The following is a 143,583-nucleotide window of genomic DNA, read 5'->3' on the forward strand; positions in this document are numbered from 1 at the left end:
GTGGTCTCAGGAGGGGGTTGAGTTGCATCTACACCATTGGTTTGTTGATAGCAGTTTATTTACAGTGCGTTAGCTCTATCAGTTCCTAAACAAAGGCAAGTCAAATGTGCTGTAGAAACAAGATCATCAGTGTGACATCAGGACGTGATCTGTCACCACTCCATTTTGGTACAGTAAACACGTTCTGTATTTGCCTCCATCCAACTGCACTCCCTCACAATCACTTTATGGACGCTAATTATTTTTATCTAGAGCTCCAGTCATACCTTTTGCTCTCAAATTTTATAGCTAACAAGCTCTGTTTAAAAACAAACAAACAAACAAACAAACAAAACCAACAACTGAGCCATAGGCTTTTGTCATCTATTTCATAAATGAAGTAGGACCTCTAAGTAATGTGCTTAGTTATAGGATGTATATTTTTTCATGTTACATTTGTATTTTAAAGAACACCGTGACAAAGGACGGCAGCAACAGTTTTTTTCTGAGATACTGTTCTTAGCAAGGATTACAAAATCACTGTTTCCTGTGTGCAGTCACTCTTAATAATTTGATGCTGAACTGCGGACATGTACAAGAGGAATCACTGGCTAAGGGAGTCAAGGCTCTTTCAAAGTGTAGTTAGAATGAAGGGTCTGCTCTATTTCTTCAATCCAGTCCTAATAAAACTGCTTCCTGCCCACACCTAGCTCGCCAAAGCCTGCTAATTGCAACACCCCCTCCTTTCTGTAGTAGAATAGGCATCTTACTTTGCATACATGTTTTTGGCACGCTGATGTCTTCCTCTTTGTTTGTACCTTCTTTATACTGTTGTGTTTAAATATCTGTTTTTTATAACACCTTGCTTTGCTGATCACAGGGGCTAGATTATTTGCAGCCTGATCATCTCCAAAGAATTAGTTCATACTAATTAGTTCATATGAATTCATACTAATTCATATTAGTTCATACTAGTTCATACTAATTAGTTCATACTAATTATTTGTTTTGAAAGTTTGAAATTTTGACACAAATCAAAAAATAGGGAAAGTATTTTGCCATTTTTTCTCCACTTTGCAACTAGCTGAGCTTCCATAGTTAAGTATCTTGACCTTTGTACGGCTGGTTGGGTGTGTGGATGATTTAGCTGAGTCTTGTAACCTTGTTTTCTGTTTCTAGTTTGGGATCTCTCAACTGAAAGGCACTACTGGCCTTATTTAGGCATTTCTTCTACAGTTTATAGTCTATAAAAGAGAAATATAAAGGGTCTCAAGTCTCTACGTGTTTGCTCTAGTAGTACCCCTCAGACTAAGTAACTCCTTCTTACTTGCACCTTCATAACGGCAGAACCACAGCACTTAAGAGGTGATGAGGGTATAATCCCTAGCAATCCTTTAACAGCACAAATGGAAAAGCTTCTAGTAAATGTTTCTGTTTTTTTTCAGAGCTTGCTCTCCTCCAGAGGTTTGGTTTTCTGGCTCCTCTTATGGATGGCAGCCTGATGCTCCTTTTCAGTCTTTGGGAACAGCCCTGAGAAGAGCTACATTCTTGACTTGGAAGGGCTGTTATTTAAATGGAAAAATGTTCCACGTATAGTGCATGTTCCTAGTCTTCTTCCCACAGAATCAGCCAAAGAAGTGTCACTGGAAAAGCAGTATGCTTTTCTCTTAAGTGTTTGCTTCAGAGTCTTGCTCCACAACATCAGTTCAAATCACAGTTTAATTACAGCAGTGCTCCATTTGCAAAAGCTTGGCCACTCTACTGTTTTGAGTAAAGAAATAAAATGGCACTTGCACATGTTGTGGCCTAGATGAGAGAGTGCCTGCTCGTTGACAGCAGAGCCTATGAGCTGCGAACAAATAAAGCCTCAAGCAACAGGGAGTCTGCAGGTTGGACCTGCATGTCCATTCTGCTGACCAGCCATGAACTGCTGGAGAACCGAGGCACGTGGCACAGCAATGAATGTAGAAGGTTTGATCCACATCTGTTTCCAGCCACAAGCTGGCTGGAGCAGCCTGGGTGTCAATGCTGATCTTAGGCACACAGCATGAAGGTGTGGTGGTGCAGCAAAGACAGAGCATCACTGCAGCTCCAAAGGTTCTGACTTGGTTCTCACAAAGAAAATTTACATTTCATGCATCTCAAGCTCCTTACTGACTGCCCTATTTGCTTCAGGATCCAGTTTGAAATCGTATTGCTTGTTTTTCAAACCACACCCTCACTCCTTGGACTTTTTTCCAGTTTGTCTCCTGGAGACCGTGGAGCCCTCCCCTTTCCTTCCGTCTGTCTCTTCTCTCCTTCCAGCAGGCTCCTTGCTGCTGAGTTCAGAGCTGTCTCCTCTCATCTTCTCCTCCCCAGAACGGATTCCCTGTGTGTGTCCTGGAGTCATTCTCCATTTTAGTACAAAATTCCATTCCAGTAATGTCCTTTTCCCTTGAAATTCAATTCTTGCCCCATCTGTTGTTCTGATTGAATGCATTGAGCTTTGGATCATATCAAGCACTTTGTGGCTCTGGATGGGGTTCTTCTGTGGTTTTTGTAAGACATTGTGCAAATTCCTGACAGCAGGCTGGTAAAAATTGTACGTGGAATGTTTTGGAAAAAGCAACTTGAAATGTAAAGATTCTGCAGCAGCATTGTTCAGTAGGTGAGTGCTTAATGTTTAAATCCCCTCTAGTTCATTCTCTGGTGGGGAAATGTCGCTGTACACACTTAGCATTTAAAGGAAATCCCCTTTTATGGTGGATTTAACTCCTGACATGCTCTCAATAAAGGTCACTTATTATGAATTTATAGCTTGGTATGTGAAGCCCCATCCTGTGTTCCCTGCTCATGGAAAGCTCAGCTGGAGATGATAAATTCTGATGGTATTTAATGTCAAAATGAACAGAAGTGTCTAGAGGCAGTAGCAGTGCGGGCTGGAGGTCTCCAGATTCCCCACAGAGCTGATGCCATGATGATACATAATTTACTTGTAACTTGTAAGCAATACACCCGTCTTTCCTCCCAGAAGCTCTTCCATTTAAAGAAGCCGTGTCTGTCTTTGTGTAGTGCGCTGACATTCATGCTCTCTCTGCATTCTTACAGGAGTTTGGTTCTTCTTTGGACACCTGCGTTCTCCAGAGTGTGCAGCCCAGATGCTGAATAACTTGCATGGCAATGGATAAGGCAGCTGAAATTGCAACCCCTTCAACCTAACCTTGTAAAAACAGTTCTAGTGGTCAGTGACGCAGAGCAGAATAAAGGGCATGGGAGTCAACGTCTGTCTTCAAAATCGTGACAGTTGGGTCAGGGCTGCCTGCTACGTCAACATTTTTAGAAGCTGAATTCCTTCAGAGTGTTTTCTCTGGCAACATATCCATTAAATGGATAGGGGGTGAGCATGATTTTTGAAAATATAACTAATGAAAAGAAATGCGGCAGCTAATATAGATCAAGTTTGCATCTATTGCTAATTTCACTAGTTCTGGAATGACAGAAACCTAGCTCTAATTATAAACAGACAAAATCTTAGCCTAAATTGGCTGAGTGGTTAAATACCATTCAGGAGAATAACTAGTAAGTGAGCGTGAATAGGCTATGAACATACGAGGCTGGAAACAACCTGAAAGCGTCTTCTGGTTATTACCTCTGCCCTACAGCGAGACTGAGTAAGTCAATATTTTCTAATCACAGATTAATAGGGTGATTTGGGAAACACTGAATATACTGGCTGTTAGGGCCTTTTAGCTCTTTCCTTTGAAACAGACCCTTGACAAGGAAACCTCAGTGTTCATTTTCTTAACATTATTCTATTTTCCAGGAAACAGAATAAAGCCAAGAAAAGCAGAAACCCCATTACATTTTAGAGGACAGTAGTAAAACATGCAGATGGTAAACAGACTTCTAATTTTCTGTAGGGCCTTTACAATGTATTTTCTCTTCTATTAATCCTGGAAAGAAACACTTGCTAAATTCATCAGCTGCAAATTCCCCCTATCCCTAGAAGGAAACGAGACTTTTACGACTATGCTTTCATTATGTTTTCCTGTTTCTTTTTCCCCACCACAGTAAATTTTAAGACCACTGGCCAAATTCAGCCATGTGATAGAGAGGAACAGGCTCACAGACATTGTATTTCTGTGAGTTTCATGAAAATAGGCAGCAAGAATGTGGATAGAGACTTTTATTTAGACAGAATGGCTGAAGAGAGAGTTCAATCCTTACTGGAAAATCCACGAAACGACGAACCCAAATCTTGGAAAAAATAAAATCTTTGACCAAGGTTTGCATTTTCTTGCATTAGATTAGTTATTCATGAAATACTTCTGCTCACTTTACACCCAAATTCCTGTTTTTGTAGGAATCCGTACCTTTGTCTGCATTAACCTTAAAGATAGATAGGTTCAGAAATGTTCTCCTGAAAACACCATTCTGAACTTTGTTCTGCCCTTCACAAATGGGTTCTCATTGTACTATGTAGTGCTAATCTATGTAACACAGAGGTTTATATATATATATATAATATATAAATATTATTATTTTTTTCTTCTATTGTCTTGTAGGATTTCAGGAAGCTCAAGACAGAAGTCATCCTAATTTTCTTACTCCCAGCTTTCTCAGTCTTGAATTGTTTGTGGAACAGGTTTTAATGGAAGTTCTTTACATTTTATAGTTCCTAGTGACGTATATAACCTGAGTAAAATAGACTGGCTTTTCTGGAACATCAGTCTGAACTGAAATTTTTGAGACACAAACACAACGCAAAGGCATTTCCCAGGGAGGTTCAACGGCTGTACATTTGCTGCCTTTTAGATTTTTTCAGAAAATAACAAACAAGACTGCTAAGTTTGAATAAAATTTAGGTAAGTACAGATTTGTGTGGTCAAAGTCCTCATAACGAAATGTCTGAACAAAAAATTTGCCTTTAAAAATAATCCTACCAGTGCTACCAGAAGCAATATAATAGCAGTTTTGCTACCTGTCACTAGAATAAATTTAGATGAGACAACGATTAAAGCAGCTGTGCCCCTTTATGCCAGTGCTTGCTGTGTAACTGATACTGCTTGTTTCGGGAATGTTAAACAAAGAGAAGAAAATGGTGCAGAGGCAGCCTTTACAAACACAAGAGGGAATTTGCAATCCGGTCTTTTTAGAAATGTGTATCTTTTAGAAAGATCTTCCTGAATTTAAGAAGTATTCAGTCCTTCCTGCTTTTCTAGAGGCCTAAAAGGTGCCTGCAACATAAAAAAAGCAGTATCATTTTTTGGCAAATTATGCTGTTCCAAATATGCAAAGTGTCTTTAGCAAATGCAAAAATAAAAGGGGGAAGCATACAAAGTGCTAGTTAAAATATTTATTTAGCATATTGTGGTCATACTTTGCAGATGTTTGGTCTTAATCATGGAATATTGTGATCTAACAGAGTATTAATTTCAAAAAGAACATATAGAGGTCCAGTTATGCAGTGGCTTTTTGTTGCCTCCCTCTTTCTGCATCATGTAATACTGCATCCAGGAAGCAAAGAGATGATTTCTAGTCCCAGTGTCAGGGTTCTGTCTTCCTTCCTGGCTATCCATAAATCACTTGCTCAAACTCAACTAGAGCCTAGTGTAGGCGTATTTAAAATGCTGGATCAAGTACGGCTATGCTGCCAGAACACATCAGAAGTTGTCTTTGTGTGTTTCTATCCACTTACGTTTTATGAGGACTGAAACATAACTGTAAAGAATAATAAGCAGCTCTTCTTTTGTTTCTTTGGATAGGCTGGAAGAGGAGAGCTAAGTAATTGAAAGAACCACATTTCGCATTAAGAAACACCGCTTTTGTGAGTCCTCCCAAAGATCCTTAAATATCTGCATGTTTCTCTTCTAGCTGAGAATGTGACTGAAGCAGCACATGATGTGTTGCCTGATGCAAGAACTATGCTCAGTTAGTGCGTATTGCCAAGTTCATGTCTGCAGACGGGAGCTTGGTTTGCTGTGTCTGCGCTGTGACTGATCGTACTCATTCACAGAGCAGGAGAACAAATGGATGTATAGACATTTGCTAGAATACAGGAAACTCCATGTTGAGCTGTTTGATCAATGATACCAAACCCGGCCATGGGATTAAAATACAGCTTGAATCCATCCTCATTTGTAATACAAAGTTAAACATTTTTGAATGGTCCGTCCCCTCTCAGTCTAACCACTCTTGTCAAAAATGATGCAGTTGTGTTCGCTGGTGATACCAAGATTCTGCTAAGCTTTTGGCATGGCCCTGCTGTGGTCAGGCAGGGCTTTCTGATTCTGTTTGATCAGTATGTCACCTCTTCAGCTGTTGGGTTACGAAGCAACGAGCTAGCATTTATTACACTGCTTATCTCAGATATCACTTCCTCTCCATTCATTTCCATTCATAGTTACTTATGACATGTAGTATTATTTTCAGCTATATTTGGCTTGCACTTTATCCAACCTTCCAGCTCCTTTCTCTATTATGTAAATACAACAGCAGGGAAAAGAAGCCTTTTGTCCCCTTGTGCCAGGAGGATATGCTGAACATCAACATGGACGTGTTCCTGAAGACCAAGCTGTTTTCTGGAAGTCTGCTCACAGATTTCATAATCCATCTGTTTTCTGTAGAATGCAGTTATTTAAAGCCACAAAGTTCACTTCAGAGACTTTGTACAGTAGCTGTTGTTTATGTTGGTATTTCTGATGAGGCTCAATATCGTCTATTTTCCATTATATCTCAACACTGCCTTTAATTGCCTTTTTCCACCAGATTTACATATTATCCCTCCCGGCTGTTCACACACAGACTTCCTTTTTACTTGGCAACCTTCCAGTCACTCCGTACTACAACAGAGGTACTAAAATGGCAGAGCAGTTGACGAGAGTCAAAACTAAATTATATATTTATACTACATGGCCTATGAATAATTGAACAATTAAATAACAGAACATCTGAGACCATCATCAGAAGTTCTCTTCCTTTTCCTGAAAGACAGTTCAAGTAGTTTTGGGTGGGTATATAACAAGGTGGTAGAGGCTTAAGAAATCTCTCCAGATGTTATCAATTCCATTATTTATCACTATTCTGAGGAAGGATAAACTGGAATTAATGGTTCTCTCAAACACCAAATTAAAATTGTTCTTACAGGACTTGGCTTCGAAATCCTGATGCTTGAGAGAGCAAAGACACTCCCTGCAGATTCACACAGATCATGAACACCATCAGACTGACTCAGCAAGTATGTCTATATATGCCTAACCATAGAGGTGTAAGGAAGTTTAGTGGTTTTAATGTGATTCTCAACATGCTTAAGAAATATGCACAAATTTAAGCACGTACTTTTTAATTCAGCACATAGCTTCTTGCCTTCTAATGCACCCAGGCCCCACTGCTCTGTTATTGCCACTGGCTGCTGGCATCTAATGATACAAGGAAACCAGTAATGTCCTGCTGTACCCCATAGTGAATAGCTGCTTTGGTTGTGCTGTTCATCTTACCTCTCTTGGGCCCTGGTGAAATCCTCAGGCTTCTGGCAGGTTGCTGCTGTAAACCCAGCATAGCACATGTTACATTGAGAGGGGAATAAGGCCTCAATACTGTGTTTCAAACACCCAATAGTAAAGCAAACTATTAAAAAAAAAAAAAAGTCTTTAGCTTGTGGAGATTGTAGGAATGAAAACAGCTCCAGAAATTTGAAGCTGGAAATGTTAGAGCAGTCAGGCGCATCAGATGCCTAAGAACAAGCTTCTTCTCCACCACTTTCAGTTGCAAGGATGACAATCTGACCATGCACTTTCAGGCACTGAGCTGGACAAGGAGTGGAAACAGCTCAACAAAGAGCTATTCAAAAGGGTCAAGAGCAGGGATGTAGTCCATAACAAATAAACACCTGGAGATGGAAAAAAAAAAATCAGGCTCTATTTTCCCTTCCACATGTTTTGGGATCATTGTGCCAGGAAATTATTAAATCATACAAATTTCGGTAATGAATGCATTGCTTGGATGACACATGAAGTTGCTGATGGTTATGGCTATGGAAAAATAACACACTTTTCAGTGTCAGTAGTGATGTAAAACCAGACAGAGGAGTTGGGCTACAACTTACATGAATTTCTGAAAATAGTACTGATACAGGAGGAGACTTCCCTAAGTGATACAAGTAAGCATTAAGAGGAAATACATACATAAAAAGCAAAGTTGCATCTTCTGCGATTCAGCAGAACTGTTCCTCTTGATGTTTTTCCTTGATTGGGAAGACACTGCCACCTAATTAAGAGAGGGAGGAAGCACCACTGCAAATGCACTGTATGTATCTAGAAAGCCATTTTTAAGTATCGAGAACAAGGCTACTTTGGCTGTGCCATAAATGCCAGTTGATTGATTTGTTCTGTGCTTTATTAAGGGTTGATGCACTGGTAACAGGACTCTGGCAGTTTTCCCACCCGTACTTTGCTTACCGTTGCAGTCCAGTTTTGGTGCATTAGTTCTTGCTAAATGCGTACCAACAAAAACTAACACATCACTGAATTATTGCAACTGTGTCCCTTAGAGAACAACATCCTTCTCTCCATCTCGTGCCACAGTATTTTCCAATTAATATCTTCTCTGTATCTCTGTGAGTCACAACTGAACACAGAGCCTGTGGACTGCAGGTGGGAGGCCACAGCCGGCAGCCTGGTAAGAGCAGAGCAGGCTGCGACATCGTTACTGTGCCTCTGCTGCCATTTGGAGCACATTGGGTGAGGCGGGGATAATGCCAAAGGCGAGGATTGAGGATCAGCGCCCACAAATACTGCTAGCTCCTATCTGTACTGTATTACTTCATGCCACTTTAGGAATAAAAATAAAAGCCAGAAATGTCAACAGCCTGTAACACAGCAAATGTACAGTGAAGCAGATGAAATGACTCACAGGTCTCCCCTGCAGTGTTGAGTGAGCAGCTCAAGTATTTTCAGGGCAGAAGACTGCAGAACTTTGAATCTGGGATTGTCTCACAGTCTCCATCAAATTCCCACCTTTAAGAATTCCTGGCTTTCCACAAGAGTCAGATTACAACTGACAAATCCTTGGACGTTCAGTCCAGGTCATTCTGTATACATTGTTCCAGGGTGATGCTGTCCCTCTCTTGCAAAGCTTTTTTTTTTTTTTTTTTTTTTTTTTTTTTTTTTTTTACAAGACTGTTGTGTAGCCTCAGTATTCATATGTGCTGGATTTCCTGGCTGCCTTTCTGCCTAGTCATCACTTGAAGAGGGAAGGAACATCCTGTCATCATCCAAGTGGACCAGTAGGCAGAGACATAAATAGATTGGCCAATCCACGCATAAGGCAACAGTGAAAATAAGTCAGTAAAGACCGACTTCATGAGTGTTAGTATGCAGTAACTTTGTAGTCATTACCGTGGATCCTACTGGAAGCCAAGAACAGACTGACTGCATTACCACCCTTCTCAGTTACCTCTCACAAGGGAATTCCTGCAGGAATTTGTCTTCAAAGGCACTCAAATGTACTGCCTAGTGAACCCCACTGAGCAGATGAATATTTGATGTAAACAAACACTGGTATTACACAGAAATTCTAAGAGAAATATAGGGCTCAAATCCTAGGACAAGAAGGTCAAATTTTAGTACCCCCATAATCAAGCTCGATGTAATATTAGACTGGCAGAATTAGTATACCAGTGAGACTGTACTGAATACAAGCACCTTCGGTTAGCTCTTTAATCCCCATAAGATGGACAGTGGATGAATGTAAAGAATAAAACAAGGAAGAAGTTGGAAAAGACATATGAAGCAATCAGCTAGAAGAAGCAAAATGTTACGTTAATAACTTGATTGAATGCAGGGAGAGGTTAAAAAATGAAGTAAATAGCTTACATTTTATCAATTTTACAAAATATGTAATGTCAGTAAGAAATGTTGTTGAATAAAGCCAGAGGAAGACAAATTCTGATTTTTCCTCACAAGCCTTAACATACCTTTTCTTAGATTATAAATTTAGGGGCAGGGTTTCCCACTTTCTGGGGCAGATGTGCACCTGGTTAATTGATAAACGCATTCCAAACTGTATCATTATCTTTCTGTGTTGAAGGATTAATGAATACAGCATGGCCTCAGTGGCACTCTTCTTACTCTTGCTCCCCTAGCTGCCTTGGAAGGTTGTGAGACACACTGAGGCCAGGCAAAGGTTTCTTCTAAGCAATACAAAATGTAGCAGTTTCTTGGAGTACTGATCTACAAGCAGAGCTTGTCTTTGGCAAATGACTGCTATCTGTTAACAGAAAGAACAGATTTATTAATATAGAGGAAAATGAAGAATCAACTCGAATACAGATGCCAAGGAAGACAGTTATTTTCCCAAAAACATTTACAGAGAGAGCTGGAATGCCATTTTCTAGAAGGTTCTGCCTCACTAACAACAAAGTCACAATCCATCTAGACTTTTTATAGCTGAGGCAGGGCTCCAGGGTCACTTTATTTAGAAAACCCTGCCTGGCCCCCCTCCAGGGGTCTTCCCAATTTGGCCAACTGTTTATTGTGGGGGTACCTCCCTGCTTTCTTTCAAGTAAGCCTTATCAGCCCATCAGTTCTGGATCCACGGATCCCTGGATCTCAAATATACATATTTATTTGGAAGCAATGTACAATATATGATGTACAAAACCAAAATGCAAATCGTAGGACTCTCTCCTTTAAAACCAAACCAAGCTGCTTTTCAGACACGGGAAAAAGAGACAGGCAGAAGCACAGCACCTGCTCTTCCCATTTTTTCATACTTGCATGAGCATCTTTTTTACCACCCCATTTCCCAGAAAGGCAGGGACTGCATTGTAAGAAAGGAAGTCCTTGAGGAAGCACAAAAGGATTGAAATGCCAGACCAGCCATAAACTAATCAGTATGAAATACTCTCTCTTCTGACTGTCTGATTCTCCATGCAAGTAGAGCAAGCTAAGAATATTTCTAGCAGAGACTCAGAATTCACTGCACCACTCCACTGTCTACAATCTTCCACTGTACTCTTGGCATTGTTTTGATTTTTCTATATGCAACAATAAGGTGCAGAGATGGAAGAGCTCTCAGATCCCGTCTGTTGGAGAACTCTCAGCACAAGGGCAGGAAAACAGTTCTTTGAATCTTAAAAACTGGTCGATCTCTCTAGCATTCAGACTTTAACTTTTCAGAGCTTCTGTAGTAGCACTTCTGTGGCTTTATGGTATCAAAGAAAATTACATCTCTGTTATAAAGAAGAAAAAAGAAATTCAGAAGCCAAGTTCCTCTTGTCACATACAGATAAGAACCTAGCTAAAGGTCAAGACATTCTGAGGACTTAATCAGCAAATTTGGGACCATGCAGGAATATTACATACCTGTTGCTTTTAAATTTTAAAGATTGTACAATTGTTTTAGCCTTATTCCTATCTTGCCTGCCTTCTTCATGTATATATATCCAGTTTATGATACTCCAGATGAAAACAAGCACTATGGCAAGATTACTTTTCAAGCAACATCTCGGATTATTTTGTCTGCACAAGTTAAGGTTTTGCATAAATGAATGCTTGTTTGCATTCCACTTTCGGGATCCAAGACAACCTACTCAAGAGCCACCCAGAAAGATAATACCCTTCTTTTATTCCAAGAAAACAAAACCCACCAGCTGCAAACTAATTTCCATTTTGACACAAAATTAACAGAATATGCCCAGCACATTAACAGATCTTATTATGGGACAGAAGTATCAATGAAGTTGTAATGAAAGAATTATGGAAAATAAATGCAAAAACTCTCCCTTAACAATAAGCACCTTTATTGACCATCTTACCATTCAACACTTATTTAATTCAATTTCCTAAACTGATGAAGTACAGTCCAGTTTAGCATTTAAATAAAAGAAAAAGCAAGTGTTATACCTGGGTGGTATAGAACTAAAGTACTGTTAAAATAATAATAAAAAAAAGCTGTAGACACAACTACCTGTAGACACATCTACCTGTGATTCTAGAAATTAATCCCCACAGATTTCAGAGTCAAACTTAACACATCTCCTCCACATGACATTATGCCTCAAAAAATGCCTGTGAAAGTCTGTCTGTTTAGAAGGCAGAGTGGTTAGTAGGTATTTTCTATTTCACCATTTAACAAGTGACATCACAAAAAATACTAGGCAGCCAAATATTTCAGGTAAGTTTTACAAATTAAAAAACAAAACAGAACGACAGCTGTAAAACCTTCTTCAGGGAAAGGCCAGCTGATTTCAGACAGCATTTGTATATAAACCAAATAAAGGCAGTAGTATTCATTAGAAATTTTAGATGGAAGTCTTGCTATGTCCTCATAGGACATAATATAGCGTCCCAGTGATTTCAGTAAGACAAAAGAGTTCAGCACAGCAACAAATATTTGCAGTACAGATGAAAATCCAGACACATATCATTTGTTACAGTATTTAATTCAACACTCAAGCAATTTAAAATCATATGCACTGAGGAAACTAGTAACCAAGTATCTGGTTATTCCCACTTCCTTTCCTTCCTGCTTTTAAAACGTATCTTACTATGTTTCCAGTATTTAACACTTTTTCAAAATATATTAGCAAATTTGTAGAAACAAGAAAATACCCTTTTATAAAGAAGATTGAAAAAAGTTTTTTGATCTCTTATGCTGACCATAGTATTAAACTTCTACTCAAGCCAGTAAGCATAAAATTAATCAGAGCTATGTGGCTGCAAGGACACCCATTTCTACGCCAACATGAATATTTAAGCAAAACAATTTATTTAGCTTATCAGGTTAGCACTGGTGTCTTCTGAAAGTCCTAAACCCTATACAAGGTAAGTATCCAAGAAGAAATAAAACTGTATGTCATATCAGGAAATAGTAAGAAAAGTTGCAGAAAGTCCTTCATAACATATATAAAGTGACATTTCCTGGAAAGGCAAAACTTGTGTCTGTTGTTTTGTTTTGATTTTTTCTCTCCTTTAAATTTCCCTTTCCTGCAGGATAGAAAGTTACTCTAATGAGGAAAAAAAAATCACTATTACAAAATAGAGTTGTCTCTTCACATCAGTTAAACTTCTTTATCAGCAGAAAGCATAAAGCACCTTTGTGTAAGTTGTGAAAGCAAATTAATTTTGTAGCAGATACTCTTTTATATCCTTGCACAATCTTTTTTTTTCCCCCAAAAATGAAAGCTCAATGTGGGAAGTAGACCTTTAAAACAAGGCTATTAAGCAAAACAAAAATACATAGAGCAGGAAAGCCTAACCAGCAAGAAAACAAACAAACATGTTTTCTCAAACAAATAAATAGCACAGAAAAGCCTACATAGCAAGAGAACAAAGACATATGTTACTGAGACTGTGAATGGAATTGTTAGAAGAGATGAAATGTTAGGCCTCTAACTTCCACATGGCTGAGATCTTGGTTTTCTAGTCTGCTCAGATCATGAAGTTCTCAAAGCAGAAATAGGGATTTATTTATTTATTTTATTCCTCTTTTTTTGCCTTTGTTTTCAAAGGCATCAACAGATATCCAGAATGCAGGAGACATTTAGTAAGGCTGATACAAATAAACTGTTGACCAAAAAAATTGAGCCCGTTCCACGAAACAATTCAGAATGAAAAAAGGAAGAGCTTACATCAGAAAGACAACGTACTTTTAAATCAGTCGAAATTTTTGCTTGGATTCAAGCTTCACATTTCTTATTACACGTAACATAACTAGATCTTCCAGATGCATTTTTCCTTCATTAACCATAACTTAGTGGAGAAAACCTCAGCCTACAACCTAGTTACCAAAGTCTAACTTTGGAAAAAATGCGATTGTTAAATAGCTGCATATGGATAAAGGCAGATTTCAAATTAAAATGAATGTTTTTAATTACTGTGCTTTTTTTTTTTTTTTTTTTTTTAATATCCTCTATTCTCGACAGGCTTGATATATCATTTTTAAGATGCAAATGCTACTATTTAATTACTTTTAATAAAAAGGGGAGAGTCAAATACAAAATTAAAACAGGTACACTCAATTCCAATATTCCATCACTGAAGTTCTTAAAGATTTTGAAAACTAATGATTGGCACAATTTCCTAAATAAATCTATTGACCTTCTTGAGACATTAAATCATATAATTCATGAATATTCTAACAGAGTAAAAGAAAATTAATTATGATATACACTCACAAAAGTAGGTAAGTTGTCATTAATAAGGTTTTCCAAGCTTCCACATGAGTATAAGTGACATGTAAAGTGAAAGTTGAAAAGCAAATAAAGATGCTAATAGCTCATAAAGTCTCCACGAGGCACATCTCTTTTAGGGACCAAAACCAATGACAACAGTAAGGTAAGGAGAAACCGAGGCTCACTTTCAATCTAAATCACAATTGTACTGTGCTAGTAAGCGCAGGAATATATGCCTGTTTTTTCATAATACTATACTCAAGAAATGTAGCTTTTTTTAATGATTTATTTTTCTAAAAGGGAACTCTCAGGAGACACTGTAAAACAAAAAAGGCTTCAGTTTTCCTGTGCTTCCTTAAACTTGGTACACTTTATAGCCAGTCAGCTCAAGGTAACAGTTCCTTTTACTAAAGAAAGGAGAAACTCTGAATGTGATATTCATGAAGGATGCAAGCTTGACAGTCCTGAACATCAAGGTTTTAATCTAATTCATATGGTAACACGATACCAGCTCAAAGAAGTTATATCGTCTTAGTCACTCATTGTCATTTGTGATATTTAAGAGTTGCAATGCTGACAGGGGTCTTCTCCAAACTGAAATAGCTTATTTGTTTTCAAGACAGACATCTAGTTCTCCCTGTCATGTCTTCAGGTTGGAGTAGAGCTGTAACTATTTTATTCTACAGTGATATTACTGTAATAAAGAATAAAACAAATTGGAAGGCTGAACATTTATCTGGAAGACTCAAACTTTTTAAACCTTTCTTAATCTGCAGAAGCTTTTTATACCTGCTATGCCTATGTAGAAGTATGCCAATCATAGTTGTGCATCTTAAAACCAGTCACATTACCAAGGAGGACACAGCACCTACTCGCTCCCTGATCACCTTTATTTGAAGTAAATGTTAAATTAAGGAATGATCTATGATCTGTTTGCACAGTATCAGTCCAATTCTTCACTTGGAGAAAATGGAAACTACTAAAATGGAAACTACTTTCAAATAACCATGTACCTGAATAAGCTGAGAAAGGGCAGAAAAATAAAAACTAGACGATGACAATGTTACCCAAACCTTTTGGGTTTCTGTCAATCAAGATTTTGTGTAAACCATAATACATGCCTGTAGATCTTTACTGATAATAACAAAGATTATAGCATTCACTGACAGTCATAACAACCACTGTTCTTCCACCTCTTGGGAAAAGAGGTCTTTGGAAAGTAAAAAAGCAGAGGATTTTATCATTCTTGCATGACACCCTTGATAGTTAACAATTTACAACTTCCATAGAACAGTTTGTTCCTTAAGCTCCAGAAATGCCAGAGGACAGTCAGTTACAATTATTTTTACAGCTGGAAATCGACATTTTTTCAGAATTTTAAATAGCTGTAGGTAAACAGAATTAGCAACATTTGCTCTGAACAAAGAAGTACATTCTGTTCCCCCTGACCCCTCCCCAAAACAGAGGGGAAATGTAGTTACTTTTCTCATCACAACTTTCAGGCCAAGGACACTGAAGCTTTGTAGACTCTGAATTCCTTCACGCACACAACACACAGTAATGCAACTGAGAAAGGTGTCCAGCACAAAAGAATTAACAGAGTGCTGAGAGATTTTACTCAGCGTGCACTTTTCCTACGTACATTATGAAGAAACTTAAGGTATTATGCTGCACTTAAGATTATGCAATTTTAATGGCAACAAAATCAGTAACATACCAGAAAAAAATTAATAGATATTGTCCAAGTTTTTTTTAAAGAGATCTGTTGAGATAAGATATCCAAGAAGAACTAATGCTGGACAAAAATTTCTATAAGCTCTTTAAAGTTGTCGGATTTTTTTATCAGTGCTTTTAATATTGACATCCAGTGTCTCTACTTTTTTGGTTAGCCGATCCAGCATATCATCTTGCTCCTCTATTTCTGTCTGCAGACCAAGAGCTAGGTTTTTCAGACGACTCAACCCAGAAGACATCTCATCTGTCAACAGAGATTGACCGTAAGGATTCAAAGCAGTATAAAGCATCCGTTTAAACAGTGTGCTATCAGAATTCCCTCTTTGCCAAAACCTGGATTTAGGAAACGTTAGTTAAGACTGCTCAAGTCCAAGTGTTCTCTAATAGTGGAAGCAGCAATCTTTTTGACATGGCTACTGAATTACTGTCAGAAAGTAATCACTTCCTTCTTCCTTCCCATTAAAAGTTAAATGCTTAAAACCCAATTGTATCCTTATAAAATGAGGTATCCAGCAATATAGTTTCTACTTCTAAAAATACTTTATAGAAGGCTGGGATACATCTTTTCTCAGGTCGATATACACAATATGCTCACTAACTTTTCTTTTTCCCCGCTTTAAAATGTTCTTCATGCAGAGATATCATCAATACACTGAAAAATTTAAAATGTAAGCAGTTAATTATTTAACAGATGTAAAAAAAAAAAAAAAAAAAAAAAAATCAATTTCCACATTTCCTAATTTGGCTACAAGGAAACTTTTATTGCATGATTGATTGGTACAAATACTTCTGAGGCTAGTAAGTTTTTGCATGGCTTGGGAGTAGAACAAATGTGCTTCCACTAGCTCTTATACTTGATTATTTCTCTTTGATCTGTTCCTTTCTGATTTCCTTCAAATCTCTTCTTTCTAGGTCAGCTAAACAGCAACACATGTAAGCAAAGAGGCACTTTGTATATATACACTACAAAACAAGAGAAAAATCAGCTGAATATTTTTTGAAGTTAAAAAAAAAAAAAACAAACAAACATATGCAGCAAATTCACATGTGAAATATTTAGTGCCTTTTGATTGTTCAATTTTCTGCATTTTTTTTTCCAAAGTTGCACACAGTTGTAGACTCTTTGGGTTTAAACTGATGTACAATTTAATATCTTGGTTTTAACTGTCAGTGAGATAAGTTGAATGCATCTTTCAACACAGATGGCAAGCTTTATATAATGAGTTAATAAGTATCCATACTGGTCTAATCTGGCTGTCAATATGAGGCATTATTTCCTTCTTAATATTACTAGTATCTGTTTAATAATTTATTTTTTTCAGAATGGAAGAATTAGCCTGCCTGTCCCAGTGACGTTCCACTTACAGGATGATTCAAAGAAATATTTTCATATCCTGAGTACAGGTGTTATAGGATACATCAGCACCATTTTCTCATTCAAATAACAGAAACTTGCTAGCATATTCACATTTAGTAAGATTGTTTTTCTTATGGTCAATCTATGATCCAACAGGACTTATGCTTTGGGTGTAGTTTTTTTCTCCCAGTTTCTTTGTTCAGGGGCAGTTCAAAATCTAATAGTTTTAAAGCACAAGCATGTAGAAGAGTTAAAATGATGCCAATAGGGTATTTGTTTCCATAAGAGATTTATACTATTGCAGGCATCCTACCCAGTTTGTTTCTAGCTAGTTTCATGGGAAAGGTATTTCTAACTCAGATTTGTTATTAATATGTGCAGGTAGTTGACCCACAGACATCCCACAGTATAGAACTACTCAAATAACGCATGCCTCAATGAAATGTTGGATTCTGTCACGGTTATAGTTCTGAAAGAGTCTACAAGTAAATGTTGTTATTCTCAAAGCTTGTATGTGAGCTATATAAAAAAAAGTGCTTCTTGAGAACATATTGCTTAGAAATTCTCTCCCTGGCTTGAGAACCAAAAATTAAAAATTGTATTATGTCAAACAGTTTCAATTTTCTCACTTACCTAAGTTGTTATCTATTTTCTGGTGGTAAGCTCGCAGATGTTGATTCTTTGGATAGGCATCCCGTTGCACTGAAGTAACTAAATCTATGTTGCTGAAATCACTGTCTGCCAAGAATATAAAGTACATAGTATTATATAATAAAGAGGAAGAAAAATCAAGTTTTAGAAGGGCTATTAAAAATTAGTCTGACTACAGATGCCATGAAATCATATCACCTATTAGTCAGTGTATCAAAGCAGTCCAACTTCTCTATCTATAGGACATGCTCAAAATTAACAGTTATTAAGCTATAACTACTCTTCTGAATTGCGTTTTGTAGTTTTGCTGGGTAGTCGAGAGATGAAAAAAAAAATACACAACCAAAAAAACAGGCTTACCTGCTTTCTATCTGCATTTAGCCGTCCCTCAGGTAAACCCACCAGAGAGTTAGTTCTGCCCTCTGTTGGTCAGACTTTTAATATTATAGGGAGTGGAATGGAGATTGATGTTACCAAAAAGTATTTCTTGCCTTACAGAGCTACAACTATAAACTGCAGCTTTCTCAATCTCACGAAACTAAATAATTAAAACTTCACTTTAAGAAGTAACAGTTACTTTGTACATAAAAGTAATCCAAAGTTAACTCCTAAGAATGGGAACAAGACCAAACCCTGTATGGTTCCTTGCGCAAAGCAAGGACTTCATTGTGAAGGGTTATAGTTCACATTGCAAATAACAAGGAAAACACATACAAAAACTACTGCAAACCATGGTTAAAAAGAAGAACCTCAAAGTACAAGTCAACGTTTTGGCAATGTAGGACAAGGAAGGCTGTACATTATGTGGATTCTTGGCCAAAATCTCCTCTGTGCAAATATAAGCACTAGATGTCTTTACATCTGTAGATGCACTACAGTCCTTACTACATATAGCTTAAATCCCCTGCAGGAAGGGCTAGATAAAATCCAGGTGCAAGTAAAAATTTTCAAGTCTTCAGGATGGGTATAAGAGGTTTAGGGGCAGACAATTCCCTACAGTTGAAAGTCACAAACACTGGGATACAATCTCCAGAAGTTGGGTAGCAATCCAAGTCAGCAGTTGGGCAGGCTAAAGGGTCTCCGCCTTCACCACTGTGCAAGTTCCCTCCACTTTGATGACAGACATTCAGTATAAAATAAAGTTAACAAACCAGAATTATCTAGCCGCCTTAAGTTCGGATGACTTTCCTGGTATTTTGACTCTTGCTCCTTACTAGACGTCATTGCTTCTTTTAATCTGGTAATAAAGAGAGTAAAATTAAAACACTATTATGGACCACAGGCTTCATTCTAGATCCATTAAACAACAATGAGCATCAAAAGTATCCAAGAAAATATTTTTTAGACTTAATTCAACAAGTCCCTTTACAATAAATTATTGTATTCAGTGAAAGCAGAATTGGTTGCTTTAGTGCTGAAAATAGTGTAAGCTTTGATATCAAGAACAAAACCAAATCTTCAGTGTTGGAGGCAATCTATTTCTCTCTAATGGAAGATGAGGCCAGGAAAGAAAATAGTAACAATTTAAAAAAAAAAAAAAAAGAGAAAAAGAAAAAAAAAAATCAATCCATGCAGCATTACCAGGCTGTACACAAACTTCTCAGTTGAAGAGAGTACTGTAAGAGGTGGTACTTTCACAGCAATTCATTTTTGTTTACAGCTTTTAATAAACACTAGTGAAACATACGTAGTATTTAACTAGAAGCACTATAAATATAAAGGGATGCACAAATATTTTTCTCAGAGTTAAAGAAAAAGGGAATCAGACACCATCTCAGGAGTTTACAGAATCAACAAATTTATAATTTATTTTCTGGTGACATTTCAGAGATGCTGTGAGAAATGTCTCAAAAAAAAAGTTAAAAAGGTAAATGGACAAGGTGAGGAGTTTAGGGGAAAGATACACGAGTGAAACTGGCGACATTGTGAGGAAACCCTCTCTCTCCCCAGCAGACTGGTAATTGAAGGGATCAAGTAACATAAGTGTGCATACACACAGGAGACAGCCAGGACTCTGATAACAGAATAAGCTAATTACAGATTACTGGGGAGAAAAGGGTTCCACTTTAAGAATTACTTCAGAAAAACTGTTCTAGATCCAGAATATCTCAGAACATTTCTGATGACAGGTCTCCTGTTTGAACCCAAGAAAGTACTATCATTCCCAAGTGAAACATTTATTTTCCTTACCTACTATTACCATAATATTCAGGAGTTCCATTCTGCTCTGGCTTGCTCTCTGGAGGTTTGGGTTTGAAGTAGTTAACCAGCCCCCCAAAAACGCTCTTAATGCTATTTATGTGTCTTTGACTGGTCTTCAAATCCTGGTCCATTTTATCTACCATCTGTTCTGTGCGCTTCAGCGACTCTCCTTGACGTACAAGCTCCTAATAGATATTGACAGATAAAAGGAAGCTTGTAAAGCCAAGGTAAACTGAAACATCAAATATTTTTAACAGACATTCTGAAGAAAAATAAGAGCATTCCTTCCATCTATGTAGATGACCTCTAAGGGAGTGCAGCCTTTTCACTCACTCCTGTTTCTCCAGGGCATTTAAATCGAGCTGCTAGTCAGCTGTAGCACTAACCAGCTATAAAACCCTCATCAGTGCGATGCCAGCTTCCTGACAGGTACCACAAAGGGGAGCCAGGAATTTTCTGTATTGGCCGCTTGTCAGGTTGATGTTTGTATCTGTCCTCTGTGGGCAAAGTAGTGGAAATGCAAAGGTTTATGGCAGGGAAATGAGAACTATTTCTAGTTGTGAATGACACTTTAGTTAACAAGGGATGCTATTTTCATGTTACTGGGGTGTTTCAGATAATTTATAAACCGAATAACTGAAGAAAATAAACACAACTAGATTTTTTCATACTGCAGGAATATTTTTTTTGGCTAACACTGCAAGATTTAGAAGTTCTGATATACACAGCTGTGTTATTTTCTATTTCAGTGTCACAAATACTATTCTAAAGTAATCCAAAGCTTAATTTTGAGATTAATTTTGGCAGAAGAGTTGCCCACAGCCAACACTAGTGCACAGCAAAGGGCTTGTCCTCATACTCTCTCCAAAGCTTGGGGAGTTATTGTTAAAGCCCGTTGTTTTCTCCCTCCAGCAGCAAGCCCACACAATTTCTGTTTTACCATTACCCCTGAGTCAAGACTGAGTTCTTAATTCCTCATTTAGGCTGTTTTTAACACACAGATCACGAGGCAGGAAGCTCCCCGAGGCAGCCCTGGCAGGCCCAGCGCCGGGCAGGTGACTCCAGGGGCAGGACCCGCGTTAGCAGGAACCGGGCCCGGCCTGGCCCCCGGAACGGGCCCGTGAGCACGAAGGAAGTGATTAATCGGCGTGACACCGAGCGCCTGGTAAACAAAACAACTCGGCCGGCAGGCGCCTCGATCAGCGAGGGAACAGCTGGAAACCTCCCGGTCAGACAGGCACAAACCCTATCGCTACAAACGCCCGGGACCCACCTCGGAGGCGGCCACGCCGATGCGCTCCGACTCGTAGAGCAGCGACAGGGAGCGGGCGGTGCTGTCGGCGGTGGCGGCGGAGCGCCGCAGGACCTCCCGCTGCAGGTAGCGCTGCCGCTCGGCGCCGCCCGCCTCCTCCTCCACAACCTCCTCATCCTCCTCGGCGAAGGGGTTGTAGCTCCTCGGGGGGCCCGACATGGCGCTGCCGGGCGGCCTCAGGCACCGCCGCTCCTTCCCCACACAAGCACCGGGCGGCCCCGCCCGCTCCGCTCCGCCCCGCCCCTCCCCGTCCCGCCCCGCCCCGGGCGCTGCGCTGAGGTGGGCGGCGGCTGGGACCGCCCACCGCCGAGAATAGGGGGAGCCGGGCGAGCCCATCGCTGAGAGGTCGGGTGCGTGGGGGGGGTGACTGGCAGCGAAGCCGCAGCGGGCGCTGCCATTTTGTTGACGCGCGGGGCGGTCCGGGGGAACGCCGTCCCGCGAGAGGGGCCCCGCCCGCGGGGCTCCCTCCCAACATGGCGGCCGCGGCGGTGGCGGCGGCGGCGGCGGCCGCAGCAACGGCGGCGGCGGCGGCCGCGCCGGGGAGCTCCGCCACAGCGCCGGCGGCTGCCGCGGCTCCCTCGGCCGGCACGGGGCGGGGGAGCAGCGCGGGCACCGCGCGGGGCTTCTACTTCAACACGGTGCTGTCGCTGGCGCGCTCGTTGGCGGTGCAGAACCCGGCGCCGCTGGAGAAGGTGAGCGAGGGGCTCGCCCTGAGGGGCTCGCCCTGAGGGGAGGCTGCTCCCCGGGGCGCCCGCAGCTCCGAGGGGCCCCGTGGGGTGGTCGTGAGGGGGTGTCCGGGCGCCCCGCGGGGCCCTGTCACGCGTGGCTCGGCTGTGTCCCCTGCGGGGGTGCTGAGGGGAGCAGGAGGCTGGGGTCCGGCCCTGAAGCTTGTGAGGTGTAATTAGCGCCAGCCTAACGAGGGCTGGTTGGGTTATCCTGTGTATCTGGTGAAATGGAAGTGAAGGAATCAGCTCAAGGTTAAAAAAAAGCAGAACGGAAAAAAATAGGAATTTGGGTTCAGGTAAGCGTCTAGTGACTGCGTAATGAAATAAGAGAATTTTCGCCTCACGAGGGTTCTCTCTGTGGGTCCTGCTGTCGGTGTGAGCTCCCGTGGCTGCGCTGAGACACCCCGTGTGTCAGTGTCTAGCTGGAAGGGGCTGAGCCTTCACATTGCTTCGGGCCTTCATGAGAAGTGGCTGAATTGGTGAAAAGCACAGCTCTGCCTTGGCAAAAATCATAGCGCATGACTTATTCTTGGCCAGCTGTTGCAGGTGTCTTTGCGTAGTTCTTGTTCTTGAAATCTGTCAGTGCTCTGACAGCCACCTGTAAGCGTTTTCTTTAACATCTTGCTGTTGGTTCACTCTTATCTGGTGTTTATTTTTTTTATTTGAGAGAGTACACGTAGGAGTTAAACGATATCAACAGGTCATATCTAGCTACAGTTACGTTATACCACATACTAATCTGACGTGGAACACAGGAATTAAAAGTTATTTTGAAGTTCATATTTTCCTCTGCCGCATTTTACGCTAGTCAAGGGGATTATCTGTGTTGTATTACAGGTCTTGTAGTTACATTGGGCATCCACTAAGTTGTTTTAATCCTCTAGGAAAGTAGTTTCTTAGTTTACAAATTTCAAGACGGAATGTTTAAAGTTTACTGTGTAAATGGGAAGTAGTTTGACATTGAAACATAGGTCTTGTCCCTTTCTGTTACTACTTATTAGCATCAATCAGATTTTTAGAAAGTCCATCTGCTTGTTGCATTTCTTTTTTTTTTCTTTTTTTTTTTTAATAACAGTTCCATAGGCAAACTAAGCATTTTAGAGATTTGAAATATTCTTTAGTTGTGCGTTTGCTGGGTATGCAGTGAATTGATAGGTAAGTTGTGGGGAAAATAAGGTCTGGAAACTTAACATGTTAAAAGGATCAGAGCAAAAGTCAAACTCAGCTATGCAGCAGCGTTTATTCAGGGCTGTATATGAGGAAGGCACTGGTGCAGTTGTAACACCACTTCAGACACTGGAGGTCTGAATGAATCTTGAAAACCACAGCCTGTCAGCTTGTTTCTCTGTTATGAAAATATTTACAACTGTCTTAGTACTACCCAGGTCTATTGCTTGGCATGCTCTAGGGTGTGGACATGATGACTAAATCTATTCCTTATACAAAAAGCTGGGAGATATTTGCATTGCTTTCCTTACCAAACGTCTATTGGTAGATTTTTGAAAGACAGTTTTAACACTGTTGTTCCTTTGGATTGTTTTGACGCTTTTGCTCTTGTTCTCCCATCCTTTCCCATCGCTGTTTTTCAGGTACAAAAGCTGCTCTGTATGTGTCCAGTGGATTTCCATGGAATTTTCCAGTTAGATGAACGTCGAAGAGATGCTGTAATTGCTTTGGGAATCTTTCTAATTGAATCTGACCTTCAGGTATTTTTCCTCCCTTGGGATATTTAACTTGAAAGATGTTGAAATAGTTGTTCAATGAATCAAAACTTGGTATTTAATATTCATTTGAATTACTGTAATGCGGGGAAAATGAAATATGTGAATGCCTTAGACATATGGTACAATATTCATGTCCTTGCTATAAAGAGCTGACTAGATAAAAGATCAGACATAACAGATGGATGCAGGCAGGGGAGCACAAGGAAACAAGGACAGTACTGATGACAGAAGTCGTGGTACTGCCACAGCCAAACTGCTGTCATGTTTCTTGGTCGTCACAGCTGAAGGAGGGACAGGAAAGCTTAAATCATTTTGTAGAGTTTTTTTGGGGGGTGGTAACCAACACAAAGGCACTTGTTTGTAGATTTTTAAAAGGTAGCTGATGAATTGGCCCTGTGGCATTAAATTTGAGGTAGTAAAGGAGGGAAGTGGTTTTTAAGAGGAAACATGAAGCGTAGAAGTTTTCATTGTTAGAGTATATGTTGGCTGAATGTGGAAGTGCAAGAAGTTTTTATAGGTGTGGGCAAACTGTTCGGTGCAATTTACTCAGTGTGTCATTGCTTGTTCTGCTCTCACCAGCTTCTAAACAACAGGTATGTTTCAGGAGCAAACATGCTCCTGAATGTCAGGTTTGTAACAGCCTTTTTATGCCTGGGCATAGGTTGCATTGTATACAAATATCCCTTTTGTATCTGTCAGCTTGTTTCTGACAAGCTGGTTCTCTTCTCTTCAAACTCTGGGGATGGTATTGTTTCTTGGAGAAGAAAGGAAGGATGTATGGAGTCCTGGTTTCAAAGACATTCACCTCACTTCAAGTCTTTTAATGATGCTGGGGTTTGGATTGATACTGAATTTCCTCCTCTTTGGTGCCTGGTTACTACGATATAGCTTGCATACATAGTATTAACAACTTTGTCCTGTTTGCATTTTGTTAGTATGAAGTTAAAGCAATTGTATTCATTTTTTTAGCATTTTTATGATGGTTTTGAAAACATCAGTTTTAACTAATCCAGCTCTGTGGGGAAAGAAATTATTGTTCTTGGATTTGCAGATTTAACTGAGGTGTTAAGTGGGTGTGCAAAGTGATTTGCTTACGGCTAAGGGATGGATTTCCAATATTGAATTGGGACTGGCATTTCTAAATATCTAGACATCTTAAAATTATCTTGTGACTTTGGTGCAAATTGATGAACGAATTGGAGAGAAAATTAATTAATTCAATTAATCCCAACTTTTATGGAGAACGAGTGGTTGCCCAGAACAAAATGCTTGGGTTTATAGAACTGAGTTAATTTACTTTCCTTTGCCTGTGTTGAAATATATTTTGCAATACTCAAGAAGCCTGTGGAGTAATCATTAGAAAAAGCGTGTTCTATGTTTGTTTAATGTAGTGTTTCCATGCCTCTAAAATATCTTTAGCAGATATTGTTCAGCTTTTTGTTTCCATTTTAAATAGAGTATTTTCCACTTTAGCACAAAGATAATGTGGTTCCGTACCTCCTCCGACTTCTGAAGGGACTTCCCAAAGTCCAGTGGATAGAAGAAAGCAATGCACGGAAAGGCAGAGGTGATGTTTGTTTTTGTGTGTTCTTATCATTCTCATAGAACAGGAGACAAGAAATAGAAGGAACAAAGCCTATTCAGGACATGGTAAAAAGAGAAATGGGAGAGGGCCTGTTAGGTCCTCAGCTCTTGACTTGACAGTGTTTAATACTGGTTGTTCTTTATAAGCAAAGAGAAAGCTGAATACCTCCCAGCTTTCTTCTTGACTGCTTTATGAGAAATTGCGCTTCCAAATAAATCTGTGTTCAATATATTTTGGGACTAAATTGGAGAAGTTTGCATGGCGGTTAGGTCAGGAGAATGGAACCTGAGATTTTTATGATCTGCTTTTAGTTAGATACTTAGTTGCTGTGAAACCACTTAATTTCTTCCTCCCTTAATACCACTTAAATATAATATAAGAATACTTCTGTTTCACAAAGCATATTATATTTTATTTATTTATTTATTTGAAAACCGGGAAGGGATTTTACAAATTTAAAAATAGGTTTTTAATGCTTCACACTGAAATTATGATGGTTAGAAAGTACTTCTACATCATGTGTGTAGGACTCTACCCACAGGCTGTCTCAGAACTGTACGGCATGTGAATCTGTTGTGTTGTCTTTATTATTATTTTTTCTGATATGCCATCTCTAACAGTACTTACCTCTTACTTTGCAGGGTTGCTTCCAGTAGCAGAAAACTTCAGCTTCTGCTTGGTAACTTTGTTATCAGATGTTGCTTACAGGGACGCCTCTCTCAGAGAGCAGGTAGAGTTTAAGTTTGTGCTTACCTCATACCCGATTCTCCAGTGGTGTAATTGACAAATGTCTAGGCAGGAGTACATCACAGCTGCCTTCCTTCTTCCTTGCCAAGGGATTGGTTGCTTTGACATGTATACTGCTGCGTTACTTTGCTTCAATTAATGAAGTCAGGTACACAGAAGAAATTCTTAAATCTGTTTTTGCTTCTGGATGTCAAAGTATGACAATCACTGAGTCCAGAGTTCTAGAATTCAAGCTTGGTACTAAGATCAGGGCTTCTGCAATTTTATTCTGTTGTACACACCAGTTGGCTGAAGGCTTTACAAAGGAAGCTCTGTAAGCTGAATGAGACCAATATACTTTTGTAGTCACACAGCATTAAAAACATCTTGTTTACAGAGATGCTCACATTCGTAAGTAAGTGTCATATGTGTTGTAGTGATCTCATATATGATGATAAAACCTCTTTACCAACATCTGTTTTTGTACGTCTGTCATGATTACTTTAGATTTTGGATGCAATTCTACAAGTAATGCAGTTCCTGTTGGGAATGTGCCAGACCCCACAGATGCATGATAAAGGTACTTTTAAAATAACTCTTTATATTGTTACTGTATCTGAACTTGTCCTCTGAAATTCTTGTATTTTCAAACTATTAGGATTGCTCCTGAGAAATGAGAAGCTTTTCTCATTAGCTTTTCTCTTAGCATGTATTTACTCTGTTGCTGTAAATGAAATACAGAAGCTAGAGATGTATATTAATTTAAGATAACTTTCTAATTTTTCCTCTGCTTTTGAACAAATCTTTGTAAAGCACTTTAGGCTGAAGCAGTTTTGTGAACTGGTAGAACTACCTCTCCTCAGTTTTGCTATGTTACTGTTAATATATTCTTATATCTTTTGTTTTTGTTTCTTTTCCCTCTCCAGAATATTTATGCAAGTATGCAGTGCCCTGCCTCATCGGAATTTCTCGAGCCTTTGGTCGCTACAGCAATTCAGAGGAGGCTCTCCTTTCAAAGCTTTTCCCAAAAATTCCCCCACATTCCCTGAGAGTTCCAGAAGAGCTTGAAGGAATTCGCCGGCGATCCTTTAATGATTTCAGATCCATTCTTCCCAGTTCTCTGCTCACTGTTTGCCAAGAAGGAACACTAAAGAGAAAAGCTAGCAGTGTATCTAGCATCTCACAGGTCTGTATGACTTGCCATGTGGTGGAATTGGTGCTACAATGACATTGTGGTCTTGATGTGATTAAGGCAGCCTTAAGCCTGGGTACATAGACTGTCTCTTAACATGTTATTTGACCATGTTCAGAAATCTTTATTTTGGTTCTATGGCTGACTTTCAGAATGATTTTTGTAGCTTCTAAGCTACAAAATAATTAGTGACAGTTAAACTAATTACTGTAGCAATAAATCTGGATTATAAATGGATGCCCAATTCTATTCCTGATTTTATATTATGTTTCATGTTAAAAAAAAAAATATATATATATATATATGTCTATGTAATGTTTATTAGAAAATTTGGGAAACTGTCAGTTGATGGCTAGAGTTTTCAGAAGTGCTGAGATTATAGAAGCTCCTGCTGGCTTTACTGGCAGCTGTGCATATTCGTTATCATAGGGAGAAAATGGGTTCAGGTGCCTGTTTGGAAACCATGGATTGTTATTAGCATAGTTATGTGCAGTACAGGAGTTGTCATTCTGATCTGTTTCCTTTAATCAAAACTACTGAACTAGCCTTTTTTAACTTCCCATTTTTTGGTTGTAATTGAGCTGTTAGGCCTGTCAATACATTGTTCTGGTAGTTTCACCTGAAGCTGTGTTTCACTATAAAGCGTGTGAACACACTGATGAGTATTTCTCCATAGTTTTTAAAAGTATGGTTTTAAAAAGTGTGTGATGTTTCAGGTTAGTCCTGAACGTGGAATTCCCCCACCCAGCTCTCCTGGAGGATCTGCAATTCATTACTTTGAAGGTAAATTATTTTGCAAATGAATAATGTGTGATTCCTTTATTTTTATTTCTCTTTACAGAAAATTGAGAACCAAAATCCTTTTGACCTCTTTCTCTACATTCTCGGATTCTTACAGTAATTCTAAGGCACATGCCTGCTAGATTTCTGAAAAAGTGCAGTGTGAAGACGGCAGGAAGTAGTCGTCATTAATACTACTGATCTCCGGGGTCAGTTGTTTCTGGCAGGCTTCTGAGAGACATGATTTCCCCGTGCTAGGCAGTGCCTCGTACTGAAGAGCTTAATTCGACTAAGCCAAAAATACTTGGGCAGATTAGACTGAGTAACTTTCAGAATCAAGTGTTAATGCCATTCTTCACAAAACAAGGAAATTGATGGACTAGTGTCTAGAATGTACCACAAAGGTCTCAAAATTCTAGGATTCTAAAACAACAGCTCCATTTGAAGTGAATTTGGTATGGGTCACTGTTTAAGGACCTAGTAATTTGCTGAAGTGAAAAATATTAAAGGAGACACAGAAGTTGTCTCTTAACCACTGGGTTTTGGTACAGCTCCAGCTTTGAGTTTTTGTGCTGTGACATGTAGAAGCAGTGCTTGAAAATAAACCATATTTGCACAAGTTCAGTGGCAAACTGATTCTGCATCTGAGGCGTCTTTGGTTTTGTCTGGACCTCTGAAGTCTTTAATGGTTTGGACATTCTTGTTTTCTGTGTTCATTCTGTCTCTGAAACCCTGGTTTAAGATGATTTCTCCCACACTACATTTTCTGTCTTCTTCATGTTACTGTTTGTAGAGGAATCTGTCTTCCTTCCTCGTATCATGGGATGCAGGGTAATTCATCATAAGTGGATAAGTAAGAAAAATAAGTTATCCTCTGTCTACTCTGTTGAACCAACCTATACACATCTTCAGCTTTAGGTTCTTGAAGTTTTGAGTGTTAAAAAACAACCAAACAAAAAAAACCCATCAGGTTAAAGAGACAATAGCAAAATGCAAAGCATAATTAAAGCCTGGAGGCAAGCCTTTATATTTTTCTTTGTAGTATAGTCTGTGATAATCATCATATTTAGAAAATAAGGCTAATGGTCTTGTTTGTTTTTCTGGCTAAGTGTTTTGGGGAAATAAAAAAGACTTTTTTATTGTTGTTAGTAAACAGTGCTGCTTGAAAGTCTATTAGTTGCAAGAACATTACTTCAGCACAGGCAGCTAAGTACTTTAAAAAGGCAAAGTTGTAAGTTCTAAACTGCAAGCAGTATCCAAAGCAGTACGATTTGCAAGCTATTTGTGTAATATTTGAATCTGAAAAAAATATTTTGTCTTTATCTTCAAACTGCAATAATGAACTGGCTCTTCTAAAATTAAAGCTATGCTCCATGTTCATTCACTCTAAGATAAGGAAAAATCTCACGAGAGAGCCTGTTTTTTGTATCTCTGCTCAATACTAAAATGGCATTTACAGAAATAATTTCAGGTAAAGGGACATCAGTAGTATGGTAAGAGTTGTTGTCAGCAGTGCCTGTGACATGAACACAGGCTAAAATCAATTCCTCACACAGGATTGTTGCTATTTGATGAACAAATATGTTTTTCATTGTAGTTTTGTCTTGATTTGCCAGTAGATTAGCTGAATTGAGCCTCTTGATAACTTGTCAGTTAAAGACTGCGCCCATGTTAGAAATAACTCTTTACTGATGATTAAACATTGCCATTAAACAAAATCTATGTATCCTTTCTCTCCCCAAATTTTTTTTCTCATACTTCTTTATTTTTTTGATCAGGTTCATATCTTCCTGATGGGAGTGCACTGGATCCTGATTATTACTTCACTACGATCAGCTCCAGCTTTTCAGTTTCTCCTCTCTTTAATGGCATTAACAATAAAGAGTTTAACATCCCACTGGAAATGCTTCGCCAGCTTTTGAACATGGTAAGTGATAGATTACTATGAAGGTTGCAGCAATTTCCATACTAGAGAAAGATGCAGTTTATTTAAGCTTTTAGAAGTGCAAACAAAAAGATTGTGCTTATCGTTCGAGCTTTTTGTAATGTTATTTTTATGGCATTTAACATCGCGTTTCAATAGTATTCCTGAAATGCAAAGTTGAGATGTGAAGTTGGAATATCAAATAACTTTGTCAGATTCTTTCTTTTGGTGTGTCTCAGACCATGTGGTACTTGTGTACTGACAGTTGCTGAAGTAGATTGTTTTTTGCTGTGCGAATAAGACCCTCTTCCAGAAGAGTGTTGTTGCTGTGAATTCATGCTGAGTGGTAGAGGCTACTGGCCCTGGCTGCTTCATGCACCAGCTATTTTGGAATATTGCACAGAGGCTGAAAAATATTAAATCTTGTTGCAACTAAAAATTCTTGTAGCATTAATTTCATTGGATGCTTTGCAGAAGTGATGGGCATTGTCTTTGCACATGCAAAATGGTATCATCTTTCTATCTAGAGTCATGAATATAAAATGTCCTTTTTTCTTTTTTCCCCTCTGTAGGTAAAACAGATTGTTGGGGATTCTCTGCTAAAGACTTTAGATGCAGTTGTAGCTGAAGTTGCAGAGGTACGTTCTTAAAATCTCTTTCTCTTGACTTGAATGTTTTGTCTTAATACTTTTAAATTAGCTAATTGGCTTTCTTTCAGTTTTTTGAAGCTAGCCTTGGGCTGTGTTAAAATGAGGAGAGAATATTTTTCACTAACAAAAAAGGAAATCATTATTTTCTTTTAATTATTCAGCTAACTGAGCTCTGTTGCCCTACTAAATTACAGCATTGGTTGCCCAAACTGGTTTGCTGTAGGCTCAGAATGTAGAATTGTTGCTTATTTCATTATGCTATTGTCTTTTTTCATGTAGTTAAAATGTGGTGTGTGTTTGTTTTGTCTTTTCTCTCCTTTTTCTGGCTTGGAAATCACTGCTGCTCTTGTAGGTATCATTTCAAGAAATGTCATAGCATTACAATTCTTGGACCTTCAGTTTTAGAGGTGACATACGTGTTCCTGTACCACATATTATGGAGTTAGTTCCATTTTGTTGGAGGTGTAAAGCTGTCATAAAAGGAGTTCAGTTGTGTGGGAGTACAAGTGCTGTTCTCTCCAGCCATCTTTCAAGTTCTGCCATATTTGAAATGCAGGCTTAAGTGGAGACAGCTTCAGTTACTCCTTTGCTGTCTCAGTAAAATGATCAATTTTTTTTTAATGTATTATTATTAGAATACTGAGAACATGTATGAGCTTTTCAAATCAAAAGACTGACTGAATTGTATTTAATGGTGGTTGTAAAGTTGTTAAAGTGCTTGTACTTGTCTTTCTGTTTACATTGTGGGGTAAAACAATTGTGACTTGAATGAGAAGATTTATTTATCCATGTTATGGAAAATATTGCACTTTAATCTGGATGGTTGTTTGTTTTCTCTTGCAGACAGGTGCTAATACAGATCTCTATTATAAAACATTCAGTGATCCTCTTTATCTTGCGCAGTTTAAAATGCTGAGAGACACATTATACTATATGAAAGGTATAGTATTTATTTATTTTGCCATGTAATTTCTGATGTATTTTGAGATGTTTCCATGTAAAGGTGCAATGGAAATAGAGAAAAAAATTCTTATGACACCACTGGAATGATTTACAGACGGCGTTTTAATTGTCTGATAGCGGGTGAACTTTGCTACAATATTTATCTTTTTAGGTAGGGCATAAATTTCATGAAATTATTCATGACATGGCAATTAATTTCACATGTGCTTTCGTTCTGATACACTATCTCCCTTTCTTCTATTACAATGCTATTTCTTGTTATTTCTTTAGATCTTCCCACTTCATTTGTGAAGGAAATCCATGATTTTGTGCTTGAACAATTCAATACCAGTCAATCAGAACTTCAGAAAATCCTTCATGATGTTGACCGACTGCACAATGAGCTGAGTCCTCTAAAACTGCGTTGTCAGGCTAATGCTGCCTGTGTGGATCTCATGGTGTGGGCTGTGAAAGATGAGCAAGGTGAAAAATGCTTTTCTGTCTCTGGAATGTCTGATTTATATTTAACTCGTAGGAATACTTACAAGCTGTTTGAAACCTCAGAGAAATATAAATAAATTTTAGTTGAATACTTTTAGTTATTAGAATACACAACTTAAACTTCATCCAAGAAGTTAATGAAAATAAGTTGGCCAGGTAGACATCTCTTTATAGAAATGAAATCAGAAACTTCCTATTGGCTCGTTTAGAAGGGACAGTACAATTGCTGAGTTTTGCTCTTTATTTTCTAGTTTGTTTTATGTTTTCAATTACTGCTTTTCATGTCTTAAAAGTTTCTTAGTGATTCATTAAAGGAAATGTTTTTCTTCATTGCTATCAGTATCGGTAAACTCTTTCCTCACTTTTTCTCCATTTTCTTTCTGTGTTACTCTTAAACATCTTCTGAGTACATGTAGCATTTTTTTCCTTTGACCCTTGCAAAAATTCCTCTCTGTCAGATGTGAAGTACCCTCAAAATCAACTTTAAGTACTGCCATTCTTTCCATCATAGTGTTTGACAGGGCATAGTGCAGATGCTAAGATTTTATGTTAACACTAACATAACCTTTTTCTTTTTTAGAAAAAGTACTAAATCTCTTTGAGGAATTGTAGTACAAAGGGAGTGAAGCTGATAATTTTTCTTAATGCTTTAGGCATTCCAATGACATTGAGCTGTGTGTGGCGTAATAAATCTGACAAGCTTACTTTTTTGTTGTTGTTGTGTTTTCGGTATTAAGGTGCAGAAAATCTGTGCATCAAGTTATCAGAGAAGCTGCAGTCAAAAACTTCCAGCAAAGTCATCATTGCTCATTTGCCATTGCTAATTTGCTGTTTGCAGGTCTGTCTTTACTATATTTGACATGACTATATCGGGGAGGGAGTTGCAGGTTGCTGGAAGAGCATTTTATATCTCCTGTTTGTATTACTTTCCATCAATGTGTTCTTCATTTGGATTTTAGAGATTTGGTCTTGAAAGTAGATCTGCATAAGAGTAATGCTATCAAAATGTACTTAGCTCAGCTTGTTCTTGAATTATATTGATGAATGTTTTTAACCTGTATTTAATTTCTGAAATATTTAGTTTTATAGCCTATTACATAAACAGCTAAGCTGGGACTGGCAGATCACTGGCATTGAAGACTAAAACTTAGTTCTTCTAATTTTCATCGTCTTGTTGGACGCAGTCTTACAGATGTGGTACTTTGTGAAATTAGGATAGTAAGTTATCAAGATTCTGTACACATTGGAACTTGTCCAGTAACTTTATTTTTAGACTGAAATTCATTTCATATATTTCCTGTGAAATTAACTGTGAAGAAAACAGCAAGGCTTGAGTAGCATGCCAAATGCTAGGATAATCTAAAAGAATTAGAGGCTTAAATGTCTTCAGTCTTATACTAAATATTGAATCCCTCAGGACTATCTTTGTTTTTGGTGCAAAGCTTACAGTTGAATATAGCAGCACAGTTTTTATTTCAAATGATATATGCTACATAATGATTTTTTTTCCTGTTTTGCTTTTAGGGTCTAGGTCGTTTATGTGAGAGGTTCCCTGTTGTGGTTCATTCTGTCAATCCATCTTTGAGAGACTTCCTTGTGATACCTTCCCCAGTGCTTGTGAAGCTTTACAAGTATCATAGCCAGTATCACACAGGTAACTGGGGGGTGGTGTCGTGTTCCAAAGGATATGATAGTGATCATTTCACAACTTTTGTGGCTTTTTGATGCTTTTAGATGTTCTGTGATGATGGATCTGTAGGGGAAGAATGGAGATGAATTTGATTTTTAGAGTGGAGAGGAGGAATAATGCAAATCAAGGTAGAAGTATATCTGTGTGCTAGCAGTGTACGTAGAGCTATGTTTCATTCTAGGAGCAATATTGCTGTGCTTGTATGCTGAAACTGCGATAGGAGAAAAGTGCTTGAGATAAGACTAAGTGAGATCACCAGCAATTGTGGTGTGATGCTGCATTATCAAAGGTTGTATTATGTGTGTCTTACGACAAACTTACTGGCAATGTCAGCTTATTTAGCTTTAAGTAGAACTAACATATGCTTTTCTAGTTCCAGAAAAGCATGTGCTTTTTCCAGCAGGGAGTTGAAATAGTGTCCCATTGTGTAGACGGTGCAGCATGTGTTGATAAGCAGAGAATGGTTACTTTCAGTTTGCAGGTTGAATATTAGACCTGTATTAGCATGATACCAGCATAGAGTGGATGAAAAAGTTTGCTTTTTTGGTTTCTTTGCTTTATAAGGCAAATCTGAAGTGGGTGAGGAAACGGGTGGCTGCACTTTGGTACCTTTTGGCCACTCTTAGTGGGTCAGCATCTGTGTGTAGAAGGGTGTGCTTACATGCACAATGGGGTGAGCAAGTGTTATGGATCAACTTCGTAATCTTTAAAAATGCAAGCCTTTTAAGGCTTGCTTTCTGTCCAAAGTTAATCTTGGAAAAAGTGGCTATCAATATACTGTTCCGTTTTTATTTTGTGACTGCAGTTTGCCATGGAAAATGTTGGTTTTCCTGACTTGACAGCCTTGTAGAATCTTCTTGCTCAGGACAGCAAAGACAGAAGGGTGGCATTAAAATTCTGCAAGAAAATTTTGTTAATGATGACCAACATAGAGTAGAATTCTCTGTGCAATATGAATGAAAGAAAATGAGTAGATAGGATATGCAGATTCAGTGTGTTTAGGAGAGGCTTCATAATTTTAAACTATTCAATCTCTATTATAGTTATGGCTCAAATTTTAAAACAGAGTTCTTCAGCCCTCTGACTGTTTTGGTGGCACCCAGTGATTCTTTTGTTATTGTTTTTGAATTTTATTATTGAGCTGTGATTTCCCAAAAGAAAGTGTTCCATGTAAATCACTTCCTAATGCAAAAACAATATCATAATGCTAAGGCAGAATAGATAAAAATGAAAACTGGAGGTGACTAAATTTAGGAATTATTGTATTAAGTGTTACCTCACAAAAGTACTGACAACATAAGCAATTTCAAAGTTCTTCAGCTCAACTGTAAAGTATCCTCTTTTGCATTTGCCAGATATAGCTCTGCCTGTGTACTCTCAACTTGTGGGGGGGGGGGAACCTTTTGAAGGTGCTCATTTCTGTACTCTGTATTCTTAGTAGGTGGTAATGACATCAAGATTAGTGTAACCAATGAGCATTCAGAGTCCACTCTAAACGTAATGCCTGGCAAGAAAAGTCAACCATCCATGTATGAACAGCTCCGGGACATTGCCATAGACAATATCTGCAGGTAAGAGGTGTGTGGTAACAGAGGAGGCTTGCACCATTTTGGAATATATGTTCTGTTTCTCTAGCAGAAAAGTGTTGTAACCATTTAGAAGGTGCTGCTCTGTGTTATAAAGGCTTTTTGCCCTTTTCATTTCGTGACCTTGTTTTTCTTCAGATGATCCCTTGGTTTTATGTCCTAGTCTTAAAATACTCATTTAGTTAAATTGTTTTGTTTAATTGTTTTGCTTCCCACAAAGGCAATTCATGCTAGTCACATTTTGGTACACAGCAGGTTTTGTTTTTTTTTTTGTAATGATTATTCTTCCCTTCTAGACAGCTGCACAGAGCTATAGGGAAGACAAATAGTTGGTGACTAGAGGCAAGGAGTTAAGGCTGCTAAAGGAATGGATTCTAAACTTGACTTACTGCGTATTTACTATTTACTACATATTTTACTATTTACTACTTACTGCATCTTTACTGTTGCTGGAAGAAGCAGCAGTAGAAACTTCAGTGATCTTTTTAAATACATCCGTGATGTTCTAGGCAATTGGTTCTTAGACTTCAGTGTAAATTCTTTTTCCTTATACTTGGTGTGCATTTACAGTTGTACAATGTGAAGTGTTTAATTGATGTGATTTTATTGTGTTGTTTTTTTCCTTTGGCTGTTTTAGCATGTTCTCTGTTCATTGTTATTCCAGGTGCTTGAAAGCTGGCTTGACGATAGATTCAGTGATTGTTGAGGCCTTTCTTGCCAGTTTGTCTAACCGTCTGTACATCTCACAGGAGAGTGATAAGTAAGTTGTTGATTGTGAAAACTCGTTTTCCTTCACTCTGGACATGAAGCTTATTCTAAAACTTAATTACTGACAGCATTATTTCAGAATTAAATATCACTGAGATCAGTGAGGGGAAGTCCTACAGTAGCTGGCCAGACTGTTGTGTCTTAATATTTTGCAGATCACATATATTTCTTTCCACTGTTGTTTACAGAGCAGTTTGCATGCAGGTTAGTGTGAGTTTCTTAGGCAGTGCGCTTGTGGGTTCTGGTTTCTATTTTGTTTTGCTTTTTTCTTTTTGCCTATGCATGTACCTCTCTAATGCTAAGTAGATGGGTGCGTAGAGGGGTAATAGTAAAGTTCAGTGATGCTTAAATTTAGTTCATGAATTGTTTCTTACATGAAATGTACTGTACTTTGAGGTCTTGTTAACTGCTGTACAGTTAAATGTGTTGCCTTGGGTTTTTTGTTTGTTTTTAACAGGGAAGCTCATTTGATTCCTGACCATACAATTCGTGCTCTAGGGCACATTGCAGTGGCACTGAGGGACACCCCTAAAATGATGGAACCCATCCTACAGATCTTACAGCAGAAGTTCTGCCAGCCACCTTCTAATCTTGATGTACTCATCATTGACCAGCTGGGCTGCTTGGTCATCACTGGAAATGTAAGGAAACAACTGTCCAAGAGTTTTCCAATTCATGACTTTTTTCCCTTTAGTTAAAAAGGAAGTCTGTATTTGCATATCTTTCTTGTTCACACTCATACAATCTTGTCTCAGTGACATCAGAAAATAAAAGCTAATTAATAATGTGTAGAATGCTGTCCCCCGTAAAGAAGATTAGTCCCCACAGAAAATAATAAAAGTTTAGGAAACCAACTCCATGTTTTCAAAAGTTAAATAGTTCCTAAACCTGGTCTGTATGCCCAAAAGATGCACATAATCCTTTTTTTTTGTTTGTTTGTTTTTTTTGTTTTTTTTTTTTGTATCAGTATTCAGCTTAGAAGTCTTCTAGGTCCATATATTTAAAAGTAGAAGTTGACTTGAATAATGCAAACGTTGACTCTTCCTTTTCCAAATGTAACTTGTTTTTCTGAGCAAGCAATTAAGAATTGCCAGAACTCAGAAACCTGGAGAAAAAAATGGGTGGAAAAAAAAAAGATAGTTAAAGAAATGAATAAACCTTGTAAAATCCAGGCAGCTGAAAGCACTAATGAAAGCGCTTCCACTGCATGGTCTTTGGAAGTTGAAAATCTAGCTCAGGGTATGAGTAGATAGTTAAAGAACTTCGTAACAATTTATTTGACAGGGTCATTCTTCAGTGAAATAGTATTCAATAAACTCTACTTAGCATGTATTTTTTTTTTTCACAGCAATATATTTACCAGGAGGTGTGGAATCTATTTCAGCAAATCAGCGTTAAAGCAAGCTCAGTTGTGTACTCTGCCACAAAGGATTATAAGGATCATGGATACAGGTAAGATTTATCCAAACACTTAAGGGGCACAGCTATTATACTGAATATTCTTTATTCTACATGATGGATTTTTCAGTCTCTTCCTTCAGTGCAGGTTTCAAATGATGTTGTAAATAATGCTGTTCTTTACTTAGTAAGTGAAGTATAATTTTAACACGGACTGAAGTATAAAGATAATCACTGACTTCATTGGTAGTTGGGCTAAACTGGGTATATTTTAATACAGTATTTGAGTAATTATTAGGACTATTCCTGTCACTGTTTTTGCATACTCTGACCCAGTGTGATCCCAGCTTTAATAACTACTGATACTAGTTCTGAATCTTCTGCTCAAGACCTTTCCCATTCCAGAAACACAGCCATTTGCTGTTCTTCTGTCTGTATCCATATCTGATACAGGAAAGTAATTTCCTCTTGGCAATGACAACATCATTCACAGGCAAAGTTGACAACTAATTTTTTACTTAAATATTGATTGCAGTAAAAATTCAGTTATTGATAAAAATGATTTACCAGTATTCATAGAAACAAAAAAGTTCAGAGAGGAGTTAAGAAAAAAACAAAAACTGATGTCAGCAGCCCTGCTAAAAGCATTGCTGATCAGCATTACTAAGAAAGGACTGAAGGTAGGAAAGCTTCTGTTGAGGAGTTGCTTGTTCATCATTTTGTTTTCTTTCTCAGGCACTGTTCCTTAGCTGTCATTAATGCCCTAGCTAACATTGCTGCTAACATTCAAGGAGAACACCTTGTGGATGAACTGCTGATGAATTTGCTGGAACTCTTTGTTCAGCTTGGGCTAGAAGGAAAGAGAGCTAGTGAGAGAGCAAGTGAAAAAGGACCAGCTCTGAAAGTAAGATATTAACTGTTTTTTGGTTTTAATTGCATGCAGCTTTATATTTACATACATGGTATTACTAAGCATAGTCTCTATCCTTTTTTGAATCAAAACCAAATGTTTGTACGCTTTTCAAAAAACTTTATATACTTAAAAGAAATCTCCCCTGACTTGTAAGGGTGCTTTATTTAGGGAGCAAGTTTATTCAAAAAGCTTGCCTAAGAATGGCAAGACTCGTCTCTTTGAATTTGTATGATAGGAATACTTTGCAGAAGGTTACATTTATGTACCTTTGCTTTAAGATAGAGTTCTTTCTGAATGTGTTTTTTTTTTTTAATTCAAATTTGTAAAATTTGACATGTACTGGCCATTTTGACATGTAAAAATTTGACATGTAAAAGTCAATGAGAAGGTCTGGAAGAGAAATGTATTTAAATGCTAGTTGAATTTTTACAAGAGCAGTTTTTATGCAGTTACTTTATTCAGTTAGAGTTCTGCTTTTTTATTATTGAAGACTTTCACCTCACTTCATACTAGTTTTTATTCCTGTTTCAGTACAGTATCTGGAATTCTTGATACGCTTCTTCTATTTAAGAAGCATGTAACAGTCTCAGCGTTTCCCACAGTACATTCCTCTCTTCTTTACTCTAAAATATGCTCATAAACATGCTGCTAACCTTGACTTCTGCAGTTGAGTTCTACCCTATCATTTGAAAAGCAAAATGTGGTTGCTTCCTACTCATCGAAAATGAGATCTTTCCTCCCTAGCATTCAAATACAGTAACTTCTTGGCATTCTACGCTGTTCCTTATCATAACTTTAAAAATCTCATGGTGTTTGATAGTGCTTTTTTATTTTTATTATTATTATTTTTTTTTTTTTTTGAGATGTGCTTTGAGAGCAGTTCCCTGCTATGATGTCTGCTTTTGGTTAAGGCAGACAGGTAACATTTCCTTTTGAAATAGACACATTGTCCTAGCAGTAAGAGGAATCTAAGATCTATGTGTTTGCTTTTTGTTTTTCCTCCTACATGTTGTTTGTATCAGCGCTCTCATCTTTGCAAGATGAGGAATGGGCTGTCTATACATCCAAACTCTAGTGATTCATGAGTTTTCAGGGAAGGAAAAATTACACATCATCATGTGGAATCAATGCTTTAGAAAGATGTGCAGGTCTTGATTGCTTTTCTTCTTTTGACTGTTATCTAGCAAGGCAGTATTTGTGCTTTATGATTAGTTTCGAAGATCTTAAATGGAGTTTTTTCAATAAACACTTGAAAGTAAATGCCACTTGTCTGTGCAGTCTATTACTGTAGTACTCTGTATTTAGTTGCATTCACTGCTGGTATTTTTGAGAATATCCTACAGACAAAGTGCAAATTAATTGGCTTACTTGAGACCTGCTCCTGACTTATGCCACTAAATGTGCATTCTCTTCGTTTTAATGGAACATATTTATGGTCATTTGTATCTGTGGGAATTCAAAATACACACTTCTCACCTGTGAGTTGCATTGACCTGCATTTTAGTTCCCCTTTTTTCCCTGTGAAGGTCAGGGAAGAGATGAATTCCACTTGAGTTTATTGATGCTTTTACTTGAGTCTCAAAAACAAGCACAGTGGGCCGAATGTCTTTCTGTTCAAATAATTGTTCCTTACATTCATATGGCTATTTATGGACTCGATATATTTCAAGTGTTAAAAGATAGTACTGACTTAAGCTGGAAATTATTATTTAAAGTGAGGTTAGTATTATCTACATACTCCACTTAAGTATAATATTTGCTCATAAAATTTCACCAATAACAAATTTGAAACATTTTTTTTTATTTTTGACCTCTTCCACCCTCCCTTCTGTGCATGCTACACTGTAATAGTATTAAGTTCTTTCTTTATCCCTTTATGGAATGGGTGAACTGTTGGTGAATCCCTCAGAAAAGAATGTTTGCTTTAAAGGTAGACTGCATTTAATCAGGGATGCCAACTCTGCTTTTACAAAGGAACTAAGATATGTACAGAATTTGCTTTCCATGAAGTTTATGTTGGAAGACATCTCTGCACAGCTGTTGTAGATTCTTTTACCACAGATAAGCAAGCTGAAATGGTGAAACGGATTGTAAATATTACACTAAAATGATACTTTTAAATTAGGTTCCACCCTCTCCCTTTACAGGGATGTTGTCATACTGTTATCATTTTAAATTGCTATGGGAGACAAACTGCTGCTCTGACTTAAGGTTGTCTGCAAATGGAAAAATGTCAGTGATTTAGCCTGAATTTTGAGCTAGGAGGCAGTGTTTCTTTATTTTGAAGATACTGAGAGTAGTTTTTACTAGAACACTCTTTATTCAATGTAGAGTAAAAGTTATGAAAGAAATTCTGAGGACTAGATTACTTATTTTTTTGGGAAGAACTGAAGTTGGTAAGATATTGTACATGCTGTGCTCCAAAACAAAGGCATTTTTTCTCTTTGTTGGTTGTCAGTTTTCCCATGTCCTCTGCCGCTTTTATATGGAATTAAATTGGCTTGCCAGCAATTAAAATGCTTCAGTGGCATTCCGTATATTTGTTTTAAACCAGATCTTTCAGCCATGTGGAAGTGGCTTTTATGAGGGAAAGGATTTTTTTTTCTATTGCTAGCAGTTAACATAAATGTCTATTGAGTAGCCCAGGGATGGAAGAAATTGCATCCATTTGCAGACAGGAGGAATTTTTAATGCTTGAAATGTTACCTACCAAGTAATTTAGAAATGCTTTTGTAGATATAACTTTGCTTTTCTTTTCCAGGCCTCCAGTAGTGCAGGGAATCTTGGTGTGCTTATTCCTGTCATTGCTGTGGTGAGTATCCAATGATTGGTAGTTACAAACGGAATAATTTTGTTCATGTGTATCGAATACGAGTGCTATTGCAGAGTCAAATGGTTTGATTAACAAATAGTGTAGAAGTAAGTGTCCAAGATATAGTAGTGTAGTAGTACTGTTAATCTTTCATGATTCACAGTTAAATTGTTGCTTGTCCTGAATTCAGGAGATTAATGAACTAAATAATACCGCAAGGCATATTTCTTTGAATAATCTTTGGTGTGCAGTGCATAATAAATGGCATATACCTGAAGAAAAAGTGGCCTAAGAACAATGAAAAACAAAACTTATTAGAAACAGAGTTAAAAATAAAACTTAGTTTGGCAGCACAGAGAATTCTGCTTCTTAAAAAAATGATTGAGAAAGGAAGAAGAAGAGTGAAAAGTATTGTGTATCTCCTGAAACTTGAACTGCCTATCATGCTGAAGGCTTTTAAGGAAATGTGCAAGGATGCTGACCATTCTATGGTCACTTGTTCTGATGTGTATCTGCTTTTGGTCTTGGATGATGACTTCTTCTGGGGTCTACACTTTTTATTATTTTAAATAAAATGTAACTACTAATCCAGTCAAAAATGATGTGTGACCTTTATAGATTGCCCAGCTGAAAACTTGATTATGTCCAAGTTTGGGTTCAGTAGGACTAGTCATCTAACTCTAACAGTTTCTACAGAGCAATCATGTCTAGAAGATCCATAGACAAACTCACTGGAGGAGAAAAAACATCAGATCATTTTGTCCCCTTCTGAAGCTTTATTCTTCTGTGGCTTTTTTTTCTGCACAGCTAGTGGGACAAGAGGGGACAATATATTACATACTTGCAGTAAGCATGCCTATTTGTAACTTGCTCGACATCCATTAACAAGAATAAAAAAAGCATTAATTTCATACTCTTCCCTCACAAACCTCTTTACTGAAGCTTTTCAAAGAGCAGAGCCTTAAATTAGCACTGAAGATTTCAGAACCGTTCCTTTCCTTCCCACATCTTTCATCCGTTTCCAGCATAAGCTCTTGGCAAATTCACCAACACTCCTAAGGATCCAGGAGTGTATTTATAAGTGTCTCAGATTACTATTATTCAGTAGCTGCCCAGTTTTTGAATAAACTAGCCGATCCTGTGTCGAGAGATATTCTAGCGGTGGTATTTTTGAGTTGCAGTGAAGCTAGTGGTAATATCACTGATTAGAGTGCAAGATCGTTCCTTGTGTATTTAAAAAAAAAAATAAATGTTAGAGACACTAACATAAAAGTTATGGAAATAGTTTTCTGTTTCAAATTTTTATTGATGATGGGTCTGTTCTGAATAGCTGGTGATAACTATTTTTCTTAACCGATGTGACCTTTAAATAGTCAGATAGTGCCAGAATCTGAAGCAAGAGTTAATGGTTACATTATGGTTGTTGAGGCAAATATTTGACTTTCTTGCACAATATATGAAGATCATGAGTTTCGAGCAGTAGCTGATTTGCTTTTCTGCTTGACCTCTTTACCTTGAATAGTTCTGGTTACTTGGGTCCCCCCCAAAAAAATCCATCTCATTTAATCTTTGATATACTAATTAAATTTGCAACATGAAAATGTCATCTTTTGAATATCCTGTTCTTTTTTTAATTTAGATAAAACAATGAGTACATGAATGATAATGATTTCTCTTGTGAAACTTCAATATTGAAAATTATGTCTGCCATATGGACTTATGAGTAAGAACAGTATAAGCTAGGAATAGAGAAGGATTTGAACTTTTTATTAGATGTTAACTCTTTGTCATTGTGTCATTTAATACCAATCTTTCTTTGGCTGTCATGTTTAAGTGGCTTTGTGTATGGGGACAAATAATTGTAGTACATGCAAAATTACAAGTAGAAGTATAATCAGTAAGTTGAATTTAATATTGAAAAATACCGTTTTAAGAGAATTCTTACTCCTTTAACTGTTGGTTGATAGCGTTTTGTATTTTTGCTAACACGAGACTTTTATAATACAAATATATTTAGAGTGATACAGTATTTGACACTGCAAATAAAAAAGTCGCTGGTTTATGAGGCACATCTTTTAGAAGTTATGATACAATGGAAGATATAAGAGGTGAGTATGCTCATGGACTTCAATAACTCACATGTGAAGTCTAACTCTGTCCCTTGCACCACATTGGCAGTAATACACTACGGAATGCAGATAATTTTTTGCTTTTTCAGATGTGAAACAAGCTTGTATACAGCATGCATATTGCTACCAGAATGAGTCAGAAAGTTCACAGTCTTAGTGCAGGCATTGCAAGGATTTGTCCATTGAATGGCGTGTGGAGAGTGCATTTGAATTCTTAACAAACATTGAAATTGCTGGAAATCACTTTTTGTAGAGAGGATTAGGTTTCCCTAGCTGCTTTCAATATATAAGGTATTCTGAAGTATTACCTGGTTGGCCTAACCCTGAAATTGCTTCTACTGATGAGTGCTGGAAAACTGTATCAAAATCATTGAAGTTAGGCTAGGGAAAAGTAAAGGATCCATTATTATTTAATTCTTCCAATACATTTTTATCTCCTCTTAATTGATACAATGGTCCATAAAGTTTATGTTCTGTGGCAGTCTGCTGATTTTTAAATGATGCAAGCAAAAGCAAAAATGCAGGCACCTACTCTAAATAGCGTTAGGTTATATAAAATACCCAGGAGAGACAGGTTTCTAATGTCAGTTGGTATTTAGGATTTCTCTACTCCTATTTATTATAAACAGGTGCCCTAGCACAAATTTAGAGCTGAACTTGAAAAACCCAGTTAGTCTAAATATTTTATTGATTACATTTTATGCAGTGAAGTAGAACACAAAGTATAAGTGACTTTGTGGTAATTTTTTAACACACTTGTTTTATATATGGCACTAACCACTGCAGACAAATCATCTACTATTATGAGTCCATTCATGTGAAACTATTTCTAGGCACTTATATATATATATTTTTGTATACCAATGGCTTTTGTATCAACTAATATGACAAAGAAAATTGCCTTTTATGATACTGCTATATTAATGAATACAGCCTGTGTATGAAAGCATGTTGGAGGTCTTCTCTGCTTTTAAGACTTGGCAGGGTTGGCAACTCTACCCATGAACAGGAGGCAACTGGTACGATGTTCATAGATGAGAAACAAAAAGGGGCGATCGACGATAAAGCGAATCTGAGTAGACAGAGGCATGAAACCAACGTTGGTTATTGCTCCAGCCTCTGTGCCTTCCTCATTCACAGTTATTGTGCCTTGGTGATTGAACTGTGAAAAATAAAATAAAGCAAGATCTATTCAGTATTCTGAAATGATGTTCTTGCAGCCTTCCCCCGCCCGCCAACCCATGTCCAGTATGTGGCTCCCTTGTGACAATCCTGCTGGCAGCCCCCAGGGGCAGTAATCCTTTGGTTTTGGGTTCTAGGTAGACTGACTGACCAACCACAACATTGCCAGTAATTTAACATCTAATCAAACATATTCCTCTTTTTGTAAACGGACAATAAGGACATGCAGAGAAACCCACATCCCTCCAATATCCTCCAGGAAAGACTATAAAACAGTATTTTAGCTTATTAATCTGAATAACTTTTACTGCATTGCTTTGTTTTTGGATGATAAAGCTTAATCATAAAGGAAATGAAAACAGGAGAGGAATAAATACCCTGTCAATGGTGACTTTCTCATCTGATATACCAGAGTAGTCGCCTTTTTCATCGAATAGTTCTTCTATTCCCATGGATTTCAGAAAACCAATCAAGTTGTAGCTCTTCTCCAGCTTAAATTTAGGCAGAACCACTTCTCTTGTTCTAATAAAAATGAAAATTAAAAAAATAATTAAGGAGATGTGTATCTGTATATCTCCTTTGCTTTACTTTTTTAAACTTTCCAGCAAGTAGGACACAAATATACAGGAACTTGTACTATACTTTTAGTATCAAAACTTGGGAATCACTAATTTTAAGCTGTGTTCTTTAAATTAATTCCTGTCCCCAAACTGTTAATTTGTCAATGCATTATTTAATTTCTGATGCTTTACTTTGGTTGTGTACATAGTATATAGGACTTTGAGCATTTCAGTACATGATTGGATGTGCTTGAACTGACAAATTTTCTGGAGTACTCAGGTGGGGATTTGTCGTTTCTGTACAACAGAAATAGGTTGACCAATTGCATAACACATCAGAACAGCTCTTATCTTTTTCTCAAGTCAGAGGAGAGACTACCATCTAGTCTGTCATACAGCCTGCCTTGGGCAAGGTCATTTTTTACCAGAGAGAAAATTGTGTTTTTAATCAAAATATCATGTGTTATCTTCTATGCTGTCTATTTACCATTCCCAACATGATCAAGAAAGTATATTAAGACTTTAAACAAGGTGTAATTTTCAGCAGATACCTGTTTGTCATGCTTTTCTGCCATTTTTCCACCACTTGAGGGGTTATCTGCTTTTCTAGGGCTTTCATGCCAGAGAGCTTGTGAGGAAGTACAATCAGCATACTGATATTACCCACAAACGGGAGCTGGATCACACCACAATCTAGGTCAGGGTCTGCAGCAGCCAGGAAGTTCCCTTTAGTCTGCATCATAGGAACCTTTATTGTTTGCTTATCATTCAGTCGGAAACTTCTTTTGGTTGTCATTTCCACTGGAAACTTATTCTCCCATGTTCCTGTTAATACAGTGCAGAAGACAGATAAACAAAAAGCCCCAGGACCTTATTTAGAAAAATATTCCCAGAATAACAACATATATTAAACTTCCTTTCATGTGAATTTGGATTTGCTGAAAGAGATTAATTTTAATTAAGCCGGAATAAGAAGACAAGTTTTAAAACAGCTTTAAAATTTCTGACTTTTTAACTTATTTGTCTTATTTGAATGGTCTGAATTACAAAAGGAGGTAAACACAAACTGGAGATCCTAAATGGCTTCACGTGCGCTTCTTTTCCTTACAAGAAATCTAGAAATTACAAAATACAAACATGCAAAATAGTTGACAGGGCTCGCACCTAGCGGAGCAACAGCCGCAGCTCTGTGTTCTGAGAGATCTGATACTTGAAAGCAGTACTGCAGTGGACTGCCTCAAGCATGGTATTGGTGCATCAGAGCTAGGTAGTAGCCGATTTCAGCATTATGCTGAAGGTATTACTTGGACTTAACTTCATCTGTGCTAATCAATGTACCATGTTAAGACCTCCTGAAGAGTTTAGGTGTTGACTGCCCAATTCTGTGCTGGAGTTTGATTTGATTTTAGCACATTTGCATGTTATCTGGCAGGTTTATTCCCAAAGCATGCGATTCACCATGTTTTGCAGCTGAGAAAGCGTGATTCAAACCCTGATGGTAAAGATACATGAAGATTCTTTGGGCATCCCCAGATATTTATTGACTGTGAAAACTGAATGGGATAAAAAAACCACAACACTTCTTCAAAGCAAATTGCTATTGATCTTTTCAGAATGGTATCTCTGGAACAACATCCCTCTTTCTTAATGGGCAAAACTAGAATTTCACAGTGGAAATAAGGCTGTTGGTATTTCCTATTTAAACTCTAGACCATAGATCACCATTGGCAAGCAAATGGGTGAGGAGTGTGGCTGCTGCTATGTGGAGAGACTACAAATTTAACTTCAATCTAACCTTCTAAAAAATTGCATGTGATTCTGAGGCCTTTAATCTGACTAATCTAAACTGACTGTGAAGTAACAAAATTAAAAACAACAAAAAACCCACATAAATCCAACTTTCATTCTAATATTTTCTTGATGTGTCTAGTCTATGAGAAGCAATAGAAAAAAATGCAGAGAAGCAAAAGAAGCAGTTTAGAACCTGTTAAAATTTTTCAGTTATCAAAAGCTGCCATGGTCTATCATGGCTAAAATAACCAGCTTCTACTTAATAGGAAGCTCATTTAAACCCTGGCAAACTGGAGAATAGATCTCAGGTAGATGTGGAATGGATATCAATGCAGGCTAAAGCTTACTTCTAACCAAGACTAAATACCCTCCAACAAATTCTTGTTTGTATTTAGCGTAAAAGGAGCCTAAGACTTAATGGTGTCTGCCAGCTATACTGTTACTCAATATTTCTTGTGTTGAGCATCTCTCTGTACCTGAGAATACTCACAGGTTTCTTATCTCTGAGGGCTAATCACAGGTTCTCTGTAGTGACACAAACAGTGTAAATGTTATAAATGGAAAGATGTGGACAAAAATTGGTATGTCTTTAAGGAGTGGTGGGGACACTAAGAATACCAGGAGCAGAACCTGCTTTTGAAAAGTAGTTTGAATTGAAGTGGAATTACCAGGAGATGGAAGAGTGGAAGATACTGATATATAGAATACATATTTTTTGGTTTTGAGGGTTAGAAATGATAGCCTTCAGCAGCAGACACTGAGGTAATTTGGAGTAACAAGACTTCATAAAGGAAAGAAAAAGCCAAAAGTCTTTTTGGTCTTGATTACTTCAGAGTTTCAATTCTAAAGCTATTTAATTTTATTTTTTTCCTTTTTTTTGAGATAGTGCAAGCATTTAATGATTTCAAAGTACGTATTCTCAATTAGGAAGTATTTTAAATATGACCAAATCAGGAAAAAATAATTCATCTGTTGCACATTGTGTAACGGTCTAATTGATAGTAAAGACATGCCTTTATTATGACAAGGTATTATCATTGGAGATGTACTTAAGGATACAAATAAGTTGGTTTTGGATGGCACTTCAAAATAGGGTATCATTGGATCTTGAGCTAAGGACAGCTCCAGAACTTTTAATGAGAGAAGTAGCATTGCTCAAGGAAGTAAGGCCTTGCAAGTGAGTGAAAAAGGTAATATTTTGTAAACTTGGAGGAACACTGTTGCAAGATCAAATGCTGACAATGCCGATTGCAAGAATGACCTTAAGCATCTGTTTCCTGGAAGCAGGGACATAAATAGGAGAAGGAAGCTCCCTTTATAAGTTATGGAAAGCAGTATGTTGTACTTCCAAACATTGCTATCCGATTATGGTGATTTCTCTTTTCTTACTGATGTCTTACTTTATCTGATTTTATTTTATACAGGCAGTAACAGATCTTGGTTTTGTCCTCAGATCTTTCACTTGCACTTCCCACCCTTTGCTCGTTTCATGCTGTTTAAAAAATGTTAAAAAACAAAACAAACAAACAACAACAACAAAACTTCCAACCTGAGGGAGATAACCAATGTTAAAAACCTCACTTCAGACTGCAAAATAAAATGTAAAGAGATTGAAAGTAAGAATTTTTAGTAACAGAATATATTTATAGTAAAAGTATTTCAAGCCTGTTTAACTGTTCAGCCTGTAGTGGAACATGTAGGAGCCTGTAGCTGCAAGCTGCAGGCAGTTCATGCAGAATTACTGAAGTACTCCAATTAGTGAATGTGGTTTTAGTTTTAGAAGAATAATGTTTTGATTATTGTCTTCAGTCCCCTTGTTGACAAGGATCACACCATGATCATGTAAAAATACATACTTTAAGCTGAAATTCTATAGTCATTGCTGTGAATCCTGAATACTTCATAAACATTGTGTATTGTAACTGAAATCACCCTTTACAATTTCAGTGAAGCCACTAACCCGAAGCAGGACTGAATCTGACCATTAACTTGCACATAAAGTACTGCTTCACCATCTGAGACTCCCATGAAGTCCATGCTTTCTGAGGTCATTACACATTCATGTTATTTTTTAGTCTCAGTTTTAGACTATAAGCTTTTAGGTGTAATAAGTGTTTTTGTCCCTGTACAATACCCACTAACTTCAGGGCATGACTAGAACATCAGAGTGCTACGGAAACATGCAAATTTTGTGTTAATAATAGAGATTCTTCTTAATGAGGGAATCAGTAGGCTATTTTGAACTGTAGAGTAGATTGAAGTTTAGTCTGGAGTTTCTATTAAAGTATACAGTGAAATACAAAGTAAGAAAATCCACAGCTAAAATCTGAAATATCAGATACTTACCTTTAAAGTAAAGACAGTTAAGAATCATCATCAGTGTTGTAGGATTTACATTCACAAGAGCTTCCTTTATTAATCCTTTGGTCAGCTTCAGGATGCGTTCGTTGGTTTTAGTTATGAAGGTAGGATCTGAAAAATCAGCTGGTTGGGCATCAGCAAAGTAGTATGTTTTCATATTGTTTCTGAAATCATTCAGAATAGAAAAGTCCTTCTGAATATAAAGATCGTTGACAGACCTCAGAGTATAACCAAAATTGCGCCTGAAGAGCCGATGAGTGAGTTTGCGGAAGAGATTATGAACAGTCATGAGCTCGTATTTGGTGCTTGCATTAATGAAGTCTTCAAAGCCAAGAACTGATAATACTTCCTGCTGAGTTTGACCCTTCAGACCCAGGGAAATCATAGCCATTGCAGTGGAAATACCAACAGGCGCCATGAGAATATTATCTGAAGAGTTGGCTTTGTCTGCCATGCTCCGATAAAGGTCGAAGCCAAAGTTTGCATTAAGAATATTAAGGCGCTGGATTCTGGTTTTGCCGTGGAAAAGTTCAAGGATATTTCCTTGCTGAATTTCGGAAACGATGTATGGAGCAGCGTCAATAATGTCACTGTAGTCATCTTCACCCAGTATCTTGTCAAGATCTAGATAGTCCTCTTCCTCCTCCTCTTCAGGAATCAAGTCATTAGTGATGGTATTTTCTCTGTGGAACTCCAGTGGTAAGTTTGGCATACCGTAGCTCACGTTTTCACTTGGATGTGCATCTTTGAGGCTTTCAAAATGCTCACTGAAGTCCTTGATTCCACAAAACGTGGAGGTTATGATGACAGCAAAGGCAAGCAAATGAAGCAGGAACTTCATTCTGGCAGGTCACAATCTGAAAGACAACAGAGCTGAGAAAGCAGAGGGTAATTGAATTTTCATTGTCTCTTCACTAATTTTAGGTCTACGATGAATTCTGTTAGAGCAGAAAGTCTGTAGTTACTTTATTCAGCAGCAATTTTTTTTTAGTGGGACAGAGCGTAATTAGATGGATAAATCGGTTTTACTGGTAATCATTTTTGCTTGCATAATGCCTCCACCCTGCCAACTGAATGGTTGAACTTCTCCCACAGAAGCAGTTGTTATTGACATATTTCAGTGGTAACAAACTTGTTGCCTAAAATGCACTGGACTTTTTATATATAAACCACTAACACTTAAAATGTTTACTAACTGTGTTACTAACGTGTGCTAAAAATACGAGGTGAAGATAAGCTGAAAGATTTGAGCTTGGCAGGAGGAGGGACTAGGCATCCACTGAAGGAGCATACCAGAAGGCTGAGATGTGTTGAAGAATTTGCAAAACAGACGTTGCATAGCTACAGCAAAAAAAAAAAAAAAAAAAAAAGAGAATTTTATGGGAGTGTTTTTGGATGAGTGAAGCTGAAATTTGATGGAATAAAGGAGATCAGGGGATGTAGCAACAAATCTGGGAAAAGGCATTTATTTGTACTAAATATTGTTAGTGGGGCTGTGCTGTGTGAAGTGTTAGGCATAAATGTACATACTGGCATACTCATCATCTTACTCAGGTTTTACTCCATGGTCACGTACACTTTCTGCAGCTGTGATATATGCATCTGTCACTTTTGTTTGGATTATCTTGATTATGCTTTTTATTTAGTTTCAGTTTACTTTTTGTGTAGCACTGCAAAATACGTAGTGCTGTTTTCTTTATGAAAAGCACTTCACTGCTTCTTCCAAAGGGAAACTTGATCTCTTCTTCATCTATTATCGGACTGCTTTTTTTCTTTGTGATTTTAAGATCAAAATCTAGTCTTAGATACATAAAATTTGAAGAGAATTCATAAGCCTTACTCATCTGTCAAACACTAAAAAGAGGTGGGTCTGAGAGACTTTTCACCATAATACTGGCTTGCAATAACTATAGTGATCTCAGATATGAAAAAGTGCAATTTCTTTCTGTGCCTGTCAAAAGACTAAAATAAAAATGTTTAATAACTATGTCAACTGAGACTGTAAAATGGGTGAGTGAATACTAGGATCTTGATTTTTGATCGCACTTTAGAAGGTTGGTGACTGTATAAAGTTTATCTCTTTTGATAGTACTTGTTCTGAGTTGTGTGTTTTTTTTTTTTTTTAAGTATTTTGATCTAGGGAAAAAAAACACTCAATACGATAAAAACAAAAAATTACTAATATGTTTAAAATGTTTTGTGAATTAGCAAATAGTCCAAAGAGGTATTCTGTGGAAGTAAAATACATAGATACACATCTGTAAATCACTGCTTGTGTCAAATATTTTCAAACATGTTGTAGGAGGACTGAAGTAACAGCTAAAAATTTAATAAACCCCCCTCAAGCTAATAAGCCTGAAATCTTAAAACTATTCAAGATGATTATCCCATATCAAAAATGAATTGTTTTACAATGATGAAGAATCACTGGAAGGTACGTTTGAAAAGGTTTTACGTTGTGGCTGAAGGTCTCAACTCAATAGCACTGGTTTCTTCATAAATTCATTAATTTTTTTTCCCCGCCCCCAGAAGTCAGGCCCTTTGGGCTGAGATTCTCTGTCCAGTAACCACTGGTAAATGTTTTCTGCTTTTGTCACGTAAGAGTTTGCTGTCTGTAGTTCCCAACATTACATTCTAATCTTCACCAAAATGTAATTATCCTTCAGCTCCACAACGCAGGCAAAGCATTCCCCCACTCTGCAATATTTATATATTTGTGTTAGATCTACCAAAAATAACAGAAGATGTAAATGAAGCTTACCTTTAAGCCACTGTACGGAAAGGATGTGTTGAATAGCTCAAGTGAGGGGAATAGCAGGGTTTAAATCTGAACTTTGACGCTAGTTTTTTTGTCTATCTCCCAAAGTAAACATTCTCTAAACCAAACACTGCTAAACTTACTTCGTCAGCCAAAATCCCTCCCTTGCTTAGTGATCTCTGCTGGATCGTTTGGTTTGTTGTTTGTTAAACTGCTTTTATGGCTTTGCAGGTACTTGTTCACTTTTGAGGAAAATCTTTGAGCAAAAATTGGTGTGTATGTAAAGTTTGAAAGTCAAGCACGCGCATAAACTTGGCTGTTTATGACTTGTAGAAACCATATCGCTGCTGTTTTGTGCTGAGTTGGGGATATATTGCTGTTTGTCACTTCAAATGTATCTGAGGCTGCTGGGGTTGTGATGGTCAGGCTACTTTAGTCAGTGTGGATATGTGCAGACATTTGCTGACAGCTCCCCAGGGCTTATTCTCAATTTTACTGTTGTAAAGGATTTCTTAATAAACAAACTGGTTCATGATTTACAAATACATCCCAAATTGGCTTTATATAACATTTTATTAAGTACTGTTGGTTTTCTTACCACAAGAGAATTATGGTACAATTAGAGTACAATACTATTTTGTACAATTTGTACAAAATATCTTCAAGCTCAATTAGAATCCAAGTTTGTTTGTTTGTTTGTTTTTCTAATAAAGTTTGCAGTAATAATATCTGGTCATACTGGATAAAGCTGACAGTTTAATGAACCTTTAAGATTTTAAACACAGTCTGTGCTTGTAACAATTTCAGGGTAGCAGACTCTTAGATTTGTTTTAAAAATGTATCTAAAATTATGTATCATGTTGTCTGAGAGTATAAACTCTGCTCCAGCAGTAGCAGCTGTTTGTGAAAAAAGTATCAGAGAACTTTAATAGATGTGTTGAAAATAATGCTCTTCTACTTGCTTGTTTAGATAGTAAATTCCCCAGGCCTGATGTCATTATGTGCGTGGGTGCAAACAATGAAAGATCCCCAACTGGAGCCTCAATGTATTTCCACAAAGCCAATAAACAATAGCAACCAGAAGTATGTTTAACTAATATTTGTTTGGTTTTGAGTTCCTTTGTACTGAAGCAAAGCTGCATGGCACTGTCTTCAACACACAGTTTAAAGGACCATGTGATCTCTTTGCTGCAATTGATGTACAATAATATTACTTATTCTCTTCAGAAATTACTGTATCGGTACGGTGGTATGTGTGTGAAACCAAGGAAATTTACTTCAAGCATCTTGAATGTTAATATTTAAGCTATTCTAACAAAATCTATTTTTCCCCAGTGTAACAATAGCAATGTAGTATTAGTTTCCAGAAGTGACAAAATATTATGTTTCTAAATCAGAGTAGATGAAGGTACATGGATTGATTCCTGTGCTGCCCAGGGAAGTTGTGGAGTCGCCATCCCTGGAGGTGTGTGAATGTGGCACTTAAAAGATGGAGTTTACTGGTGGGCTTGGTAGTGTTATATGATGATTGGGCTTGATGTTAGGAGTCTTTTCCAACCTAAATGATTCTGTGAGTCTATGATTCTACGTGGAATTGGGTTATTGTAACTGCCACTGATTCCTGATTTTAATATTTATTTCTTTGTTAGCTTACTAGACGCTTACCACCCATCAAGGAGGCTAAACCAAGGTTGCAAAAGCTGTTCCGAGACTTTTGGTTGTATTCAGTTCTCATGGGTTTTGCTGTGGAAGGATCAGGTAGTGTAAATTTTAAAAGTATAACATTGCTTCTTGCATTTAGACTCTTGATGAACCGGAGTATAACTGATCTGGTTTGCTATGAGGCTCAGCACAATACAGCTTATTGTTAGACTCTTGTTTGTTTGTTTGTTTTTCTTAAGAAAAGATGGAACTTAGCCATGACTTCCGTATGAATTTTGATAGGCAAGTTTCTGAAATGGAAGATCAGACTAGTGTACAATGGAAAAAAAAATAGAAACTTTTTACCATTGAGAAGCTGCTCTCAGAATTACCTGAAAAAGTGGTTACTTTTGGAACATGAACCACTTGTGCTGACTGTTTGTGCTTAAGTGCGTGAGAAACTGGGTTTAGGAAGTGGTACAAAGCTTGATGATGCTGATTGACTTTGTGAATCTTAATATTGTTTTTGTCCTCTGCCCCACTGTCCTCTTTACACTTGTGCTTCAGGTCTGTGGCCAGAGGAATGGTATGAAGGTGTATGTGAAATTGCCACCAAGTCTCCATTACTCACATTTCCAAGCAAAGAACCACTTCGATCTGTTCTTCAGTATAATTCTGCCATGAAGAATGATACTGTGACTTCTGTAAGAATTAATTTCTTCGATTACCTTCTTCCATAATGTCTGTCAGGTGTTACATGATGTACCAACAAAGAAATATTGCATATTTCATAGCACAATACTCTTCCAGCCTTCCTCCTATTAGTGAAAAACAGCTCTTTTACACAACTCTTATGTTAGCAGTGTACATAAATGGCTTGGATTTGGTTTTATTGTGTTTTAATACAAGCATTTAGGGTAATACATTCTTTTGATTAGCTGTGGAAACAAAATCTTTCTGGAGATGGAAGCTATAAATAGTCAGTTTCATCTATTTTTTTATCAGACAGACAAAACTTGAATTATGAAAAAGAATTTCCAAAATGTATTTGCATAGAAACTATTAGTTACTTCAACAGAGAGCTTGATCCAATGTTTAATTCTGTTTAATTCTGTATTTTAAGAATCCAACTTGCTAAGTTAGAGCAAGTTGGTCCTAGTCTGCATTCAGAGGGGGTCTAGTATATTGTTTGTGAACATTAAAAAGTAAAAAGACTAATATCTGAAAGCAAAAGTTTTCAGAACACAAACTAATATAGTCCTCCCACTTCAGATAACTGCATGTATTCATCTCTAGGCTGAATTAAATGAACTACGGAGTACCATAATAAATCTCTTGGATCCTCCTCCAGAGGTGTCAGCGTTGATCAATAAGTTGGACTTTGCCATGTCTACTTACCTCCTTTCTGTTTACCGCCTGGAGTATATGAGGTACACACACACACACACACACACACACACCTTTTTCCCTGTTTGATTTTGTTGTTGTTGTTGTTTTGTTTCGTTTTTAAGTTGTATATGTTAAAGACAGAATTTCCAGGCACTATGATAAACGGGGATCAGTATTTTGAGTCAAAATACTCCACTGAAGATTCTGAGACTGAGTATTCAACTGTACAGAAATGGGGATGGGTAAAACGATGGAATAATATAGCAGGGCCCAAAAAATGGGAGCTCCTCTGTGTAGGGTCTAATAACAGATGGGCAAAAGGGTTCTTCAGAGAATTGTCTTGCAAGTGTAATATATCTTCTGCGCAGAATTGAAGTCTTGTGCTTGCTCTTCAGAAGGATAAGATATCTGAAAGATAATCTCTTCCATGAGATTAGTGTAATGTAGGAGCTGTGAAAACATTTTTATGGTGTTTTTCCCTCTCAGTAGTGTGTGTTAGGTTGTACTGTTCTGATTTACTGAATTCACATATTTTTTTTCTTTAGAAGTGTATTCATTACTGCTATGCAAAGAAGTGTGTAGCTGAAAGCTGAGGTGAAAGTCTAGCAGTAAGGAAAGTAGGTAGAAACTTCCCCCATCACATTTTTCTTTGTCAATAGCTAACTTGTACAACAGTTTGCAGAAACATACTGGCTGTGTTTTAGGAACAATTTTTTGATAAGTGATATTTGCATTAGTGCAAATTCAATAGAAGCAAAGCCTACAGAAATGCCAAAGATTGTATGTTTGTGATGTTTATGCATTTGTGGTGATTGATCCAAAGCTTTTAGAAATGCCAAAGATTGTATTGTATTTATATGTTTTTGGTGATTGTATAAGTGCATCATCGTCAGGTTTCCTGCTTCTGGGGTGTGAAAGTTACTCTCTGTGACAAATTGATGTTTTATCATCTGAGCCTAGTTAGCTGAATGTAGAAACATAGCAATATCACACTTAGTACAACTTAAAATTACCATGAAGTGAATCGTTATTGTAAGTGTGGGGTTTGCAATACAGGGTTAAAATACACAGATTTGTGTTGAAGGTGTTTAGATAAAAGGGAAAAAAAAAACACACCACCAACAAAAAAACAACAGCAGAACTCTTCTTCTCCTAGGGTATTGCGTTCAACTGACCAAGATCGCTTCCAAGTCATGTTTTGCTATTTTGAAGATAAAGCAATTCAGAAAGACAAATCTGGTAAGTTTACTTATTTAGGTTATCTTGCAACTTGAAATACAATGAAGTTATTTTCAATCATGCCAAACTAGAACAAATCAGGCAACTAAATAATATAATGAGTCTCATTCATTAGATTGCTGTTGTCTTATTCTTGCCAAGAATGCTGTTTTCATTTTGAAACTGGTTTTTCAATGCTGTCTTGGTAAACATAAAGAATTTTGTAACTGTTAAGCATAAAGAAAACACAGTTCTTATGACAACCTTTGACTTCTCTCAATTCTTCAGGAATGATGCAGTGTGTGATAGCTGTTGCTGATAAGGTGTTTGAAGCTTTCCTGACAATGATGGCTGATAAAGTAGGTTACATGACAACTAAAATTTAAAATTAATATACAAGTTCTCATTCAGTTTATGAAAGTATGCTTGGATTTATACTACTATAATATGTTTTTTAGCCTAAAACCAAGGAGAATGAAGAAGAGCTGGAGAGACATGCTCAGTTCTTACTGGTGAATTTTAACCACATTCACAAGAGGATCAGGAGGGTTGCAGACAAGTACTTATCTGGTCTGGTAGACAAGTAAGTCTAGATTTCACTTTTCTTTTTTTCACGTTGACTGCTTAGTGAATATTTATGCAACTAAGGAAAACAGTCATGTGGATTTGGTGGCTGGTACTTTTGAAACATGGTCTTGTAAAATGACATCCAACAGTATTTTTAATGCAGGCTCTGAAATCACTGCTTAAAATGTCTGTGTCCACCAGCATTCCCACAGATTGAACAAAGGAAAGCACCCACTGGAGTTGACATTGCCTTTATTTAATGGAATAGCTCTACTTAGCTTGCTTTTTAGAGACCTTTCAAATGTTTATTGAGCCAGTCTGTTGTGAATCAAGGCAAACTTTGTGATTTCTGTGCAGTATGAGATAGTTTTCTTTGAGCAGCTCCATTTCTTGATAAAATAATTTCCTTCCTCAGTTCTCCATGGTTACTGTGTTTCTGAATGCTGTCTTGCTCTAGATTTCCTCACTTGCTGTGGAGTGGAACGGTGCTGAAGACTATGCTAGATATTCTGCAGACACTCTCACTGTCACTTAGTGCAGTAAGTGTATTTTTACTGATGCTATCAAGAATTAAGGGGCATATTTCCTTTTTTTTTTTTTTTTTTTTTTTTTTCCCCTTTCACAGAACTGATTTTTTTGCTTTTTTTCTGCATTTGATAATTCCTTTTTTGGAGTTCTTCATTTACTTTTGCTTTCATCATTAAGATTGCATCAATTTTAAGCAGTAGACTTCCATGACATAAGGAGTAAATTTGCACTTCTGTCAGTAAAATAGTGCTTGAAAGTTGTCAGATGTTCAGAAAATCAAATTTAGCATTAAGAAAACACAGGATTACCCAATCTGGATTGTAACTAATGAATTCTTTTATTGGTTCGTTTTTATTTTTTGAATGATAATGGGTGTCAGATTATATTCTTTCCAGTCTGTGTATGTAATCTCTTGGATTTAGCATATATTATTAATCTGTAATACTACAAATATTACATGTTAGTATTTTTGAATGTGGAAATGCTTTATCAAGATCTATTTTTGTACTAAACATAGAGGAGAAGTCTCTGGATTTTAGAATTACACAGAAAACCAAACTGGAATAGACCCCATCTCTTAGAGTTATTCAGACTGATTTTGAAAACAAATATGAACAAAATGTTGTGTTAAATCATACATTTTATTCAGGGAGTGTGCTATCTGTATTGTTCAAGTTAAGTGCTGATGAATTTTATTTTATTGAAACTTGATAATTTTTTTTGTTGAGGACATTCACAAGGACCAACCGTACTATGACATTCCTGATGCTCCATATAGAATAACTGTCCCTGACACACATGAAGCCAGAGAGGTAGGCAGTCCTTCTTAATATGTTATACAGTAAATTAATGCCTGAATTTTCTTCTTTTTTTTTTCTTTTTTTTTTTTGTCTCAGTAAGTAACTCTGAGCTACTCTAAATGGTTGTTTAACAACCGAACAAAAAAAACCAACTTTTTTTAAAAAATGCTTACTTGTAGGTAAGGTTTTTTTTAATACCATCTGACACTTGGCATCTATATTTTTGGGTCTTATTATTTCACTTGACTTGAAGTGTGACAGTTCTTTTCTTACCCAAGTGAACTGTTCATTATTAGAGAAAATATTAACTGTATCATGTTGCTACAACCTTTCTTAATCCCTGTACTGCTTATTACACCATTAAAACCCATGCCTCCTGTTAAATATCCTGTATTTTACTGATGTATTGGTGCTTTGTTGTTTTAGAGTATAGTCAAGGATTTTGCTGCACGCTGTGGGATGATTCTGCAAGAAGCAATGAAGTGGGCTCCCTCTGTTACAAAATCTCATCTACAGGTGATGAGCCTGTTTCTGTGAAAGAATTTAATCCTTGTACATCTTCAAAATCAGAATTAAATTGTGTTGCTTTTTATTTTTTTAACTGTTCAAGCTTCATTTTTACTTTTTTTTTTTTTGTCACTCTAAGATTCCCTTTATATCATTACCAGAGAATAAAATGTTGCTTTGATATAGTCTAAATCTGAATATATTTAATACGACTTGTTTGTAAACAGTTGATCAGCCTGGACTTAGTTCAGAAATCAGAATTTAGTATAACAGAAAGCTCTGCCTAGCAAAGTTTAATTATAGCTAGCTTAAAATACCAGGTGGACTGAAAAATGTAATTAGGTTGTAAAACTTGTTTCTTGTTTCCCTCTTGGGAGGATGTTTTTTTCCATCTATGCAGTTCATTTTTCAAATACAGAGAAATACTGTTATATATGAGACCACTGTAAACTACAGACTTTAATTATTAGAGCATGAATGTAGAAAATGCTCACATGTGGCAGTTCAGCAGAAAGTGATAAAAGGACTTAGCAAAGACTACAGAAGACTCTTTATGATGTTCTAATAAAATAAATACTATATGTACACAAGAAGTCTCACTACAATAAAATAGAGGTCTCTTTTTGTTAACCCTTTCAGTAGTTGAAGAAAGCATGTAGTTCTGTTTAGACCAGCGTTCTGTATTCTTGAAGCTGATAACAGAATTTCTGTGTAGGCTCAAGAACTCTCTTGCACACTGAAAATCTACTTAGTCTTTCCTTTCCTAAAAACAAAATCCCAAGGGATTCTATCCTTATATAAAATAATAAATATATTCTCATCTTCCATGGAGCCCAGAGCACTTTGTTTTTTAAGGTTCTTTTTGTGAAAAGTCTTTTTAGAGGACTTCGGCCTTAAAACATTACCTTATTCACTTCATCCCTTTACAAAATGGACCAAGGCTTACTCTTTATGTATTTTGGATGGTGTTTAAAGTTTCTTACTGCCAGGGAGCAATGCCTAAAAGGGATGAATAGAGAAGGTATACTTGTTGTCAGATGCATATGTAATTAAGCTTTCTGGTAGCTTGTAATGTTGCAACACTTGCTTATGAGCTGTCTTGTTTTAAAAAACATAGTAATTTTTCAACAAATACATTTTTTTTGTGTACATCAGGAATACCTAAACAAACATCAGAACTGGGTATCAGGTTTGTCCCAGCACACAGGACTGGCTATGGCTACAGAAAGTGTTCTGCACTTTGCTGGCTACAACAGACAGAACACCACTTTGGGCGTGAGTATTTGCTTGTGTAGCTGTCATGCTAATTTTGTAACAAAATTAATTAAATAATACAGATTTCCTAAATCATCTTTGTCGTAGCACTTGAAAATTATTCAGATACCTTACTTCTTTCCATCTCAAGTCAAAGTATCTTCCAATCACATTACTGTACTGTAAATTACTGAAAAGTAGGGTGGTAACAAGCAAGGAATCAAATACATCTTTGATGTCTTTTAAGAGTTGTTTAGAGATGATTTTTAGTGGTTTGAAAGTAGTATCTTTGTACAAGGCTGAAACAAGCAGCTTTCTAGAATAGTAAGGTGAGCCGCATCCATTTGCTCTAATTTTACACAGGTATACTCAAAATATACTGTTGCATTGCATGTTTCATACAGTTATATGTAGTTTGTTACATTTCCTCTTTTCTCATATGTGGTTGTAATTTCTGACTTCCTGAAGAAACACCCAGTAGAATATGTTGCATTGTCAGCCAGCTTGTTTTCTAAAGAGGCAAGGTGAGAAATGAGAAAAATAGAGACTGTGATGGAAGAAACTTTAAAACTGGAAAGTAAATAAGAGAAACAACTTTCTCATTTTCCTAATGTGTTCACAGTACTTGTTTTCATTAGAGCCCTCCTGCATGCTAAGAGCTGTACTGAAAGAAATATGTCAGGGAAGTAACCAATCAAGTGACAAAAGCATTTTTAGAAAGCTGTCAAATTCTAGAATTTTACTACCTTTTTAATGCTTTTTTTGGTCTTTCAAAAGTGTGTGTTTGTATAAACCTTAAAAAATTTCAAACTGTATACATGGAACTAAGGCGCGTTTTCTTTATTTCATTTTTATCAGTCCTGCGACTGTTGTATCTAGTAGACCTGATACTCTTCTGATTGTAAACACAAAGAAAGCTAAGCTGAAAGCATAGGTAAAGGTATAAAAAGAAAAAGAGATAAGCGGTTGGATATGAACAGTATAAACAGCTATATGTGTTCTGGTCACAGGCAACCCAGCTAACTGAAAGACCTACTTGTGTGAAGAAGGACTACTCCAACTTCATGGCTTCTCTAAATTTGCGCAACCGCTATGCAGGAGAGGTAGGTACATACTTTTTTGAGCGTGTGGAGTGTTCACCAGCTCTAGCATAGCTTTTTAGGGGATGTTGTCCGTTCCAAACTAAACTGTTCTGTGATTCTATGTTCTTTTAAAAAAGGACTCTACATTTCTACAGGATAAAGGGTATAATTTTCCCGGGTTATTAAGGAGCTCATTTTACTCTTGGTCTTGTGCAGAATTCTTAGACTGCAGACAAGCCTATGTAGTGTTAGCAACGTAGAAAGAAGAGAGATCTGTTTGTTGTGGATATCCTTACTCAGCACGTGACCAATACCAAAGTAGACTTGAAAAAAAATATTGTTCTTTGTTGAAAAATTCATTATATTTTACAGGTTTCTGGAATGATTCAGTTCTCAAATGCTACAGGACGAACATCTGACCTGAATAAACTGATGGTCAAAGAGCTGAATGATGCTCTTGAATTGGGTCAGACTGAATTCTACACCCAGGCAATGTTTAAGTTGACTGCACTGCTAATAAGCAGCAAAGGTAATGAAAACCAAATGGAGTTCTGCTTTGTGGATGTGAATGCCAAGATTAATAAACTACAAAAGCTACCTATATGCAAACCCCATACACATCAACTTGATGCAAAGCTGCATTTGGAGATTTTTCAGTCAGGCTTATATTAAGGAAAGGGTGCTTAAGCTAGAAGCTATTTATTATCTATTTTCTTGTCGATGATGCATTTATTTATTCTGCTGAAGAAATCTCTGTGAATGTTTGTTTTCAGATTGTGATCCCCAGCTACTTCATCATCTGTGTTGGGGTCCTCTGCGAATGTTCAATGAACATGGCATGGAAACAGCAATTGCTTGCTGGGAGTGGCTACTTGCTGCCAAGAATGGAATAGAAGTGCCGGTAGGAAGCTATCTAACTACTCTTTCTCTGCCACCGCAAGAGGGGGGAAGAGAGATAGGGAGAGATTCACAGCTGTTGTGAATCTGTGTCAAACAAGGATATTAAATGCATTGCTAATCACTTTAACCTGCCAGGAAGTTTCTGCTTATGTATTGTTGGAAGTCTGAATGCCCTCACTCGCTACGTGGAGTGTGGGAAATGGATCTTTCTCATTAGCAGGGAAAGCTGTTGGGTTCTCCGCTGTACTTTGCTGCTGAGATACCTGAGCTGCTCATGAATCGGGTCCCGAACTACTATGATTTATAGAATGCTGTTTTAAAGCAAATAGTAATTAATGTCTCTGCTCACCATTCAGGGCCTCTGGTATCTGGCATTGCTCCCTTGCAGAAAAAATAGGCTTGCAAAAGTACTAATCCTATAGCAGGCTAGCATTGTAGCTGTATTTCTCATGTAAGGATGAATCTAATGGTAATAAACCAACTCAGCATGGTAAAGTGACAATCCACACATGGCTGAGAAAGCTGCCTGGGGTAATTGCTGCAGTTAGTGAGCACTAAATACTTAATTTGCTGGATATAATTGTTTATCTAAAAATTTACGTATGTCAGTTCTGTGCATGTTTCAGTGTTTAGCTTTCTAAAGCAATAGTTTAATTTCTTCTCTTAAGCTTCTGGGAAATTTCTTTGTATCTTGTTGAGGAGATCAGATAGCCACCAACAGTTTCTTGGCCTCTTTTCTATTAGATGGTCCCACTTCCTAGAGAAGGTTCAGCAAAAGTGAATTTGTGTCATCTTTCTGTTGAGAGTCTACCGAGTGTTAAAGGTGGTAACCTTTAGCAGAGGGAGAGAAAGGCCAGCACTAGGTGATCTAACAGTTGGGCCTCTTCAACAAAATACAGCACTTGTCTGCTCTTCCCTCTAGTCCTTCTGTTATTAGCTGAACTTCCGAAGGAGTCTTTCTTCCCTTTGTGATTTAGCACGTGAAAGACATTTTACTTCAGGTGGAGTTTATACACCTGTCTTTGCCTCTCTGTTAGTGCTGCAGTGAATTTTAATTGAAGTAGTAGGTCATTGTGTGCCCTGTGGAGAAATAGTATGCTTCCCATACAAGAAGATGCTCTTGAAACCTTTGTTTGTGCAGTTCATGCGGGAAATGGCAGGAGCCTGGCAAATGACAGTGGAGCAGAAAGTTGGCCTGTTTTCTGCTGAGCAGAAAGAAGCAGATCCATTAGCAGCCTCAGAAGAGAGCCAGCCAAGGCCTTGTCCGCCAGAGGTCACCCCACATTACATATGGATAGAGGTGTGTATTTCATCTGGAATGTCCCACCTATGATGGTGTTGCAGTGATGCTGCGATTAAGTGGAGTCATGATGGTAGTCCCTCTGTCACAAAGCCTCAGGGACACACTATTTTTAGAGGAGTATAATAACTGGGAGGGAGAAAGGTGTTTGAAACGGAGGAGACTGGTTTATTCATGTGGTTTTTGTTTGTTTGTTTGTTTTGAGTTGAAAAAACATCAAAGAAAGCATAGCATGTCTGTCTCCTTCTCAGTTTTTGGTGCAGAGATTTGAAATAGCCAAGTACTGCAGTTCTGACCAAATAGAGATCTTCTCCAGCCTGCTCCAGCGGTCACTTTCATTGAACATTGGAGGGGCGAAGGGCAGTTTGAATCGGCATGTGGCAGCAATTGGACCCCGTTTCAAGTGAGCAGGGTTTTCTTCCTTGTTGAAAACAATAACAGTATATGGGAGAAAAGAACTAAACGCTAAATAAATATATATCTTGTCCTTGGCTTAAAGTGGTGAAAATTCTTTTAAAAGACTGGAATTATAAGGAGATTAAGCTCTGTTTTCAAAGTAGATGTAGATAACTTTAGTTTGAAAGTCATTTTGGTGCTTCAGAAAACTTCATGGTATAATTTTGTATAGTGAATTGTCCAGATCATCGATCTAGTCAGTGCATCATTTGGGAATAATTTTGCTCCACCAATTGTTTTCACATTTGTGGCTTGAGGGCTTTAACTTTCTATGGTTTGGTCATCACAGCCTTAGGAACAGACTGATGAAAAAAAGTTGTCAAGAACTCAGAAACAGACAATTTTCAGTGACCTAACTGGGATTATAACTGTAGTATAGCTGTAACTGTGGTTTGTATGGTGTTGCATTGGTCACCATTTCAAGAATGCCAAAATTTTCATTCTGTAAATATTTTGTATGTTAGGTTGCTGACTCTGGGGTTGTCTTTGCTGCATGCTGATGTGGTTCCAAATGCAACTATTCGAAATGTTTTGAGGGAGAAGATTTATTCCACTGCCTTTGATTATTTCAGGTACCTTTTGTTTTATTTGCAACTACTCACTAAAAATGTGTGTGTGCGCGCCTGACTTCCTAAACCTTCCATGATATTTCAAAGCACCAGCTGTCTTTCTGTTCTAGTGATTTCACTTCCTTTCATGTTTTTGCCCATTTTAACAAAGGCTTTTATTTTCCTTGTGCTTTGGTGTAGTTCATGAACCATCTTGATAAGGCTTAGGTGTAAGTTCCATTTTTTTATATGTTGTCTATAAGGTAGTATCTTCAGGAATGTTTGTTCTTTTCTTCCCTACCTTATCTTGGTAACTTAATGCTCAAAACTGTACCTAGATTTATAAGATGTAAAAGGCTGCTATTACAGAATGTATGGCTGAAATGCAGTTTTATCATTTTAAAATACACCCACATTGAATTTGATTTCATGATTTGATGTGGACACAGCAGACAATAATGTAGTTAATAGGAATGTCTGACAATGTAAGGAGGTTAGTCAGTCATAACATTAAATGTCAAATCCAAGATGCTGACAGGCTGCCATGTTAATTTTCAGTTATAATAGGAAACTTCTGTTATAATAGGAAACTGAGTTATAATAGGAAGCTTCAGTCAGACAGAATGAAGCAATGAGGATAAAATATAGTGATGTGTAGTCTCATCCTTGAAGACTGGTCAGAAGGAAAAAAAGTTGTGATTAATTTGTGGCCCTCTTTTTTAATATAATATGTTCGACTTCACATTATTTGTGTGATTTCTTTAAGTTGTCCTTCAAAGTTTCCTACGCAAGGGGAAAAGAGGCTTCGTGAGGATATCAGCATATTGATAAAGTTTTGGACAGCAATGTTCTCAGACAAAAAGTATCTGACAGCAAGCCAACTTGTGCCACCTGGTAAGTTCTTTTATTTGCAGTTTCAAAAGCCTGTTGTTTCTTTGATTGCATTCTACATCAGATCTGTGTTCCGTTATTAGATAATCAAGACACCAGGAGCAACCTTGATATCAATGTTGGGTCTCGGCAGCAGGCCACACAAGGATGGATAAATACCTACCCTTTGTCTAGTGGCATGTCGACCATATCTAAAAAATCAGGTATCTTTTCAATTCTAACCAGCCAACTTTACAGAATATTTTGTATGCAGATGTTGCTTAAGGTCAGTATTTAACATTGGGCTCATATTCTCCTCCTGGAGGGAGGAGAACATACCAATACCAAGTCTGGAGAGGAGAAAAAAAGTAGTCTTACTGACAACAAGCAGCAAATTTTTGAAATTACCTGTTTTATTTGATAGAATGTTAAATTCTCTAGTACAGAAGATATAAGAATAGAGGTCAAGATTTATTGAAATCCATAAAGAAATTGCTTTCCACAGGCATGCCCCTAGTGCTTTTCTGGGGTCATCAGAGTGGCATTAAACTGTGAAGTGTGTTTTGTACCTTTACAAACTGTACTCTATAATAGGCTGTTGTGTTTCTAAAGTGAATGCAACATTGGCTAAACTAGTATCCCTGTAACCTGTTGTACTCCATATATCCAGAGAACAACTGCACAATGAGTAGTGCTGACTTTGAGGTCACTCCAATGTAAATTTACAGGTGTCCTATGGTGATTCAGTTCTTATGTGTTGATGTTGCCGGGTGTAGACAGATCGAAAGCAGAATTTAACATACAGAACGGAAGCCACTAAAAACTTTTTTTATCCTTTTCTCAAGGAATGTCTAAGAAGACTAACAGAGGTACACAGCTACACAAGTACTACATGAAGCGAAGGACGTTATTGCTCTCATTGCTGGTGAGTGTTTAGAAGAATGGGGAAACCGTATGAATTTATAAATGTGTTGTCTTTGCAGGATGCACAGACTGAAGTATCTTGTGAGGGTGAAATGGGAGTATTTTATCTTCTTCCAGAAAACATGTATTTTGTTCGGTTTCCCTCAGGCTACTGAGATTGAACGCTTAATCACATGGTACAATCCACTCTCCTCCCCTGAATTAGAGTTGGATCAAACTGGAGAGAGCAGTGTTGCAAACTGGAGGTCTAAGTATATCAGTCTTAGCGAGAAGCAATGGAAGGATAATGTGAATCTGGCTTGGAGCATTTCTCCTCATCTTGCTGTACAGCTCCCTACCAGGTGAGAAATTTCAAAAGAAAAATCTGATGTAATTCCTGCTGCCTTTCTTATAAGTTGAGTGAATACTGACTCTGTAAGTATTGATGCTGCTTGCTCCCATTTACAGCTTACTTACGTGCTTTCACAGCTGGTTGAGACCTTTCAAATATAAAGAAGTGGATTACTTTAAAAGATAGTGATTTGGCTTAAGCTCTAGTGGCATCTGGTTTCCATTCTTTCCATCCATTCTATGCTAATACTTAGTGTTTTGTTCAGCAAGAATTATGCTTGTTTTTTAATAGTGTTTAACCCATTAGCAGGCATAGCATTTAAACAGTTCTAAAATATCTTTGAATGAAATGTACTAGCTATATATTGGCTTGCACTTTAATAAGTATGCTAGGAGAATTAGCATAGTTGGCTTTGGAAGGGAAAGGAAATTCTTTCCCTATTACAACAGTGATACTTTTTGCCAAATAGAATTCTGTGTGCAGGTTTCTGTAGAATCCCAGACATTATATTTCAGTCAAGAATTCAATAATGGGGTAAAATGCTAGTGGTTTGTACAAAGCACTGGATGAGGACCAGTTGTTCCTGAATCCCTTTCTGACAGCATATTGTTCCCTCAGTGTGCATTATTTCATAGTTGGACTATTTGTTTATTAAGCATATTCATTTATACCTTTTGTAGTTCACAGCATAATTAGAAGAGGCTTTCACAATTTTCTAATAAGAATATTATATTCCTGGTTATACGTAGATTTAAGAACACTGAAGCTATTGGAACAGAAGTGACTCGTCTGGTTCGGTTGGACCCAGGAGCTGTTAGTGATGTTCCTGAAGCAATAAAGGTACTTGTGAATATTTACGCTGTCACAGGGCCCCATAATTCATTCAGTTACATTGGAGAATACAGTCTTTACTTAGCACAGTGCATGCTCTAGTGCTAAGCATATTTCCATAGGAGAAAATGGCAGAACAGCTTTGGAAATAAGATGCTGAGGCAAGAATCACAGGAATAAGAATAGAAGGCTAGTTAGCTCTTGCTGTCAGCCTTATTGTCACCATACACAGAATGTCTGAAAACTCATCGCTTGCAGTACATCCACCATTTCTGTTCATTTTGCATAATGTGTAAAAAGACCCCAGGACCAAGTCACGGTGAGCACTGCTGCTGAAGCTATCTCAAGCTTAACCCATCCTCTGTGTCAAGAGGCCAAGCCTCCTAAAATGGAGAAGACTCATCATGTTGATCTGCAGTAAAGCATTCTAGTCATGTGAGGGACAGTCTTGTCATTTGCAAAATAAACAAGAAAACTTCACCTTCTTTGACTGTTGCAAAAGGGCTTATTTTTTCTTCTTTCTCCCCATGCTAGAACTCCTCTGTTGTGCTTTTAGTAATTTGACTTACTAATTTCATCTAGTGATCTGGGAGGTGAGGTGATTCCAATAGTTAGATTTCCATGGGAAAAATGCTTTAGATAAAATAGCTATGATGTTGTAAAATAAAACGTAGGATATTTCTATTGGCTTGCGATAATAAGCTAGATAATAGCATCACTGTCTGCTCTGCTGTGTATTACCCAGACATTACTGGGTGATGTAAACTTCTAATGTGTTTGACCTGCTTTTCCAGTACCTGGTTACCTGGCATACAATTGATGCTGATGCACCTGAGCTCAGCCACGTTCTGTGCTGGGCACCAACGGATCCACCAACTGGCCTTTCCTATTTTTCAAGCATGTACCCACCTCATCCTCTAACAGCTCAGTATGGGGTTAAAGTCCTGCGATCTTTTCCTCCGGTAAGATGAGTTCCAAGACAGCCTTAATGCTTCAAGTGTGGTTATGATCTTAGTCATTGTGGCAGTTGGTTCTTAGTTTTTAATACAGTGGAGAGACACGTATGTGGAATGGGCACACCACATTGGGGAGAGTGAATAGATTGGGATGAAAATTTAAAGTTGAGAGTCCCAAATAATACTGGCTTGTGTACTTCCAACTTTATTGTCATAAATCACACCAAGTTTAATTCTTCAGAGTGTTCCTCTCAAATAGTTCCTTGCAGATCTTTTCCTTTCTCTGGATAATTTTTATTCCTTGTTAAACTTGTATTAGGACTATAAAATATGTGATTGTTAATGATATTTTTGAAGTCAGAAAGGGCAGAAAAAATCCTTTGATTTGAGAAGATAATGCGTGTGTATAGAGTTTAAAATGAAGAGGCAGCAGTATTTGAAATTTTATTCCATCATGTAACTGAAGGAAGCTTTTCTGTGCGTGTGACCTGTCTTCCATTCTTGAGTGCTAAAACAATAACAATAAAAACCCTGATGTCTTTTCTTTTCCAGGATGCCATTTTATTCTACATTCCACAGATTGTTCAGGCACTACGGTATGATAAGGTGAGGATATAAAACAGCTGTATATGAACCAAGCAAACTTCTAGAACAGCTTTCAGACTTAAAACTGCAAATTAGTCAAACTCTAAGGTTAAACTACTGCTGCTTATTATTATGTTATATCTAATATATAAAAGACAAATGTCTGTGGAGGCTAACTTGCTTTGGATACACCGCTTTTATGAACAAGTAAACTTGAGAAACCAGAGGCTATGAAGCTCATCTGTCAGGAGCAAAATTTTGGTATGGGAACCCTCGGCTGAGGACTGTGAATATGGCTTCTGAAGATCTGCATGAGACAAGAAGTAATGAAATTAATTTTAAATCACTATCCTTAAGCATTTTCCTGTGGAGTTATCCAGAAAAAACATCTAGGGGTGTCTCACTGTTCCATCACCAACATGAAATCAGATCTTAGCTTTATCTTGCAGAAGTAAGGAGCAAAGCTTGAGGACCACGTTCACGGTTCATTAATATGAGGTCATTGTTATATGCCAATAAGGTGTGTGAACTTTAGCTGGTGCATTATTTTCACATTAAGACATCCACAGACAGTAAACTAGGTGGCTGTATATAGTTATTTTTTAAGAACTTTTTATAAATAAATAACCTCTGTGATGCAGATCATGAGCATCAGATGTTTGACTTGTCAGTCAAACAGAGAAACCTCCACAGACTGAAGTAGCAGCTGCAAGTAGAGGAAAAGGAATGCTGTCCCTGGAATGAGTAGAATTCCCTTATACATTTCAAATTCTTTTGTAAGTTTGTTCTTATTACCTAGAATTTCTGTGGAACTGTGCCAAGATGTGTTGCTCTTGACACCAAAATGTGCAGTCTGTATAATTCTGTCTCCATTTCTGATATTACAGGAGCATTTAGTGATGCCAAGCAAGACCAATGCCTCTATGGCAGTTCCTGTGCATTGTACACGTTCTAGGAGATACCCAGATCTCAAGGAGATTTGAAATCCAAATAGAACATATAGTAAATGGAACAGAGGTGGGAAGATAGAGTAGTGGAGTATGTCAGTAATAAAGCTGAAAACAGTTTAGGTCAATTCCCTGCCTGTTAGAATACACCATCAGTCTTTAAATGTGGTTTGTTTGTTTTTTTTTTTTAACAATGTGAATTTGATTGCAGTGGTCTTCCTTTCATCCTTTAAATATTTTTTTGTTTTGAAGAATTGCTGATAGAAACAGTAAAATTCAATCTGTTTGAGTTATAATGATCTTTGATTACTGAACTGGATATGATTGCAGATGGGTTACGTTAGAGAATACATCCTGTGGGCAGCTGCCAAATCCCAGCTCTTGGCTCACCAATTCATCTGGAACATGAAAACTAATATCTACCTGGATGAAGAAGGACACCAAAAAGATCGTGAGTGATGTAAAATATAATATAGTTTTTAACTCCTTGCCTTAGTTCAGAATAAATCTCCCTCCTGCTTTCGCTTTTGGCAGGAGGAATCCTTTTAACTGAGAATTTCTTTCATTTTTAGAGATGGGGTCCATGCCCATTCTATAGAAGTGTCCTGCCTAACAGAATGTATCAAAAGAGATGCAGCAATGTTTGCATCAATACTTTTTTCTTTTGAATACTACCCGTAGCTGGCTATTCCCGTCACCCATGATATTTAGCTTTTAAAAATATGCTTCTTATGCAGATGCTTCCTTTTTTACATGCAGCTGACATTGGGGAACTCCTGGAGCAACTAGTAGAGGAGATAACTGGCTCATTATCTGGCCCAGCCAAGGAGTTCTATCAGCGGGAATTTGATTTCTTTAATAAAATCACCAATGTTTCAGCCATTATCAAGTAAGTGTTATGCTGCAGAGATTGTGCTCTTCTGGGACTCGTAGTTCTGGAAATTCCCAGCATCATGGTTAAAAGGCTAAAGTGCTTTCAGTGTTTTTGAAGATAGTGTCTTCAAGAAAAAAAAAAAAAGAATTAATCACTCATATGATAAGAAATTGATTTTGTTTTTAATGTAACTTAAGAGTCATAATAGGATGTAAAGGCTCATTTTACATTGATATTTTATATTTGGTCTGATCTGTGTGCTTTGGACCAGAGTTCTTCGGTCTGAAACATCTATAACAGTTTTATAAGTATTTTTCCTTCCTTCCTAAATGGAAGGAAAAGAATTCCTGTGGTTATGGAGAAAGATGTGGTTTCACAAGCACTGGACTGTATATCTTTAAAACTGGAAGTCTTGCTCACAGATTCTCACTGCTGATTGCAGCAAGGTATTTAATTTAACTTTATAAAGCTTGCCAGTGGATGGCAGCAGCTCAGCACACAAGTTGTAAGTCTGTAAATGTGGTTTTATTGCATATTTTTAAAACATTCTCTGGTGTGTTCAAGTATTTGAAAGGCATTTAAAATGTATTTCCTGGAATATACCTCTTTTAAAATGAAGCTTTGCAAACCACCAGTATAAGGGCATTGGGCTAAAGGACACTTGTTTTGCTAAAACTGTCAAATATTAAGTGTCTTTTATGCATGTGTCAAAATGTTTTCATCCAATAGGAGGAGTTAAAATGGGTCTCTAGGGTCTGAATATCTAGATATTTAGGATGAATTTGTTAGTCATAATTAAGCAACTGTTTATAATTGTGCATTGCAAGCATTTTTTTGCACCCCAGACTTAAAACACATCTGTTTTTTTATGCATCTTTCATGTAAAGACAACACAGAGGAGATACTATTTGCTTTGTAGATGGCATAAATGAACAAATGTATCATCTGTGATTATTTCATTAGCTTAAGTGTTATGTTACTGCCTCAGTAATCTGCTGTACCTCTTAAACCAGAGCATAAGGAATACCTTTCAGTTACATGTTACTACTCCAGGTGAGTGTGCAATTTGCAATTACATGACTAATTTCAATAGATGGTTAACACAAGTGCCTGTGCAAATTGGGTAATTGCACATGCTAATCGTTAACCATGTTACCAATTATCCAGTTGACACCTGCAGTCATGCTAAGTATGTGAGCAAATTAGGCGTGTAATTGCATAGGCATTTTACTGGCTTGTCCTTTTCCAGTTAGCTTGTACTACTTCCAAGGCAATGTTCTTACTCTGGAGTAAGGTCCACAAAGGAAAATTGTATCAATATAACTGTAGCAATACTTGCATGATTATGCTTGAATTTCTCTACCAGGAGGAGTCTTCATTTCATTTACTGTTTGATTTTGTCAGCAACCTGTATATCAAGTCAGTGTTAGATCTGCAAAGCAAAGACTAAGTCTACAAAGTGAAGACTCATTAAGAAGAGGTGCAGCAAGAGATCTTTGTCATTACAGAAGGAAATGTATTTTGTGAAGTTTTGTATAAATCTGAAACGAACTTCAGGGTAGTATATAGTATGTAGGTAGATAAAATATCGTTTATCTTTCTAGGCCATTTCCTAAAGGAGATGAAAGAAAAAAAGCTTGCTTGAGTGCCCTGTCTGAGGTGAAAGTGCAACCTGGTAAGAAGTGATTTAATAATGTAGTGGACTTTTTGCATTCAGTATGAGTACTGTATTTTCTGCAAGCAAACATTGAAATGTCTGGCAAGTGGATACTCACAGTTTTGATGCATGTGACTAGGTGACTGCTCTTCTGTTACAGTTGGATTGTTTCTCTCTTGAAACAACTCAAATATTTTTACGCTGCCAATAATTTCTACGTGGTGCATCAAAACTTGCCCAAAAGTGCTTGCAGTTAAATTAGGTAACATACAGATAAAAATAGCAATGTATATCTGAAAAGAGACAATAAATAAGCCTTCATTCTCCTTTTTCTCCCATCAGACACGCCCTTGTAACATCATTGTCTCAAGGTCCTTATATTTTTAAACATATTTTCCCTATCTGAATCTTCCCTTTAAAATGGACTTTGATGAAAGCTTGTCCTGACCTCTGTGTAACAAGTCTCAATTCTTGTACCATGTTTTTGTTGCTAAGGGCCCTCCCTAGTACACTGGGAAATGCTGCCGCATCTTATTAAAGGCTATTATAAGAGAAGCCTTACCTTTACATTTCTGTGATAAAGATTCTACAGTATTAGTTTAAAACTGTATTCTTGTAGTTTTGCAGTTGCTGACTAATGGAAAAGGTACTGCACCTTTCTTGGCTTGCAGACTGTACTCTCCAGTTTATCTGTAACATTTATTCAATTCAGAAGCATGTACTGAAGCTAGAGATGCTAATAGCAGTTATTCTCTGACTGTCACTGTCATACTGGCCAATGAGTTTGTTCTCAGCTGTCTGTTCTATTTTGCAGGCTGCTACTTGCCCAGCAATCCTGAAGCTATTGTTCTGGACATTGATTACAAATCAGGAACTCCTATGCAGAGGTAACATGCTCTTGTTGTATTCTTCCTTTAAGTTAATTCATTATATTTTTTCTGTAAGTTCTTGTTTGGCTAACTTGTGTTCATCTTCATCTTTGTGTTTATCACAATTTAGTGCAGCAAAAGCACCCTACTTGGCCAAATTTAAAGTGAAGCGATGTGGAGTTAGTGAGCTTGAAAAAGAAGGTTAGTAAATGGGTCTTAATCATTGATGCTACTAATGAAGAGTCAGCAATTCCTCTAAAACTGTCTGCTTTTAGTGACCTGTGCTGCTGCAGTAAAAATATTTCCATATTGAACTTTATCTGCAGTGGTTCAGCTTAGAAACAAAACTGCATAAAATGGAGACTTTTTTTTTTTTTTTTTTTTTTTTTTTAAGTCTCTGGAAGGAAGCCACTATACGTGTCCTGAAGAAATGCGAACAGTTACTTTAGACTAACATAAATTAATTGCCTTTCTCTGGTCTTTAGTGTGTAACAAACTCCACGCTTTGGCACCTTTTTCTTGTAATAAATTTTGTGGGATACTCTAGCTGACTAGCTTAATGTAATTCAGGCATTTATCAAGTAAATCACAAAGATTATTTTAATGTAGATGTTCTAATTCCAATATAGAATGGGAACTGCCTTGCAGAATTCACCTTGCAAAGCAGAAAATTCTGTAGTGGAATCTGCAGTGTGAAATGTTACGGTTTTGAGTGCTAAGGTGTTGTCATGATAGAAGGTTACTAACCAAAGTCTACATCTGGGTTTTGCTTTGTACTCTTCTTGCAGGTCTGCGATGTCGTTCTGATTCCATAGACGAAAGTGCAGAAGAAGGGGTAGACAGTAAGAAAATCTGTTGGCAGGCAGCTATCTTTAAAGTGGGCGATGACTGCAGACAGGTACAAAGCTAACTAGGCTTTGCAGTTGTAGAAGACAGATTTGTAAGTGACAGTATGTAAGAAGGAAATAATCTTAGTGTGGAAATGTGGTTTTTTTTTTTTTGGAATTTTGAGAATCCCCACTAGCTGTGGACTGAGGGAGAAAACTGATTTGTGCTTGAGGGAACAGAACTGTGTTGTACCACTGTAGAAAAATCTGGTTTGGAAACAAAGGTCATTCTTTCAAAATAGTTCATCTAATGCAATGACTTACATTTTATTCTTTTTTAGAATATATTATTTCAGCAGAATTATTGGTAACATAAAGTACTTTCCAAGATGATACCTTGTATGTTGAAGCTTGATTGTTTTTGGTTAAGGAGGAATGCTTGCTATTATTTCTGGAGTTATTAGTAGTCTTCTTAATCAAAGAATGATGGAAAAGTTTGTTCTTCATAGTTTGTCAGCAGTTAAATCTTCTGTGTTGCTTGTTACACATTTAAACAACATTTATTTTTTCCTTTTTTGATTTCCCCCAGAGTCTCCGTGTATGCACAAGCACACATCTGCAGACCTTCTGGGGGAACTTAATGTTCACTTCAGGGTTCTTCAGAGCTTTTTTTGTAATTTGACTTACTATCCGTAACCCCTGTAATGTTCATGCAATTTTTTTCTTGTATAACAGGACATGTTAGCTTTACAAATCATCGATCTCTTCAAGAACATATTTCAGCTGGTAGGCCTGGATCTTTTTGTGTTTCCATACAGAGTAGTCGCCACAGCTCCTGGGGTAAGTGGACCTTTAACTGTACTGCTGTAGAAAATAGTTCCTAATTAAAAAAAAAAAAAAAAAAAAGCACACATAAATTTCCATACTGCAAGGAAATACTGACAACATTGCTTATGCCAAATGTTTGGATTACCATTGACATGGAGAGTCTTTCCTCTCCTGCTTCCTGTGTTTCTAAAATTTTTGGCTCTGAAATTTTGCTGTTTGATTTTGGGGACTACATTGTGCAAGTCTATGGAAAGTAGCAGATATTGTCTTATGCTGAATGGAAATTCTTGAAGTTTGGATATACTTTCTTTAAGAATTAACTAGAAATTCTACATTTGGTGATCTGTAGGCTTCCCTGCATTTCCTGGGGAACCTGTATGACTGGCAAGAGCCATGAACAAAATATATGTTGGGAGTGTGCTTTACAGACCTGTTTCTCTTCTCCCCCTTCAGTGTGGTGTTATTGAATGCATTCCCGACTGTACATCCCGTGACCAGCTGGGCAGGCAGACAGACTTTGGGATGTATGATTACTTTACAAGGCAATATGGAGATGAGTCTACTCTTGCATTCCAGAAGGTAAAATATCAGTTGGCAGGCACAGCAAAATCTCAACTGAGAAACATTCTAGCTATAAGAAATAATGACGAATATTAGATAATGACTACCATAATGCTGTATCTGGCTTCTGATGCAGATAATTCATTTTAGCTATGAGTAAGTTAGAAGTTATTGCAGCTGTAGATATATGGAAAATATCATTGAACACTGCTTCAAACTAATCATAAAAAAGAATAAAATGTTCAGCTGTATCTGCTTCTAGTATGGAGAGTTATTAAATTCTGTGTTCTTATGATTTGTTTCAACTTCTTATTTGTACAGGCTCGCTATAATTTTATCCGCAGTATGGCTGCATATAGCCTTCTCCTGTTTCTGCTCCAGATTAAAGACCGGCATAATGGCAACATCATGTTGGACAAAAAGGGACACATCATTCACATTGGTCAGTTGTAGTCATCTTTCCTTCTGCTGTAAAGTATTGCTCACAGAAGTTAATAAGCCATTTCCATTTGAGATTAATTTGGTTTCATGGTTTGTAAATATACATAGGACATTTTTCATGCCTGTTTAGTAGTATTTTGTGTATATTTGTGTTGGCTGCTTCTGTGTAAATTTGGCTTTACAAGGTTTAACCAGCTTCAGGAAAGTATAAACACACGTGTATGGATTATGTGTGTATACATAAATGTACATGTATTCATATATATACAACTATATATTTATAAATACATAAATGTATCTTTGGATTTCTTTCATTAGTGTATGGGTCTGAACTAAATTTGACAAGTAAATTTATGTAATTACATGAGGCTGTAACTTCTGCTTTAGCTTTGCTTTTCTGGAACTGTACAGATGTTTCAGCACAAAATTTATTTGATGTCATCATCCTTGAGTATAGTCTAGTGTTACAGTGATGATTCTTTCATTGGTGTTTTTACACTTCATCAAAGCTTTTTCCCATTTGGATTTGAAATGCTAGTAGGAAAATAGATATCATGCAAAATCCACCTCTCCTTTATTCTGTCAGCTTTGACAGTGCACAACTAGCCAACGAAGTTTCTGAAGCAACTTATCTTTTGTGCACAGATTTTGGATTCATGTTTGAAAGCTCACCTGGTGGAAATCTGGGATGGGAGCCTGACATTAAGCTGACTGATGAGATGGTGATGATAATGGGAGGAAAAATGGAGGCAACTCCTTTCAAATGGTTTATGGAGATGTGTGTCAGAGGCTATCTGGCAGTCAGGTAAGGCATTCTTAACTGCTCAAAGGTGGATGCTCTTGCATGCCTAAAACCAGATAGGAAGATAAATAATAAACACTAGTCTGTAGGGGGGCTGAATTTGTCAGACTTTTCTGTTACATCTTGCAATCTTTGAAACAACTTAAGAATCCTGCAATTTTACAGCCTAACTTCATGGTTTTGTTTTTGTTTTTCTGTTTTTGTATGATGTATTTGAGAAGTTTATGTATTATATTCAATTTATAGATGTGATGGTCTCTTTTCCTCACTCAGTTTAGTATGCTGATAAAACTTTGCATTAAGAAGCTCCAGGAGAATCATTATCTTTCTTGTTTTCCCAAATAGGACAATCATATTAATCGCTATTTCAGCTAGAGATAATTATGTAGGTAAAAGTGCTATGATTTCTGTTGTAAAATATGCAGGGGTTTTGTTAGCTCTGCTTTTCAGCTATGATTGCCAGCCAGTCACAGTAGTTACTTGCAGCTTTACCAAGCTCCACACCAAGCAAACAAGGTTTGCTTTAACATGCATAAGCACTACTAAATTTATATGGAGCAGATGTTGTATGTGGTTAGGAGGACAGTATGAGAGTCAGATAAGGGATTGCTCTATCGTAAGTGTGAAGTATTATTGATGTTACCTTACAGAGTTTCTTCAGCTAATAGCCCCAGAAGGAGCTGTCTTGAAGTCAGGCAAAATTTGCTTTCTTGAAGGGGAACAGTCTGGAGAAAGTTCTGTGTCAAGCCAGAAATACTAGCAGAATAATACTACAGTAACATTATAAAATACTACTAGAGTGATGCTAGAGTAAAATGCCACTATATTAATATTGTTCTGCAACCAAGTAGTGGAGTAATAGTAGGTAATGTTCTAAGTGGGAGCAGAGGAGGGAGTAGGGAAGCCTGGCTGTTGTAGCAAAGAATTACGTAGAGTAATTAGGAAGTAGCAGATAATCTGTTACTGTGCTATTGCTGGTTTCAGCCATCTGTACTGTTTTGATGCACTGATTTACTTTTCTGTTGCCAAAGAAGTGTTATTTCTAAAAGTATTGCTTTGTATAATTTCCCTTGAGGCTGTTCATCTTGCAGCATTCTGAGTATCTGGTAGTCCAACATAAAGGAGTGAGATTTAATTGAAGTGAGAGATTGCAAGCAATGGTGTAGCTCCACCAGCAAATGTAGAGAGGTTTACATGTGTTGATTTAATTACAGAAAAAGGTGTGATTCAGCTCGTTGAACTCCTCAACTTGTCTGCTTTGCCTACTAAGGCTGCAGAAGTTTGAGTGCTGTAACCTTTTTGTCCTCTTTTTCCTCTAGGCCTTATATGGATGCTGTAGTCTCACTGGTTACATTGATGTTGGATACAGGGCTGCCCTGTTTCCGAGGGCAGACAATCAAGCTGCTAAAGTAAGTCAGCATTTATATGAACTGGAAAACTTTCATATGTTCTTTGTAGTATGTGCACTGTCACAGCTTGTGCAGTGAGTATTGTCACGCTAACCAAATATCTTAAATTTCTTACTGTTGTATAAATAGTAACATTTTGTTTATAGAATATCTCCAAGTAGGAATTTCAAAGGCCTTTTCATATAATTAAGTTCAAGCTGTGCAGTGACTGTGTGAGTGCATGATTTCAGTTCTTAGCACTATGAAGGAAGCACTACTTAAAGGAAAGGTCTGCTTTAATGAGAGGTAATGTGTTGCAGTTTAATGTCCTCTGAAATGGTGTTGCAATCCAAGGAATAGCAACTGGAATTTGTTCTGTGGATAATGCAGTAATGACTGTAACATTGTTTATGCAAACACAAATTATGATGTGATTTTTTAAACAGCCCTTCAGGCTTATGCCTCCAGAGTTAAATCAGTATTTCCCGCACGTAACTTCCTACAATTTCCTAAACGTGAGCACAGTTTCTTGAAGTATGATGGGCTGGAGCTCAAGGTTATTGCTAGGCACAAAGATATTTTAAAAGCATCAGCTGTCTAGAAAGAGGAATCTGCTGTTCCTATAGTTACCACTAAACTGATTAAAAGTTCATAGCCTCTGTCTCCACTGTAAAAATAGAGGCAAGTGCTTTTAAAATATTACACAGTTTGTACAAGGTAGTCTTACAGAAAGTAGGTACTTGCAGCAAGTAACTGACAGCAGGCTGAGCTTTTGCAAAGACACATTTGTATCACGCTCAAAAGAAAGTACACTAATTTGTACTCTCACTTTTTGTGATTTTTTTTTTTTTTGCATATAGACACAGGTTCAGCCCCAACATGACAGAACGGGAGGCTGCAACTTTCATCATCAAGATCATCCAGAATTGTTTCCTCAGCAACAGGTTTGCCATCTATGTATGTCTTGTCTCTACAACCAAAATAAGCCGGTGAATCTGAGCAGAGCTAAAAACTACAGTTTTTATCACTCAGACACCAAACGTTTAGTTGATCTTGCAGTACTAAGAGGTATGAGCTTTGCTTCTGAACACATTGTGTCTCCTCCCTTTTATGTTGGAAAGGAAGGCTTAAGTCCAGGCTGGTCAAACAACAGGGCAGGCTAGTCTAAAGAATAGATTTTCTGTTAGGGTGAATCTTTGGTCTAAAAGTAAAGTCTTTTGTCTTCTGTGTTGGGGTATGCCCAACTGTACTATTGTGGGGATATGTCTACTTGTGCATCCCCTTTTGCGTAGGGTAGGTTCACCTATGAAGGGATAAATAGTAAAGAACAGTACCGGATGGCAACAGGAATAGCATGCTTTCTGGTCAGAATAAAGAGGGATTATCTTGAAGTTTGTTGTCCTTTATTTTGTAAGGAGAAGGTTTCTTAAAAAGAAGTGTGCATGGCCCATTATTCTGAGTATGAATGAAGCTGCAACAGTACTGCAGTACCTTTACAGAGTCCTTTCTATAGTAGCTTGCAGGTGTTAAGTTGCTTGAATATCCTTCTGAAATTCAAAGCTAGTATTCTTCACAAAAATGTATGTAACTCTTCTTTATGAATGAGTTCCAGGCTTCCCACTAACTTTCTTGTGATTTGATATTAACATTAATCTGCTAATAATTTTGCTAGACCATATGTTACTTACTGTATAATGTTGGATAGGGAAAAATTTCTCAAGTAGAGAGCACTGGCAATGCAGTGTTTTAATATCTGTGTAGCTGGGCCACATTCATTTGTGATCTGCTATTCAATATGCTGAATGGCATAATCAATTCTATCTAGATAATTAGCAATTTAAAAAATAATCATAATGACAAGCTAGTCAATCAACTGTAGTTTTTTTCCCTTCAAGTATCTTACAGTTTAGTATAGCATCTACATAAGTAGTTTAGTATCTTGTACAAAAAACATGAAAGGAAATTACACATAAACTGGAATTTGAATGTAGTTAATATGTACAATAAATTTAATATTTAAATATCCTAAGTACATGTTTTATCACCTTTGATAAGGGTTTCTGTTGACATTTCTCCATCTGTAGCTTTTGCTTCTACTCCATCAGTGATATGAACCATATGTAACTGTTTATTAGTACAAAATACAACAGTCACTTTTGTCACCTGACCTATATATATATATATGTATGTGTGTGTATGTGTATCCCAGTTAATGCAAATTTTGTGGGATATGCTGGAGAATCTAATACAAACTCTTATGTAGCTGTGCACGTGTTCATCTTGGGAACAGTAAGGTTCATTGGCTCAGATACAGCCCTGTTAGAGCTCAATTGGATCAAGTGCCTGCTGGTGCATCTGCTATAAAACTCTAATATTGGGACTTGTGAACTCAGTCACACTGTTGTGTTCATCAGAGACAGCTTAGTTGTGGCAAGGTTGAGCTTCTCTTCTTGTGACATGGTCAGTCTGCGTCCTGAGCAAACTCTGTCCATGGATTAATTGAGTTGTCTGTAACAAGGCTTAGATATGATTATTCAGTCACTGATCAGAGATGATGCTATTAATGCAGCTATTTCTCCTGCATTTTTTAATTATTATTAGCATTCTCCTTCCCTGAGGTTACTTTGATATCCACATGATCCTGGATCTGTACAGACCTGCGTTGTTCATTATGCATTTCTTTCTCCTAAAACAAATGGCCGATGCAACATGAGGCGCTTCTGGTTTATCCAAACAGGTTCCACACGGCAATTGCAGCACGAATATGTTGTGTTCAGAACGGCACCATCTTATGTCTTACTGTTCTTTCCACAGTGAGAAGCACAGAAGTAATTTTTTAGCTAATTTAAACAAGAGCAGGACATTTTGTGCTGTCCATAACAATAAATGGGCCTTCACAGTGCCCTCAAAGTGTGTAAGACTGGTTTTGATTATAAGCTAATTTGCTTCACCTATGTTTTATTTCTGTGGGATCTTGATGTTTGTTTTCATGACAATGGATACAGTGTTCTGTTTTTTTTCTAACTTTCATTTACCCTGGCTTTGCTTTTCTCCTCTAGGAGTAGAACATACGACATGATCCAGTACTACCAGAATGACATCCCATACTGAGAGTCTGAAGATTCACTGCTGAAGTGAAACAGGTGGCCCAGAGCCCGTGCTCCAGACTTGTAATAAATAGGAGATACTCAGTTGCACCTTGCTATCTTCCACCTTTTGTGTATGTATGTGTACATGTGGGTACATGTTTCCTAGACATTGCAACAATCAGTCTGGTTCATTCCTTTCTCTTTATCAGGTTATATATATTTATTTTTGTCCCTGGATTTTTGGAGTTGGGCTGCAATCACAATAAAAATTGTACTACAATTATGAATGTGTGAAAGAGGTAAAGGTTGGGGAGTTTGATAATTTTTCATGCAATGCAAGGATTTTATAATACCTTTAAAAAGTAAAACAAACAAAAAAACACTTTCCTGCATGATTCCACAAAATGCTATGGAAGTGATGTGTATGGATTTCTCTTCGGAAGTGGAAATGTTGCATTGTTCAATTTTTACTTAAAAAAAGATAATCGTCCAAGGTGGTGATATCTTGTGTAGCTATGTTCATACTTTGCACTGTACATGGTCCCTGCTACGTGGTCAGTATTTCATATGTACATGAAGAATGTATTTTTTCCTTTTGTGTGTTTTAAAAGAGAGACTCTACTGAAGATATATTTAATCTATAAAATGTAATAAAAGACCTTAGACTTTGTGTCTGTTGCAAATCTTTTGGCGTGCACTGAGTTTTAGTTTATACACTACATCATTCTGCACATTTGTGTACTGGCCACTGTTCATTATATTGTGACCTTTCTGCTGGAGAAATGTGATATTTTTTTTCTTCAGCTTCTCATCCATCTTTAATGACAGTTTTTATTCATGAAATAAATGTTTTGTCCAAGACTCGCAGCTGAAGGAGCTGAAATGTAAGAACAAATGCTTTCCAAATGCTTCTTGCTGGGTTGGGCCAGAAAGTAAAATCTACTTTTTTAGCCGTTCTTTTTTTCATATGTTTTCTTGTGCAGTTTAGATGCCAGTTGTAGCTTTCTGGGGAAAAAGAAGCCCCTCATGGTTACTTGGGAGCCGCCTCAGCGGTCACCTCACGGCCCCGCCGCGCCCTGAGGCGGCCTCGTGCCGCGAAGGCGGGAAACGGCGGGGCCGGGCGGGCCGCGCGCGCCGCCCCTGTGGCGAACTGAGGCGGGCGCCTGAGGGCAGCGGCCGGGAGGGGCCCGGCGGGGCCGCGCCTCCCCTCAGCCCCGGGGAGCCGCCCTGGTGTGAGGGGGCTTCGCCGGGCAGCTGAGCCGTGAGGTGAGGAGCGGCGGGGCCGTGAGGGGGAACCGGGCCTGAGGCGGGTGGGCGGGGGGCTTCGTGAGGTGGGTCCGGCCCTGAGGGGGTGGACGCGTGGGGAGCCTGAGGCCGCTGTGTGCTGCAGGAGGAGGTTGCAGCCGTTCACGCCGGGGCCCTCGTCTCCTGTGGAAGCTTCCCCTCGAGGAAAATGGCTCTGGGGTGTCGTCGCCCAGCCCGGGGCCCTGGAGCGCCCCCCTCGGGGGCCGGGTGAGGCGCTGCGTGTGGGGCGGCCGGGCCCTTGTCAGGGTCCCTTTTGGAGCACCTTCGAGTGTCCCCCCCCAACGAATTATCCTGCTCACTGGGGAGAAGTAGCGTGTAAGTCTGTGGTACAAGCTTATTTAGCTCAGTTTTAATAACGAGCAGCAGGGATGTGGAGTAGTTCTTGTGCTCCAAGCTTGAAGCTGGTTGTAACCACTTAGGCTTTGTAGGAAAAGGAGCTGAACAATATTAGAAACGTAGTGTGCTTACTCAGACTGTTCCTGAAACGGAGAGCGGGTGAGGGTGTGAAGGCCTCTTCTCATTCCAGGGGAGGGGTTGAGGAGTTCTGGTATTTAGCTAACTAAAGCTAATGCATGTATTTTCCTTTCTTGCACCTAAAGACAAGCACACCGTGTAAGCTGAAAACCCAGATGAACGTCTTAAGCAGCCTTATGATGAGAAAGTCAGTTAATAGCTAGCAGTAAATGGAGGTGGCATGAGAAGCTGCCATCTTGAATGAGTCCAGGGTAAATGAAGACTAACAATAGCAAATGTCCTCACTAAAGCTGTAGCAAAAACTTGCAGTAGTATTGTTAGGAAGATTTGGTTCCAGAAGTATCAGCTAGTGATTAATAACATTAGATAAAATAATATTATGTGGAGCTCTGCACATGCTGGGATTGGGCTACAGAAAGTCACTTGCAGTTGCAGATCTCAGCTCATGTATGCTAGAATGCAATTAAAGCCATCTAGGGATTTGTATCACAAAGTGAAGGAGTTTGAGAGCTCTTCACAATATTTGCTTATTTTATGTACTTCAGTCAGGCTGCTTAGAGATCTGACGTGATCTTGGTTTCTTTAATCAAGTTTCTGAAAAAAAAAAAAAGGCTACTGGAGCCAAATGAATGTACAGGTCAACTGGAATCATCACAAGAACAAGTTAGTTCAGTTATACTTGCAATGCACTCTTAAAAAACTTAAAGATGACTGTATTTGAGATCTCTTGGTTGTGTTGTTTCTTCTGGTACGGAGCCAGCAGAAATGTAAACGTGTTTAAAAAAATATTAGTAGGAAAGATGAGCTCTTGGTTTCTCTCCGTGGTTTCTAGTGATGGCATGCACCAAAGCTCACCTGCAGACACCTGCAGTTTCCATATTCACAAGTTGATTGTGCCTCCTTTCCTGCTCCTCAGGGTTCCTGCACGTGGCACAGGGACAGGAAAAACCTCCCTTATAACTGAGCATCTGCTGGGATACAGAGAGGATTAGCTAGTGTACATTTAATCATGCAAAGCAGTACCCTAAAGCTGATTCTTCCTAAATGGATGTATTCTGAATCTTCCTCTAGGGAGATTGAGGAGGGGAGGTGAGAAGAGATGGTTAAGGTGCTCCAATATATTGCATGCACTTCGGAGATACTGAAGCGAGACAGTTGGAGATGACAGGCTTATTTCAGCTTCATCCTCCCACCCAGGAAGGATGCGAGTCCTTTGTGCAAGAAGTCCGGCAGGCTTTCAGAAGTCACTGAGGTAATTAGGACCAGATAAAATAAAGACCTACATAAAGGCGTTCTGAATGTTTTTGTCCCTAAATGTTATATCAGCATATGCTGTAATGCCTCCACAGCCCTGGCAGAAAAGAAGCATCAAAAAGAGGGAGGGAAAAATGCTCGCACTCTCTCAAAAAATATCTTTCAGCAAAGATGCTCCCATCACTTCTCCACTGTCAGAAATCCAGGTCACAGTGAGAGACAGATTTCCCTGTCCATACCTACTGCAGTTCTTTCTGCATTGGCTGTGAATATAAAGAGCCCTTAAGAAAGGAGCAAAATTTATAGTGGCTCATTTGCATCTGATGGACCCCAGGTTCAATGCTACTGGTAACTTGATCAGCACTATTCAAATGCTAATCTCATTATGTGCGTTAGAGACTGAAGCACAGCAATCCAGCTCCATTAGTGCGATGTGTCTGTGATGTTCTGGCTGGTGCTCAGGGTCGTGGGACCCCCTGCGGACATCTAGCACATGCTGCATTGCGCTGGGGCTGATGTGGGCAGAGAACGGGAACAACTCAGTGGAGGAGCCAATGGAATGGTCAAACACGGGAAGAGAAGCTAGATTCCTCTTTGGGATGGGCTGGGAGGAGAGAGAGTGGGGAGGGAATGAAGGTTTGTTGCTGACAAAGCAGTTTAGTTAACACTTTTTTTCCTTTTTACCTTAAATATGCCCATTGGTTCCCTTTGGTTCCAAATGAACACTGTGGAAAAAGAACAGTAAGTAAAATGATTTGTCTTGGATGCAGATACAATTTAAAGGCATGATTAATAACTGTCTGACCTTATGAAAAAGATCACCCTGTGCTGCCCAGTGTTACGACGTGGCATTTCTGCTTGTCATGTACCAGGACTAAAATAGGTTGGGCAGCATGTGGCATGCTCAAGGAAAAAATGTGGGATTGTTTCTAGATAAAGGCTCTCTGCCAACCTTGTTAGTGAAAGCAGATTGAAATCAAGTTTGGGGGTGCTGCGTCAGTTTCCGAGCCTGGTGGGAAGGAGACCTACCCCAAGCTGTTACCTACCCCGTGTCAGTGGTGGGCTCATTTGTTGTGTCTGGTTTGTTTGTTTTTGTGTCTGCTTTTGTCATAATTCTGCATTTGGGAGGTCATGGGGTTTGTAATAGTAAAGAAGCAAAATTTGTAACGTGACAAAGTATATTTATTAGGTAAGCTACTTAGCTGGCAAAAGCAGATGAGCTGTGATATATGCAGTACTGGCATCAACTGGTTTATTAAATAACACGACCTCCCCAAAGGGACTGTTTCTGATGGGCTACTGCAACTGCAGCAGCCTTATTGCTAGAGCTTTGTAGTTCTAGGTGATGCTTTTGTGCTTTTTTTTTTTTTTTTTTTTTTTTTTCATGCAGTATCAGTGGTAGTGTTTCTGTTAGTCTTGTTATTCTAACACATCAACTCAAGGTCAGTGCTGCTGTGGTTATCCTTGGTACTTGTTACAGAAGCAGCAAAGTGAGAACATGCTCGTGTTAAGGTTTATGAACACTGTGTAGCTGTGTTTGCTTGTTGTCTTCCTGGCTGTACGTCCCTGGCAGGAAGGAGCAGAACAGGGCTGTTGCAGAGCAAAGGAGGATGACACAGTGACACAGAGAAGTGACCTCAGTAGTCATGCATGCTGGCAGTGTGCATGGCAACGACGGCTGGCAGCTCTCTGAAGGAGTTACCTACCTGACTGCGTTCAGGTATCTCTTCCCAAGGGAAGCCAGGGAACCGAAAGGGAATTGGGAATCTTGGGTATAAGTGCCCATACCTTCTGTTATACACTCTGACCACCTTTCGTACCCCTTTGTGAATGAAAAATCCCTCACTGGTGACAGGTGAACATCGAGGGATGCACCCTCTTCTGTTCTTAAGCAAGTTGTCTCATCATTGCCATAGCAAGCCTGGCCAAATTGTGCTTTTGCCATGGGGGAAAAAATGTCTAAACTTAGCAAATCTAGGAGACAGTCCCAGTTGCATGTACTGCTTAGGAGTGGATGCATGGGGTGGTAACCGTGATCCTGACATGAGAAGGGTGAGTCTATAGCTCTCTGAGGAATTTCATCCTTGTCGTGGTATCAGAGTGATGCCTCAGAAATCTGTCTCTGGATAACAGAAGAGAGAAAATCCTGTATTGGTATCGTGAAGTTCCCTTTCTCTGTGTGAGACTTGCTTACAATTATTACACCTAAGCTTTTTAAGATGCTTGTTGAAAACTGTATGTTTTTGCATGCCCACATATGAACTCTTTTCCTTTCCAGAGAGCATTGCATTACTCTTTGGCACACAGATTTAAATGCTTCACAACACCTGACTTGCACAGTGAATCCTGTATGTATTGCAGGGCTGTTCCTCGCACAGTGCAGTGCATGTGTGGTAGCCAAGTGTGCACGAGTGAGCGATCTAACAGAGTGACCTATGGGTGTGGGGCTTGAAAGAACTTTGATAACTTAGGTAAGTAACAGATTTGCAGGAACATCTTTATTCTGAACGCTTTATATTCTGGCACTGAGGGTCAGAAACTAATCTTAGTGTCAGGCCTGGCTGCCTGTACCAGCTTGGACATGTTGCTCTCCGTACACGGGGCAGAAAGATTATTGGTAAGGGTGGGGATTCTTGGAGCTGTTAGGATACCTGACTGACTAAACAGCTTTGCCAAGCAGTAGAGGTGGTATGCCAGTAGAAACCTGGAATATCTGGTCTCTTACCACCTAGACAGAAACTTCCAGTGCAGTTTCCAGAGGACCCCCACTACCAAAAGGAATCCTGGTTCCAGGTTTTGTGCCAGGTCAGGATGAAAGTCAGCTTTCCTGTTTTCCCTGGCAGATGGGAGTTACTCTTTACTCAGATGACATGGGCTGAGTAGCAGTGAAGAGTAAAGCTGCCAGCTGTGGCTGCAAAGGAGGGGTCCCAGCAGTGCTAGTACAAGGGGTGTCTGCTGTCTGTTCTATCCTAGATAGGAGCAATCAGAACAGGGCAAGAGCTTTGGGAGGTGCGGGTTGTGAGCTGAGGTACAGTTCCTCCAGAAACTGAACACAGACCTGAAAATCAATCAGCTGTGCATCCCTGGCATGTGGCAGTGCTTTCTGAGCCCGCCGCACTTAGAGCTCTGGCAGGGACCAGATGCTGAACTCAGATCTCAGCACTAGCACGGGGCCTCTGAGCTGACACGAAGCTGTGTGGTGCTGAGTGCTGTCTGTCCCCACAAAGATCCTACTGATTTCTCGGCACATTACCTATAGCCTCACAGCCGTGTGGGCTGGGCGGTAGAGGGCACTGTGAAACAAGCAATAGTACCTGGGACACACGAACCAAACAATTGAATAGAGAAACAAATCTGCCTTTCCTGTAAGGCGAGGAACACTGACAGGGAAAACCTTGCCGTGACCTTTAGTGGTGACATATCTGTCACGGCAGGCACCAAGTGGTAGAGCTAGTGAGGTACCCGAATATCAGATATGAAATTGTTCAAGAGCCTGGCAGTTTGTATTCGGGCATATTCAGCTGGGGACGTTTTTGACCTTCTAAGGGACATACAGGAAATGCATTCTGCTGACTCTGCATTGTTGTCGCAGGTGAAGTCTTTAAATATATGAGTCTCCTTCCATATAGCAAGCATGCAGAAACCCATGGTGAATTTACCAAAAACCAGAGGTTTGCTGTGGATAATGCCATGGTTCATGTCACTATCGCACTGTGTTGGATAAGCAGCAGCTGTATTCAGCTCCAGAGGTGGCTGCATTTCTGTTGGTCTGTGCACGTACATTTTTGGAAAGCAGCTTTTTTTCCATTTTTTGAAAGATACTCAGTCTGCAGGCTCAGATGGAAGTTGTCCCATAGTTTGCTTAAGATTCCTGAGTACATATATATATATATAAATAAAACCTTCCTTAGATAACACTATTTTAACTTCATCTCTTACTTCGAGTAATTCACCTTGTGCTTCACCTTCACAGTAGACACAGACGTAGGCTAAACACTTCACAGGGGCAAGTCTCAGAGTAAACCACACAAGTGGTAGGATGGGGAAATAAACCAGGTGCAAGAGAAGAAAACACAGAAACAGTTCAGGTATAAAGAACTCAGTGAGTATGAATAATTCCTGTGGTCATTTGGAATCCAGGCAAGTACTCGTTAATAGTCTTCCCCTTGCTGTTTGTGCCAAAGGTGGAATCCTGTGCCATGAAGATAGCCCTGGCCTGTGCTGTTAAAAGGCTTTAAAAAAAAATGCTGTCTAGGTATGGATCCCAAATTAAACCTTGGCTCTAAAAAGTTCTTTCTCCCTTTTACCCCACATGGAAACAGATTTGAATTTCAGTGCGCTCAGCATCAAGCCTCGCCTTTAGGCTGCAACCCGTCAGTGAAGAGAGAAATAACTCCAGCTACAGCTGTGGCTGTGTCACAGATCAGAGCTCAGAGAGGGGCAAACAAGTGTGTAGTAATTTCAAGCTCATTAGCTTGCAGACAGGCCGACTAGATCAGAGGAAGGGATTAACTCTAGGTAAGAAGACAAACCTGCTAAGGAAACACCTGAGCTTGATCCATGGTGAAGCTTTGCAAAGACCTCAGAAACCTGAAAACCCAGTTGGTTACCAGGACAATGCTGAAATTATTTTCCCCTCCACTTCTTTGCTGATACTGTGATCCTTCTTCCAATGTGAAGAGTTGTCTTTCCTTTGAGATATTCACTCTTATCGAGTTGTGGGAAAAGTGACTCAGCGCAGTGCCCGAGGCTATAGGAACAGGTCTGATGGTGACTGAGTTCCTACACATCAGCTGAGCCTGGATAACCAATCATGTTTGTGTTCCTCTTTTGTCTCAGGTGAGAGGTAAAACTCTTGAACTTAAATCTCACTGAAAGTTCCTTAAAACCAGAGCAGCCTTTAGAGCAGCTACATCAGTTCACAACTTCACTGAGGAGCAGGAATTCCTGTTGCCGTAGCCCCATGACATGGGATGTATGATGAGTTAAATCCCTTTAGAAATGCTGGAAGTGAGACACAAGGAGCTCAATTTTTCACAAGCATTGTGCATTAAATTTGGAAGCTCCTTTGGCTGCTCAGTACTTAGGAAAATTGAAGCCAATGGGATGTCCGTTGGGGATCCAAAAATCAGCAACTGCTTCTTGAGAACCGAGTGCATTTGTATGGCTGTGCAAAGGGAGCTCAAAGTATGAAGTGAAATCTGAGTCCTCCTTCCTCTACTGTCTTGTCGCTGGGATGTTTCGGCAGTAGTGGTAACAGCAGAGTAAAAGTGATATTTCAGCTGATGCAAGTTTTATGCTGAGAATGACTTGAGTTTGAAACTGGTTCGTGACTGAGCCTGCAGGTTGCTGTCCCTCAGAGTTACTGTGGTTTGCCCTTTTCCCAGGAGCTCATTTGCTTGTTGTGTAGAAGTGACAGGATAAGCAGAGCTTGTTTTTCCCTTTATTTGGGACCCTTTGCAAAAAAAAAAAAAAAAAAATCTCTTCTAAATGTGAATGGCTTTTGCTGAAATAGCGTGGCTGGTTTGCCTCTCAAAGAATTGATGCAAAGCAAGTTACTCCCTGGACCTGGAATTACACTGCACTGCTCGGAGGATGTTTGGGAAGTAGAGGTGGGTACTGTGCGCGCTCATACAAGCTGCCACCACTAGGTGACACCATGACTCTGGCAACAAGGTCCAGATCAACCTTAAGACCAAGGGCATTTGGTGTGCTTTGGAGGTTTTGCTACAAACCCAGAACATGAGCTGGATTCACAAACTTGCCGTGAACCAGGTTCAGGTTTCCTCCAAATCGCAGGTTGGAGCAGAATGGGCTCGGCTCCAGGTGACAGGGTGGGATTTATGGCTAGGGGTGGAAGCCATGTGAATATCTGACTTGCAACCAGGCTGATCTTGGCTGTTGGTTATGCGTGGAGGGCCTACACGTATTTGAAACAAAATCTCACCCAGATTCAGGAAATGTGAACCTGTCTGAGCTAGAGCCAGAAGGGGTTTGCGTGACCCTGCCGTGAACCACTGTAAGGAGATTTCACGTGCCTTCATTGCTCACCCGAGGTGGGCCCAGATGTGAACCCAAACACGGTATCCAGACACGGTCAGCTCTAGCCCCACTTCCCTTTAAAGCTACTGTCACTGTGGGCGGTCGGCAACTGGATGCTAGCTGCTAGCACCTTGCCATGTTACGGCCAGTCACCATAGCATCGTGGTGGCTCAGTGAGGGGTATGGAGGCAGCCTGGTCTCCAGGAGCACTTTGCTTTCTGATGGACTGCCTGGCTCCTTGCATACCAGCAGGAGGTATCTATTTCTCCTGGGGTGTCTTTCTGGGCACTCATTCTTTAAATTGCACATAGTGTAGCAGTTACAACTGCGTAACTGTTCCTTGAGCAGTGGTTATTGTGTGCTATTTCTTTTTTTTTTTTTTTTTTTGGTAGAGGAAATGCTTAGCTATTGCCTACCCTGAAAAAGCTTCTTTCTCCTGTAGTTACTGTATATGTACATCTACTAAAGCCACTCTTCCATTATTTTTTTTCCTATTGCTTTTTTTTCCATCCCTTTCAATGAGACTCAGAGGATGTTTGCATGAAACATGTTCCTAAACCAACCTGCGTGTCTTTGACTCTTGCAAAGGGTATTTCTGTTTAGCAGAGTGTGGCAACTATCATGTAATTACGTGGCTCCAAGGATAGATTCAGGGAGCTGATAATCTAAGAGATGTTTATACAGTGCTCTGTCATCTTTGAAATTCGTGTCTTTCCACTACCACCTCAGCAACAATCCTCACATGCAAACTGGTTAAATGTCTTTTAGCAAGGAGTCAGCAGGAGTGAGGTAGGCATTCCCCTAATGAGCACATTGTGTGTGAGCAACCCCAAACGCCCGATGCCCTAGTGTCTGCCACGCTAGTCATGGCCTAGAGGGATCCTGGCAATTTGAGAGACAGGTCTTTTCAGAAATACTGTGGCTCTCAAAAGTGCATGGATATCTGGTTTTTATTTTGGAAACCTTGTAGTGCATGGGAGTTTCCCAAGTTATTGACTTCACAAATTTATATTTTCATATGATGCTCAGATGACCAGCAAAACCAAACTAACCATATTAATACAGTTTTATTATTCTGTGTGTAGAAGTATTTTTCAAAATAACATTCATAAAAGCTTCATTACTATTGTAAATTTAAGCATCACAGAAATCCCCACTACAAATAATTTGGTTTATTGTTTGTTTCTGTAGACGAAACAGCACAGTGTTTACCTTGGATCATCACAAAAGTGTTCTGGTTGGAATGTTTTTATGGAAGCTGGCTTTTAATGTAAGGCTGGTGCTTCGTGACACTGTCTTTTGTTTATTGTATTCACTGAAGCAGTCAGAGAACTCTAATGGATTAGTAAAATGGGATTTTCCTTTACAGAAACTCTGTTCTTGCCCATCATGGAAAAACAGTATCATTACTCCTATTTTTAATTAACAACTAAATGAATTTACCAGCATACAGCCTTTGAGTCTGCAGCTCTCCAGAGAACCCTAAGGGGCTTTTTGAAATACAGGTACCACACTTGTTACTGTGCGGGGCTGCAGCACAGGAGCTGCTTTTAATGAGATTGCGTATTTTCATTCCCAGTTTAAACACTTTGTTCTTCTGACACTTTATGTCATTAGACGTTGGGAGAGTCAGGACTACAGGAAGGAGAAATAAGAGGCGAACTCTTTCCTTTCTACACTGTGGTAGCTAAGCCCAATGTACTCTACTATGGGTTTTGCATAAAACTGACACCGTGACAGATCAGAGGAGGCAACACGTATGGGTCAGTAGTAGATGTAACACAGATGGGTACTGATGGCCTAGACACCAAGTGTAGTATGCACGTGTTGGGCTGCACCAGGTTGTTCCAGTCCCATGGTATTCAGCTGCTTTGGCCAGACCATCAAATGGGAAAGCAAATAGGAGCCCGGTCAGTTAGTCTCACTCCTGGCAGTGTCAGGTGACTCTCATCCCTGATAAGCCTTCCAAAATCTGTTGCAATTTTTTTCCTCCCCCCACTCCCCACAGCCTTTATTGCTTAAAGAAAATTACTGCTTTCTGGGCAGCGTGTCATCTTGCAGAGATTTCTGGCTGTGCTGGAAGACAAAAGATACAGCTACATCTAGCAACCAGCGCTGTGTAGTGTACACTTATGCTGCCGGTAGTGTTCTCCTCAAGTCCTGTGTGAACTTTTGTTCCAGAGGGCCAACATACTACAGGAACAACTGCTTTCCTTCTCCTGTGAAGCACCTCTGGATCAGATGCCTGAGGGAGCTGAGTGGAGCTGTCAGGCACCCTCCAGGGCTCTGTGCAGCTCTGACTACTCCAGAATTAATGGGCTGAGGTCTCTGAATGCTAAGACCATTCTTAGCAGCTGTTCATTCTCACCTTTAACCCTTCTCTATTTTCATATACAGGGCAGGCATAGGGAAAAGAATAATGCCTGTATCTTTTTCCCTCCTTGCCACACACTCTGCCAGGCTTATAGTATTCAAGGTAGCTTCCTCCAGTGGTAGAGGATTGATGGCCTCTGGCACAGAAACTGGAGTGAGGAAACTCCAAACCTCTGTGCTGGGAGCACCGTACACCCTGAGCTATGAAAGACCTTACGCCTTGCAGGAAAGAGCAACGTTACTGAAACCTCAGTGCTTGTAAGTGTGGATTTCTCATTTATTCTGTGACTGACTTCTGCTTAAGGGGCTGGACTCCTGAAAGGCTGACTGTCATGCAGAATGTCTGTGAGGCTGAATGGAACTCTTTAGCAGGATGAAATGGCACTGCAGCAAGCCTCTTTGGTGCGGATTCCTATAATGCTTGTAGCTTTCTGCTTGGATGGGGGTGGGGAATCTCTTGCCTGAGAACTGACACTTTGCAAGTTAGTGCTTGCTGCCTGCTCACTTTCTGCATGCTGATGTGAAAGAAGCAACCCAGCAAGCTGATGTACAGTCAGAGAAATGTAGTTTGGAGAAGAGGGCAGGCGCTTGGGAGAATCAGCACAGGCTTCCCTCTGTTCTGCTGCCTGTCCTGGTCATTTGTTGCCACATTTACACACAGGATAGCAAAGTGGGTAACAGCTTGGTCTAGTGCTGGGTCCTTCAGATAAAACCTGAAGTTAGAAGCGTTGTCTTTGCTAGCCAGATTTCAGTGCTTCTGTTTAACGCTGTGCTGCATCCACTCTCCAACAAGCTTCTGCAAAGTTACCTTCCTGTGTGGATGCGAGAGTCCTGCAGAGTTGCTTATGCAGGTAACCGAAAGGGTGTGAGTGGTGCACAGAGCTGACAAAATGAGGAGCCCTGCTTGATGGGCTGTGCTGTTCTGGGAAGGTCAGCCAAATGGCCTGGGTCTGTTTGCCAGTCTGTAACGCTGGACAATGTGAAGAACCTGCTATCGAAAGTGCTCTGTGACCCCTGGACTGAAAGTGCCAAGGCTTGGTGCTTCATCAGAACTGTCAGCCCCCTAGAGTTGCTCCTATTTGTAGGGTCTGCTGAGACTCTGGGGGGAAGGATTTAATTTTCTCCTTTACAGCTGGGAAAACAGAGGAAAACAGGCTTGAGTCAGTGATAGACTCCCACATACCCAACTTTAGCCAAGAGCTGCTGTTGCCCATTACGGAGAGCTCTCAGAAGGGAAGAGCTGAAGCAGTACACCAAAGCCCTCCCTACAAGCTAAGCAAAAGGCAGAGGGCTCCATTTGGCGGGGCCCCAACCAGTGAGCCAACAGCAGGTCACGGCAGTAGACTCCCTGCTTCTGTAGGGGATAAGAGTGTGACTGCAGGGAATGAAGAAGTGCGTGCTGCTTCTTGCTTGAAGTCTTGCCTGCAGAAAAGGAGCTCCAGCAAAGGCTATCACTCTCCCATTTGCACCCTCTTGGTCTCTCATTCTCCCATCTCCCTTTCTGGCCATTTGTGCTGCCTGCCAGTTTGTTTGTTGGCTGAGTGCCTGCTGAATTATTTACCAGCCTGGCTGAATTAAGCAGCAGCAAAAGCAGGCGAGTGAATCCCACCTGAGACTCTTCCAGGGAGGAGGAGGGTGAAGAAGTAGCATTTGTGTGTGTGTGGCTGGGGGGAGCTGATCCACAGTGCTTAATTAAATGCACTAGTCCCTTCTAGGCAAAACCTTGTGGGAAGAGGAACTCCTTTCTTGCCCTGTGAATGCACTGAAGGAAGCTGAGTGCACGGCTGACACCTGCCCAGGTGGCAGCACGTCCCATCTCCAAGGGAGGGGGCTGGGAGTACGCCACGTAGGTGCTCAACACACCGTTGTTTGTGGTGGTTGTTGTGCTGGGTAGGGTTAATTAGGTTAATGATTGCATTGTTCATTATTAGAGGCTGAATCAGCCAATTATGCTAATTATTTTGTCTCCCAAAATGCAACAGTTAGTGAGGATGTTCAAAAGTACAGGGGCTCTCCCACCACCCAGTAGATCAGAGCTGAGTATCTGGGCAGCAGGGGACCTGTGCAAATCGTGGTGCACCAGGTGTCTGAGGTACAGCAACTCTCCTTGTTGAAAAGAAAGCTCAAGCTTAGCACGCAGTCTTAAGCTTGTGCAGGTCCTATCTGCTCTGCATTTCCCAGCTGTAAAATCTTACAGATGGATAAACGAAGACGTAGGTCATTCTGTGATATATCTGGTTTGCTTTCCTTGTGCAATTCCTCCCTACCTTGTGGTTGTCACAGCCTTGTGACTCTGCCACGTGGCAGAGTCAACCTTTTTCTTCCCTCTGACACACACTGAGTGTGTTAGCAGAGACTTAACCCCCTCAGTCAGCCTGCTTGCACTAACATCTCCCAGACTTCTGACTTGCGGCATCTTTTCCCTTCCGGAGCGCAGCATGTCAGAAGAGGCAACTGTTGCAGGCTGGTCCTTATTATCCGTAGTACCCCTTTAGCATGTGAGATAGAAAACTGCCTCTGGAAGCCGGGTAAAGAGGGAGCTGAAAACGACAAGACATGAGAAGAGCACTGTGCGATCAAAAGCACATGCCTCATGAATTTATCATGAACTAACTCCGTGGGACTCTTGCTACATAAGTCAACTGATAACACACCATGTAAAAGATCATATACAGCAATTCACCATTTCCTTCCCATTTCTATTTCTATATTCCCATTTCTGAAATTCACTGTGCAATTGGTATGAATGTGCTCACACACTGCTCTGTTGCAGCTGTGTGGATGTAGCACGTCAAGGTAATGGATTTTTCCTGAATAACCTATGCAAGTACTGTCATGTTTTGCATCAACAGTAAGTGATTTCATATTGCATAAAGCAAGGAGTTTAAAAGAGTTGATGACCCCTTCTGGCTTTATTCCATATGGGGGTCATGTGTCTGGGTTACTGCCCAACCTTTTTCAATAAGTTAATTCCCCTTCTTAGAATAGTAATGGCTGCATTGAGCTGTGCTCCCCTCTGTAATGATTACTTAAAGAGAAGATAAAGTGCTTTTTCACCAGACTTCAGAATTCTTCATCATGCCTTGCCAGGGTTTTGTACAAGTGCTTCGCTTTCCACTGCTGTGAAAACAGAGGCAGCAGGTGTGAAAATGCTGCTGGCGTGAGCACACATGTGGCATCCCAGGGCTATGCAGGAACACTCAAGTCAACCAGTTCTGTTCAGTCTTCACGTGTTCAACTAATTTCATGTGTTTCTGTAGTAAGGAAACTCGATTGTCATGGATCATCATCAGACGTGATCTGGATAGATTTAAGTAAAGCACTGTATAAGGAATATTTTCTAAGGCAGAGAAAAGAGGAATTAGCACATGGCTTGTGTGGTAGAAGAGGGCCTTGTGTCAGGAGACTGCACAGAAAGGAAAAGTCATAAAGGGTGGAATTCTATCAGCACAAGGTTGCTGCATTTATGAACTTTAGTTCAACTGCTTATGTACAGATCGCTGAACAACATTAGGATTCCCCAGAAGCATCTGTATAAACAAATGTGTCAGAGGAGCCGAGGTCCTCTTCCTTTGGCTCTGTACCCGTTGAACAGCACTTCCTCACGCTAGTTTCTGCCAAAGGAAATGACCCTTTCTGGTGCTACCATCTCCTGCTGTGTTTCGTGGAGACTTAGGGCTCTCTACTCACTGACTGCAGCGGGAAGACTTGTATAACAGTAAGTACTGCAGGGAGGCATGTCAGCAAAACTTGGTCTCCCTGATCACTGAAGTTAGTCCGGCATGGGCTTTCTGTCAAAGAAAGGATTGTAAGTCTGGATCTACCCTCTTCAGGCTAGGACAATTTCCCCCTACATCTGCTCCTGTCTGCTTGTCTGAGCTTGGACGGAGAAAGGGACATTCGTACTTAGGGTGTCAGAGGTGTCCTGGCTGGTGCCAATAGCAGTGTCCAGGGGAGGTGCTCCTTCTGGCATCTGTAACCAAGCAGATAGCTGCACGTGAGCATCAGGGTCACTGCCTCGCACTCATAACACTCTGTACAGCTGCTGCTGCTGTACACGTAAAGGCAACGTAAAGGTCATTTACCTTCTTGGCAGACTTGTCAGGGAGATGATGGAAGAGATGCACCTAGGGGAGCTGAAACAACTGAGGGAGCCCCAGAGAGAACAAGGGGGAGAGATTCAGAAATGATGAGTGAGACATGGGGAAGGAAGAGAATAAAGAAGATGAAAACAGGATGTGGAGAAGTATTGTGGGAGGATACAGACAGGGACTAACCTCAGCAGCAGTCTTGAAGAGGATGTTTTTCTTCTCTTCCCTCTCTTCCCTTTCTCTTTCCCAGCCTCTAGCCTTTCTCCCTTTCTCATCTTTCTCACTTACGTATCTTAACCTACTTCCACCACGATGGCAGGCCAGTCCAGTCCAGAGCATGTTCTACACTGCTGTGCTATCAACAAGATGCTGTTCTGCCTTTTCTGTGTGTTTTTTTTTTTTTTTTTTTTTTTTGTGCCAATTTGATGCCAAGAGCAAACCTTTAGATCTGCTGCACAGGAGGTGACGTGTTAACATGAGGAAGGGAAGGATGGCATCAGTGCCTAGGACTTGGGAGCCCTTTCCTCTCCCATTCACAAATATTCACTAAAGACGTGTTTTGGTGTAACTGTAGCTTATTGGATTATATGACCATGAGATTTGAATTCTTTATTAGATCTTTTCTATTTTGGTCTCTAGGGTAGAGAGGGACTTGTTTTCTGGCCTTTGATGTGCTTGGAAAGTCAGGCTATCTCTGTCACTGTTCCTTTGCTTTGTTTGATTCTTTGACTCCTCCTCTGGGGAGCATTTTCATGTGCAGAGCTCAGCGTTGTGTGCATCTACTGTACGGGATGTCTTTGTGGTTTGCTTTTGGTATGGTTACAAGTCACCCCTCCTGCTTGCTTCTTCGCAAGTTGTCTTGAAAGCAGACTGTTGCTGACTGGTTCTGTTGGAAAGCTTGTATTTGCTGAAATCTGTACAGAAAATTTGGTATTTCATGGGGGGAACAAGGGATGGGTGGCATTGCAGCAAACTGGAATTGCACTGTACATTTCCAAAGTGTGGGCTTGATCTAGGCCCCTGGTCAACAAGCTGCCGGCAGTAATACAGCACTACAGCAGAGTTCTGATTTTCCCTCGTCCCCTTTCTTCTGTGTCTAATCTGACTGTAAAATCTGATTGTTCTAGTTTGGGTATCAAAAGAACATTCCCCCACATTCTGCAAAGTTTGCTCTCTCCTGATGATTTTGAGTGATGTGCCAGGAGAGGACTCCTAAACCCCCAGTCGGAAGTGAGAAGCTTCTACTCCAGTGCTTAGCCACAAAGCAGCACCCCGTGAGCAGAATATCAGAGGAGGGAAATTTGCTTAGCCTGCAAGAAAAGGTCAGTCCCAGCCCGGTAAACCCTGCCAAGAAGGGTCAGCGTGGTGAACCAACTTACGCTTCATTTGTCACCTGTCAGGGCTGAGCGTGCTACACTTAATAGCATGGTAGTGCAAAGGACAAAGGGGATTTCTGATGGGGAGAAGTGAGGTAAGCCATAATTAACTAGAACACGGAAGGAAAAACTCCATCTTGGAGCTGCTGGGTTTCTCTTGTGAGCTCAGAGGTTTTTTACATGAGCTCAGCCACACCCACGTGTCCCTCACACCCACCCAGGGTCACGTTCTCTGAGTGTGACAGATCAGCAAATGAGACAGTAAATAAAGGGATGACTGAGCCTTTGTGGGCATCACTAATGAATGTAGTATGAAGATCCATGACGCTGAGCATCCCTGCCAGTGCACAGCACAGGCTCGGTCTGAAGTGCTGCCTGTGGCAGCAGAGAGGAGCCTCCCGTACTTCTGCTAATTGTGGAGTTAACCTCCTCACCCAGCATCAGTGAAAAGGGGGCTCACGGGCCTCTGAGGAGGATAGAGTTGATGTTAACAGTCACCTCTGGCAAGAAGAAACAAGAGGTTTCCTCTAATACTTCCTTTTCCTGTAGCTTGAGCTTAATGCCAGTATCTGTAGTGGCTGGTTTGTGTATAATGCCGTCTTTGCTGCATGAACGGTTACTGCTGCATTCCTGCTCTTCCCGAGATGTAAAACATACATGTGTGCTTTTCTTCCTGAGTAGCTTCCAGCCAGTGCCCCGTCCCCATGAAATGTACCTCAGTGTCTGTGTACTGCATGACACAGGCTGCTTGGATCTCAAAGCACATGCTAGTTGGAAATGAGCAGATCGGTGACCTCTTTTTCTTCCAAGGCATGTTTCGGAAATAGCTCTGCAAGGACTGCTGGTGCCCAAGCAGTGATTTGGTTCCCACATCCTGCTCATCGTATGTGGGAGCTGCTCATGTTTTGTGTGCAGGCAGCTGGCACAGCTGACTGTGAAGGCTGGACACAGGTTCTGCCTCACCCCCCAGTATTGTAATTTAAATGGCACTGAACTATTTTTAAAGGAAGCCTTTCAAGAGTTGGTAACAACAAAGACATAATGGCAGTCTCTGATGCAGATCTTTTCCAGCTGCAAACACTTGGAACAGGTACCAGGTTGATGAGACTAATGTTGTATCAGACTGCTCATGGGGATAAACAGCCCTAGCTGGTGGGGTTAGCAAGGTTCGGAAGTGTTATGTGTGTTTGGTTCGGAAGCGTTATGTGTTCGGGAAATGTTGGTAAACCCCAGCGCCTCCTTGCTTCTCGAGGGTGTCGGGATGTAGAATACCAAAGAAATGTAATTTACCTTACAAATGTAGCCCTGCTCCTTATATGGATTTTTCTTCTTGCATTTGCTCATTAGTCAAAATTTGTCAGATTTCTGTGGCATTTTGGAGGGTGGAGAGTAGGCATTTTGGATTGTTGTAGGCTTTCTTTTAAACAGCTGCCTGCACTTGGTAACTGTGGCTGTCAGTGGTTAAATGACTAATGTTTTACATTCCCTAACCTTAAAAATAGCTGTAGTGAAGACTTTGCTGAGATTAGTTCTGTTAATCTGTTTCTGTAAAGACTTATGCAAGTGGCTTCCAAAGATGCTTTCCGTGATTGTCTGCATCAGCAGAAGTTATTCACACAAATTATGGCATGAACGCAGCAGTGGTTAGAAGAGTGATTCATATGTCCAAATGAATATTCATTAGGATTTTTATTTTATTTTATTTTATTTTATTTTGCATGTTTGCTCTGAGGAGTGTCTGGATGGTCAGGATGCCATAATTTTTATGTTTCTGATACTCTAGCTTGAGAAGGAGATTCTAAGCTCTCTATCTCTCCCTATCACTTGATAGGGAGACTCTAAGTGATAACCACACCACATGGTGAATATAGCAAAAAGACAGTGTTGTGTTCTGTGTCCTCTCCACCTCCCACCCAAGCTTTACCATTGTCTGAAGAACAATTTAATATTTTTTATCATTTTAATAGAAATGCCAGGTGAAATAGATATTGGAGATCAAAGTCTTTCTGTTCATTGTGGAGCCATTAAGCAACACTGCTGTCTCCCCGTACATGAGAGTATTTTTGATGTCACAAAAGCCACTGAAGATCTTTTTTTCTCCTTTACTAATAAGACGCACTTCTCCCTTGAAGGAGGCACAATCAGAGCAGGGCAAACCTCCTAAATACAAAATAAAGACAGAGCTTTGGTATCGCAGCTACAGCACACAGTGTTGGCTGGACCTCTGTGATGCTGTTTGGCAGAACAGTTCCAGCTGCTGCTAGGTAAGAGGTCTGAGAGAAACTCTGGCTTCATGGGGCTCTCAATTTTCTGAGATAATGTTTATGCAGAGTAAGTAACGTCAAAAGGCCTTATTGGAAACACCATGACACTCAGCACATGTTGGAGACACTGTTGTTGAGTCGTTTACCTAGAGACTTTTCAGTGTTTGCAGAGGGAGAAGGTTTGAGTTTTTAAACTTAGTTAAAGGGAAAAATTCAGTTTAAATATTTTCTTCGAGTTTCAAATCTGATTTAAGATTACCTAAGAGAGCAATAAACTTTGTCTTCCCTACCATACCCTTTTTTAGGTTTACTGTAAGTACCTGGTAATACTCTAAGTAGCCACTTTGTTCTCACCATATATATCATCCTGGATTAATCCACAAGGAGGCTGGTCTGTGGGATGTCCAACTGGCCTCAGATTGAGTGTTTTGGGGAGTGGAGCAATGAGGCATGTGTCTCCCATCGAAACAGCGTCTTCAAAGCTTGATCTATGCACCACTTTTGTACCTGCATACGTTCTGTTGGTAAGGAGTAGGGTTCTTTGGCTAATTAGGGTTCTATTGGTAAGGAGCAGTGTCACAAGCACTGGGGCAGCCTCTAGGCTATATAAAATTATGCAGATATAAGGACACATGAACAAACACAGATGCAAATTCGTTAACGTTATTCTTTTCCCCTAACGAAAACACTTGCATTGCAGTCAGATTAGTGGCAAAGGGGTCTTGCGGCCTCAGCTGTGCTAGTGAAAGATGCTACCATCACCAACCGATGTTACTCTCTCCACTGATCACTGCAAGACCCCCTGGCAAAGGTGAGTGTCTTAAGCACACTCTGTGCACTTAAACTGCCCAGAGCAAGCCTGTTGGCTCCGCCTGAATAAAATTAGGGAGTGCTTACTGAAAGTGCTCCTTTGGCAAATCATTGGAAACACAACCTCTGTAGGGAGGATGAAAGAGATGGGAGAAGTAGGCAAGCAGCTGGAGGAGGTAGGCTCTGGTTCTGGGTGGTGATGGCTGATCGTGTCCTTAAACATCTTTGGACCGCTGGAGTGATAGCAGAAAACTGTCTGAGTGTAGACACACCTTTTGTTTGTTTCAGCAGATCTGAGACAACTTCTTTACCTGTCATAAAAGAGCAGAGTATTGTTGCTACTATTTTTACATAATTTTTAAGGTACTTCTGCAGGGTTATGTTCAGTAAGTGACAGTGACAGACCTAGAAACAAAAGCCAGGACTCCAGAGTTCGTAGCTATCTTCACTAACCATTAGATGATACTTCCTCCAGATGTTTCTGTAAGGGCTGCTATAAAAAGTTCTTGACGTTGCTGTTCCAATTCCTCATTTCCAAAGGGCTGCCTGCCTTTATGGTTTTAATATCATTGCTTTGAAGCACCATAGCTAGAAGTGACAGTGCCAGAAATAATAATAACAATAATAATCTGCATAGCACAACAAACATTTTACCAGCATGTAGGAAGACAAAGGTCTCTGTGTGTTTCATATTAGCACACTGGAAAAGTCTCATTGAGTCTATCAGGAATTCATAGGTGGGAACCTTAACCCCTCATATGCTGAGAAGAAGATTGTATGCAGACCTGAGGGCTGAATTAAGTGAACAAAAGGGCACATGAGCTTCATTCCTTTGGCGGTGGGAGGTCTTTCTGGACCATATGGCTTGACAGCCTCGTTCAGGCTTATATATCTAATATCTGTGTGACACCAGGGTAGTTAATTTACAAGTATTTTTCCAGTTTCTTCAGTCATATTTAATTATTCTTTACCATACACCAGAAAAGAGAGGAAAGGGACAAGCTAACCCAAACGTTAAAATCTGCGTTTTTTCCTCTGCGAATTCCATCCTTATTTCAACCATGGCCCACGTTCAAAACCAAACAATAAAGCATACAGCTGTGACATAGGGGAATTGTCCAAAAAGGACGATGTCTGAAGGTTTATGATTAGGTTTTATATTCCCTCTGTCTATAGAGCAGCACTTCCTGAATGTTTCTGTGGTGGGAAAAGCATCCCAGCCATTTCCCCTTATGGATGATGGTGTAATTAGAGCTGTAAAGAAAGAACCCATGACACTAAAAGGCTATAAGTGCTGCAGATTTAGGACAACAGGTTACTATGGAAACTGAAGTGAAAATAGGACCTTAAATGGGTGAATAACAATAATATATAGAGTTCTCAGTTTGGATCAGTCTGTAAGTTGCACTAAAATACAGACTGCTTTTCTGGCAGTTATTTGCATAACCTTTTCCATGGTGCTCTCAAGGAAACCTTGCTACTCCCCACATCAACTCTTCCTTTCCATACAGAAACATTTCCTTTCAAAAAGAAAGAAAGATGCTCAATTTGCAATGGATACGCATATAATATCAAAATACCTTGAACTTAATATAGAGAATATTCAGTGTACTAAGTTCTGACATCTGTTGTCATCGCTAGTGCTACTGCAATGGAGTCCTTGGTAGTAGCTACAAATTCCTGCGCATCACATGAAGTTCTCTTATATTCGGGTTTCATACTGGTGCACTGGAAAGCTGGGGCAATGCCAGTGATGCCTTTGTGTCCATCACTGTGTGCTGGATTTGTCAGTTCTTGGTAACTAATTGTCTCCTGGAGCCTGCCGGAACTCACATTTGGTGTGCTGAAATTAGTTCTCGTGGCTGCAGTGCAAGATCCTGTCCTTTGGTGCTCCAGTTTCTGAGGAAATTCTCTACCAGTAGAAGACGGTTCTCAATCCTTCAAGGATTTTCAGTAGAATAATGGTGTCTTGCACTGGTTGTGTCGTGCTTGAAGCAACATCTAAGAAATGGCAGTACTATAAATGTTCCGGGAAAGAACAAAGAAGGGGTCGGCATTCTTCGCACCATGATTTTTCTTTTGAGGATTTAACAGAAGTGGAAGAAAGGAAACTGTGGGGAGGGAAAGATTGAATTGCTAGTGTCAGAAACACCCATATGGTCCTGTTTGTTTCTGTAGAAGCAGCTGTGCAAACTTTGTAGTAATAAATATAACAACTCAGGGATATTTAGAAAAAAATACTTTAGATGATGGACTTGGCTGCAACTAACTCGTATAGGCTAAGTATATAGACAAATATATGTGGAATTGTCACTGAAATCAGTGGCAACTGAACTGGGACACATCTGTGCAATAATGACCCTAAAAGCTTATTGTCATCCTGGCACTCTGAATGGTTCATGTTCTCTACAGCCTGAAACATGAATTAATTTTGCAAGCAGTGGGCTAAAAGTAACATAAGTCACAGCTTAACTCTTTGAAAGCCATCTCTGTAGAAGAGCCAGCCTCATAGTGCGGGGTTTCTTGCTCTGCCTGCACTGGCATAGTTCCCAGAAAACCACCACTCCAAGTGGGAACTGCTTAAACCAGTCAGTTCCCAGTCATCAAGAGTGAGTCAGGGTCCCAGTTTGTGAGAATGGGGTTTGCACCAACACACTGTGCCCAAATGCCGGTGACTTCTGGTCTGAAGCTGGTGTCCCCTGGTTTTAGTGTAATAATATGGGCTTCCCTGACTCTCCAGCTTTATGTTGCCATAAATGAGAGAGAAACAGTTTCTTTGTGTGTCCAGAAGCTCTCATTACATGGCAAGCCAGGCAAATTCATGACTCCTGGCTGCTCTGCTTGTGTAGGCTGAGGGCAGCATCCAGATGCTGATGTGCTGGCTCCAGACAGCCTCCCCACAGAATAAATGCTGTTAAATTCTTGATCTGATTGGCAGCCTTGGGAATTCAATTCAGGTCCCTGGGGAGAGGCAGGAGACTGTTTCTTTTCTCTGTGGCTATTGTCATGAAAATGAATAAATCTTCCTCCCTTCCCCCCATCCTCAGGTTGTAATTGGCCTAGATTAATTTTGTGTACGTTTTTCATATTCCTACCTTTCATCTTGAGGAGGGAATTGCCCAGTTCACCGAGTGCAAAGCAAGGCCAGGCAACTTGGCAGGTTGGGAGGTAAGAGAAGGCTGAAGCCACCGTGCCTGAGTGCTGTGTGGGCACCTGCTGCTGGGTCCTGGTACCCCAGGAAAGGGACAGGCTCACCCTGCTGCTGGCAGCGGGACCAGGCACGCTCCTGCCTTTGGCACAGCTCATGTCATTCTCTCCTTAAGATAATACTCGATGATTTGCCCATGGCTTTACCCATTCTTCTAGACGAATGTAAGTTATTCAAGGCTGGGCTGGCCCTAGTTTGCTCCCAATGTCTGCCCCCCTATTCATCTGTGTCATCTAACGTGGGGTAGCAGCTCAGCGCTCACCAGTGAGGAGAGCAAGCCCTGCAACGCAGCGCTGCTCGGGGCAGGCACAAATCAACTGGAGGTGAGCAGCAGCTGGGACCCAGCACCGGGGCTGGGCTGTGGCATTGGGCTGTCACCGAGTGCCTTGGGCACGGGCTGCTGGAGGCACCAGGGTCAGGAGCAGAGGCTGCGGGGCCCAGCCCTAACCTGCCTGTCTGAGGGTGCCCTCTCAGGCCTTTGTTTCAGCAGAGTATTCAGGTAGAGGTAAACCTCAGGTTCATGGAAGAGCTTGCAGAGGAAAAAATGGAAAAATAGATTTTTGCAATGAATTTTAATACACAGACAATTTCACTGTCTCCTCCCTTTCGAAGGGAAATGAAATTTAGTTTTTGGGAAGAAATTTTTCAGTTTTGAAAATGTATGGTTAGGGAAACAAAATATTTTAATGGAAATGAAAAACTCTTCCAGAATTTTCTTTAGAGAAGTAACAAGTATTTCTTAACCGGCTTTATTTATGTGTTTTAAATTATATGCTCAAGAATCTTGTTGGGTTAGAATTGTAAAAGGAAAATCTTATCCTATCTCAGCTTTGGCATCCATTTTAACTTACATAGGGCATTAAGTATGGTAGTTCTATGCTCTCTCTTTTATCTCTTAATTGCAGGTCTTTAAACAACGTTTTTTCTTTTGAAGTGTCTGTACTTATTATATATAGGTTGGAGATTTTACCTTTAAATGTCAGGTATTTGCATGAAAATTTACATATATTAATGCTAAGCAGGGCCATAGGAAAGGAAACAATTTCTCTAAACTCCCTGCTCCAAAACAGGACTCCAGAGTCAGAGGGCAGACTGAAAACACAGACCATTCCAGCTGTGCTCCCAAAATCTTTTGGTAACTGCAAACTGGTTTGGTGTTTCCGTGGGTGATGGTTCTGTCAGGCTGGTGCTGATGTGCGTGTTGCTGCACTGTGGTGCTAACGCCTTGGTGAGCTGCACGAGGAGCTCGCACCTCTTTTTAAGGCCATTGATTTAGTGATTTATGATCTGTGCTCTGGAGGCTCTTCGAAGTGCGACTAAGGAAAGTGAGCCTGTTGTCAGCGTGCTTAGAGTTAGTAGACAAAGCATGGGACAATCGCTGGAAAATATTTAGAATCCGGGGTGTGGAAAAGGTTGGCAACTTGATTTTAGACCGTCAGCAGCTGGAGCAGCTCCTGGTTAAGATGGGGAACGTTTCCTCTCCAGCATCAGATGCAGTGTACATGCAGTGTACCTTCTCACCTGGGAGCCTGGGTCTTTTCTCAGTCACTCCGAGTGCATAAATGCAGTACCGAAATAGAAAGTGTTCAGGAGTAAGTGATTATTCCTAGAAATGTGAGGTAGCTTCCACACAAAAAGTTTATTTACTTTGAAGAGTGAGGGAATGATGGAGAGTTGTCCTAGAAGCAGGTGAAACAAAGACTAACATGATGATGGTAAGGAACTCCCCTTTCTGAATGTTTCAGTAGAAGAGGAAGGAGATGTTTGGTAACTTTGAAAGGAAAAAAAAAAATGTCTAAAGAAAACAATCTGTTACCTGCTTCAGGACGTCCCACCAAATGTAGCACTGGGCCAGGAGTTTAGCAGAATCCAGAGAAGAATTGAGAAGAATTTTCCAAGGCAAAAGAAACAGGCTGGGCATCTGACTCACTGTGGGAATTAAATGAACGCTGAACCTGCAGTCATGAGCTTGAGATCCCCTCCTTGTCTCTGTGGTGAGAACTTCAACAGTTGCCTTAAAGAGGGTGAAGTGAAATAAAACAATAAATCTACAAGAACCCCGTATGCCGAGGCAAAAACTCTGACTTGTGCCAGTTAGGAAGGAACTTTCCCTCTGGGCAGATTGTTCTGTAATTCGCCTGCTGTGAAGCTCCTCACATTGAGATCTCTGCTAGGGATTGCTTAACAAAAAGGAAAACAAACAAAAATAAAACCTAGATTTTGAAGCACTGAAATGCCAAAGTGCACCAAGTCCTGAGCTGCTGAACAGAGTTTCTGTCACTCCACACCAGGGAGAAACTGCTGCTGCTTGTGCAGGTGGAGCGGTGCTCAGCTGGCCGCCTGCCTGCAGCCATCCCACCCGGTGCTTGGCTGGGCTGAATTTGGAATGGGAAGGAAAACCGACTGTGCTTTAAGGGGAAGTTATTTTTTTCATCTTGCTTGAATGTTGATGTTAATTTGTCAGGTTTTATAATAAATACCTAAGTAGCTGGAAGCCTTTATCCAGTCGTTAGTGCAACAAACCTGCACTAGCACAGAGCAGCCTTCCCCAACACTTAAATCTATAGAAGGATTGCTTTCCACACACAGGCCTCTCACATACAAGCTAAATGAGCATCATCTTGTTTAAGAAGTAATTCATTTATGGCGAGCAAGGGCTGAAAAGGAGACAGTTACAAAGAAGGTACTAGAGCCACGCAGTATCAGCGTTTAGGTACACTTTTTAGAGCTATAGATACAGAACGATGCTACGATGTTATCATTATGCTTGTCCATGTAAAACGAGAATGACACGCATAGGCTAGCATGTGGAAGGAAACCATGCTATTTTCTTTGAGACGTGCCTTTGTGCTATTTTAAGATGGCATCATTTTCTAATAGTGTCAGAGGCAAGCTTGCTGTGGTCTGTAAGCCTTTAACTCAGCAGCGGTCCAGGAAGGAAAAAGAGCCCACCTACCTGCAAAAAAGTCATCCCCCTGCATCGTGCTTGCAGTTTGAATACCAGAAAGGCAGAGCTTTTAAAGCTGAATTAATATGTAAAAGCTTAGCCATATCCAGTTGTGAGACATCTAAGGCAATTTTAGTGTCAGTCTTTGGGATTATGATTTACACCACGTGTGCCTTTTGACTGGGGCAGAGAATAGCTTTAAAGTGTGTTCTGATTGAACACGTGCTGCTGCTGTCTTTGGACTGGTGTGGGCATAGTCAGAATCCACAGGTATCTAGAGCAGAGCTTAGTGTCTTTAGAAGAATGTACTTTAAAAAAAAAAAAAAAAAACACTTTATGGCTTTGATATACTTTTTTTTTTTTTTTTTTTTTTAAGTCATGATGCAAAGAAGGACACCAGTTTTAGAGAAATTATTTTTTTGTGGAAAAAGGCAAGAAAGTGTTGTCTGTAGTGATTGTAAAAAATAAATTGTTTTTGTACAGATGAGGCCTATATATATTAAAAGAACATTCCAGAAAGCTCATCATTTAACATTAGTAGAAATAGGGCTAAAATGTAGAAGACTATTTTCTACAACATCCATTCATATTAGCAAATCAGGTTCTGCAGTCATGGGCATGAGTATAATCCAGAAGGGCTCTCAGCAAGGGAGAAGTGAGCGTGCCATCATGCTTATACTGAGATGAGAAGAACAGAGTTGGGTCCAGTGAATATTGAGTCAGGCAGGGTAAAGCTGGTAGTATCTTGCAGGGAGGCTATCTGGAGCTTGCAGCTTCAGTTGACACAAACAGCTAATTCGTGCAATATACTGCAGCATTTTTGTGCATGTTGTATTTTATAGAGTAGTGCTTGCCTTGGATATAAGCATTAATTGCCCTGTTTGATTGTAACACTCATGGGCTAGATGTGGAGGAGTTACAGCAGACTACACCAGTGGCACCTGAACAGATTACTAGGACCTGTGTTTTGCTGCAGGGCAGCAACCCATGTGATAGGGATTAGAGGTCAAATTCTGCTCTCCTGTAGACTGTTGTAAATATCAATAATCCAATCGATTTTATCAGAGTGACTCTGGGTTTAAACTGGTGTGATTAACGGCATCTGACCTTGTTTTGTGGAGTTTGTTAATGCCTCCAGTACGCTCTAGCAGCTGTCGTTGGACAGGAGAGGAATCCATAGATTCCCATAGGTTGCTGAGATTTTTGAAGGAGTCTAAACAACTGTAATGTGAGCCTTTCACTAACTGCAGTGGTCCGGTATTTCAATGTTAAAAATCTCAGCCATGAAGTAGAACATAGAAATTATAGTGCAGTTTTGTGCAACATCCTCTGAAGTGAATGCCCTCGTTTCAGTCTGAGCTGTTAGGAAGAGCAGTGTGCTGCAAGATGTTGCAGTGACAGTATGGTCACGAGATATGTAATGCTGGTTATATGACATGAACAGGAAAGTGGATGCAAACAACGTAAGTGGTTACTTATGGATTTAGTACTTGATCTTATTACCACCAAAACCTGTAACAAAACTTCCTTCAGCTCTAGGAAGAAAAATGAAACCCTGCTGTTGCTCCAGTCCAGCACAGCCTCCTTGTACGTGCTACAGAGAGGAGTGCATCATGATGTGAGATTGCATTGCTACAGCATCAGGGAATCTTCTGGTCGGGTGGTCTGTAATAGAAATGTGACATAGCCTGCCTGCTTTTATAAATTAGCGTAGTTATTTTGACATTGCTCTTGTTAAATTCAAAGCTGCTAAAACAGCTGAGTGGCAGGGGTGAGCCAGCTTCACCTGCAGCCACCCTGGCGCAGGCCATAGGATTCTGTTGCTTGCTCCTCCAAGGAAGAACAGCAGTTTTGTTCTCACACCTCCCATCTGACCTTGCTGTGCCTTCCAGAGCAAATGTTGCACAGAGCCTCATGAGTGGGGTGTGAGACTGATGGATTTTGCAAGGGGGAATAATTTTTGCCTCTGTTGCAGCTCTGCCACTTGTTTTGCCTCCCTGAGTGGAGGGAGCCAAGGGCTGGTGCCTCTCTTGACCTCTCAGGTTTCTTCCAGGCTTGGAAATGGTCACCACCGCTAGAAGTGCGAGTGGCTGCATGGGAGGCTGGGGGTCACAGAACAGAAAGCAAAGCTGCCTACTAAACCTGGGCCCAGGATCCTGTCACCTTCCCAGGGTGACGCGTGGGCTTTGTGACACATGTGCATCCTGTCTGGGCTCTTTGCACTGTGGGTAGGCCTGGGTGGCCAGCAGCCACTGACTTACTAATGATCCCATAAATAATGCATATGCTAGAGTTTAATTGGATGGATACTGGGCCCTGTGTGTGACCTCCAACAGAAAGTCTTTCTTCGAGCCTTTTGATTGTTTGCTCTTTTGATTTCAGGGTCACATCAGCTGCTGATTCTTCCTCGGAGTTTGGTTCTTCTGTAAGTGACCAGCTATGGAAAAGCTAAACACAGGCCTGAAAAGTGATACTTATTTTTTCCTGGTGCTTCATACAGGAGATGACTTGCCCCCTTTTCTGCTTTGCTAGAGGCACTCACTGACAAAACACAGTCTGGACTGACTGGAGGAAGCACTGACAATACAGTCTTAACTTTGTGCTCTGCAAGACAAAATGTGGGCAAGGCAGTGGTAGTCTTGGTGAAACCTGGAGCTAGTGCACAAGAGACCTGAGGTCTTTCCAAGGTCCTTTCCTAGTCTGTTCTATTGTCTTTAGCACCTGAACTGTACGCCTTGTTCCCCACCTGTCTGGTGAAATTTTAAGATTTCAGAGCCCAGAAGTACAGTACTTCAGTGTGACATCTACAGGCTGTAGGGCCTTGGTCTCTGGCTGCAGTTTTTAGGCCAGGTGGAAACGTGGTTAGTGTCTGGTGCCCTATCTAGTGTGTTTTAAAACACTGTAGCCTGTCTGGGTATGAGTCCGAATCTCTTGCAGTGCCAAGCATCACAGCAGGTGGTTCTCTAAGGTGGCTGTAGAAGTTGTCAAACAAACAACAAATAGGTCCTGTGGATGAACTCTGCAGAAGGACTGCAGAAAGGGTCCCTGTCAATCTGAGGGCGTAGAGAAATGGGATAACTGCTTAAAATGCAAAATGCTCTCGTTTTATTCATTGCCTTGTCTCCTTTTCTGTCTCCTTCTGTTCCACCTACCTGTTGCGCCTGTCATTAACTCAGACTGTAATCAGTTCAGGGCAGGGTCATGGTCCTGTGGTAACGTAGACCAAGAGATCTTTTATTAACGGGAGTGATGCACCGGTAGTTGAGCCAGAGCTGAACACGTGGCTGCATTTGCATCACCGACTGTTCATGTTCTTGGACTAAAAACCAAGTGGTTTTGCACTCAGGTTTGTGTACGACAGCTATATGGAGCCCTGTGCTGTTGATTTTAACTAACTGAATAGCACCAGGCTCCAAAGGAAGTTCTGAGGTTTGAACTTCATTGAAAGGAATGCTGTTCTGTGTGCAGTGCAAGGGATGAGTACGCCAAGTCTGACTTAGTCTGTAGATCTGAGAAGTTTCTCTGTTACAAGTGCATCCATTCATGAAAACAAAATCCCATTCCTTTTTTTTTTTTTTTTAATTGAGTTCTAACCCTCTGTGTGTTAGAGGGAATTTAACCCATGGCATTCACGATAGGAATTTTGAAGCAGTCACACATATTTGCTTCCCTGACTGCCCCATCATGTCACCCCAACTAGCAGCGATGCATTGACCTACCCAGGACTGTTAGCCCTTCGTGCATTGGTTTATTTCCCTGTTTTCTGCCCCCAAAAGTTAGACAAGGGAGGTTAGAAAATCTGTGCAAGTTTTAAAGGAATTTATGCAGCTTTGACACAGCCAGAATCACTGGTACTCAGCCCTGTCATTATTACTGTAACAGCTTAATTATTTGATTTCCAGTTGCTGTTGTATTGTTGCTGTAGGCACTGTGTAAACATACAAAAAATTATGGCCTCTGCCTTGAAGCAATTGCAATTTTGAGTACACAATGAGAGACAGCAGCCTGATGCAACAAACGCATTACCAGCCAATTAAAAGTATAAAGCAACAGTTGGGTTTTACCCTTAGGTCCTCATGGCTGTCAGGTGCTGGTCTTGTGGTTAGGTTTAAGTCTGCTGTTGCCAGGATGGAATGGGGCAGGCTTGCTTGTGTATTGGTTTATGTGAGGTTGTCTTTAAACAGTGTAAATCATCGTTTTAGCACACAGCTTCAATGAGACAAGAAGCCTGAGTTAACTAGTGGGAGGACTGCCATGTACCAGATTGAGCTCAACGGCTGCTGACAAAGGCCACTGGTGGATAATTGATGGTTTTTGCTGCTCTGTCTCAGTTTCAGTGCAGAATTCAGCATAAGCTATCAGAACGTCATCCCCATGATATCTCTGACTTCTCTGCTGGCTTTCCCCAGGCGCTCTGACACAGTTTAATTTATAGAGGTGTTGGGGAAAAGGGACCCCTGTAAATAATTGGGTTAACTTTGGACATAGGCAAGTATTAACGTTGAAACAGCAGCTACTTTGAAGGCTGATTTTTATTTGAGGAGGCATCTAGGCAAGCAGCAAAGGTAGAAATATGATTTAGACAATTAGTCACACCAGTGTTCCAATACAGAATGCTCAAAGTCAACAGCTGCAGCAAGTTGTTTGCAAATATTCCAGATAAGTAAGGTATTCCTGGAAGTATTGGAGCTCTGCTGCTGTGTAGTATGTTTGCATAAAGCATCAGATAAGGATGTGTTACGCTGTTCTAACACTGATTGTGAAAGGATCTATTTCTGGGTTTCTTTTAAATAGTTTGACTTACACCTGGCTTGAAACTTTAATAATTTATCTAAAAATGGTTAGACTATGACATTCTTGCATGGTTGCAGGGGTAAAAGTTTCAGTATAAAGGTAGGTACGGTGATAGGTAGGTTGTTGGTAGGGGGTTTTCCAAGCTGGGCAGGAGGAGGTGAGGATGCTGTCTGAGCTCAGGAGAGCCGGGGGGATTGCCTTGCAGGAGGCAAGCTTCAGCCATCGGCTGCTGCAGCGAGCAGCCACTCTCAGCTCCTGCCTCCAGGCACTGACCCGCAGCTGCTGGGTGCTGTTCTGCTTCTGTGCGAGCCAGCAGCCCCTGCAAATTCCTTCCAGGTATTTGGCGTGCGGCTCTTTGGCTGAAAAGGCAAGGGGAGGGGCAGCATGGTGTTGCAAAGAAGGGAAAAAGCATAATGTGCCTCTGCGTATCAGCGCCTCTGGGCAGTGCTGCCAGAGGTGACCGTCCCATTTTCCCTACAAGCATAAGAAAATCTGCACAGAATGCATTTAAAGACAAGGTCTGCCTGGCTGGGGAAGCTTGTAGGTGCCTTGCTCTAGCAAAGCAGCCAAGCTTTCTAGTGCAGACTGAGCCCTGGGCAAAGCTCGGGACAAGAGCAGTAGAGTTACTGCTTGATGTTGGGTGACTTGCTTTTAGAGATGTGGGGAACCACAAGCCATGTGGGCATTTACTTCCTTCACAAACCCTAATGTGCTCCGTGTGACACCAATGAATAGGGCTAATCGTTCCTGGGAGGTGGCTGTGCATCTGTCAGTACCTCAGGGCACTGAAATCTGGTGAGAAGTTGCTCTGATCGTTGTCTTTTAGTGTCACTGCTGGAGTCTTACAGGTTGTAGTTTTATAAAACTGATCGGAACAGGAATTGCCTTCCTAAACTTGTTTTTAGCTCTTCTTGAAAATCAGGTTGGTTTTGTTTGTTTGTTTTTCCATTTGTTTCATTACTGGTCAAAACAGGGTGTCTCCAAATGCATCATCCCACATTGGCATCCAGTCTTCTTGGCTGCTCTGGATTTTGCAGAAGTTAATTTTTATTGCTGGTTTACAGGAGCTGACTTGTCGTCATCCATATGTCACTAGTAACTGATAAATTCAGGTTCTCCCCACGTAAGCATGTAGAATCTCATCATCTTCAGAAGTTGAGGTCTCCTGACAGGCTTCTGTCGTGAGCGCTATTTCATGGGAGACTTTGGTGAGGTGCATGTTGGGTTAGGGTAATTCTTACCGTTAGGGTCAGGGTTTGGAGAGAATGAAAGCAGAGTGCTGTTGCGAGTAGTGTTACAGCACTGCAGCACTGCTTAGGCTCAGTTCAGTGTTTTCCACATTACACTGGGATTTCTTGAGCATCTCTAGGGTACACTGGGCACCCCTAGTTATCGCTAAAGTACCCTGGGAGTCCCTGGTCTGTCTGTACAGTATGCCACAGCAATATGGGTCGTGCTGAGAGGCATTTGGAAGTATTAGAGGGCACTGGCAGGCCCTGCGAGGCATCCAGGGGACACTAGAGTGCACTGCAAGATCTCAGGATGCTTGTAGGCTGCACTGGGAGGCCTCTAGTGGATGCTAGACTACACTAGGGGCCATTTGGAGTCTTTTGGGGGTGCTGGAGCGGGCTGGAGGCCCTCGTAGACACGCACAGTCTTTAGGTCAGATCGGAGATTCGTGGGAGGCATGCAGTGAGCGCTGGAAGGCCTTTAGGGCGCTCTGGAGGACACTGCAGAGCCTTGCAAGGCCTCCAGCTGGTGCTAGACCACATGGCTGGGCCCTGGGAGTCCTGGAGTGTGCTCTAGAGTGCACTGGGGAGCACTGGGAGGTCTCTAGGCTGCAGGTGGAGGCTCCTAGAGCATCCGAGAGTGCGCTGGGTGGCCCTGCAGAGAATCTAGGGTGGAGTGGAGGGCGACTGGCAGCCTCTAGTGTGAACTGGGAGGCATTTACGGCACCCTAGAGGGCAGTGGAAAGCCCGGTGAGGCATCCAGCTGGTGCTCGAGTGCTCTGGGAGCCCTCGTGTGCCCTCGAGCACACTGAGAGCTCTTTGAGGTCTCCGGGTGGCACTGGAGTACACCTGGGGGCACTGGGAGGCTTTCAGGTTCTGCTAAACTCCACCAGGAGGCCCTGGAAGACTCTAGGTTGCACTGGGAGCCCTCCAGTGCTCTCTAGAGTGCACTGGGGCTCCTGGGAAGCCTGCAGGGGTTACCAGAGGCACTGCGGAGCCTGGGCGGCCTCTACAGAGCCTTGGAGAGTTTCTTCGGGGCACTGTGAGGTCTCCACGGGGACACTAAATTACAGGGGAAGCCCTTGGAGCCTGTAGGGTGCACTGGGAGGCCTCTGGTGCCCCCTAGAGTGCACTGGGAAGCAGCTGCTTGAAATGGGGTGCGGAGGCACAGACCTGGTGAAGGAGCAAGACCACCGAGCGGAGTTAAGGGGACAGGGAATTCTAGAGAGAGGGAGACTTACTCTTTCATAAAACAGCCATCTTTCTACATCAGTGAACCTCGCTGAAAGGCAGCGTGCAATTTTCTTACCAAAAGGAGAACGCCTGCAATACTGCTCACCCTCCAGGGCTCCACAGCAACACGTTGCTGCAGCCCTTGTGGGGCTGCTCTTGGCGGACTTGCGGTGTGCCTGTAGCAAGGCAATCTCATCGCGCTGCTCCGTGCAGGGCCGTAACAGACTTGTCAAATCCGATACCCTAAGCGAAAGATTTGCACCACTGATTCTTCCCTCTTCTCCCCTGCAGCTAGGACACAGCTCCCGTATTTCCATTATATTGCCATGGTCGCCCTCCTGCCCTGTGATCTGTGCCCCAGATGGTTGTCGCCAGGGTGCTCCCACCATCAGGTAACTGGGTGCTGTTTCACATGTTAATGAGGACACTTCAAAGGTTTCCAGACACGGTTCCTATGCCTCCGTGGAGTGGCACAGGGGTGAAAGTAAGAGATGGAGTCAGCCTCCTGCCTTTTGCCAGTGGTGTGGTGTTGGTGAAATAGCAAGAAGGATCTCAGATACCATGATGTTAACAACTACATAAATACGTAACCAGAGCCTGACTGTTTTTACAGTGCCTTGAACTGGGCACAGCTGTAAGTGTTCTGTATTAACCTTACTGCTGCCTACAAGCACCTTTCAGTGTGGTAACTATGTAAAAATCCAGCTCTGAATATCTGCAGAGGCTGGGGAATGCTGATCTCAAGGCACGGGGCTGGGCAGCTCTGCAGGAGCCAGGCTTTAAGTGCCAACATCCCATTCCCATGAAATTCTGCATCCTTCCAGAAGTGGGCTTCAACTCCGTGGCCCTTCCACAGAATGTTTTCAGTCACTTTTCCTTTGCCAGTTTCAGAATGCTGTTATTCCCCCTGCGGGGCTGTACCAGGCTCCCTGTGGTTGGTAATTAAACATGCTGGAAATTCTTGTGCTTTCATTTTTGACCAAAGACCCTAGGCTGAGTGGCACAAAGGGATAAGGTTTGCTGACTTTGGTGTAGGAAGCCCTGAGTTCAGATTCTCTTCCCTTTCTCAGCACTTTTCTCTTTCTAATGAAAACAATAAAAAGAAGAGATATGTGATCACAAAGCACTTAACAAGTACAAAAATATTGGAAATGGGATGTTTGCTGCAAAGATGGGATGAAGTTAGTACAAGCAGAGCCTCGGAATGGGCCAAGTTAAATAAGCAGCAAGTCTTGATAACTTGGCCCCTTTTTTCTAAGGTTCATACGCCCACATATGGGATCTCAAAAGGGTGAGCCAATGTAACCCTAATTGTGTCTTATTTATCTTGGCTGTTTAAACAGCTCACCATGCTGTAACTTGGCCCCTTCTACAGTGATTGCATCTTTATACAGTTGACCTTTTCTTCCCCCTCCATTTTTTTTTTTTGTATGTGCTACAAGTTTTCATGTCAGATATAATTATCTGAACCCCTGTAGGCTATAAGGATAAGGTTTCAGCCATTTTTGGCAATGGGGTTCTTTCCCAGGGCTGCAGATGGGTTAGGTGAACCAGATGTACTCAGATAAGTTTGTTGCAATTTCTGTGGGTTTTTGGGTTGTGCTTCAAAGGATGGCCCTTGTGCTTAGGGGTTAGTTGCCTTATAAATTCTAACTTTTGCCTCTGTGATGAGTGCATTTTTCATTTCGTTGAAACCTGGCATAAACTATCCTGTTCTTGCACGTTCGTTTCTAGGACTAGGGATGTGACAGTTGTGTGCGTTTGCTTGTAGGCAAGTGCTTGGGCTAAAGTTGAAAAATAAAGTCTTAAAAGATGTTTGGGAACCCAGAGGTAGCTCTGCTGCTGCAGTACCCTATCACCTGCAGCAAGCTCAGCACAGGGGGCCGCGCTGTGCTGGCACCAGCTTTACCCGGGAGGTGAAGACACTGCCCGGGTATCAAAGCCGTGCAGGCAGCCCTCCCCATCACCACCTGGCTTCTCCTGCAGTTGCATCTGAGTCTGATTCTTACAGATTATTGATGGACTGAAAAGTAGACAGATTGGTGAGCTGATTAATTAATTGTTTGATTATTACTGTTTATACTGAGAGACTACAAAGAGCTCAAAGAGCTGTCTGAGGTCAGGCACCCCCCACCCCCCCTCCACTAAGCACTTGAAAAGCATGTGGGCAGGACACTTTCTACTTTGATTTGGTTTCTATCTCACTAGAAGAGGGTGGGGAAAAATGACGTGTTGTGACCCTTGTTTTGTGCAGGGCTAAGTGGGAAAGGGGAGAGGCTAAGAGACGTGGCCAAGGCTGTACAGAGACCCTGGCTAAGCCAGAAAGTATTGTCATCTCTCCCAGACTCAAGTGCAGGGCCCTTATCAGAAGGCGTCCTTGGTTTTTGCTGAAGCCTTCTATTTTTAAATTTCTCCATCTTAATATTTCCATAAGTTACAACATCCTTTCTTTGCTCCCTGTCTCTCATTCTGTCACCCCATGTCTGTGGTCTCAGAGCCACAATACCTCCATCCACCAGGAACAGCATTATTTTGGAAGCGGAACACGATGTGTTTCAAAGACAGCCCTGCTCAGCTAAACCACTTGTAAGGAGCAGAAAGGAAATGTGAAGAGCTCACCGGCTTCTTTTTATTAGTGAGTTGCTGTTTTTTCTGTTTGCTGCAGATGCCACTGAGGAGCACCCCCCAGTTTCTGTTAAAACCCCGTTCCCTGACAGACCACAAGCCACACGCTGCACTGGTGAGCCCCAGCTGCACTGAATGAAGGCGGTCAGAGCCCAGACCCCTCAGGAATTGGCTCTTTTTTTTTCCTCCAATTTCATGTTTTTGTCTATTTGGGAGGTGACCAGTGGCACTTAATGTGGGTCAAGCCTGGCAAACTGATCTCCATGGCAACCCTTAATGAATGCCATTGGCTCAGTGGTTCCATCCCTGCATCTCATTAAATTTCAATGACTTTCATGGGGCTCGGACATGTAATTAATATCAAACACATGGTATTCAGCAGGGTAAGGTTTAACAGCAGGCAACGTGTGCACGAGCGGGAGACTGACGTGGGGGGGCAGGGGGAATGTTTGGGCTCTGTCCCCAAACGCCGCAGGAACAAACAGCCCATGAAAAAGAAGCAGAAGGCAGAGCCTGGCGGTTGCTGCTTGCAGCCTGGCAGAGACGGAGCTGGGCTTTTTTATCCCCGTTCGCTTTGGAGAAGATTGGGAAGCAGTTCTGTGACAGGGGCTGATGCCCGCGTGTCAGAGTGGCTCTCATTGCTTTGTGACCAGTAGCCATCTTGCTGAAGTAGTTCCATTGTTGTAAGAAATCAGGAATTGTGGCACATGTGCTGGCTAAAGGGAACTCCTCAAAGGCCCAGAAGGGTGGAGGAGGCTGCACGAGGCAGGAAGAAACCTTCAGTTGCGTGCTTCGATTTATTTTGGTCATGTACAGGTACAGCCTCGTCTGTGGCTTCTGTGGCACAAAGGGAACCCTCCCCAGCCCCTGCACAGCAGCACCACAGAGCAGCTTCCAAAGTCCTCGCGAGAAACCACTGTGGACTTGGGTGCATCTTGTGCTTATCATGAGGCTGGAGTGAATCACAGCTCTTCAGAAGTGGGCAGTGCAGCCCAAGCACAGGGCTGCTGAGATGGTGGCGCAGGGACCGCCTGACCCTCACACCATCCAGCTGCACAGGAGGCCCGGGGGAGGCTCCTTCTCTAGGGGAAGGGACAGATGCCAAAATGCAGGGGGGAGTGGCTTCTGTTGTTTGCCAAATTGAATTTGGATTTCCTAGGGTTTGCCTGCCTCTAGTGAAGATCCCAATCATTTCAGCTGTATTAAAATCTTACAGCGTCTTATCTCCCATGGACTAATGTTATCAGACATGAAATGAAGCAAAAAGGGGGGAAGGAGGGGGGAGGAAATAACCTCTGCTAATTACTAATGCAAAATGAGTAATGAGATGAAGAAATGATGTGCTATCAGATACAATCCTGGGGTTTTTAAAACGAATTATTTCATCTTCAGCTGCATTGCTGCTATTCCCCAGGGAATAATATACAATTCCCACAAGGATATGAGGGTATAATTCAGTGGCAGCTCTGGTGAAGTTATATTCAGTTTAATGAACGTTGGTGGGAAGCTAAGATTGAATTATTGCCTGAGTGCTCTGTCAGGTTGCCTCATGTTGTTATGCAGGATATAAAGAAAATTATTATTGACAATACTAAGGAGATTCATTTTGTCTGAGTGAAGGAGGTAAAGGAGGTGTATTGAATATGTGACGTAGCGGGAGAAGGTTAATCATGACTGTAATGTGGGATGGGGAGATCGATCATGCGTGGATCATGGGGATGGCTATTTAATGTGTATGTGACACCGCGAGGGAAGTTTTACTGACTAGGATGCGTGGAAGGGACAGGGCTGGAGGCAATAACAGTGACTTACTGCATGAATAGTAAACAGTGGTGTGGGGAGGATGGTATTCAGGGATCCACGATGCACTTGAAGGTGCATCAGTGGGTGGAGAGTGAATGGGATTTCTTACGGAGTTGAGCTAAATTCAAGGCTTCTCCAGGTCTGCAAAGAAAACCCAGACCTTTGCAAGCGTTGCAAATGGTCATTGGCATTTTACCCAACTGCTGCTCGTCCTCTCTTGCCATTAGGTGGCAGCATCTTGATGTTGAAAAAAATGCTCCTGGAGCGTTTACAGGTTCCTTTCACTCCAGGAGTCCCAAAGGCATCTCCAGAGGCTTTTGAGTTTGGGCTCACATCTGTAACTCCAAGCAGGACACGCTGTGCCTGGTGGGGAGTCTGGAGGGCAGAGTGTTACAGGATTACAGCACGGAGCTGGGAGCAGGGTGTGGTGGAACTGGCACCTATAACTCTGTCTCTGTTGGTCCCAAGCTGCATCTCCTTATTCTGCTTGTTACAGCTGGAGACTCCAGTTGCTTGCCAGGAGGCCACCTCTGAAGCTGGGAAGGGTGGGTGGTGTTGGGACACAGTGACGGGTGTCAGACAAAGGATGACAGAGGCTTGCAAGGTTTCCCAATGTTGTACAGACAGATGGAAAGCTTTCTGGCACAAACAGGGGACGGCAACAAACACCCTGGCCTTGCACTTGCTCTGCACTTCACATTCTGCACTGAAATAAGCTCTCTGGCCAGCAGCTGTGGTTGCACATAGCATGAGGGAGCACTTTTATTTGGTTGCCTCTCTAAACACCTTGGCTGTTCTATTTCCCCCTTTGTGCTCTTTCTTTCTTTCCTTTGCCCAACCCACTTTACTTCCTACAGAAGTAAAGACAAATTGAGCTGGAAGGGATCTCAAAAGGTAAAGTTATTCATCTCAGTCAGGGCAGGCTCTTCTGTCCTGGTGTCTGCTCCTGGGAGACGTCCAGCCTGTCCTTAAGGAACTCCAGTGACAGAGCTTCTGCACCCTCCCAGACAGCTGCTTTGTTATTCCTTACCATAAGAAGTGGCCTCTTGGTGTCTTACCTGGACTGTCCTGGGTTCCTTTTGCAACTGTTTTTATTACATCTGCCATGGACATAGAGAATAAATTACCTCCTCCCACTGCCGCGTCCTTTTCTGTGTTTGAGGACTTCTGTTATACTTCTTCATGGAGTTTTCTTATTCCTCAAGAGTCTAAACTAAACAGAACATTTGCAGAACATTTTTTAAGCTCTTACCATTCTCACTGCTCTCTTCTGAGCTCATTAGTAGAGGACGGTGGACATCAAATTTTCAGTAAGTTACATTTGCATCAGAAGTTAGCTAGCCTCCTTGTCTCGACGAAGAGCAGTGGACTGTCAGTCCCACCAGTTGTAGGTATTTCTTGGACAGTCTCGACTTGAATGAGAAAAAAGATCTTTGCAAAAAGAGCAATTCTGTGCAAAACAATGCAGAATTAGCAAAGCTAGTTCTTGCTAAAACCAGATCTGAGTACCTCTGAGATCTTTAGATGTCAAATTTGGTTGACTTTGGCCAATGAGTTACAACTGGTAGACAATCTGTAGTACAGGGGTATTAATAAATGGCCCAGTTATTAATGGGGAGACTTGCTCAAGCATGTAATAGAGCAGGATTGCACAAGACTTGTTTTCTCAGGAAACCAGCCTGTAAGTAACGGATGGTTTGGAAAAAAGTATCTGAACTTTTTCAGACTTCCAAGAAATGTTTGCTCAAAAATAAACATTAAAATGCTTTTTAAAAAACTCCTATCAAATATCTGTTTTATCTTGGCCATTCGTACACAGGAAGTTCGTGATTTATTTTTAAGGATTCTAACCAAGATCTCAGTTGCACGCACTCAGAAGGTAGAGGTCACTGACTTGAGGGTTTTCTTTGATTCTTCATACTTTCCATGCTGAGAAATGTACCCTCCAATTTGTAGTACCATTAGGGTAAAGGGATGTTTGGATCTGCAGCACTGGCTGAGGTCCATCTTTAGCATGGAATAGTCAGTAGCTGTTAGAAGGAAATGAACGTATTGGAACCCAGTGCAAAATACTATAAGCAAGCAGCTGGTGGTCTTGTTTCAGCAAATTCCACTAGTTTGCAAAGTAGGAGATCTGTCCAGAAATTATTTTCACGTTTATTTTTGCCATCCACAAACAACTTCAAAAGCAGATTAATTTCAGTCTCCTTGGACCTGTCCACCACATTTCACTTTCATATTTTCTTGGAGAAAAAAATCATACAACAAAATATGGAGATGATTGTTTCATTTTCTTAACCTGTCACTCACAGTGTTTGATCTGTCTGTTCAAAGTGCAGTCACTCGCAGGCAGCATGTTTCCATTAGAGGCAGGAGGAGTGCCTGGTCCAGACTATCTAGCACTTCTCCAGCAGCGGGATTGAGAGCAACATGGAATATTTTATTGGTTTCTGTTCTGGTGAGATGGGAAGAGTGGTAAGAGGAGAACTAGACAAATTTGTTAGTGGTCAAAATATGAGATACTCTCATAAATCATAGAATAATGTGAGTTGGAAGAGACCATCTTGTCCAATCTTCTGCTCAAATTCCTCATCAAATATTGAATTTTGATATTGTAGACCTCAGTGTCACATTTATACACTGCCTTTTCTAAAAAGTCCTATGAATTACTTCCTTTTAAGTGCATTTCTGCATGGAGCATCTTTCATTCTTGATATTTCTATTGCAAATAGCAGTAGGCAGTCCTCAGATGCAAAATTTGGATCTGCATTCGGAATCCCAGTCCCAGGGAAAGTCTGTGTTAAAATGGAGCTGAAGCTAAGAATACCTGTCAGTGACTGAGGGGTAAAACATTGCAAGGGTCTGTTGTATGTAGGATCCCACTGGGCACTACATGACCAGGGAATTCAGAATTGAGATAAAACTTTAAAAGAATCTGAATAAAATAAGGAATGGAAAACCATCCAAAAATAGCTAACTGTCTTTTTCAGTGATACGAATTTGTTACTAGGATAGAAATGTCATAGTGCTGGTGGTGAAAATTAAACAGATTTTAAGGTACATTAGATTTTATGTGTTATTATTTTTTTTCCCTATGTATTCAGTTAGCATCACTTGGAACATGACAGAGAACATATCACATTTCTTAATGGACCCGAATTTTAATTTATCTGTATAAGCCATGCAGTGATATATATTTATAAATTCCCCAGTAATTGCTGTTGTAAAACCAGAATCTTAAGTTTTTACTCTCTGAAAATACCAGACTTCTATAAAACAAAGATGTTTTGTTTTTAGGGATGCCCATTTAACAATGGGCTCTGCTCTGAACTTGTGTACCTGGCACCTGAATGGGGTGCACGTGCATTATGGAGAGAAGCCCAATCGCAGTGGTGGGATGTGTCACAGGATGGCCACAGCCCCTGTGAGAACCTGGCAGTACCTTGCTCCTAACTGAGAATAGACAAAGAGTCATCACACCTTATTTTTCTCGTGGCAGAACGTGAGTCACAAGCAGGATGTGCCCATGGGGTCCAGAACTGCCTCATCTGACACTTCCCGCTCTTCCCAGGCTCCAGCTGTAGTCAGGAAGGTTGCTGCTGTAGGTGTGCTGCGGGCTTTTGGTTTGGTTTGGTTTGGTTTGTTTGTTTGTTTTGAAGGTAGAAGATGAGATCTGAAGGAGTGGTGCTTCCAAGCCTTCTGGGGTAGAAGAGAGCTGCTGCCATCACGCCAGGCTCCGTTTTGCCTCCTGCAGAGGAAAGGTGCTTGCTGAACTCAGCAGCTGCCTGCCGGAAGCCAAGGCTATGCCAGCTGAGACAGATGCGTTAGAAATGCTAAAGCTGCATTCTCTCGCAAAAGGCTACTGGAGCTAAATGTGCAAAAACAGCGAGGCTGGGGAAGCTGCTGGGACTGAAAAGGGGAACTGTAATGGGAAGATGCAACCTGTAAAGGTCCATTACCCTTCCTTCTAGCCTCAGGTCAGCAGCGAATGAGATTTTAATTCTCCCATGGCTGCTGCAGGGCGCTTGTTCTTTGGTCACATTACCAGAGCATTACATTATGCCTAGCACAGAAGCTGCTTCCTGATGGAGGATGCTGCACTTGTTTCCCATTTTTCCTGAGAGTATTGGTGGAGGCAAACTCTGAAACTCAAAACCGCCTGCCCTGAATCTCACACTCAGCATCCATGCCATTTTTCTGTGAGGGGAAGCAACCCTGTTTGGCATGGTTGAAAATCAAGTCTGAGGAAGGGGCACGGGTTAGCGCAGCTTTGTCTTAGGTACTATGCAATAAAGAGGGAACCAGGTGAAATGAGGCTCAGGGAAGAGTTTTCCTTCAGCTTTATTTCCTATTCAGGGGCCTAAATCTGCTGAGGGCTTGGCATGGGTGGGGAGCTGTGGTCATTAAAAGAACTCAGAAGGTCTGGTTCCCCGGTTTGGGGTTACAGTTCAACACCAGGGAGCCCATCGGAGCTGCTGGTAGCACGGAATGAAAAGCTGGAAGCCCAGGATTTCCCAAGGCTCATGCCAGGTAACTGCTTTGGCAGGTGAAGCCTTAGCACTGAAATCCAATTCCAGCCTTGTGTTTGGGAAGATGGCAAGGCTCTTTTGTGGATGTGCGGATTCCTTGATGGTGGATAGCTTCCTTCACTTAGACTTTCCATTTTCCTTTCTCTCTCTCTCTTACATATTATCCAGTCAGCGTGTTTGGGAGCTCTATGCATTAAATAGATTTATGTGTTTAATAATTATTAGTTTCAAAGATTTACAGTGCCCTGCTGCTGTTGCTGTGACTCTGCTCCCCTGGGGGGTTGAGAAAGTGAAAATCCTTCATCAGGGGAAGGGAAAAAATTAGAAACTTTAAATCTTTCATCATTTGGAAAATAGTTTGAGCAAAGAGTAAATGCACATTCTCTGGACGTCACTGTGCTACGTGGGTGCATGCATATGTTTTGGGGTTGCACATTATTTCATAGCTGATCCGACACTCTTGTGCAGTGATGGTTTCACAGGACGAAGCCTTGATTTGTCAAAAAAAGAAATAGGATTTACCAAGAAGATACAGCTACTTCTAATACAGCATCGCTGTTTTGTGTCATCTTTGAAGCTGTCTCTTGGTCTGCACTTGGATCAGCTCCAAAGCTGTCTCATGCCAGAGCATGTCCCATCGTGCAAAATGGGCATTTCAGTCTCCTTTTCATGCACAGTGATTATAGTTACTACAAAAGCAAAGGGAGCACAACGAGGAATTTGAGAACTGAAATGTTTTTACTTAATGCTTACTAACATATTCCTGACTGGATATGGTGCAAAACCAACGTGGATCAATTACACAATCCTAGAGGAGTAAGGAGTTAGGGATGCAACTTAAAAAAATTGAATTGAAATGACCCATTTTGAAACGGAATGAAGAAAGTCCTCTTGGGTGACATTTGTAATAGTGAAAGAGTTCATGAATTTTGTGCTTATCCCGGTTAACTTAGGCTGTAATACACAAAATTAGAGGTTGCAAGATAGAACTTCAGTAGCACTAAACTGGAAAGTGTGTGATGCTTCTGGGAAGAGAAAGATGAGGGAAACCGTGTATTGCGAAAGGTTGGAATTATATGCTAAAGAATTACGTTTCCAGTTTCCTGACACCTCGGCATTTCCAGGGTCCCAGAAGGATGGAAGACGTGTAACAAACACCAAAGTTCCTGCCATGAAACAAGCCCTGGAATCTCATGAACATTAGAGTTGTGTGGTTAACATTGTAAGTGAAAGCCCGAGGTCCTCTCTTCCTTCTGATAAAGGGAGGACCTTGTTATGCAGAACACAGAGAAGTGATTTTAATTTGGAACTGGTGTTAGTGAGTGATGGCAACAAGAAAGAACTAAATGGAGAGCAGCAGTGCTCTTAGAGGCCAGCAAGGGTTGTCATTTGAACACTGATCCATGGGCACCCACTTATCCCAGCAACCCCCTCTGATGGTGAGAAGTCTCTGTCCTCTCCTCCTGTGACCTGTGCGGCTCCAGTGGCCCTGCGAGGGAGAACTGAGCTCTCTGGTCTGGTTTGGACACCCAAGGGTGCAGACTGCAGCCTCACTACCCGGCACACATTAAGGGATCTGCGGAAGAGAGGTTTATCCTGAAATTTGGCAGCACAGAGAAGTAGATAATATTTGAACGAAGCTATGAAGAACTTGCCAAGAAGCCCTCAGGGCCTTAGCAAATTGCAGCTTTTGAAGGACTAAGCTGCATTTCTTGCTCATTATTTAATTTGAAGAAACTTGTGGAAAAATCCCTCTGTAATTGGCCTTGCAACCTTCGCTTGCTAATTCAGATCTGAGCAGCGTGGTGAAGACAGACTCCCAAACTCTTGCTCACGGGCAGCCCTGACCATCTGGCTGGAGGAGCACACAACAGACAGCCTGCAAAGCAGGCGCTTCGTGTAGATACAAGGTGGCACACTTCAAAAGCACCAGTGCTGGTGACGGGCACCTCTGCAGCAGCTCCTGGCTGGTAGGAACCAGCACCAGGAGCTGGTCTGGGCTCTGGCTGGTGGCTGCAGGGGCTGGCCTGCTCTGAGCACCGACAGGCAAAGAAATTCCACTGCTGGAGCGGTCCCTGCTGCTGGTACTGATGAAAAAAGCCTTCATGAATGCTCCAGCCTCTGCGATGAGTTCGCTGCCTTGAGGAGGATCTTCAGCAGGCTGTGTAAAAAGGTTTCATACGGCACAAGTGGTTTGCAGGGTTCAGCACTTTGCGTGCAGTGGTTATAGAAGAAAGGTCCCCGTATGCCTGAAGATGAAGAATTTGGAGGGCTGCTTCTAAGCCTCGAGACCTCTGTAGCCTGATGGCAGACAGTTTGCTTTTCTGCTCCAAATGCAGCTGTGGGGCCTTGCACTTAGATAGCCAAAGCAAGTTGGTGCCATTGTACTGCTAATACACAGCACGTTGTGTGTGTGATTACAGCGTGACAAGGTTTCCCACACTGCTGTCCTCTTGCTGGGGACTGCGGGGTTAGGCAGGTCTGGAAAGCCTCTTTCTCTCCTTCACCAGCTTTTGCAAGTGTCAGTGCCCATCTTGCATGTGTTACGTTTTAACAGCTTTAAGTAGAAAAACATCGCACTGTAGGTGGTTGCTGTGGCCTGGAATGGCCATTTGCTAAGCTGTATTTGCAATCCTAAGAACAACAGAGAGAAAAAGACAAATGGAGATGGTTTCCCACTAATGCGAGGGGTGGAACGCGTGTGTGTGGCCGTGGGGATGCACGTGTGCACAGACATGCTTGGGGGTCTGTCTGTTTGTATATTCGTATTTATTAAGCTAAAGCTAATCATTTAGTTTCTCCTGCTGCTGTTGGCTCTACTTGCTTTCTGTGCATGCCCTATGACATGAAATCTGCCTGGTGGTGTCAAGTAGTACAAAGATACCTTTACGTGCCTACAGCCTGCAAGGGAAGTTGTGAGGACATGGGGCTTTTCTGTATCCTTTGCTCAGGCTTTTTTTTTTTCCCTATAAAGAAGAAAATGTTGTCTTTTTTTTTTTTTTTTTTTTTTTAATGTTTAGTGCTTATTGGCCTAAGGTGTCTCAGCCCTGCGTAGCTGTAGAGCAACTTCTCCTGCTTAGAGCGGATGTGTAGATGTGTTCAGGACAGTGGGGAGGCAGATAAATTTCTGCCTTACCATCGTGCTGCGGTCTGTATCCCTTCCCTGGCCCCAGATGAGTAATGGACAGACTGATTTTGATTCCCAAATGCTCCCTGTTCCGTAAAACGCTGGGAGGAGAGATGCTTCCCAGCATGGTATTATCCGAGATAAGCAGATTTTGAATTAGCTCCTTCTCTTGTATTTTCATGCCTTTCCTTGACCTCAGTTCAGAGGTGCTGTATCTATGCTGGGCGCTCAGTTCCCTGCTGGCCAAGAGTATGGGGGCAGCTTGGAGCAGCCCCTCTCAGTAACCCTACCAGCCTGCTGCCTCCCAAGTGTCTCTCGTGGTATGTTTAGAAGAGCAGGCATGTGTCACATTTCTACAGATCGGGCTGGAAGATGGGATTTTCTGTAACTCCAGCTCATCTGAGAGAGATGCGTGCAGGTCCTCATCTCAGTAAGACCTGGATTAAAAACTTGGCGCTGTTGAAGTCGGTGGGATTGTTGCAGCTGAGTTACTTAATTATTTAAGCGCGTCTCTAGTGAACACTGAAGATTTATAGATGTCTTTTCAGCAACACAGAAGATTTATAGATGTCTTTTCAGCATATCCTTAATGCATTTGCAATGCACTTGTAATAGGACTACTGTTTTACTATTATCTTTTTATAGTCAATACAGTTGTTCTGCTTTAAAGATAAAAAGCTACGAGTTAATATTTTTGAATGGGCTCAGTTAAGTTTGGGACTTGTGTTGTAGGCATTAGATCAAGATATGCTGAAATGCATGAACCTGCATTTGTACATTGCTACAGGTGAAAGCAACTTCATTTTTTCAGTCCCAAATGAGAACATGTAAGGAACACAAGGACAAACAATAACATCTACTCATGAGAATGGAGATCTGTAGTAGGTTTTACAGCAAGCTCTTCTGACTTGAGAACAAGGCAGTTGCTGTTTAGGCAGAAAGTTTATTCATAGCAATGTAAAAGCACAATGCCTAGCAAAGGAAGGGGGCAGTGACAAGCTGTCTGTGCCGGTTAGGTGCTGCTGAATGAGCTCCTGCATCCTCAGCTTGTATGAGAAGGGGGATCTCTGGCTCTTGCCATTTACAGCAGCAGCTTGCACAGCGACCTTCATGACTCAGTGCTGGAAGAGAGCACTCAGACCATTGAGAAGATCTTTCTTGGCTTCTTCCACCTTTCTTTGATCACTTTGCATGGAGAAGCGTATACCTGAGGAGGATCAACCTGCTGTGTTTCTGCAGGGTTATTATTCTGTCACTCTAGGCAGAGAATTGCACGCCAGCAGTTTACTGAATTCTTCTGTGGGGCCATTGTGACATTGTTAAAAAGTAGGTCATTTGAATGCATTGCTGATAACAGTAATGGATTCACACATCAGCTGGCTGCTCTGTACACATGTAACCCCTGCCCAATGTCACCTCTGGAGTGGTTCACTCCCCTCGCAGTGGAATGTGCCATTTTGCTCATGCACATATACATAGTTTGTATTTTGAGCTAAGGAGAGCTGGGGGCATACAAAATCCTATTTATGGCTGTTCCATCCCCAAATCTCAGACCTGGGCTCTATCACCAGCCGTAGTTGGGATGTATGAAGCAATTTCAGGATTAGAACTTGCTTAAAACGCTGCATGTTGCAGGAGAGCTCTTTAAAATTAATAAATTAACACACATACCCACACCCCTTCCCATCTTCCTGGAGCACACAACAGTGCCTGTTCAATGGGGTCTGTGGGCTGCTCTGTCTGTGCAGCATCCTCTGAAAACTGCTTTCTGCTTGCCCGGCCGTGCTGCAGCGTGCACTGCTGTGCAGCGCGCTGCTGGCGCTGACCCAGCTCCACGGTCAGCGTGCTGCTGGGAGCACGCAGCGCCTAGGGAGCTGCAGGCTCTGTAATCAGCAGCTCTGCACCAATTTGCATAAGCAGTTGTTCCTTCCTACTTCCAGGACAGGTGAATCTAACTTCTAAAGGATGAAATCTTGATTACTGTGCTTCTACCGTCCCCCCAAAGCCCTGAAGTGTTGGCAACAACCAAGTGCAGAAGCTTTGGGTTAACCAGAAGCTTTGGGTTACTTTTGCATGCTCTGTTCTGGCTGTAGGTGAGGCACACAAAGCAGCAATAAGCCTCTGTATCCCTGTGCCAGCTCTCAACAAGCAGCACTGAGTTAGGGAGCAACTGTAATTGTAGTTACGCCAGCAGATCAGACAGGCAGTGGCAGGGCTTGCACCAGGGAATTAGCATCATCATTTGTCTGCTGCATGCAGACCGAGAGGTGGGAGCAGAGCCCTAGAGAGGCGTTGCAGGCCACTGGAGCCATCCTCTGCTGAAGCAGGCTTCAGTTCCCATGGAGAGGATAATTCACTCGTGAAGCAAAACCCATAAGCCCTACATGATCTCACCTAAGAGAGTCAGAGTAATTTTGTGCTCGCCACCCAAAATGAAGTTAACTACAGAAACAGTGCAGAAATCATTTGCTTTTAAAGTGAAGAAGAAAATAGAGCAAGTCCAATCGCTTCTTAGAACCCACTTGTTTGTGTGAAACTCTGGCACTGGGGTAGATGTACTAAGTGCAAGGTAGGAAAGCCCAAGAGGTGAGCTGAAAACGCTGGCAGATGCACAAAACAATCAGTTAACTATTTGATAGTTGACTGTGCCATCAAATGATTACTCAGGCTGTAAAAAGTGTCTTTCAGTTCTCATTGTTCATGTTGTGCTGGACAGTACAAAATTGTGCTTGGTGGGTAAAAGTAAACCGGTTAAGGTCACCTTTGCTTTTCCCCCCAGTTAATGGGTATAGTTCTGCTACAATCAAGAATTGTGTGTGTCTCTAAGCTGCTTTAAAATATTTTATTGTTGGTTTCACTTTTCTTGTGTAGATTCAGGAATTGCTGATGAGACCAAAACCTGCAACTTTAGAGAGAATGTATCTGAAGCGTCAGCAGCGATATGCCACCACAGGCTGTTTCTGTGCATGCCTGTGGTAGGAGGTTAGCTTTTCCAGCGCAGCATAATGCAGCGAGCTGATGGAAAGCCGAGTGAGATGCAGGCTTGGCTAATTGGAGCACTCCTGGGAGGATGTGAATTGCACAGTTTCCATAATGAGTAGAGAGAAAAGATAGTTTACATCCCCTAATGTAGAAGCGTCAGGACAAGATTAATAGCAGGACCGCAGCAGCGGTGTCTATCAGGCACTTCATTATTAAAGGGACTGAGTTTTGCTAATGATATTTTGCTGGCGATGGGTGCTGTGAGTCAGTAGGCAAAATCCCTTCCCTGGGTCTCCCCCAACTTTCTTATCACCAAAGTCCAAGCTTAAAAAGGACGCAAGAACAGAGGTTTTTACTGTTATGAGATGCAATTAAATTGTGGTTCAGCTCCAGAACTAAGCTGGAAATGGAGTCATCTAAATGCACAATAGTTCATGGATCTTTGCTGCTGCTTTATACAGGGCCATCTGAGGAGAGTTAATGAAGAGTCATTAATTTGAGTCTAGGGAAATGGACTAGGTTTGTGTCAACACACCATTTTCCTTCACGTTTTGAGTGCCCTATACAGTCTGGCCAGGTTTGCAGGGTACTAAGTTATGTCTCAGCCCTAGAGAAAGCTTGTGCATTCAACTGGGACAACAAAAATTTGGAAACAATTCTCCTTTGGCAACTGCTGTCCAGGAACGGGCTAGCAGAGGATGCTGCAAATCAGCATGTGTGCACCAAATTTGACTGGGAAACCTTAGCCCAGAGAAGCATTTTCAGATCAGAAACAGAAAAGGTAATTTTGCCATTATCTATAGCAGCATCGGGGCTTGATCCACAGATTTTGATTTTTTTATTTTATGCTCACAGGGACCAAAATCCCAAGAGACTGTGCAAGTCATTCTGGTGTCTCACTCTTCAGTTATTAGAATACAAGCTGTGTCATTGTTTGTAGCCATGGAAGGAAAAGACATTGGAATCCCCACTGCTCTAAAAAAGGTGTGTGTATGCTTGCTGCAGGCTTTGGGGAAAATCCCAACTGGCCGTTTCGTAGGATCAGTGCTGGCAAAAAGGCTCTGTATTTTTCAGCAATCCATTCACAGGAGGTGCCTTTTTCACACAAACACCATTTGGGTTATCACTAAATAAGTGTCTCTAATCCCAGCAAACGCTAGCTTAAACCTTGTTACAGACCTAATCCCATATTGGTGAAGTGAAATTTTTAGTGCAAAATGAGATGAGATTTGTATGTAAATCTGTATCCCCTTCCTGGACAGATTTGTGTATCTGTTGGCAAGCGTATCCTCAGCTCTTGCCAGCCATGGTACCTCCGCAGGCCCGGATTCAAGGCACGCGCTGTGCCAGCAGAACTTTGCCATTTCCAGCGTTGAGGATGGCGATAGCTCTGATAAGCCTGGAGGCCCCATTTTACTCTGTCCTGTTGTTATAGAGGCTTGACGTGCTCCAGCCTTAGCTTGGATTGAAGCAGGAGGTGAATTTAAGATGCAATAACTGTTCTGAATAAATCCCCGTAGATACGCTGTCATTATTTGTAGAGAACTCAGTGGCAGTTCTGTCTCCAGCAACTATGAGAGGGGAAACTTGAGGCCAAAATTACAAAAAGTCCTGAGTCTGCTGCAACCACAATGCATGCAGTTGTCTAAAGAATGTTTTTGCTGCAGTCACAGAGATTACACACCTATAAAGCAAAGAAAGTGAGACTCGGGGGCTGCTTTGGGCAAACAGACATCTTTCCAGTTGGCACTCCGCGTGTGCATCCGAAGGTGGTCGCTTAACCACCTGCCTGGGCTGTTCTTCTGGGTTTGTTTGTTTCTCTCTGGAATTGCCCGGGTCATCTCAGCCTGTTAGTAAACTGAGCACGTTTCCTTCTCTCTCTCTCTCTCTCTTTTTTTTTTTTTGAAAGGAGTCAACCACAACTCAATATTTATATCATTCAAGCTCAATTAAAAGCACACACACTCAAAGTTCATGAATAGTCTGCTTCTAATGAAGAGACGTACTTTCATAACAGCCCGTGTTCAAAGATACTTTTAACAGCAAGAGCGAAGGATTTACGATATAAGTGTTTTAGTCATTAGAAAATTGGAATTGTTTCTTTGGAGAAAACAAACAGGCTCTGGGCTCTTCCTAAGAGCAGTATGAACTCAGCGGCTGGCAGCTAGTTAGCCCCCCTGCTGTATGAATTAATGATAAAACTGCTTTCGTTCAGAAGGGAATTTTATTGGGCAGGATGCCGGGTACCAACACAATGAGGTCTCCAGGCGCCCCTCCCTCTAGGGGTCTTCAATTACACTTCGTAATGAGCACTGTTTCATTAGTGAGGAAAGCAAAAGTCGGCACTAATTAAAATTAAATTAGGACACACTGAAGTTGTGTCGCACAGTGTGCTGAGATATTAATAAAAAAGAAGCTGCCTTGAACAAGCATGGACTAAAGGGTCAAGTGATAACAATTAAAACATTGGATGTGATGTCAATGCTGAATTTTTAACACTCCAGTTTTGGCTTTGTGTATGGAAAGATGATGTCTGGGCTGGTTTCTGTAAGTTGGAAGAGGCATTGCATCTACATCTGTCAACATAATATCTGACAGAACATTTTCCTAAAGCTTGCTTTCCTGCCAGAGTATTTCACAAGAACACATGCATGTGCACATGTGCCTGCAATCTGGTGTTCATACACGCTGCTGAGCTGACGTGTGAAAATAAGATGTACATTTCATGTGAGAAGCCTGCAGAAAGTCCTGCTGACATGCAAAAGGTGTCTTGCACGAGCACTCGTGTGGAGAAGCAGGGCGTCTGTGCTGTACACATGCATACCATGAGCGTGTATTTGTGTGTGTATCTCACATGAAGGCAGTGTCTTCTGAGAACAACTGGGTTCCAGTCCCAGCCCTTAGTTACCTTCCTGGGAACACCAGTCCTTTGCCTTACTGCTCACGTGGAGCTCTCGACAGGGGTTCTCAGACGTTTTGTAGATGAGCTGCGCTTAGGGTTAGACCAATGCTAAACATCTCATTGATTCACTTCCTTTCTTTCCAGCTCCCACTTTTCCTTTTGTCATGCTCTGCCTCGAGGCCTTCTGCTCTTGCTCTGTCACCAGTTGTGCCGCGCGGTGCCAGGAGAACAACGCCAGCACCCAGGTGGATCTGCTGCGAGGCAGCGCTGGTCTGGCAGAGCACAGGCACCCGAGCTGCAGTCCTCCAGCGGGATCGGTCTAAGCCTGTAGTTAATTGTTCAGGCTGGTTGCTGTAAGCATTTTTGAGGAAACCCTACTGCCCAATTTAACCGTGGCGTTTAATTAAGTTGGTTCCAAAGGCATTTGCAGAAATATTAAAATATGTTTGACCTTCAAAATGGATTAAATAGACACGATGTTCACCGAGGCAAATTACAGCAAACATCTGTATGTTCTGCGTTTATATACACGTGGAGCTTGCTGGGCTGGTGAATGTATATGGAATATTCAGCACAGAGATTGTAATCTGGAAAACAATTTTTTCTTCTTAGTGAATGTGTTCTTGCACATTAGTAAAATTCTAGCCAAGTCACTTCACGCAGTATACATCTGTTTGCCTGTATAATAATTATTAACGCTTGTTATGGTGCATCAGTACAGCATGCATGAGTCTTGGGTGGAAAACAGTGTCAATAGTTTCCTCACGTTACAGAAGACATTCTGTGGACGTTCAGGCTGCGAGGCCACCAGCCCACCCAAACGTCCACGGCTCCGTAAATGTACGTCGGAGAGTGCTGTAGGCTTCAGCCCTGGGCAGCGTGACTTCTTGCGTGTAAGTCCTCTTTCCTTACCGTTAAGGCAATTGGTTCCTTTACGCTTGCTGCTTGCTTAAATAACTCCTGCACTCTCTGGGTATTTCCTATAGCAGCAACTACAAACAAAGCTCTACATCCTGTGCAGCCTGCGCCTGTTTATCTGAGGTAGAGCTGGCAAATATTTGAGGCCCGGCACTGAAAGTTGACTGCTTACATTTCCTTAATATGTATTTACAAGACAGATCACGAAGCCTGTAAATATGTGTTACAACAAAAACATCCCCAACGTGTAGCTGAGCGCTGTGCCATAACCATTCTGCACGGGCTGCTGCTCGCTGTGAGGGCAACAGCCGGCGTTTCACTCGTTTCCTAACGTATGGCTTAACAAAGAGCCTGACTTCACTAGGTCCTGATTTACAATTCTATAAATGCTCTACCTCTTTAGTGCAGTCAAAACATGCGTTTGCAGATCTTGTGGGTTTTTGTTTCTTTGCTGGTTGTATTTGATTATAATGACACACACTTACACCATGCTTTCCATCCAGGAGGCAGAGATGGATCGCAGATAAGCCGTGTGTGACTTCACCGACACAGAAGTTGCTCAGAGGTAGAGCGCTGCGTCCACTGGATGCTGCACACAGACTAGATTGAAGAGTTTTAAAAGCCGCTTAAAACCCCTGTCTTGCACAGAAAATCTCAACTGACAATCTCAGAATTGCTGGAAATGAGTGTTAACTCTGCTAAGCAGAACATTGATCCCCTGGGGAATGATGTGAAGGGAGAAAGTTATCAAACAGATCACCAGAAAGCATTCTTTAGCACCTTAGCTTTCTAGATATCTGCAGTTGTATGAAACCTATTTCTGATTAGCCTTGAGGCAGGACAGTCTGTGAGGGCAAAGGTTTTCCTCAGTGAAACTGTTACGTAGCTGCTTTTAAAATTTGTACAGCCTTAGAGTCAAGTACCAGCCCCACCACTTCTCCACGGAGTCCCAGGCCGCAGATAATGAGCACAGTAACATAAAAACCAACAATCCTAACCAAAAGTAGTTAGCAATAGGAAGCCACAGAGACCTCAGCGTGGTTGGTCACCTTTAAAGGAAGCAAACTGGGAAAGCCTCAGACCTCCACATCCCAAAAGCTGAGGGGGGTGCAGGTGTTGGGAGATGCCCCCGGCGGGGAGCCCAGCCGTCCCTGAGGGACCCACGGGAGGGAAGATGCTGACATCTGCAGCAGGCAGCACAAGGGCTCCACGTTTCGGTCTCTAGAGCTGATAGTCCAGCACTAAAACTACCAAAAAAAAACAACCATAAGCCACCGTCCCTAAGCGCATTTCTAGTCCCAATGTCTCCCTGTCCTGCTGAGCTCTACTGGGGGAAGGTGCGGGCAGGCCCCAGGTGGGTGCATGAGCAGGCAGGACGCTAACATGCACACGCAGCACTGCTGCACAGGCATACCTCAAACAGGCATTTGCTTGCTGGTTCCTTCTGCCTCTCGCTTAACTTGCTGGGAACTGCAAAGGAACACTTCAGTGTTTGCTTACGTTGGGTTACTGGATGCCACAGATCTGTGCTCTGTTACCAAAGGCCGCCTGGTCCCGTGCAGTAGCAAGGGCATTTCTCTCTGTGTTAGGGGTACTTGCTCTTGCCTGCTGCAGACCTTTCTTAATGGTGAATGGAGATTGTGTGCGCGCTTTATGAATCCCTTACACACACCCCTTTGGCAACCTCTTTTATGAAATTTTTATTAGTATGTTCAGCAATGTGCATGTCCTCAGGAATAACAAACAGCACAGAGAATATATAGCCACTCAAATGGTCCAGGGGCTTCAGGAGGGAGGTGAACAATGCTACTTTAAATATTGCAGGATGGTTTACAACCCTGAGGGAGGAGGTGTGGGGGAGGAGGGAGGAAGAGCAGATGGGCACAGTGTCCATTTAAGGTGGTCTGGCACAGTTATTGGTCAGCAACAACGGGATTTTTATTTGGAGGCTCTTTCCAGTCCCCGTTTTTCTCCTGGGTTTACACACACGTCTGTCCCTGCAAATGTTGCCTTGCGTTTCATGGGGTTTTCCAGCTGGGCTGTGCCATGGTGATTAGCTTTAAAGATGGGCAGGGCATTTTGGTGATCTGTTTCTTTAGACCAGAGGGCTGTATGACATGGCTGACATACCCGTGTTAGGGGGCTAACGTGGCAGGTCGTGCTGCCCACCTTAGCCGTGGTAAGGCAGTCTCAAATCACAAGGAAATGTGTGCCTGCTACTGGGATCTGTTGGGTGCAGACCTCTGGCAGGGTCTGGAAACCATTCAGAAACATCACTGGCCATTATCCCAGACACGAGGCTGGCTCCAGGCTGTGTGACATGGGGAATGAAAAAAATGTGTTATTCTGGGCTTTCAGCTCCAGGGACATCAGGACAACACAAGATCCTTGGCTTAATTCAAAGCCTCAGTGTCAGAGTAATCTGTAACAAAGAGATGAATACAACAAGGTTCTTAGTTTGCGTGGTTTCCACCCGAATTGGTAGAGCTGAGGGTGCTCTTGCATCAGGGCTGGAGCTGGGGAGGTTATACTGATTCTGGCAGCCTCAGCTTGGAAAGAAATCACCAGGCTGTGCTGTTTGTATATCCCCAAATCGTATATGCATGTTCCTTGCTCCTTTCTGAATACAGATCCCTGAATGCTGGGGGGCACAGAGCTGTTAGATTCCATGGGAGAAAAAGGACCTTTTATCTGTAGCAATATATCTGTCTACAGTTTGGGCCTGGTTTATCTGCTAGTTAAGTTTTACTGAATAGGATGGTATTTATGTTTCCCAATTTTCCTCCCCAAGTGACCCATTAAATAACGTTAATCTGTCCGCTCCAGTCTGCTCACCTACTAAAACCCGTGTCTTCCTGTAACTTGCTTCTCATCAGCAACCCATTCACCAGTGCTCCCAGCTGGGGCGGAGGAAATTCAGCCCGGTGTTCAGCAAGGGGAGGTTACAGACTAGCAGCAGGTACCTGCTCTTGGTGCAGCTTTCACTCTCGGCATGATCCCCTGAAAAGACACCTCTGACTTCTTGCCTGTGTTTCCCCACCTGCAGAATTGTTTGTCACATTGTAAGCGGTGTAAGGCTTAGTGCAGTAAGGTCCTTGAGGAAGCCGATAGAGCAAGGCTAAGGAAGAGCATTTGTACTCACGTGATTCGTGACATCGATAACAAAATGAGCCTCATTCCCCTACTTTTTCTACCAGCAGTGGTATCAGGCTCCATAATAAACTAAAACCGTCTGTGTAAGGGTTCTAGTTTCTGTTTGCAGTAGGATTATTCTGTTGATCCGCATGGCAGCATGATGCAATATCCCATAGGGGAATTGGAAATGAGCTGTTTTCTTAACTTCAGCATCTTCAGGCGTGTGCGTGTGAAGAGGCAGGCAATGATCCTTTAATGGCACGTGGAAGGACCAGTATTTGTATTCCTTTAAGTGGGAGATGATAATGTGCTATTAAGGATTCAGCTCTTCGTGATGCTACAAGAATAAAGCGAAAGGAACATGATCTCGTGCTAAACAGAGCCTGAACTCTTTGGGGCAGGAACCGTCACTTTCCATAATGTATGCACTGTCTCTAGCATGATAAGCGGTGTGGCTGGGAGATGGTTAAGCATTCCGTCAGAAAAAATGTCATTGTCACCACTGACTGCTTGTGTGCTGAGATTTGCAACGAATGGTCTGGTATTTTAGGGGTGTACCTGCAAAATATTAAATGTTGGCAGTCTGCTGCTTGGAAGCTTGATTTCATCCTTCTGCATTGACCTCTCGGCACTCCCTCAGCTGTTCTGGGTTCCAGGGCTGTGACAGCAGGGGCAGTGTGACAACCTCACTCAATTTTCTGCCGTCTGGAGTATAGCCACGATTAGCCCAATGGAGCATAAGGGTAAGGGCAGGTATGTACAGTACCCAGGCACTAGAGCAGTCAGAATGGGCGTGACCCAACAGGAGGTTGGAAAACCGCCTGACACACTTGGCAAGTGATGTAATGCTCCATTCTCAGGAGGAAATTCTTTATTGAACCCCTCTAGCAATGAACTTTTGGCCTGAAGCTGGAGCTTAGATTGCACAAGCTCAATAAATGTGTAATTATAAATACCAGAGACACACCAAGCCCCCGTACAAGTAGGACCTGTTTCAGGAGTTGGGAAGAAGCAAACATCTAGGCAGTGAACCCGCTGCAGGAGCCAGCTGCTCTGAAGGAGAGCAGGCTCTGATCAGGGTGTGGGCCCTGCAGGAGATGGCTCCTGCCCAAGAAAGTGTCATCGGTCATCCTGGGCATCATGGCAGCCAATCAAGCCAGCAAAGCCATCAAACTTTCAGCCTCCTCCTCAGGTCTGGCTGCTTTGAATTGGCTGCTTGACAAGTGTGTGGTAATTCTGCTTTTACCTGAAGTCATTGCCTAATTTAGAGTTTGTTTGCAGCTTTGCCATAGAGGAGCCAGAGCTGGATGGGAAGCCCAGGGCTATTGGGCTTTCTCTGATGTGGCAGATGGTATCACGCAGAGGGGGAGAATCTCAGCTTTCATAAAACACCAGCCCCCGATCTTTTTTTTTCCTCTTCTTAAATCAGAGTGACTAAATCCTAGTGCAGAGATAGCAGAACCACTTCGGTGGTGGTTCTGCCTATCTGCAGCGCTGGTAGATCCCTCCTGCTCCCTTAACTCCAAAGGATGGATGCAGAGTTCATGCTCCACTGACACTTGCACACCTGTAACAGCACCGAGAATGCAGCAGAAAGCTATCGCTGGGGCATGAGTGCTTACTGGGTGATTTCAGGGCAAACTGTGCTTGTGATATTCCAGGCTAAGTGTGTAAGCGCACACCAGTTCCGATACGGACCCCCTAATTTTCACATTCTCGTGACATGAACAAGCAGTGTTTCATGTGCTTCTGTTCAGAATAGGGTGAGGCTGGGATGGATGGAAATTGTTTACAACTTCGGGTCACCTGTGACAGTGTGGTGTGGTAGAGGAAGTCATCACTGCTTGAAAGGTCGGAGATGCTGGGTTTATGGGGCTGACCAGAACCACGGTAACTGTAGCTCTGCCTGTATGTAGAACTTCTGCACAAACCCCTGCTAGTTTGCATGTTGGTTGCTGAGCCTTTCATGTCGTGGGTGGATCCACCGCTGAAATAGGCAAATGAAAAGGCTGTTCAAAGATGGGTTAGGAGCAGAACCAAGAGGTGGCATATTCTGTCCTTTCTGAAGGCCAGGAAGACCTGTCCAGCCTGCTCACTGCAACTGTGAGGTTACCATAAATATTCAACACCATTTTGAAAAGTCTGCTGTACGTATAACTGCAAACAATAACATTGACTGGCACTGAACAAAATCAGGCATGGGTAAAAGCCAAAAAAAATATGACTCTTACGTTAGGTTGGAGAGTAGAAAAAGGCATCCTAAAGCATTCAGAGCAATCACCCCAAAGCTCTGAGGCACTGTGCAGCAGCACCGTGTTGGGAAAGCACTACGATAAAGTAGGGTGTGTGTGCACGTTTCTGTGTGCATGTGCATGAATTTTAAGGTTAGCAAATGAAAATGTTTTCTTTTCATTTCTACCTGAATATGGATTTATCTTCCTGCTTTCAGGTATCTACCACATCACGGTTTCTAAACTGTACAGCTGTCAGCAGTTATGAAGCACCATTAGTAATTGCTATCAGTCAAGACACCTGAGTGATGATCTAGGTGTAAGAGACTTTTATTTATGGCTCTGTAAACTTTCTCACCAGGTTTCTTGAAGCACCAAATGACATTAGAAGTGGTTGAGCAATAGTCTGAACATCTCTCCGCAGGATACGGCAGCCCATAGACCAGCTACGACATTTCTTGCTCTTAGAGCAGGAACAGCAACATAGTTCTGGTTTGGATGTTTATTTACTGTGTTCTTCAGATGTATATGCATTAAACAAATATGACCAAATAGTTTGTCACTGCACACGTGCAGTTTATTTTGTTACTCCTATAATAGTAAATGGAAATCAAATGTTTCTGTGACCATTTTAAGCATGTTGCTCTGTGACCTTCCCAGCGCTCCCTTCCTTCAGGTTCTGTGAAGTGATTCCTTTTGCCAGTTATCGCCTTTGCCAGTCTTTTCCCTTTTTCTTTTTGAAGCATGCTGGTCTCATAACTTTCCATTTCCTTTTGTTCTGCCTGTGGACTTCAATTTGTTTTGGCATTCTCTGCAGTTGTGAAACTTGAAATTAAGCTAAGATTTTTCTATGTGCTAAAGCAGTTGCCTTAGGTGTGGCTGAGTAGAAGAATGTGAAAGTGTCATGCACACAGTTCAGCATAATATTTGTTTTAGCTGTAATCACAGTACACTATTATAATATCATGGTAGATTATAGTTTATTGTGGTATATTACTGCAGCTAGCAAACAATGCTATCCAGTCTAATTGTTATATCAATATGAGTGTTTCAGGGATCTATCAATGTTTGTACTAGAAAAAAAGGTTTCAAGGGTTTATAATTCATCCATTATATATTGCCTGAAGGTGGAACTTACCATAATATGAACCAATATTGGGGAAATCCCTGATCTCTTTGTACTATCCACTGGATTGAGGCCTATCAGGCTTGGAGGAAGATCTAACCTCCTAGAGCTAAGGCTGTGGAGGCTTATCTTTATGGGTAGGAATCTGTGCCAATCCCTGCAATAGAAGATATTTACTCTATCCAGCTTCTAATAAACATATCTTCTTTTTCTTGTTCTGCTAACCAGTTGACTCATTTTACTCTTAAGGGAAGACATGAGTGATGGAGAAAGAAATGGGGAAGTGTTTAAGACAGAAATTGATCTTCCAGTCAGCAAAGAGGTGAGAGCCAGGAATACCTGGAGACTGAGTCCCAGTCCCAAATTGCTGGCAGCTCCCTGCCAGTCAGCGTTTATTCCTTAATTTCCAGAGGGAAGGAGGTAAGATGTGCTTGAATTAGTCATACTCCTATCTCCCTTACCCCAGGGTGTGTTCTGGGGAACCTTTTCCTGTCTTAACCTCAGGGAACCTAGATGGTCTGTCCATTGGAGTTTGGGAGTTTTCTTTCCAAGGATTGCTCCCTAGAACTCTTGTCTTTCACTTGTCCTTCTTAGAGCCTAGGCTGAGGATGAGGCTCTGGGTATCAACATCAATCTTTGTCCCTTGCTAAGGGACCTCAAACCCACCCTTCTGTTCTTGAAGCCTACCAGCACGACAAAGTCAGGTGGAGGTTTGGGGTATTGGAGCATGGATGTGGACGTGGATATGTACGTTTATTGATTCATTACTGGAGAGAGGCTTACAAAGAGCCAGGTGAGAATGTGAGAATAGCTGGTGAGTCACAGAGGACGGCAGCAAGGAATGAGACTGCTGATGCCAGGTGCTGATGTTGGTGCTGCAAATGCCCTGAAACGGAGGCAGCATGCTGCGTGCACACAGCAGCTCACTGCTGTACCTACAGCTCGGGCTAGAGCTGTGGCTGAGTGCCTGTTCAGAAAGGAACTGATCTGTTTGCACAGAGCCACGATAGGCGAGGTTTGACATCTACTGGATCTGTGCGTTAGCATCAGCATGTCCTGCAAACATGTTAAGGTAGTAGTAATTACACATAAAAGAATTAAAATCAGAAAAATTTCATGGAAGGACTGCTAGGATTTATTATTATTCTTTTATTATTCTCGTTGCGTGTTGGGTATGTGCAAAAAGGGTGCAATGAGAATGAGGTCCCAGAATGGAGGCAAAGCCAAGGAGCCTTCCTGGCCTGTGGTGGGCCCTGGGATGAGTGAGCTCTTGCAGCTCCTTGTGAGTGCAGTAGTGAGGACCAGTACGCGTGGGGTGAGCTGAAACCAGCTGTTCTCAGGTCGATTCGGGGGAATCTTCTCCTGGCTCTCCTTTTACCCATCCTCCCTTCCCACAGGTTTCATGTGGGAGGGTGAAACCCTGCTTTGCAATCAGAACATTGTCAAATTAGCAGTAACTGGCAATGCAGTAAATAATGTGCAGTAGTAGGAACAAGTGCTAGGGGGAGCAGAAGAGCTGTTGGTAGGTCACCCATCAGTTAAACAGTAGGTGCTGCTGGTGGCTTGTTGCAGGGGGTAGGAAAAGTCTTTAAATCTGCAGAAAGACACTAAATGCATTTAAGAGAAATATGAATGTGTTTTTAAAGCTTGCTGGGTGATTCCCAGAGTTCTAGTTAATCAGTTGCACTTATCTTAAATTGTAATGGGCTAAGGTCTTGTTGGGCACTGTTCTCTCAGTAGGAAGCATCACGGTGTAACAGATTAACTCCCAGAGCTGTTCGCTCTCTGGCCTGATGCAGCTGCTCTGGGATGCAACACAAAAGTTAGTGAACCAACAGGACTTCGCAGCCGAGTTTGGGAGGGACACAAAATACGAGATTTTTATATCAGCTGCCCTGGTGAAATGTGGAATAATTCCCTCAACTGTCAGAGGAATTGTTTGATTTATACCCCTGTACAAAATCTAGGCTTAAAAATGTCTCCAGTTGAAACTACTTCAAAATGTGAGCAGTAATTTAGCCAGAAAATACAGTCTAAGGCAATCTTTGCTGGGAATGCTGTTTGCAGAGATGTGTTTAAGCCAGCTGCATACACTGGCTTGGGTTCACACGTGTAGCTCTGGGTTGCACTCACAGCAGAGAGGACAGTGTGCATCCAGGCTATTGTGCTATACTGAAAAGCAGTAGGGAACCTAAAGGCAGACAGGACAAAGCCTTCCTATCTCATCCCACCATCATGTGAGACTTGCATGTACTCACCCAAGAGGCATTCCCCTCTGCTGGTCTGGCTGGTTTTGCCGCACCAGGGTTATGATACTAGCAATTTGGTTATGGTGCAAGTGAGAGGATATTAAGGATTTAAGTTTGCTGTGGTGTAATTTTATGATTCCGTGTGCAGAATTACTCTGATATTACCAGAACCGTCTACTGAAAATAAATTTTAGTATAACAATTTTGGCAACATTTGCTTTTTCCTCTTCTTTAGGAAAAGTTTGTTCTGCTGCCATCCACCATTGGTGTGTTGCCGAGGGGCTTGCTGAAGAGCAGTGCGAGGTCTCTCCGCATGTCTGGAAGTTAATTCTTCTTCATTCTGCCAAGTGCCTTTTCTTTTCTCTTTCAAACGGCTCTCAATACCATCCACCTGGTTCTTCTGTTGCCTTCTGTGTGCTAATATCTACCTGTTGCTTCAGTAATCACTACTGTTTTGATAGTACTTCATAGATGTATCTTCCTGAGAGTGTTTATTCTGTTGCAAAGCACTCTGCATAGTAATAGAGCATTCACTCATTTGATGAATGTATGAGGTACCTCTTCAGTGCCATGCTAAAAGGACAGTGCTAATGCAAAAGCAAAGCTTCCCGCTCAGACATCGAGACTGGACAAATAACTGACCAATCCATAGCAAAAGCAAATGTGAAACCCATTAGATAAATCTCCCCTCCATAAAAAGTTTAGTCTGGCAAAGTGCAAGGCTGAGAGAAATTCTATAAATACACCAGGACGGGAGGAAAACGGGAAGCAAATGCCAAGGAGGGAGAGCAACTGCTTCAACTAAAGGCAACACTGGCACGGGAACAGATGGGTGTCATCTAGCCACTGGTAACTTTAGGCTGGTAATTAGAAGGTTCCCAACCATCAGAGGAGAGAGATTCTGGAACAAACTCCCAAGAAGTGATGCTTTTTGTTGTGTGTTGTGCTTTTTTTCACCCCTCTTGCTTGGAAATGAGGTTAAGATAGACCTCGGTCAGCTGTCACAGGGGTTGTGTCCGATGTACTGGTGGTGTCTGCGCGTGTCCTCCCTCCGTCCTGGGTCCCCACAGTCCTCAGCAGAAGGGGTGGAGGAGAGAATAGCATGCGAGTAAACCTCAGCATATATGCAGTGTGAGTTCATCGAGAGGGTTTGCATCATTCCCATCCTGGAGGACGAGAGAGGAAATAGCCAAGAGCTCTCCTTTGTGCCTCTGTGGCACAGAGGATCAGTCCCAGAGCAGAGCTTCCTGGTGCAAAGGCCTAAAGGTACAAGGAGGCAGCAAAGCTCACCCTGGGGAGCCTGCCCCTCTGCAAGGGCCCTCCTCAGCGCTGGAGAAGACAGGCCTGGAGCAGAACATAGCCCTGAGCAGCTAGCCCTTTTGCAGCTCATCAGCTCCACATCTGAGGTCTGTAGCATGAGCTTATCTCCAATGAGATCTCATTGATTCTGAATTACTTCTCCTGCTGCTAATGCACAACAGGCAGATGTGTATTCTCACACC

The 143,583-nt window shown here is 41.0% G+C and overlaps 3 protein-coding genes and 1 long non-coding RNA gene across 5 annotated transcripts; 2 read left to right on the forward strand and 2 right to left on the reverse strand.

Moving 5' to 3' along the window:
• Nucleotides 1-3,075: 3,075 nt before the first annotated feature.
• Nucleotides 3,076-7,106, forward strand: LOC116496118. The gene is made up of 3 exons (XR_004253995.1): nt 3,076-3,355; nt 4,524-4,823; nt 5,724-7,106. It is a non-coding gene; the product is annotated as an uncharacterized LOC116496118 (long non-coding RNA).
• A 4,631-nt stretch (nt 7,107-11,737) lies between these two features.
• SNAP29 (synaptosome associated protein 29) lies at nt 11,738-21,614 on the reverse strand. Its single transcript, XM_032198794.1, has 5 exons — nt 21,349-21,614; nt 20,064-20,260; nt 19,025-19,110; nt 17,856-17,960; nt 11,738-16,109 (listed from the first exon to the last, which is right to left on the reverse strand). The coding sequence occupies exons 1-5, from the start codon at nt 21,544-21,546 to the stop codon at nt 15,952-15,954; spliced, it is 744 nt and encodes a 247-aa protein (XP_032054685.1). The 5' UTR covers nt 21,547-21,614; the 3' UTR covers nt 11,738-15,951.
• A 246-nt stretch (nt 21,615-21,860) lies between these two features.
• PI4KA (phosphatidylinositol 4-kinase alpha) lies at nt 21,861-81,724 on the forward strand. The gene is made up of 55 exons (XM_032199389.1): nt 21,861-22,079; nt 23,702-23,818; nt 25,310-25,403; nt 26,063-26,151; nt 26,655-26,727; nt 27,074-27,333; nt 28,056-28,122; nt 29,898-30,046; nt 30,616-30,681; nt 31,537-31,633; nt 31,927-32,118; nt 32,874-32,974; nt 33,661-33,790; nt 35,265-35,397; nt 36,077-36,172; nt 36,638-36,821; nt 37,529-37,632; nt 38,314-38,482; nt 41,253-41,303; nt 53,734-53,842; nt 54,293-54,429; nt 55,022-55,155; nt 56,271-56,353; nt 56,621-56,691; nt 56,791-56,915; nt 57,357-57,438; nt 58,156-58,239; nt 58,654-58,743; nt 59,890-60,009; nt 60,999-61,091; nt 61,443-61,599; nt 61,844-61,971; nt 63,112-63,270; nt 63,522-63,673; nt 64,191-64,298; nt 65,041-65,168; nt 65,249-65,368; nt 65,990-66,069; nt 66,216-66,409; nt 67,149-67,239; nt 68,025-68,192; nt 68,739-68,792; nt 70,049-70,169; nt 70,478-70,607; nt 72,197-72,267; nt 73,064-73,136; nt 73,249-73,319; nt 73,907-74,016; nt 74,681-74,785; nt 75,227-75,352; nt 75,656-75,776; nt 76,421-76,580; nt 77,897-77,986; nt 78,826-78,909; nt 81,025-81,724. The coding sequence occupies exons 1-55, from the start codon at nt 21,861-21,863 to the stop codon at nt 81,074-81,076; spliced, it is 6,372 nt and encodes a 2,123-aa protein (XP_032055280.1). The 3' UTR covers nt 81,077-81,724.
• SERPIND1 (serpin family D member 1) lies at nt 43,056-52,164 on the reverse strand. Of its 2 annotated transcripts, none has more exons than XM_032199392.1 (5): nt 52,088-52,164; nt 49,312-50,183; nt 45,726-45,999; nt 44,992-45,136; nt 43,056-44,594 (listed from the first exon to the last, which is right to left on the reverse strand). In XM_032199392.1, the coding sequence occupies exons 2-5, from the start codon at nt 50,165-50,167 to the stop codon at nt 44,403-44,405; spliced, it is 1,467 nt and encodes a 488-aa protein (XP_032055283.1). In that variant the 5' UTR covers nt 50,168-50,183; nt 52,088-52,164; the 3' UTR covers nt 43,056-44,402. The 2 variants fall into 2 exon arrangements, with proteins under 2 accessions (XP_032055283.1, XP_032055282.1); XM_032199391.1 differs by having other exon boundaries at nt 49,312-50,199.
• Nucleotides 81,725-143,583: the final 61,859 nt, after the last annotated feature.

This window comes from Aythya fuligula, chromosome 17, assembly GCF_009819795.1.
Source record: "Aythya fuligula isolate bAytFul2 chromosome 17, bAytFul2.pri, whole genome shotgun sequence".
Taxonomy (NCBI): domain Eukaryota; kingdom Metazoa; phylum Chordata; class Aves; order Anseriformes; family Anatidae; genus Aythya; species Aythya fuligula.

Bases quoted from the DNA above. Each gene is read 5' to 3' on its own strand.
- SNAP29 (XM_032198794.1), bottom strand. From the start codon at position 21,546: ATGTCGGGCCCCCCGAGGAGCTACAACCCCTTCGCCGAGGAGGATGAG. The intron at 20,261-21,348 runs GTGGGTCCCGGG...AATATCTATTAG, and splicing joins TCGGCGTGGCCGCCTCCGAG to GAGCTTGTACGTCAAGGAGA. The intron at 16,110-17,855 runs GTAAGTGAGAAA...CTCTGTTGACAG, and splicing joins GAAAATAGATAACAACTTAG to ATGAGATGTCTTCTGGGTTG.
- PI4KA (XM_032199389.1), top strand. From the start codon at position 21,861: ATGGCGGCCGCGGCGGTGGCGGCGGCGGCGGCGGCCGCAGCAACGGCG. The intron at 31,634-31,926 runs GTATAGTATTTA...TTATTTCTTTAG, and splicing joins CACATTATACTATATGAAAG to ATCTTCCCACTTCATTTGTG. The intron at 68,793-70,048 runs GTGAGGATATAA...ATATGATTGCAG, and splicing joins AGGCACTACGGTATGATAAG to ATGGGTTACGTTAGAGAATA.
- SERPIND1 (XM_032199392.1), bottom strand. From the start codon at position 50,167: ATGAAGTTCCTGCTTCATTTGCTTGCCTTTGCTGTCATCATAACCTCC. The intron at 46,000-49,311 runs GTAAGTATCTGA...CTGTATTAACAG, and splicing joins TAACTGTCTTTACTTTAAAG to GAACATGGGAGAATAAGTTT. The intron at 45,137-45,725 runs GTATCTGCTGAA...CATTTTTATTAG, and splicing joins CAGAAAAGCATGACAAACAG to AACAAGAGAAGTGGTTCTGC.